Source organism: Gorilla gorilla, chromosome 1 (assembly GCF_029281585.2).
Source record: "Gorilla gorilla gorilla isolate KB3781 chromosome 1, NHGRI_mGorGor1-v2.1_pri, whole genome shotgun sequence".
Lineage (NCBI taxonomy): Eukaryota > Metazoa > Chordata > Mammalia > Primates > Hominidae > Gorilla > Gorilla gorilla.
Window position 1 is genome coordinate 202,707,840 of NC_073224.2, and position 144,179 is coordinate 202,852,018.

Consider the following 144,179-nt stretch of genomic DNA (forward strand, 5'->3'; position numbering starts at 1 on the left):
TCTGTGCTTAAGTTTCTTTGGCTACAAAATAAGTTTATAGTAGTATCTACTTTGCAGAGTTGTGAGGATTTAATGAGCACTAAAATCCTTAGAACAGGGCTTAGTGTATAGTAAGCACTATATAAGCATTACTCCTATCTGATTTAGGTTGAACTGTATAAAATCGCTGTTTTGTAGGTAAAAAGAATCAGATATTAATATCTTAATATGAAGTTTATACAGTAAGATTTTTAGCAGCTGTGGCCACTTTCCTGCCCTGTGGCCCTCATAGCCCAGCACTATTCTAAATGTTCTTGTACTTAAAGAGGTACTAACAATATGCTATGTTTGTATTCAGAAAAAATTCTTTTTATTAGAAAAATTCCAGTTAACCACAGACTCAGAAAGTTTCATCTGTGTTTCCATTGGAAGGGGGGAAGGCAAAAGGAGTTATTTGTTGACTGCTCTACTAAGCGTCATGCACCATGCCAGTTGTGTTGCAATATTACGCTTGTTAAATCCTCTCAGTAATCCTATGAGGTGAGTATCAGGTCCCATTTTATAGATGAAGAAACTGAGGTTCAGGGAGGTAAAATGATTTTATAAACATTATACAGCTATGGAGGCAGAATAAGAATTCAAACCCACTATATCACTCTAGACAATGAGGGCAGGATAGAACTCATGTCTGATGAATCTCCATCCTTCTCTCTGTGTTTCTCCTCCAGCCTTCCTCTCAAACAACCCCTTCTGTTTGTGTCTGTATCTCCAACACAGGCTTCTTCCTTTTGTCTCTTGTAAAGTAATAAAAATATAAGATCGGGGACAAGACTGAGAACAACCCCACTGCCTGTGCAGAAGACCTACTCTAAATTTTAACAACCTGGTCCTAGGAAGAGCCACCTCTGGGACACCTGCTCCTGAAAGCAAAATCCTGTCCATAGTAAATAGTCCAGAAAGAAGTGGGAGGTTGTGGGAATTTACAGAAACTGAGGGAGTAGGCTGGTGGGATTTGGGACTTGGAAAACAGCTGCCTGAAACATCATTTCTATTAGAATAGAAAAAGTCATGGAGAATGGGAGGCAATGCATGAAATTCCATTTTTTCTTGCTTTGAGTCCATGTTGAGCTCCAGTGAGAAGTGGGCAGAGAGGATTCTGTTCTGACCATTAAAATATCAGGTGAGCTTGACTTGGAAAACTATCTTTAATTGTTCTTAAGAGGGTGAGGGAGCCTGGAGATAGACAAGTACCCTATACAACCTTCAGGTGGTGGTGGGGTCAGTGGGGGCCTGGCTTTCTATTTAGAAGGGTGCTCAGCCATGGTGGCTCACCTGTAATCCCAGCACTTTGGGAGGCTGAGGCAGGTGGATCACGATTTCAGGAGATCGAGACCATCCTGGCTAACATGATGAAACCCCATCTCTACTAAAAATACAAAAAATTAGCCGGGCATGGTGGTGGGTGCCTGCAGTCCAAGCTACTCGGGAGGCTGAGGCAGGAGAATGGCGTGAACCCAGGAGGCAGAGCTTGCAGTGAGCCGAGATCATGCCACTGCACTCCAGCCTGGGCAACAGAGTGAGACTCCATCTCAAAAAAAAAAAAAAAAAAAAGAAGGGAGCTCAGCCTAGGAGGGCCTGACCTTAGGAAGCATGCTAGGGGCAGTTGGGGACTTAGATGTGGGAAGAGAAAGAGACAAGTAGTATCATTTATGCTTTCACATCTTTATTTAATGCTTTTCACAACTCTATGAGGTTGGTGTTATTATCTCTATTTCACACAGCAACTATTAATCAAATAGTAATAGCAGCAGTGGGGTACTGGTGGTGGCAGTAGTAGTAACAGCAGCCACTGTAAGTACTTGCTGAGCATGTCCTGTCTGCCCAAGGTATTTCTATAAGCCTCTGTGGTCTGCAACAGACATAACCAGGTGTCTGTCCACCATGGGGTTGTGCTTCCCTTCCATACTGTAGGGTTGTGCCTGGCAGTGTTGCCCAGCCTGGGTCTATTTCTATTCCTAACCTCCTCACATCTAAATGGTGCCCATGGCTTGGTCTCATTCATGGAACATGAGGAAGATGATGCGTGTTCCACCTGGGTAAAGGTGGGTAAAAATAAGGGATGTCCTCCCCAACTTTGCGCTTCTGTTTATTGGCTAGATGCAGAGGGCTTGTTCCCCTAGAGGATGGCAGAGACAGAGGATGGAAGGAGCCTGGGCTCCCAAATCACTGTGCGAAAGACAGCCACCAACTAAGAAGAAACAATCTCATTCAACTAGTGTGTGAATGAGAAATACACTTCTATTGTGAAAAGCTCCTGAAATAGTGAAGCTTATTTTTTATAGCAGCTACCATTATTCTAACTAACATATGGATATTATCTCATTTAATCTTCACGACAACTTTTAGGGGACAGGTATCAATAACCCATCTTAAAGAGGAAGAAACCTAAACTCAGATGTTAAGTGATTTGTCTAAGGCTGCACAACTAGTCAGTGCTACAGCCAGAATTTGGAACCAGATCCCTCTGACTCTAGGTCTACAGTGCCAGTTGCCTCACTGTGACCTTAAAGAGAGGAGTGAGAACAGAAAGGGTGAGGGATTTTGGGGATTGAACTGTGGTAGAAAGTCTGTCCTTGCCCCAGAATGAGAACCAGCCTTGAGTGTAGATCTGAGAACAACCTTCCGACTAATGAGCACAGACCACATGCTGGGCTTAGGTCAGGAAAAGGAAGGCAGGGAAAAGAGGGTGTTTTGTGTGTCCTGAACCTATGGAGCAGGCTAAAGGGACCTCCAGGAGGCTAACGTAAGGGCTTGAAACCAAGAGCATGAACCTGTCCTTTCTCCTCCAGGCCCCTTCCCCTGAGACATGGAAACAAGAATAACCAGCACCATAATTATAACAGGAGACGTCATAGTAGGTATAGTGGGAAGTGGTACTTACATAGCACTTACTTTGTGCCAGGCACTCTTGTAAGTTCTTTACATATGTAAATGTGAACCTCAACATAGCCCCATGAGGTAGGTACTATTATTATACCCATTTTACAGAGGGGCAAACAAAAACACAAAGGCACTAGTAACTTGCTAAAGTCACAAAGCTGTTAAGAGGATGAAGCTGGTTACAGGAACATGACTGGGGCCAGCACTGTCTGGAGAGAGGGATCCAGGCCTGGCCTCAAGCAAGGCCACCTCATAAGACCAGTGAGAAGGTTTGGTGTCAGTGCACCTGGGCTTAGATAAAGCTGACCTCAGTGACTGCCGAGATTTGCCTCTGGGCCTTCCAAACTCCAGCTTAATTTTCTTGGGCAATTGTTTCTGAAATCCTGACTGACTTCATGTGGGGTCTCTACAGGTGCAAAGAGAGGAGAGCACATCAGTAATTGGGATTTACTAGGAAAGAGTGTTTATGGAGTATGAGAGGGTGGATGAAGAAACATACCTTCTATATGTCCTGAGAACGGAGCTTCAGAACTCAGCAAGGCCAAATATTTGGGGTGGAGAAATTACCCAGGCTGGATCAGGGCTTGGGAGTAGCAGAGTCTGAGAGAGGGTGTGGGCCTGACTGTGTATGGAAACACTCCCTGCCAACAACCCTCCTACAGTGAGGAGTGGGATGCTCTGTTACTCTCTGTATCAATGTCTTAGTCCATCCGGCTGCTGTAAAAGAATCCCGTAGACTGCGTAGCTTACAAACAGCAGAAATTTATTTCTCACCATTCTGTAGGCTGGAAAATACCAGACCAAGGTGCTGGCAGATTGGATGTCTGGTGAGGGATGTCTTCCTGGTTCATAGACAGCTGTGTTCTCACGGTGTCCTCACTAGTGGAAGGTGAAGGAGGCTCCCTTGGGGCTCTTTTATAAGGGTGCTAATACCACTGATGAAGGCTCTGCCCTCATGATCTAATCACCTCCCAAAGGATCCACCTACAAGTACTGTCACATTGGGGGTTGGGTTTTAACATGAAAATTTGGGTGGACATAGACATTCAGGCCATAGCAATCAGTTAGTGTTAGTTTTGCAGTGTAACAAACCATCCTGGCTCTTAGGGGCAGCTGAGCGAATCTGTGGCCTGGGCTCAGTATGGCTGATCTCAGCTGAGTCACTTGTGTGTTGGCTGGTCTGGATGGACTCCAGTGGCCTCATACACGGGTCTGGTGGCTGATGAGCTCTTGGCCAGGGTGATGAGGGCGATTGACCCATGTGTCCCACATCCTCCAGTAGGCCAGCCTGAGCTTACTCACATGGTAGTTGAAGGAATGAATCCAAGAACAGCATGAGGCATGCACTTTGCAAGTGCCTGTTTGTGACGTGTTTCCTATACTGTCCCACTGGTGAAAGCAAGTCACATGGCCAATCCTAGAGTCAGTGTGCAATGGGGAGTACCCAAGGGTGCAGATACAGGGAGACATGAACAAATTGGGCCATTATATTTCTGTATTTCAGTATCTACATCTGTGGTAGACACTATACAGTTAAGACCAGGGAGCTCTTAGGGAGACCATCCCTGAAGAGCTTTGGAGTCAGGGGATGTAGGGTGGAGTCCTGGCTTTATTCCTAAACGTCGAAAGAAAAGCAATCTCAGTTTCTCTGCCTGTATAGTGGGTGACAGGGTTATTGCAAAGATCAAATGAGATGCTTGAAGAAGTCCTTTGCAAGCTTTAAAACACTGTAAAAAATGCAATTTGCTGCTATTCTTCCCCCCCCAAGGAATGTAGGTGGGTCTTAATAATTTCTCAACTTGGAGTTGTCTACTTCGTGGCAAAATCTCAGCTTCCAGGATGACTTCCTGGCCCACCTCTGGAGCAGCTTCGCTCAACACCAGTGTGCTTGGGGAATGCAAAATCACTTTAATATTGGCTGGAGACAAACGTAATTAGGAAGGTAAATCTGCTGAAAAAATAATCATATTATGCAAATGTGATTAGCAATGACTTTTGGGTTCTTTGTTATTTGGGAGTTTCTGTTCCTTGGCATGCATGTGGAGAGTTGGCTGCTGTGTGCGTGGGGTGTCTCTTTGTAGGTGCTCAGGAAATGGGAGCTTGTGAACACAAAAGTGGTGAGAGGAGCATTGGGAAGGGACTCCTTTATCAGTTCCCAAGGAGAATCTCTTGGTCTCTCAAGGTTCTGAGCTGATTCCTGTCAAGGAGGTCCAGTGAGCAGACCCCAATTGATGACAAAGGTCCCTAAGAGGGGAAGGGGCTTTCTTCTTCCAGGCCGGGGCTGGACTTAAAGAAAAATGAGCTGGAGCTGTGGTCCAGGGGACAGCTGACTCTGGCAATGGGGCTACCCTTATTGAGGGGCTGGTGGGCTTGGGGGTGGGACCTGGCTCTGCCTTTATGGGCTACCAGGAGGTGGTCAGAACCTGGAGCAATTTCATGCCTGGTTGGGGTCTGGTTTATTAATTTATAGCAGGAATGTTCCTTCCCAGTGTTGGAACCAACAATGGTCTCTGACAGAATCAAGAGTTTTCCTCTGGTCATGGCTGGAAGGTCACACATTCTGGCTTTTGTGGCCCCTTTGATAATGGTGATGATGGTAAAAAAAATAATAAATAAGAGCCACCCACTTAGTGAGTGATTATTAAGTTCTAGATGCTGTGCTAAGTGCTTCACATAATTACCTCATTTAATTTTCGTAACAATTTTATGAGGTAGGTACTATTATTCTCATTTCTATTTTACAGAGTAAGAAACTGAGACAGAGTGGTTAAATGATTTTCTCAAGATCACCTATAACAGAAGCAATTTTCTCAAGGTCACCTGTGTCAGTGGCAGAGTCAGGATTTGGACACAGACCTAGCCTGATTCTGAAGTCTATGCTGCCGCCCAGCAGGCCATGAAAACCCCAACCTTCCCTGCAGGGCACAGCATGAATGACTCTGTTGTCATTGTCTTTGTTGTGTGCACTTTGCAGTCTTGCCTGTGCACACCCCTGGCCATGCTCAGGTCACCCCAAGGAGACCCCAATGTGCCTAGGCTTCTTCACAAATTTCTGGCAGCTGGTACACTCCTGCTCCACCCTTGGTGAGTGACCTGGTCTCTACTCCTGGGGTTTCTATGCACTGACCACAGCCAACCAGTCTGGGCAATTGGGACATCTGGGTCTGGAGTGGGTGAGCCTCCTGGGAAAACTGAGATGGCTTTGGGGGCCCCTGAGCATAGGGGATGCTCATGAATCCCCCTTCTTTATGGCTTCTCTCTAGATTTCTAAGAGCCCAAGATCTCTTCCTGCCCCCATTTCTCTATTGGCCCTTTGGACGCCTGGGGGACCCTCTCTGTGACTCCCTCTCCAACTTCTGAAAGGAATGCAAAGCCTCAGGGAAGTTCTCAGAAGAATCTCTCCTGCCCCAGGGCCATGTCGATATTGACCACAGCAAGTAAAGGGTTGGTGATAGTGGTGGTGGGGAGGATTTGATGAAGTCAGCACCACCTCTTAGGGCCAGGGCAAAAGTTCTGGGATGGGAAAAACCCCACCGCCCCAGCCCAGCCCAGCCCAGCCCAGCCCAGCGCACACTTCCCACCAAGGCACAGACAGGTTCTTCCCAGACCTTCATTCCCAACAACCACTTGGCCATCCTCTTCCCTTGGGCATCTCCATGTCTGATAGACCTGACATGTACACAGCTGGCTACTGCTTTGCCCACAAACCTGGTCTTTGTCAGTGTTTCCTTCTCAGGGATGGCATCTGTGACCCGCTCCTTGGCCTTCACCCTTACATCTAATCACCAGCCATGGTCCCACATGGAAACGCTGCCAAATCTCTCCCATGCTTGCTGCTCCCTCACCCCCACTCCATCCACATTACCTCCAATTAGCTCATCATCTTGCTCCTGTATTTACTGCAGAGCCCTACACTGGCTCAGCACACCCAGCTCCAGTCTAATCCTGGTTCATGATCACGCTGCTACCATAATCATCGAATGCACACTATTGATTGGCTCTCCATTGCCTATGAGTGACATCAAAGCCCTTGGGCAGCATCCAAGGCTTGCCAGGATTGGCCTCACTCTCCAGGCCTTCTCCTCTGGTGCCCCTCATAGCATGCTAGGTACCAATCTGCCTTCCCTTATAATGGGCTCCCTATGTCTTCAATGCCCCCCCACCACTTCCTCCTGGGATAATATGAGGCTGCATCCCATGGTGTCTCTGCCATCTCTGCTGGCTCCTGGGGCAGTGTGCCACCTCCTCCCGCCGTCCCCCAGCACTCTGTCTGCTTCCTCATTACGGCCCAGATTGCATTGCCGTTATTGGTTTACATTCCCATCTCCCAATAGGCCGTCAGTTCCTGGAGGGCCAGAACGCTGGCTCATTTATTGCTGAATCCTCATCCCAGCAGAGGGCCTGGCACATAGTAGGCACTCAATTAGTGTTGGTTGAATTGAATTCCCTCACAACTCAACGAATTGATTCGATTTGGAAATGACATTGTATCCAGAGGATTGACTTTTGTCTCTCTCAAGGGCTTGTGATGATACAATTCACCTCCTCATTGGCTGTTCTTTTTGAAGAAAACAAAACTCCGATTTCTGGATGGAATTGAGCTTGTGGTCCACATGGGAGGGGCGAGAGGCCTTACGGTGGAGTGGACTTTGCTTTTCTCAGTGGCAGGTGAGGCATGTTGTCGTGCTGTGGAGATGAAAGAGTGGGGGCCACTGTATTATTTTCTGCATTTGAGCCAGAGGCTAAACGTACGTAGCCTTCCTTCCTCCTGGCTGATAAATAGGAAAATAAATTACCAGGGCACTAAAAGTTGCGTTAGGCAAATAAACATTTCGGCAAGAATTATATGTGACATTCAAGAGAAAGCAAATAAACCCTAAGTTATGGGGACCTGTCAAAGCTCTAGGAGAATTAAGTAACTAAAAATCGTTAGTAGCGTCTTCGACGCTCTTAAACCTTCCCTGGCTCCCGCCCCTGCTCCAGGAGGTCTGAGTGTTCCCTGTCTTGTGTCTTCAGAGAAATCCTCAGTTCCCTGGGGCCTCAGATCTAGAGGAACCTCAGAAACCTTCCAGGCCAGTGCTTTCAAACACTCTTCTGTGGAACCCTGGGGTGTGTGGGGGCACCGCAGAGGCAGCACAGCATACGTGGGGAAGGGGCAGTTCCAAGGGCTTGGGGCCCATCCTGCCCAAACAGAGAAGCTCCTCTTTGATCTGTATGGCATTAATAGGGGATTAATTAGAGTAGAGTGAGAAATTCTCTTCTGGGAGAAGAATTCTGCTAAGTGATTTGATAACCATTGTCCTGGAGCAAACATACACCTGATAAAGATATCTCCTCTAGAACATCATGGTAAATAATTGTCCAACCTCTTCTTGAACACCTCCAGTGACAGGGAACTCATTCCAGGATTTCCACTCAGCCCCAGTGTTCTGCATGACATCCCCATCCCAGGACTCTGCTGCCAGAAGGCTTGAGCTCTAGTCCAGGCTCTGCCATTTACTCACTGGTGAATGCTGGGCAGTAAGTGAAGCCCTGTGAGTCTCAAGTTTCCTATCTGTATAAAGGAGATGATATGGGGCCTGGCACTGTGGCTCATGCCTGTAATCCCAGCACGTTGGGAGGCTGAGGTGGAAAGATCTCTTGAGCCCAGGAGTTCAAGACCAGCTTGGGTCTTGAACTTGTCTCTACCAAAAAAAAAAAAAAATTTAGCGTGGCGTGGTGATGCACGCCTGTGATCCCAGCTACTACGGAGGCTGAGGTGGGAGAATTGCTTGAGCCTGGGAGGCAGAAGTTGCAGTGAGCTGTGATCGTGCCACTGCACTCCAGCCTGGGCAACAGAAAGCAGAGAGCCTGTCTCAAAAAAAAAAAAAAAAAAAAAAAGGAGATGATATATATTTTTCCTGCTGCTGTAACAAATTACAACTAACTTAGTGCCTTAAAGTGACACAAATGCGTTATCTTCCAGGTGTCAGAAGTCTGAAATGAGTCTTAAGGGGCTAAAATAAAGGTGGCACCAGGCATCAAGGTTATGTTCCTTCTGGAGGCTCTAGGGGAGGACACTTGGTTTTCTAAAAGCCACCTGCATTTTTTGTCTCATGGCCCCTTCTCCCATCTTCAAGGCACATTTCTCTAGTCTCTCCTGTCATCGCATCTCCTCTGACTTGGGCCCTCCTGTCTCCCTCTTACAAGAATCCTTGTGATGACGTTGGGCCCACCCAGACCATCAGGGCCTCTTTCCATCTCAGGATCCTTGGCTTCATCACACCTGCAGAGTCTCTTTTGCCATGTTAGGGAACATATCCCAGGTTTGGGGGTTGGGATGTGGCCATCTTCAGGGGTCATTCTTCTGCCCCACATAATGACAGTGCCTACCTCAGGGGACATTTGTGAAGGTGAACTGCAAAACCATAGTATTCACAGGACAGAAGAAGTGTATTCCATGATGGAAGAGCTGCAGGTGGGGCTGGGAGAAGGCTGAGAATGCAGCCCCCACATCTATTCCCAGAGGTACTTCATCCATAGCTGCACACCTGGGACCACACTCAGGAATAACGGAAGTAATCCATCCATTTGTGTGGCACTTTACAGCTTCATCAACAACATCACATTATTGTGTTTCATCTGCATAACCAGCTTGTTCTGGAGGAGTGTACTCTTTGGCTTTAAACATGAGGATGCTGAAGCTCACAGAAGCCCAGAGACCTGCTTGAGGCCCATAACCAGTGGGATCTGAGCAGAGATTTGAACCCCCATCTCCTGACTGCCAGGGATCGGGGGCTTTCCCACAGACCCCCATAGACTCAGAGATGACTGGTCTGCAGCAGGGAGGTGTTCTTCAACTAAGCGTTCGTGAGGCTGAGATTTAGCTTTGCTTTCAGGCCAGGGCACAGGGCTGGGTGCAGAGCCTTCCTTGGGAATCCAGGAAACAGATGGGAAGCTCTATGGGGCCCAGGGTATCTTTGGAGGCTGGGTTGTACAGGGATGGGGATTCCAACTTTAGATCTAAGAACTTTTCCTTTTTCAGAGGAAAAGAAAGTCCCACATTTCTCACTTAGATGTCTCATCAAAGATACACCCACTGGGCCCTGACAGTGAGAACTGATTTAGAAACCTCAGATGGGATCTCAAGGCAGGGTCCTCAACAGGGCTGGCCTCCAGACTTTCAGAATCTCATAGCAACTAGCATGTAGGTGGCAGCTACTATGTGCCAGGCTCTGTTCTCAGAAATTTACGTGGAACAGCTTGTTGAATCCTCACAGCAGCCTCGGGAGGAAGGCACCAACTTACAGATGCGGAAATTGAAGCCACAATTCCAATCCCTGGAATTGGGATTCTAGCCTGGATGGAGTTCACGCTATTAACCACCATGATACTGCCTGTCTGTGACAAGACGGGAGGGTGGATCCTAGACCTGAGGTCTCAGGTTCACGAGTTGCTGGACCCCCTGCTTCCCTCCGAGGTGATGGGGCTGGAGAGGTAGGAGGCAGGACCACCCCAGCTCACACTTTCCTTGCCTTGGTTGGCCCCATCTTGCACTTTTGCTCCCACGAGGCAATGGGGGTCATAGGAGGCTGGGCCAGCATTGGGTTGAGCTGCTACTCCCTCTGGCATGCATGACAGTGGGGTGAAGCCAGGGAGGGTGGGGAGAACTACGCAGCCATTTTACTCAGACATGTCTGGGTACAAATCCCAGCTCTGTGAGACCACTTGGCATGCAGTATCTCATTCAACCTTCACAGCAGCCCTGCAAAGAAGATGTCATGATCCCCTCTATGGATGAAGACACTGAGGTCCAGACAGGCAGAGTAACTTTTCCTAAGGTCACTCAGCTTATATGCCGAAGAGTCAGGCCTGGACCCCAGGGTGTGTGACATGAAGACAGAGCCGCTCCACGGCACTGGGCTCTTACCAGTGACCTGGGTGTCTTGCCGGGCACATGATGGCCACTCAGCCCTCGGGCCCTTCCCTTTCCTTTGGCTCAACCTTCCTTTGGGAGAGGATTTTGCCTCCTCGGAGTCTTTCCTACCAGGAGTCACAGGCCTTCTGTTATAAGTTAAAGGAGGTCTGAAGATGGGATGAGAGGGAGAACGACCCCGTGACCTCCCCTCCACTGTCCTGCAGCCCAGCCCGGGGACCTCCCCATCCCCACCAGCATCTTTGCCAGCTTCCAATGAATTCAGAGCCCTCTGCAGCAGGGGATCTAAATTTAGACCCTGTGCTCTGTTAACTCGGTGAATAATGCTAATTAGCATAACAATTCTTCCTGCAATTAAGCTGGGGAGGGGGATGAGGTGGTGATACTTGGTCCAAGACGAAATTACACTGGGAGGCTTCCTATTGCTGGTTTTCGGAGGCCTCACTTGAGGTGTCTACTTGGTTTAGCTCTCTTCTTGGATGGCTGGATCCAGAAAGTGCCTATTTGGGATGGAGGGAGGGAGTGCCTGTCTCCAACCTTATTGTGATATGTTATTGGTGCGTGTATTAAAGTGCAGCTCCAAGCCCTGCATGGGAATAAATTAGGTTTTGTAAGCAAGCTGTCACCTGCTCTGAAAGGTGTGAAAAAATTATGAACTGCATTGTCCTGGAAACCACAAAATAGCACTTCCTCCCTGAAGTAAACACATAAGTTTGGGATATGAAGTTGAAATGAAGTTATATTCGGAATTTAGATATATTTGTTTAGGGAGATTTGCCAATTCTATTGTTTGACCCGGCATTGTGAAGTTACCTCTCTGTGCCATCTGGATAACCCTTCAAGCCAGAAGCCATCAGTTTGGGCCCTAAGAGGCCACCTGTGGCTTCGAGCCTTCCCTGCAGCAGGTCAGGAAGTCTGACATCTCCACTGGATGGGGTGTGATGGGGCGGCCATAATGCCATGGGCTGGGGAAGGTGGAGGCGTGAAAGGGGCCTGGAGAAAGGCTGCCCTAGGCTCCCCTCCATTACCTCTGATGACCCTCAGGTCATTACAGACAGCTCCTGAGCTCTGAGGCTCCTCTCCTGGGTTTTCTTGAATACTTTCATGGCACACATCTTTCAGGCTCTACCTCCATTCAGGCCTCTCCTTTCGGGGCATTCTTTCTGAGTCGTACAGAACAGAGAGGGACTCTCTCCTCCATTTCTCTGGTCATAATACCTCTATTGATGCAGCCTAACTAGGTCACTTTTCTGTAAGTGGCCATATAACTCTGTTAGCTCATGTGGAGCTTCTGGGCAGCCAAAATGGTAATGAGTGATTGAGATTGTTTATTCATTTATTCCCTATCTGTGTTAGGCATTATGCTAGTCTCTGGGGATGTGTGTGAGAGATGAATCAAACATAGTCTCAGCCCCAGGGAAGGCACAGTCTACCTGGTGAAAGAGAGAGAGAATGGGAATAGGATCCAGTATGAGAGGCACTAGGATGAAAGCACGTATAAAAGGGGAGTCTCGGAAAGGCTTCACCTAGGAGGGAAGAGATCATCTGGTCCTTGAAGGATGTATAGGAGTTTGTCAACTTGTGTTCACAAGAACTTCTGTCAATTCAGGTCCCTTCATCTTTTGTGCTTGAGTCTCTGGCATTTGAAAGTAAGGGAAGGATGTTAGATTTATGTTAGATATAATCTCTAAACTTGGTGCTGGCCTGTCAGTGGTGAGCCTGAGATATGCCATTCAAATAAATGAGCTCCCTTTTCTTGCCTTGAGTCATTCACAGAATTGATCCAGGTGCTTTACTGTGTTCTCACTTGTGTCACTCAAGAACATGGTACAGAGGAGAGGGCCAAACTCTGAGACTCTGTAGCAAGTTCTTTCAGCAGCTCAATTGCACAGGCTGACTTCTATTCCCCACCCTGGTGCCCACATGACCTCCTACCTGTCCTCTCACCAGGGGTTACCAGAGCCCCCCTTTGCCTGCTGTCCTGACCCACTCTCCCCCAAGATGCATATTTATCTAGCTGGCCCCTGTGCTCAGGGACTCAACAATGCCATGTGTTATTCTGTCTAGGCCCTCCACCCAGTACCTGCTCGACGCAAAGCCCCTGGAGGCAGGTATCGTTCTTTCCATTTTTCAGAAAAGGAAACAAACTGAAGTTCAACCATTAGCCCAGGGTTCCACAGTTGGGAAGTGGGAGAGCTGGGATTTAGTACCACAGAGCCTGAGGATGGAGATTTCACGTTACCTAATCAGTTCCATGGCTTTAATTGCTGGACATCAAGCGGGGACTTGTGTCCTGACAGGTGGTCTGAGCCATATCCTCATGTGTGGCCCAATGTGTGGTCTGACCTGTGTTCTGACCCACATGGCCTGCCAAGAGGCCAGGTGCCTGGCCTACCATTAGGTTGACGCTCTGTCTGACCCGCTTGCCACATGGCTTAACATGTGGATAAGTGGACACAGTGGCTAAAGTTCTGCCCACCCCAGGAGCCATGAGCTGTCTGGTCATCTCTGCTCCCTGGAACTAAAGCCTAGGCTGAGGCAGGCAGGCTGAGAGGCAAAACCATGTCCCTCCTTGTGAGACGAGGCCCATCAAGGCCCACTAGGCAGATGGGATGGTGCTATGGGCACACACACACACACCACACACACACACATGCACACACACACGGCGAGGGCTGGCATCCTCCACGAGCACACTCCTGGCCCCTCCATCGCTGTGTGGAGCAAGCTGCCGGCTCTCTGTGATGATGGATGTGCCTCCTTGTGTCGCCCAGCTCTGCCTCCCCCCACATTCTGTGCGCAGGACTCGCTGAGTAAACGACTCCGCCTGGCTGCCTGGCGAGAGTGGTTGACAGAGGGGTCGGGGGAGGGACAAAGGAGCAGAGCCGTTTGTCTGGAGCACCAGAAGGGGAGTTGGCCACTTACGGCTGTGATGGATGGCGATTCGGCTCTGCCATCTGTTGGAGCTGGCAGGCTGCTTAGCACAGCACTGCACGCCTGGCTGGGGCATCCCTGTGGAGCGGGGCCCGCCCATGTGGGGGCCAAGGGACCCGTCTTCCAACACACTAGGGCAGGAGGCTGGCAGGGAGGTGAAGGAAAGATTGTACATATGCCCCAAAGAGAGTCTGGTGGGCCTCTCACCTGTTTTCCTTACTCATCAGCCCAGGACCTCTGTGAAGGGACACTGGGACATGCCTGGGCATTGTTGGGCCGGGAAGAGCCCATTACAACTTAGCCACCCACCTTTTTTGGCAAAGAATATGTGCAAAGCCCTTGGCACAATATCTGGCACACTCGTGCTCAATCAAAGCAAAGCAAGTTGGACCATACTTCTTTGTCATCCTGGCTGGCTCCTGCGGGGGTGGGGGCATGAAGATGCTTTCAAGATCACCTGGCTGCTTGGGTGGGGGCCGGGAGGGAGTGACACTTTCTTAGGTGTTTTGGCCCTGCTAGCCACATCTTCATCTGTGCTGTGCCCACCCTCCCTCTACGATCCCAGAATGTTAGCATTGCAAGGATCCCTGAGAGTCACCTACTCAGAATTGTCTAATTCACAGATGAACACTGAGGTCCAGAGAGGAGAGAGGCCAAGCTCAATGGCTTGCAGCACTCTGTCCTTCTTCCCAAACCCTCTCTCCCCTCCCCAGAGGGGTCTCTCTTGGGCTTGGGACTGCACCAGGCCCTGCCCTAGTACTTGGGCTTAAATGGATGCCCCCTCATCAGGGCTCTGCTGCTCCATCCCATAACTTCATTTCTTGGGCCTACCCTGTCCTCTTTTGCATGCTCTTCTGCATGGGGCCTAGTCTCTTTCTGGGAGCTTCCTCAGTGTCCAGGTCACAGAGCCCAAACCTCATGCTCTGGGGCCTCCTTCTCCAGGACAAATTTTCTCCAGGGAGGCACCTTGGGGCCTGTGGCATCAGCTGCTCTCAACTGTTCCACGATGAGCTGATTTCCACATCAGCCCCTCTGCCTCAGTGTCCAGGTCACAGAGCCCAAACCTCATGCTCTGGGGCCTCCTTCTCCAGGACAAATTTTCTCCAGGGAGGCACCTTGGGGCCTATGGCATCAGCTGCTCTCAACTGTTCCAAGATGAGCTGATTTCCACATCAGTCCCTCTGCCTCAGCTTGCAGTCAAGTTTAGATTGGGCCAAAGAAAAACACAAAGGGGGGCATCTTCCACACACCTGAATCTGCAGCTGCAAAGCCATAGCTGATCTGGGTAGGGGAGCTTATCCATTTTAAAGTGGAGTTGGGGGTGCCTCCGATGAGAAGAAACAGCATGAGTAAAGGCCCGGAGGAAAGTCAGCTAAAATCACAAATTTTGTTTGGCTGAAATAGAAATTGCAAAGAAGCATCATGATTTTTCCCTGCTGTCATGGTATTTTGTTATTTTGGAGAAGGAAAATGTGGGCATACGTTACTATAATAGGGAGTAAAGTTCCCATAATTCAGAGGGAATTAAGAAGAGGTGATGGTATAGCTGCAATCTGGCAGGGCTTCTTGGAGGAGGTGACATTTTAACTTCCAAATCTTGCTGGAACTCCTTTTTCCATCCTATGACTCCAAGGGAATGAGACAAAAGGGAGGAGAAGTGCCATCAGGGCTCTGGCAGGAAACAGATGGCCTTCCATGTTAGGATAATTGGAGAACGGCTTGGTAATGGGACCATTTATAAAGGTGTGGGCAGGGGGTGGGAACCACATAGCATGCAGCATCCTGGGGCTGGTGACAGCTGAGCTAAAGCTGGGCCTGACATCCCTAGGCCTAAAGGGATGAGGAAAGGGAGCAGTTGCCAGGTCTGGATGAGAGTCTAGGGTAGCCCACTGAAGGGGCTGAACTTCAGTGAAAGGACTCAGTCAGCACGAGGCCACCCCACAGGGAGGGGGTGATACATACATGACCTCACACTCCACCCTCCCACTGAGTTCATCCGGGGGCTCCATGTAGTCAAACTCAAGGGAACCAGAGGTCACGGGAATTCTTGGAGGTGCCTCATGGGAGTGACTCAGCCTCTCAGGGAAGAGGGCAGGGGAGGAGGAGTGGAGCTGGATCTGCAGGATAAAGCGAACAGTCCTAGCACCCCCTCCCCCAGATGGCCCAGAAGATTTTTTGGGCCCCAGAGGGCGTGAACACAGGAAGGTAAACCCCACTGGCTGAGCCCACAGTGTGCTGAGCAGGTGGGGGTGTGTTCTAGACTGATCACATCCTCACATTCCCAGGACGACCTTGGGAGAGGTGCTATTGTTTCCACTTGGCAGCTGAAGAATTGAGGCTCAGAGAGGTGAAGTGATTTGGCCAAGGCCACACAGCAAGGAGACGGCAGAGTGGGGACTGCGTGGCTGGGGGTCTGTCTGACTCTAAAGACAGTGTGTATTTTTCTGGCACTATTAACACCCCATGGGGGACCCAGCTCCTAGCAGGTACGTGGAGCTGCCTGTGGAGAGGTTGGTGCAGCGGGTGGCATTGGCTGCGGGAGGTGAGTGTTGAAATGCCAAACCTACTTCTAGATGTGACAGCTGCTCTTTGTTTGCCAGGCAGCTGTGGGCTGTAGCTTTCTGTGAGCTGGGGAAGACTGGCTCCCCAAAAAAAACAGGAGCATAATTTGGCTTCTCTTAATTGATTTGCAAATGTACTGAAGAATTGTGGTAATTCCTTTAAATTTTATTCCCATTCAAATTTTGGAGGTAAACATAATGAGAAAGGAAAGTCAGCACCATGTAATGCAGCAAGAAAAAGGTCTAGCATTTTATTTTATTTTTACCCTGGGCATAAGGAAAGCAAACTCACTATGAATACCTCATTATTTGAATTTCAAATATTTCTCTCGAGTTGAACACAAAAGGAAACTTAAAAAAATATTAACACACACTCACACATACATACCCTGAACCATTTCTGCTTTTGAATATGTGACTCAGAATGTCCTAGTTTAGGTTGTAATAGCGCAATTGCAAGAATCAATCAGCCTTAGATAGATGTGTTTACTCAGAAGTGCTTAGAAAGGAGACCAGTCAAAAGAACATTAATATCTTAAAACACTGAAATTATCTTTACCAAAGAACATTAGCTATGAGCATTAATATTTGGGAATTCTTTTTTGCTTGCAAAGTGTCTACATTCAGCTGAGCCCTGAGGTCAGGTTGTGGAGGAAAGTGAGGAGGTAGTTACTCAGATAAAAGCAAAGCATGCTGGAAAGGGCTCAAGAACTGAAGTCCTTCATTTATTCACTCATTCACACAGCAGTTATTAAGCAATAGAGAGTATGGGCTTTGCAGTCAACAGACATAAGTGAAAGTCTCTGCTCTATCATTTTATTAACTGTGCCACCTGAGCGAGTTATTTAACTGCTCAGAGCCTCTGCTTTTACATCTGTAAAATGGAATTGATTATAGTGTAGTACTATCAAGCATTGAGGCAAAGAATGACCTTTTAATGAACTCAGCCCAGTACTAGTACAAGGTAAGGTCCTCAACAAATGATAGTGATTTCATGACCTTTTCCATTGAGTGTTCCTATGTCCCAGACATTGCCAAGTATGGGCACAAAGAGGTAAACCAAATGGACATGCTACCTCTCTTCACTGAGCCTACAATCAAGGAGGGGGACTGGGGCAATTACAATGTCATGTTGCACCAAAGATGAGGTTTGGATGCTGGTTGAACTCACTTCTTGGCTGTGTGACCTGAGCAAGTCACTTCACCACACTCATTCTGATTCCTCATCTGGGAAATGGTGATGAAACTTTCCGCCTTTCAGGGAGGTTGTGAAAACCAAGGAGATAAAGCACAAGAAAAAGTTTTGGAAAGGCTGAAGAGTCTTGTTATCGCACCATGAGATAATTGCAAGGGAGGGTTTTGTTCGGGTGTGTTTAACCCTTCTAGGTTTAGAACCCTGGTAGAATCAGGAATGAACACTAAAAAGTTCTGCTACGGCTTGAATGTTTGTGCCCTCCAAAACTCATGTTGAAACAATCTCCAATGTGGCAGCATACAGAGGCGAAGGCTTTAAGAGGTGATTGGATCGTAAGGACTCTGCCCTCATGAGTGGATTAATCTATTTATGGATTCACTGGATATCTTGGGTGTGGGACTGGTGGCTTTACAGGAAGAGGAAGAGAGACCTGCACTAGCACCCTCAGCCCCCTGTTTATGTGATGTCCTGTGCCACCTTAGGACTGCAGAGAGTTCCCACCAGCAGGAAGGTCCTCACTAGATGCAGTCCCTCGATCTTGGACTTCTCAACCTCCATAACTATGAGAAATAAATTCCTTTTCTTTATAAATTACTCAGTTTTGGGTTATAAGTAACAGAAAATGAACTAAGACAAGTTTTCCTCCTTCTGGATCAGGTTTTCTTGGGATTCTCTGGCTATGATTGAATGGCCTTTGTGGCCCATCCGCCTAGGAGTATGTACATTATCCTGAGGACAATGAGAGGGCCAGTGCAGGGTGTCAAGTGGGAAAGCAATAACATCAGTACTGAGTTTTGGGCAAATTCTGACTGTGTATGAGCCTGGACCAGAGGAGTGAGCCTGGAGGCAGAGGGCCCAGAGATGGCTGACAGGGACTCCTTCCTTGACCAAACTTCAGTCAGGCTCCTTTAAGCCTTCTTCTCAATTAGGCTTCATCCTTAGCCTGCAGAACCTAGTTTTAGCAAGAATCCCATCAAGGCACGTTAGCAAGAATCCCTCCCCGGTCCTTGCTGTGAACCAAGTTCCTCTTAGTAATTTCCTATTCATTCACTCCCTCACCCTCCCCTTTGGCTATAAATCCCCAGTTGCCCCTACTGTGCTGATGAGTTCAATCCTGCATGAAGTGTCTCTCCCCTAGTGCAGTAGCCCAAATAAAATCTGTCTTGCCATTAAAAAAAATGTGTCTGGTGCAATTTTACCTTGACATGGGGAAAATGCCAAGCATAAGCCAATAAGAACCAGAAGGATGGGAAGGAGAGGACATGCTTTGAAGGTAGAGTCAAATGGTTGATTCTGGGGTGCAGAGAGCAGGGAGTGGAGGAGCTGTCCCAGGCTTCCAGGTGGAGCAACAGAGATGTGGCATCCAGGAGAGACTGTGGCTTTTGAGAAGAGAACACCAAATTTGATTTGGGATTACTGGACTCAGCTCAGTTTGCCTTTGAAGCAATCCCTTTGGTATTTTCCTTCCAAATGTCACCACTTTGGGCTTCCCCATCCCATTCCCAAGACAACCACTGAGTTCCATGTGGCCCTGCTGTCTCTTGGTAGTTCCCCTTCCCCTTATCAAAACTGATGTTACTCATTCCTTGAAGAATCTGCTTTCCCTGGTGTCAGGTGCTTCATTTAAACAGCAAATCTGGGCTAAGAGATGCCTTCGCTCCTCCACTCTGCAGATATATTTGCATTTTAATGAGGACATTTCAGAGGTAACCCCTTTACCCCAAAGACAAGGAAATCAGGTTTCAGAGGCCACAGACTAATGGTGAAGGAGAGCTTTTGAGAGTGCAAAGAATATGGGCTCTGGAATCAGACAAAGTTGAGTTCAAGTCCAGGCTCAGGGGAGTCTTTACTTGTAGCTTGGCTGCTTCTAAGAGAGAACTGTTGCCTCCTTTTAGGAGCTAACCTGATATAACTTGAGCAAGCTTGATCCTTTAGTTTCCTCTCACCGTTTGAGGCCTCAGTTTCGTCATGTGTTGGGGGATGATCATGCCTCCCTCATGAGCAGGTGCACAGAGCTTCGCATCCCAGTGAGTGCTCCCTCATTCCCACCCTCCAGCACACACACTCTGGTGCTTTCCTTTGTGAATTTGAAGTCTCCCCGCCCCCACTCCCACATTCCTCTCCCTTGACCTTTGTGTGTGCTGGGTGTGTGGTCTGAATCCCCAGTGCAGGAGAATTCCAGCTGGAGAGGTTGCTGTTTCTAAAGATGGGTGGAGAGGCCCACCCTTGTTGCATCGCGAGCCAGGAGCAGCGGAAGCCAGGCCTCGCAGAAGGCGGCCCTATAATTAATCCCCCAGCATTCTCGCCACCATTGTCTCTTCCCTGTTGAGATCAGCCAATTAGCAGTTCCACACTCCTCTGCGTGGCAGCCACTTATTAGTGAAGACAAAGGCAGCATTGATTCCAATTTGTCCTGCATTTGGCTGTCTCTGAAGTTAAAGATTGCATTTGGGTAGCAGTGCTGGGGAAGAAACACAGGGACAATGTAGAAAGAGCTCCTAAAATTAGTCGAAATAATTTTAGCTGTATTGTGAATGGCTAAACCAAATATAAACAGAAGAGAAAAGAAAAATCTTCATAATGTTAGTTACCATAAGCATTAAGTACCCCAAAATGAGGCTTACAATTTGTTTGGTGACACTCCGATAATTAAATCATTTTCTCCCATTGAGGCTCCTGGCAGATTTGTGAGGAGCCTGGCTCTTCCTAAGTGGTTTTCTCTGGCCCCAAGGGATCCTCAAAATTCTACACCTCAGGTTTCTGAGTCCACAGTTTCTTTCCAGTCCAGGTGAGCTGTGCTATGTTACTGTTCACTTGAGTGATTGCCTGGGTTTTGTGCCAGCCTGAGATACTTGGGGAGGAGCTGGGTTGAAGTCTGGGCTGAAGTGGACAGGAAGATTGCCCACTGCCCATCCATCTGTTCGTCTGTCCATCCATATTCATGTACTTTTGCATTGATGCATTCACCGTGTATCTTCTGAACACTTCTTTTGTGCAAGGCATTGAGGGTACAGAGATAAATAAGATACAGTTCTTGCCCTCAAAGAATCTAGCCCAGGGGTGAGGCGGTGTATGTATAAAGAATTACTTATAATACAATGTCAAAATGCCTTATAATGGACGTATAAGCAAAGTGTTTTGAGAGCAATAAAACACCTAGGGAGTCAGGGAACACATTTCTGAGGAGGTGACATTAGAATCAGGACTAAAAAGGAGCAGGAAATTGGGAGGAGGGACAACCCCACCAAAGAGGACCAAGCAGAGACATAGGCACAGCATTTCCAAGAGCTCTGGCAGGCTTGGGTGAGGGTGAGAAGGCTAATTTAGGGAAAGCCAAGGGTGAGTGGAAGGAATGACTGAAGAGGCAGAACACTCAAATGTATTTATTAAGCACTTACTATGTACCTGCACTGTGCCCAGTGTCTTATCCAAGCTACCTGATTTGATCCTCACTCCACCCCCACCCTGAGACGATTATCCCCACCTTGTGCACATAGGGATTCTGGGGCCCAGAGACTTGACAAAGCTGGGAAATCATGGCTGATGACTCAGAGCTGCTCTTAGTCATGATGCAATTTTGCAAGGCTGTGGGCCAGACTGGAGAGAGCTTGGATGCTGGGATGAGGAGCCGGGCTTGATCCTACAGTCAGTGTGGATGTATATCCAGGGGAAGGCCCTGACCTTGAGTGACTCGCCTGATCTAGTTAAGAAGACTTCATCTTCTGTGGGGATGGGAAGGTGGGTTTTGTTGCCTGTTCACTCCTCCTCTTGGCTCTGGGGTATCTTGTGTGCCATGCACTTGCCCCTTATATCCATAGCCCCAACAAAGGCATTGATACTGCCAGGGTGATATTGTCAGGGTGAGGGGCATGTATTGTTATTGTACACTTAGCTACGTGTCCCTCACACATATAGGAGCCCTTTCTCTATGCGATCTCTTCTTGCAAAGTGTCTGTTATTGTCCTATTAATACCGAGAAGCACAAGTCTCAGATATGGTGTGCGGCTTGCTCAAGGTCATTTGGCCAGTGTGTCGTGGTCCCGGACTTCTATCTGGTTCTAAGGCAAAAGTGACACACTCTTCCAACATTATCTTTTCTCCACTGTAAAACCTACCTATCCTATGTCCTTAGGGAGATGACATGGTTTGTAAAAGAGTTGTTTTGATGATTCTTCCTAATTTGTCTTGTCTCTATAGGATGTGGGGCCTGAAACTGAAAGAAGAATGATCTCGAAGGGGCCTGATTGGGACTGAGCCAAGTGGGGAATGGTCAGTTACTGCTTCCCAAGTGGCATCATTCTTCTTCCAGCACCCACACCATTTATTTTGTTCCTTCGCAAGACCAAACCTTCTCAAAAGACTGTCTTTGGTTGCTGACTCCAATTCTTCACCTTCCATCCTCTTTTTAATGCTCTCCACCCAAGCTTTGTTCTCAGTCACTCCGGGTCATCATTTTCATCCAGCTCATTCATGACCTCCGTGTTCATCCCTCACTCTCATGTTACCCCTTTTGGGAGCCTCTGCTGTGCTGAACCCTTTCTTCCCTGGCTTCCACGATTTTATGCTCATCTGCCTTTTCCCTCCCTCCTGCCGCTCTGGCCACTTCTTTTGGTCTGGATCTTTTTCTCCTGCAGAACTCTCAATGCCATGATTCTCCCCATAGTTTACTGTATTCCAGAGACCAGCTTTTCTCTGTTCTTCTCTTACAGTGGGTTTCTTTTTTTTTAAACCACAATTCACAGTAAGAAATTCATTTTACATTCTGCCCAGTTAACTACCTCTATATGCACCCAAAACAAAAGTGTCACAAAATAATATATTAATCTTTGCTGGACACAATGTACCTTGTCCTGTTCTATTTTATTTCATTTTTTAAAAATGCTGTTCTTACCTGTGGACCCTTCCTCCATAGACCCCAGCACCAGGCCTATACCCATGGACCCCAGCTCCAGGCTGGCACCTGTGGCCCTAAGCACCAGGCCAGCCTCATGGATACAGGCCCCAGGCACACCCAATGCTAGGCCAGTCCCTGCAGCCCTATAATCCAGGAGCCCCAGGGTCCAAGCCTACTGCAGTAGACTATGATGTTGGACTGGTCCCTGTGCATCCAGCCTCCAGGGCTGCCAAAGTGTTAGGCTGGCCACTGTGGTCTCGAGCTCTAGGACAGGCCCTGAAGACACATCCTCAAGGCAAGACCCTGCAGGCCAGGTACCAGGCTAGCATCCATGGATCCAGACTCCAGGCTTTCTTTAGCTCCAGGCCAGATACAGGCTCCAGGCTGGTCCCCAAGGCCCTAGGTTCCAGTGAACCCAGGGTCCAGGCCTGCTCTTTTGGACTCAGGGTCCAGAGCTGTTTCAGTCCCCATGGACCCAGATTCTAGGCCAGTCCCACTCTAAGCCTGCTCCAGCACCCTGCTGGGCCCTGCAGACTCAGGTTTAAAGCCTATTCCAATGGACCTGCACACCAGGCCTATCCTGGTGTCAGGTCAGCCCCCAAAGATCCAGTTTGCAGGTCCTCCTTAGTGGATCCTGGAGCCAGACTGTCCTCTGTGGATCCAGGCTCCAGGTCAGCTCCTGAGGATCCAGGCTCTTGGCCCGTGCACTTGCTGACTCAGGTACCAGGCCAGTCTTCTCAAGGGCTCCAGCAGCAAACCTGCCTGCAGACACTACCAGACAGCCAACCTAAAATCTCTGGACCAGTAGACCAGTGAAGGGCTTTCCCTACCAAACCCAGTCTGTAAAGACTGTCATAGGTACCTGCTTTTCAAATGCACAGAAACCAATACATGACCACAAGGATTACAAATAACCCAAGAAATATGACACCGTCAAAGAAATAAAATAAGAGACCATAAAGAAATGAAAAGTTATGAGCTCCCTGACAAAGAGTTCAAAATAATCGTCCTAATGAAGCTCAGCGAGCTCAAGAGAACATAGACAACTAAGTGAAATCAGGAAAACAATACATGAACAAAATTAGAAATTTAAGAAAGATGTAGAAGTTATAAAAAAGAACCGAACAACTATATGAAAAAGAAATCAAGAAAACAATTCCATTTATAATAGCTACGAAAATAAATACAATATTTAGGAATAAGTTTAACCAAGGAAGTGAAAGATCTGTACACTGAAAACTATAAAACATAGATGAAAGAAATTAAGGAAGGTACAAATAAATGAAAAGATATCCCATGTTCATGGATTGGCATAATTAATATTGTTAAAATGTCCGTACTATTCAAAGTGATCTACAGATTCAATGCAATCCCCATCAAAATCCAGTGACATTTTTCACAGAAATAGAAAAAAACCCTGAAATTTATATAAAACCACAAAGACACTGAATAGCTAAAGCAATTGTGAGAAAAAAGAACAAAACTGGAGGTATCACACTACCTAGTTTCAAATTATACTACAAAGTTATAGTAATTCAAACAGCATAGTATTGGCATAAAAATGAACATATAGACCAATGGAAAAGAGTAAACAGCCCAGAAATAAATTCATTCATTTAGTCAGTTGATCTTCAGCAAAAGTGCCAGGAACATACAATGGGAAAAGGACAGTTTCTTCAATAAACGGTGTTGGGAAAACTAGATAGCCAAATGCAGAAGAATGAATTGGACTTTTATCTCACATCATACACAAAAACCAACTCAAATGGATTAAGGACTTAAATATAAGACCTAAAAGGTAAAACTACTAGAAGAAAACATAGAGAAAAAGCTTTATGTCATTGGTCTGGGCAATGATTTTTTTTTTTTTTTTGACCCTAAAAGCACAGGCAACAAAAGCAAACATAGACAAATGGGATTGCATCAAACTGAAATCCTTATGTGCAGCAAAGGAAACAATCAGTAGAGAGAAGATACAACCTAAGGAATGATAAAATATATATGCAAATCATGTATCTGATATACATGTATCCAGATATATATATTATAACAAAATATATAAGGAAATTATACAACTCAATAGCAAAAAAAACACCCTAATTTAAAAATGGGCAAAAGACTTAAATAGATATTTCTCAAAAGAAGACATACAAATGGCCAACAGGTAATATGAAAAAATATCAACATTGCTAATCATCATGGAAATGCAAATCAAAATCACAATAAATATCACCTCACACATGTTATAATGACTATTACAAAAAAGACAATAATAAGTGTTGGAGAGTATGTAGAGAAAAGGGAACCCTTGCACAATGTTGGTGGGAATGTAAATTAGTACAGCCATTGTGGAAAATAGTATGGAGGTTCCTAAAAAATTAAAAAATAGAACTACAGCAATCCCACTTCTGGGTATCTACCCAAAGGAAATGGAATGAGTATATCAAAGAGATATCTGCATTTCCATGTTCACTGTAGCATTATTCACAGTAGCCAAGATATAAAAATAACCTAAATGTCCATCAATGAGTGAATAGATTAAAAATGTGGCGTGTGCATGCACGTGCATACACACACACACACAACACAACTCAGTTTTACAAAAGAAGGAAATTCTGTCATTTGTGACAACATGGCTGAACCTGGAAAAATATGCTAAGTTAAATAAGCCAGGCACAGAAAGACAAATACTGCGTGACCTCACTTATATGTCAAAGCTAAAAATGTCAATCTCATAGAAGCAGAGAGTACACTGGTGGTTGCCAGGGGCTGGGGTTGGGGGATGGAGAGATATTGGTCAAAGAGTGCAAAGTTTCAGTTGGACAGGATAAAATAAGTTCTGGAGATACGTTGTACAGCATGGTGACTGATATAGTTTGGCTGTGTCCCCACCCAAATCTCATCTTGAATTGTGCTCCCACAATTCCCACGTGTTGTGGGAAGGACCCTGTGGGAGATCATTTGAATCATGGGGGCAGTTCCCCCATATTGTCCTCGTGGTAGTGAATAAGTCTCATGAGATCTGATGGTTTTATCAGGGGTTTTGCTTTTGCACCTTCCTCATTTTCTCTTGCCACAGCCACATAAGAAGTGCCTTTCGCCTCCTGCCATGATTCTGAGGCCTCTCCAGCCATATGGAACTGTAAGTCCAATGAAACCCAACCTCTTTTGCTTCCCAGTCTTGGGTATGTCTTTATCAGCAGCGTGAAAATGGACTAATACAGTGACTATAGTTAATGTATTGTATACTTGAAAATTGCTAAGGGAGTAGATCTTGAATGTCCTCATCACAAAAAATAAGCATATAAGGTGATGGATATGTTAACTTGCTTGATGTAATAATTTCACGTTTATATGCATCAAAAACGTCATATTGTATACCAAAAATGTATACAATTTTTGTCAATTGAAAACACTTTTAAAAAAGAAAAAACCTAACACCCTTAAAAAATGCTGATCTTGACCCATTACATCAATTTTGCAAACCACCAGTGGGCTTTGGACCATTATTTGAAAAACACTGTTCTAATGTGTCAAATTACCTCCCACTGAGGGACCTTTGCACTTGCTGTTCCTATCACATGGAATTTTCTTTCTCTAGGGAGTCTCATAGTTTTTTCCTTTTTTTCTTTCATGTTTCAGTTCAGACATCTTTTCCTCAAAAGGTACTTCCTTGACTACCCCGTCTAAAATAACTCTATTAATCCATCTTTCTCTCTCCCTTTACCCTGCTCATCTTCTTTGCACCTTTTATTATTTGAAATTATATTGTTTATTGTTATATGTTTATTATCTATCTCTAAAGGAGATAATTTATCTAATTTGTTCATGGATGTGGCCTCAGTGCCCAGAACAGGCCTGGCAAACAGTGGGTACTTAATAAATGAGTGACAGCTTCATTTGGGTAGCTGTTGGCCATACTAGCTCTTTCAGCAGTTGGATCAGGGCATTGATTCACATCCACGGAAAACCCAGGTCTTCTGCTATTAATCAATCTGCCTGTTTGTGTATATATCTTTTCCTTTTAGTCTCATTCAACATAAGATTTTTAGTGACCTGTAAAAATACTTAAAATTCAGAATGATAGAACATTAGCTTGAGAGATGAAGTTCAAAGACAAAAAGAGGTGGATAAATAATAAAGCCAGCATGTGTCAGTCAGGCTGGTTCTAGCTATAAGTGTTAAACAATTAGCTCATTTATTATCTTTTATTGTCTTACATAACAGGATGTCTTAGTCTGTTTTCTGTTGCTATAACTGAATACCTGAAACTGGGTAATTTATAAACAAAAGAAGTTTATTTTGGTTTATGGTTCTGGCAGCTGGAAAGTTGAAGATTGGGCAGTGGCATCTGGTGAGGGTCTTGCTAGCAGGCAGAGTCCCAAGGTGACCCAGGGCATCATATAGCAAAGGGGTTCACAAAAGAGCTAACCAGGCTTTTATAGCAGACCCATTCTCAAGATCCCTTCTGTGACAACCCATTCATAATAACTCCCGTGATAACTCATTACTCCATTATCCCGTTAGTGCATTAAAGCACACCAACTCCAGGGGGATGGCCCAGGAACCCAGATTTCTTCTATCTCTGCTCTGTCATTTTTTTCTTTATCCTCAGGCTGTCAGCATTTCTAGGGATCATATGCCAGCATCATGATGCCTAAAGGAAGGAAAAAGACCACATTTGCTTAGGAAGGAAAAAGAAACTTCCCAGATGCCCCAAGCAGACTTTCCTTCACTAATTCTTATTGGCCAGGAATGGGCCCCTTTTCCACTCCCAAACCAATTATGGACAAGGGGAATGGACCTCCCATGGCTGGCTTAGATTAATCATGGGGGCTGAAATGAATAATGGAGCATCTACTATCATGCCTGTGACACCTGGGGCAAACTGACTTATACACCATGAAATACCCAGAAATACAGAGACCATGTGGTCTAGTACAGTCGCTAGAGGTGGGCTGCAAATTTAGCTCTGAGTTTCCCAGAATCCAAAGCAAAAAGGGGAAACCAAATCTTAAAAATGTACGGTGCTCATCCATTTTTAAATAAATCAATTGTTTAGGATCATCCCAGCATATTCTGATACTGAGATCTGAAAATTTCTCCCATTGGTCTTCATCAGTAAGACACTGTGGTGCACCACTTCCAGGCCATACCTCCATGTTCAGTCTAGTAGCAGGTATCATATAGCTGTTTCTCATAATGTCCCAATGCAAGCTAAAGAGAAAATCCCAAAGCCCTAGCACCAACGCACAATTTAAAAAGTGGTTTGGCACTTTGGGAGGCCGAGGCAGGCAGATTATGAAGTTAGGAGATCAAGACCATCCTGGCCAACACGGTGAAACCCCGTCTCTACTAAAAATACAAAAATTAGCAGGGCATGGTGGTGTGCGCCTGTATTCCCAGCTATTCGGGAGGCTGAGGCAGGATAATCACTTGAACCAGGGAGTTGGAGGTTGCAGTAAGCTGAGATCGTGCCACTGCATTCCAGCCTGGCGACAGAGCAAGACTCCATCTCAAAAAAAAAAGAAAAAAAAAAGTGATTTGGGGTAAGAGAAGGAGATGATGGGAGAGGGGGCTGGAACGAACAGTGCAAGTTCCATACTGGCTTTCTGATAAAATGCACTGAATTTTATCCAAGAGGAGAATTTAGACTAGCTAAAAGAATGGATGGATTATTCATCCTTCAGGCGGCCCATCATGAATATCATTTCTTTCAGTAAAGTTTTTGATAAAGAAGGGCAGCAGAGAGTTTGAGGTTGTGTTTTCTGGAAAAAACCTGCTGTGCAGATTTTCTCAAATATTCATATATTTTGACAGTTGGCAGAGTAGATGAGACATTTTTTAAATAAAAATTGATGCTCTCAACCAGAACATGTACCTGAATGGATGTCACAGTTGTGGGTGCTGTTACACTCAGCTTCTCCATGCTCATGAAATTGATATTTTAAACCCATATTCAAGGCTTTATACCTATCTAGGGTGACCAAGTTCCAGACATTTCATTTTTAGTTGTGCCCTTTTTATTCTTAAATGTAACCCATTTTGTAAATAAATTATATGGCCACTCTGTACTCACCTAGACTGGAGTTCATCTTTTTGGCCATCCAACCCAGCAGAACCTTGAAATCTTGAGTCTGTTGCAAAATGCATTTGCTCTTCCACCCACAAACTGATCATATACTGTGTCATCCATGTCTTATTTCAAGGGCCACATTTGAGAAGTTGGATAAGGATGTATAGAACATAGGCTGTTGGTGTGTGTGTGTGTGTGTGTGTGTGTGTGTGTGTGTGTATGAGTGCATGGGCACTGTCATTGTGAAGTTGAGGGCATGTGCAAATTTTGTGTGTGTGTGAAGGTGAATAGCTTAGCATTTATGTGTCCCAGTTGTGTGAGTCTATGTGTTTGATGGCATGGCATTCACATTTGAGTATTTGTGTGAATCCTGCCTTTTTAGATAATCTGCAATTTTCCAAGGCCAAGTGATGTTAGAATAGCTAGCAAACTGAGGTTCAGAGGGGCTGCACACCTAGTGAGCAGTTTGCAGCATCACTGTCATTTTAGAATGAGAAGCATCCTCAGAGAACTGTATTTCAACTTCCTCTCTGTACACATAGGGAAATCAAGGGCCAGAAAGTTTTAAGTGTGTACTCAAGGTTACACAGTGGGTTAAGCAATGAAAATAAACCCCTTTGAATCCATCTCTTTAGTTTTCGACACTTATCTATCTTGCATAACTCAAATGAAGCTTGATTAATACACCCTGAATTTCAAAACTTAGGACAAAACTCTCCCTATCCTGGTATGTTGACAGTTTGTGCCCAAACTCTTGTAGACCGTTTGGGTGTGAGTACTGATCTTCTCTGTCTAATTCCCCATTCTTCTTCATCTCACCTCCCCCATGTGTACTTTTGATTTTAGCTGAAGGCGGAAAGTTCGACTAGGACTTGCCACAGCTCCTACTTGGCTAGAAGTTTCCAGGCCTGATCCTTGGTATCCCCTAGGGTCCCCTCACTTATTGAAGGAAAGCGGAACAAAGCCCAGCTAGGTAGCAGTGTAAATGGCTAACCGGCTGTGGGCACCCTCTCCTAACCTGACAGTCTTTCCCCAAGCCCCAGATTCCCTGCTAGGCAGCTACTTTGCCTTTGAAGCTGGAGCCTGTGTTACTGCTCATTTGAAAAATGATAAATCTTAAAGCAATAAAATTTACACTTCGTCCTGGCTGCTCTAGCCAAAATCTTAAAGCAATAAAATTTACACTTCGTCCTGGCTGCTCTAGCCATGGCTTCAACAACCTTTCAGCTTGCTTGCAAGTCACCTTTTTAAGGGGAGCTTCCATTTTCTCCAAGCTCAGTGGAACATTGCCTCTAAAACACATTTGCAAGGAATATATTGTGGGTTGGAAGGAAATGCAAAGCACTACTCAGGTAGAATAACCCTCAGGTCAAACAGGTAATCACAATGGAAATAAGAAAATATTTTGAACTGAACAAAAATGAAAATAGGAACACATCAAAAACTTGTGGGATGCAGCTAAAACAGTCCTCAGCGCTAGCGTTCTTAACCTCAGGTAAGAATTCAGAGATCTTGTGAACTTGGCTGGGAAAAAGATACAAATCTGTTTTAAGTAACCTGGAGCAGAAATTTAGCATTTCCTTCAATTAGAAATGTAAGTAGCAGACCACAGTTGTATTAGTGGTATGGGTTACTTTGTTGCCAATAGATAACACATATATTGAATCGACACTGCCCATCAATTTCAAGATTGAGGCAATTTATTTTCTCTGCCTTGGTCTCACAATGTGCACTCAGGCTTGCATAGATACAGGGGCAGAAATGACAACAGTTTATGTTTTTTTAATTGCTTTATGAGCTATGTCAGCATAAGCTCCAAGGAAAGATGCCCAGAATTTTCCCAAAGAGGTGGCATGGGCAAGATTTTCAGGTTACCATTACAAGGGAACATCTGCAAGTGTATCTTGTGAAGAGGCCAATTCACTAGACATATACAGCAGTCTGAAAAGGTCTCAGATACACTATCAGTCTTATTTATTTTTCCAAAAACCTTTTAAAATATTGAAATATAGATTTGCAGGATGTTGCAAAGATAAAAGAGAGAGGTCTAGAGGACCCTTCACCCAGTTTCTCCCATTGGTTGCATCTTACGTAACTATGGTACAATATCAAAACCAGGATATAGCCATCGATCTATTAATATATACAGTTTTATGTATTTACTTTATCACACGTATAGCTCTGTGTAACCACCACCACCATCAAGATACATAACTATTCCATCACTACAAAAGTCTCCTTCATGCTACCCCTTTATGATTACTCCCCTGAACCCAGCCCATGACCCTTCCTAACCTCTGGCAACCACTGATCCATTCTCCGTCTTTATAATTTTGTTTTTGCAAGAATACCATACAAGTGGAATCATCCATTCTGAGACTTTTGAGATTAGCGTCTTTTTTCATTCAGATAGTGTCCTTGAGATCCATCCAAGTTGTAGTGTGTATTAATATTTAGTTCCTTTTTATTGCTGCATGGGATTTCAAGGTATGAATGTACTAATTTGACCATTCACTGATTGTAGAACATTTCAGTTGTTTCTGATTTTTGACTATGAACAATTGTGTACATGTTTTTGTGTGAATATGCTTCATTTCTCTGGGATAAATGCCCAGTAGTATGAATGCTGAATTGTATGGTTTAAATGTACGTTTAGTTTTTAAAGAATCTTCCAAACCATTTTCCAGAGTACTATACCATCTTACATCCCCATCAGCAATGTATGACAAGTCAGATTTATCTGCATCTTCCGCATTTGGCATTGTCACTCTTTTAATTTTAACTGTCCTATTAGATATGTAGTGATATTTCCTTCTGGTTTAATTTGCATTCCCCAATGGCTTGTGATGTTGAAGTTTCATGTGCTTATTTGTCACCTTATGGTCTCTTGGGTGAAATGTCTTCTCATATTTTTTTTTTGAATCTATTTTCTGCTTGGCTTGTTTGTTACACTGTTGAGTTTTTTAAACATTATGGTAAATGACACATTACATAAAATTTACCATCTTAATCAGTTTTAAGTGTATAATTCATTAGTGTTAAGTATATTCACATTGTTGTGCAACCAATCTCCAGAATTTTTTTATCTTGCAAAACAGAAACTCCATACCCATCAAGCCAGGGGTTCCCAACCCCTAGGCCATGGACCAGTACCAGTCTGTAAGAACTGGGGCTGCACAGCAGGAGGTGAGCAGCAGGTGAGCAAGGATTACTGCCAGAGTTCTGCCTCCTGTCAGATCAGGGGCAGCATTAGATTCTCATAGGAGTGTGAACCTTATTGCAAACTGTGCATGTGAGGGATATAGGTTATGTGCTCCTTAAATTATGAGAATCTAATGCCTGATGATCTGAGGTGCAACAGTTTCATGGCAAAACCATGCCCCTGCCCAGGTCCTTGGAAAAATTGTCTTACATGAAACTTGTCCCTGGTGCCAAGAATGTTGGGGACTGCTGCATTAAACAACCATTACCCATTTTTCCCTACCCTTGTCCCTGATAACCACCACTCTACTATTTGTTTCTATGAATTTGACTACTCTAGATACTTCATATAAGTAGAATCATACAGTATTTTTCTTTTTGTGACTGGATTATTTCACTTAGCATAATGTCCTTAAGGTTCATCCATGTTGTGGTATGTGGTATGTGTCAGAATTTCCTTCTTTTTTAAGGCTGAAGAATATTCCACTGTGTGTGTATTATACATACTGCGTGTGTATAATATGTTTTATCCATTCATCCGTTGATGAACATGTGGGTTCCTTCCACCTCTTGGCTATTTTGAATAATGTTGCCATAACATGCATGGGTTTACAAATATTTGTTCAAGATTCTGCTTTCAGTTTATTTTGGGATATATACCCAGAAGTAGAATTTCTGCATCATCTGGTAATTCTATTTTTATTTTTTTGATGCTATGTATGTTTGCTCCGTACTGTTTTCCATAGAGGCTGCACCACATTACATCGCCACTAATAATATATAAGGGCTCCAATTTCTCTACATCCTTGACAACACTTATTTTCGGTTTTTTGTTTGTTTGTCTGTTGGTTGGTTGATTTGTTTAAATAGTAGCTATCCTAATGAGTATGAGGTGATACACTGTTGAGTTTTGAGAGTTTTAAAATATATCCTGGACACTAGTCCTTTATCAGGTAGTTTGAAAATAGTTTCTCTCAGTCTGTATCTTGCCTTTTTATCCTGTAAATATGGTCATTTTCAGAGAAAATTTCATATTTTTGATAAAGTTCAATTTATTACTTTTTTCCTGTATAGATTGTGCTTTTGGTGTCATATTAAATTTGATGAGTTCTTCATCAAGCCCTAGGTCCAGAAGATTTTCTCATGTTTTCTTCTAAAAGTGTTTATAGTTTTATGTTTTACATTTAAGTCTAGGATATATTTGAGTCAATTTTTATATGTAAGGTTTAGGTCAAGTTTCCTTTTTTAAGCCTATGAATATCCTATTACTCCAACATCATTTGTTGAAAATAATATTGTATTTATTTATTTAGCCTGTTAATATGGTGAATTACGTTGATTGATTTGCAAATATTGAATCAGTCCCACATCCTGAAATAAATTCCATTTGATTGTGATATATGATTCCTTTTATATATTGCATCACATATTTTGCAGTTTTTTTGTTTGGTGCATATACATTCAGAATTGCTATGTCTTCTTGGTGGATTGATCCTTTTATCATTATATCATTTCTATTCCCATTTTTGGTAATTTTCTTTGTTCTGATTACGTTTTATCTGATATTTGTATAGCCATTCCTTTCCTTTGATTAATGTTTGCATGATATCTCTTTTTCCATCTTTTCACTTTCAACTTGCCTATATTGTTATTGTTGAAGTGAGTTCCTCATAGACATTACATAGTTGGGTCACTAAAAAAATGCATTTTGCCAGTCTCCATCCATTTTGCCAATCTCCATCTCTTACTTGGTGTATTTAGGTCACTTACATTTAATGTAATTATTAATATGTTAGGGCTTAAGTCTGCCATTTTAGTTTTGTGTTCTTTTCGTTTTCTTTTTCTTACCTTTCTGTACTTTACTTGAACATTTTTAATAATTCATTTTTTTTTTTTTTAGATGGAGTCTCGCTCTGTTGCCAGGCTGGAGTGTGGTCGCATGATCTCAGCTCACTGCAACTTCCACCTCCTGGGTTCGAGCGATTCTCCTGCCTCAGCCTCCCGAGTAGCTGGGATTACAGGCACGGGCCACCATGCCCAGCTAATTTTTGTATTTTTAGTAGTGATGGGGTTTCGCCATGTTGGCCATGGTCTTGATCTCCTGACTTTGTGATCTGCCCGCCTCAGCCTCCCAAAGTGCCAGGATTACGGGTGTGAGCCACCATGCCCGGTCAAGAATTCATTTTGAATTATTGTAGTATTTTGAGTATATCTCCTTGGGTAGGTTTTTAAAAAAGTGGTTGTTTTAGGTATTACATTATACATACATAACATCACAATCTATTGGTACCAACATTTGTCAATTTGAGCGGTAAGAAACCTTATCTCCCTTCATATTCCTTTATCTTCCACAGTTTATAATTTGTAATATAATTGTCTTAAATATTTCCTGTACATACAGTGAGAACCACATCAGAGAGGGTTATAATTCTTCCTTCAACCACCAAACATAATTTAGAAAACTCAAGAGGAGAAAGAAAGTCTATTTGGTTTGCCCATATTTTTATTCTTTTCATTGTTCTTTCTGCTTTCCTGATATCCCAAGATTCCTTATTGCACAATTTCCTTTCTACATTTCCTTATTATTCTATCTTCAAGTTTAAGTTCATTTAACAATTCTTTTAGGGTGGGCCAATTGGCGGTCAATTGACTACAATTTGTCTTAGTTTTTAAAATCTGAGAATATCTTGATTTCCTCTTTCTTTCTTTTCTGTGACAGGGTCTGGCTCTGTGGCTCAGGCTGGAGTGCAGTGGTGTGATCTCGGTTCACTGCAACCTCTGCCTCCTGGGCTTAAGCCATCCTCCCACCTCAGCCTCCTGAGTAGCTGGGACTACAGGCATATGCCACTACACCTGGCTAATTTTTGTAATTTTTGTAGAGACAATGGCCATGTTGCCCAGGCTGGTCTCAAACTCCTGAGCTCAAGTGATCTGCCCACCGCAGCCTACCAAAGTGTTGGGATTACAGGCATGAGCCACCATGCCCAGCCTCCTTTTTATTCCTGATGAATGTTTTTGGTGGATATAGATTTCTTGTTTGACAGCTGTTTTCTTTCAGCACTTGAAAAATATTGTGCCACTTTCTTCTGGCATTCATGGTTTCTGATGAGAAATCACTATCATTTGAATTGTTTTACTCCTGCAGGTAACGTATCTCTCTGCTTGAAGTATTTTCTTTGTCTTTACTTTATGAAATTTTGACTATAATTTGTTTTGGTGTGGGTTTCTTTGAGTTTATCCCATTTGGGATTCACTGGGTTTCTTAAATTCATAATTTTGTGTCTTTTGCAAAATTCAAGATATTTTCAGCCATTACTTGTTTGAATACTTTTTCAGCCCATTCTCTTTTTCCTCTCTTTCTATGACTCTGATGGCATGAATGTTAGATCTTTTATTAAAATTCCACACTCTCCTGAGATCCTGTTCATTTTTTTTCCAGTCAATTTTCTCTCTGTTGTTTAGATCTAGTATTTTCTATTGTTCAGCAAGTTCACTGGCTCTTTTATCTGTGTTCTCCTTTGTTCTATTGATATAGTCCTTTGAGTTTTAAATTTTTGGTTATCATATTTTTTAGTTTTAAAATTTCCATTTAGTTCTTCTTCACATCTTCTATTTTGTCAATTTTTTGGCAGAATTTGTTTCAAATGTGTTCATAATTGTTTGACAAAGCATTTTTATGATGGTTGCTTTAAAATCCTTGTCAGATAATTCTAACATCTAATGTCAACTCAGTGCTGGCATCTGTTGATGTTTTTTTCTCATTCAAGTTGAAATTTCCCTGGTTCTTGGTATGGTGAGTGATTTTAGAATGAAACCTGGACATTTTAGGTATACTGTTATAAGACTCTGTATTTTCTTTTCCTTTTATTTTTCTTCTTTTTTCTGAGGCAGAGTCTCACTCTGTCACCCAGGCTGGAGTGCAATGGCACAATCTTGGCTCACTGCAACTTCTGCCTCCTGGGTTTAAGTGATTCTCCTGCCTCAGCCTCCCAAGTAGCTGGGAGTACAGGTGCCTTCCACCATGCCTGGCTAATTTTGGTATTTTTAGTAGAGATGGGGTTTCACCATGCTGGCCAGGCTGGTCTCAAACTCTTGACCTCAAGTCAAGTGGTCCATCCACCTTGGCCTCCCAAGTGCTGGGGTTACAGGTGTGAGCCACCACATCCAACCTGTATCTTATTTCAGTCAACTGTTTTAATAAGCTTCTTCTGGCATTGTTCTGGTGGAGAAAAGAGAATGGCGTATCATTCCTGTAAGGTGGGAATGAAAGTCTAGTTTCCCATCATTCTCAGCAAACTATCGCAAGGACAAAAAACCAAACACTGCGTGTTCTCACTCATAGGTGGGAATTGAACAGTGAGAACACTTGGACACAGGAAGGGGAACATCACACACTGGGGCCTGTTGTGGGGTGGGGGGAGGGGGGAGGGATAGCATTAGGAGATATATCCAATGTAAATGACGAGTTAATGGGTGCAGCACACCAACATGGCACATGTATACATATGTAACAAACCTGCACGTTGTGCACATGTACCCTAGAACTTAAAGTATAATAATATATATATATATAAAAAGAAAAAGAAAGTCCAGTTTCCTTATTCAGCCGTAATTGAGATTGTAGTGGGGCAAGAACTGCTTGTTACTGCTCTGTTGGAGTAGGAGTTCAGGTTCTACATTAGGCCTCTACTGATACCATCTGGGCGGGAAGAGGGAGAACTACTTTGTTTCCAGATGGCCTCCACTAACATAACAAGGGTAATGATAGTGGAGTGGCCTCATTAACTGGGTGGTGGTGAAAATCCTGGCTCTCCACTAGGCCTCCTCTGATACCACTTAAGTGGGAAGGGGGAGGAGCACCTTGATACCACTGGGCAGGGGTGGACGTCCAGGCTCCCCATGTTATCTCTACTGACACCACACAGAGAAGTCTCATTAACAGTTGGCAGAGATAGAAGTCCCAGATCTCTACTTGGCCTTTTCTGACACCACACTAGTGGGGGATAGGACATCTCATTGCAGTCTGGTGAAAATGGAAGTCTAGGCTCCCCACTCAGTCTTTGCTGGTAGGCGTGGGAGTGGGACCACAGTTTTTCTGTGATATGTGACTGGAATAGAGAGAAGTTATTTTCTAGAGTTTTCTATTTTGCTAAGCTGCTCCTTTGTCTAGAGGGTGTGGGCTTTGACTTAGAGATTTTTTTTTTTTTCTGTCTACATTCATTGACATTTCCAGGTTGTTGGCTTCTCCAGCGCCCAGTGGGACATATGAGGCAAAGAGAAAATTCAAAGAGCTCCCTGCTGAGTCATTCCTTGGGTCCTGAAGTCCCCAGCCAGTTTGTCTTCTTCTCACCACCTTTCAGAGTCTTATGTTTGTTTTATAAGTAATTTTCAGGGTTTGTAGCTATACTTAGCAGGAAGACTAGTGTAAAGCATACCTACTGTATCTTTCTGGAAGCAGAAGTCCAGTCTTATGTACTAAGACAATGGAAGAAGAACAACAACAACAAAATCAAGCTTTTTGCAGATATTGGGGCACTTTGATTATTTTGTCTGAAGGCAATGTCAGCAAATTGAAGTGTCAGTTTGACTGAACTCTTGGGCATCACCATAATTAATATCAGGCCTTGGTGTGGTTATTAATAATATACCTCAACTGTTTTACAGATTTTGATTGAGTGTATTCAACCTTGAAAGAAGAAACTTGCTAAATAAGCTGGTTTTGTGAGTCACTTCATCATTAAGGTGAACAACAAATTTATTCAGCTCATTGATGTTTTTACACTTAGTTTTGATGTCTCAAAGCCACTGGCTAACATCTCTCCTTGCAAAACCAGTGTATATTAGTGAGACAGAACCAGCTTTTCAAGGCACTTTCCATAGGATAGCAATTCAAAACACATCTTATTACAAAATTTACCCACTTTAGTTCCCTATTGAAAACACTAACAAAATCAGGAGGCAGACACTTTCAGGTGAAGCATTCTAGGGTAAGAGAGGCAATGATTCCAGCTGTATCCAGTGTGTGCCCGAGGCCAGCTACTGCCACTCCTGCAGTTGTGCCTGTCAGAATTCTAGCTCCATCTGCTCACTTTCTCCAATTGATACCATGGTTTTCCCTGGAACTCATACTATCTTGTTGAAATTTCCTTAACCAGTTATTTTACTATCAAGAAATTTGCATTTAATGTCTTATAGGCATCATCATTATAAACATAGTAAACATAGATCCATAAAATGCCCTCCATGTCAACATCTGTTCAGTCACATGACTGTAAGGTAAAGAACCCACTTGACCTAGGTCTCCCAACTGGTTGCTCAAATATGCCTCTCAAACACATTAAAATGCATTATTTTATGGTTCAGCCTGGAAGAGCAAGTTTTCTAGCGTGGCTGCTGCTTTTTGCTCCAAAACATCCTGCCATATCTACACCCCGGTTCCTCATCTTCTCTTCCCTGACTTGGAAGGGCTTTCTTTCCAAGGTGATTTTTTGAAAAATTGTGATAAAATATACATAACATAAAATTTACCATTTTGACCATTTCTAAGTGTACAGTTTAGTGGCATTAACTACATTCACATTGTTGTGGAACTATCACCACCATCCCTTTCCAAAATTTTTTCATCTTTGCTAACTGAAACTTTATGCTCATTAAACAATTCTCCATTCCTCCTTCCCCTCCAGCCACTGGCAACCACCACTCTACTTTCTGTTTCTCTGAATTTGACTGCTGTGGGTACTGCCTATGAGTGGAATTATACAGTATTTGCACTTTTGTGACTGGCTTACATAACTTAGCATAATGCCCTCAAAGTTTATTGATGTTATAGCATGTGTCAAAATTTCCTTATTTTTAAATTGAAGTTCCTTATTAAAATTTTAAAACATTTTAAATTGTTTTTAATTGAAAAATAATTTTGTGTATTTATTGGGTTACAATGTGATTTTTTTGGAGACTGACTATCAAGCTTTCACTATGTTGCCCAGGCTGGTAATGAACTCCTGGGCTCAAACGATCCTCTCATCTTAGCCTCCTGAGTAGCTGGGATTACAGTGGGCACCACCATGCCTGGCTACAGTGTGATGTTTTGATCTATGTATACATTATAGAGAGATCCAATCAAGCTAATTAACATATCCATCACCTTATCAACTTATTTCTTTTTGTGCTGAGGACATTAGAAATCTATTTTTTTTTGCAATTTTGAAATATATGATACATTTATTAACTGTGATCACCATGCAGTACAATAGATTACTAAAATTTATTCCTTTTTCTAACTGAAACTTTGTACCATTTGATAAACATCTTTCCTTTCCCCATCCCTCCCACCCTCCGACAGCCTCTGGTAACAACCTTTTAACTCTCTGCTTTTATAAGATCAACTTTTTAAGATTCCACCTATAGGTGAAATCATACAATATTTTTCTTCTTTGCCTGGCTTATTTCACTTAGTATAATGTCCTCCAGGTCCATTCATGTAGTCAAGAATGACACAATCTTCTTCTTTTTAAAGGCTGTGTAGTATTCCATTGTGTATATATATACACCACATATTCTTTATCAATTTATCTGTTTACGGACTCTTAAGTTGCTGCCCTAGCTTGGCTATCCTGAATAATGCTGAAATAAACATGAAAGTGCAGACATCTCTTCAACATACTGATTTCAATTTCTTTGGACATATACTCAGAAGTTGGATTGCTGGATCATATGGTAATTCTATTTTTAGTTTTTTAAGGAACCTCCATACCATTTCCCCAAGTTGCTGTACTAATTTACATTCCCACCAATAGTGTGCAAGGGTTCTCTTTTTCTCCATATTCTCTCCAAAACTTGTTGTCATTCATCTTTTTCATAATTGCCATTCTAATAGATGTAAGATGATATCTCATTGTAGTTTTAATTTGCATTTTTGTGATGATTAGAGATGTTGGTATTTTTCATATGTCTGTTGGCCATTCATATGTCTTCTTTTGAGAAGTGTCTGTTCTTATCCTTTGCCCATTTTAAAATCAGGTTGTTTTCTTACTATGGAGTTGTTTGAATTTCTTATATATTTTGGATATTAGCCGCTTATCAGATGTGTGGTTTGCAAATATTTTCTCCCAATCCATGGGTTGTCTCTTCACTCTGTAAATTGTTTCCCTTGCTGTGCAGAAGCTTTTTAGTTTGATGCAATCCCATTTGTCTATTTTTGCTTTTGTTGCCTAAGCTTTTGGAATCCTGTCCAAGACATCATTGCCCGGACAAATGTCATGAAGTTTTTCCGCTATGTTTTCTTTTAGTAGTCTTACAGTTTCAGGTCTTACTTTTAAGTCTTTAATCCATTTTTTTTTTTTTTTTTTTAGATGGAGTCTTGCTCTGTCACCCAGGCTGTAGTGCAGTGGGACAGTCTCAGCTCACTGCAACCTCTGCCTCCAGGGTTTAAACAATTCTCCTGCCTCAGCCTCTCCAGTAGCTGGGATTACAGGAAACTGCCACCATGCCCAGCTAATTTTTGTATAATTCATTTTGAATTCTTTTTTTTTTTTTTTTTTTTGAGCAATAAATCTTTTTAATCACCTGGGTGCAGGCGGGCTGAGTCCAAAAAGAGTCAGCGAAGGGAGATAGGGGTAGGGCCATTTTATAGGAGTTGGGTAGGTAGTGGAAAATTACAGTCAAAGGAGTTGTTCTCCTGCAGGCAGGGGCGGGGGTCACGAGGTGCTCAGTGGGGGAGCGTCTGAGCCAGGAGGATGAATTTCACAAGGTAATGTCATCAGTTAAGGCAGGAACTGGCCATTTTCACTTCTTTTGTGATTCTTCACTTGCTTCAGGCCATCTGCATGTATACATACAGGCTTGGGCTCAAAGGCCTGACAGGAACCTTTAAGAACATTTAGAAACTCTACTCCAAAAGTCTATTTAAAAGTTGGTTGTCTGGAACTGGTTAGATTCTTAGCCCACAACAGCAAAGTCTTTAACCCATAAATCTGCAATATTTACAATATTATTTTAAGTGCAGTATCTAACCAGGACCACATTGTTTATGCTCCAAGACAATGCCTCTCATCTTGTTTGCACGTCTCTGTTACTCCCAGGGCTGAATTCACTTTCTTTTATTTTAGTCATATGTATTTCCTTTAGATTCCTATTAATACTTCCATTTAAACACTTGACCACAGCATATGACAAAATTTTGTTTTCACATCTTTCTCTCACTTCTAGATGGTGAACCCTCTAAGAGCAGGGTTTTCTTTTTTTATTATTACTATTATTATTATACTTTAAGTTTTAGGGTACATGTGCACAATGTGCAGGTTAGTTACATATGTATACATGTGCCATGCTGGTGTGCTGCACCCATTAACTCGTCATTTAGCATTAGGTATATCTCCTAATGCTATCCCTCCCGTCCCCCCACCAGACCCCAGAGTGTGATTGTCAGGCCTCTGAGCCCAAGCCAAGCCATTGCATCCCCTGTGACTTGCACATATATGCCCAGATGGCCTGAAGTAACTGAAGAATCACAAAAGAAGTGAAAAGGCCCTGCCCCACCTTAACTGATGACATTCCACCATTGTGATTTGTTCCTGCCCCACCTTAACTGAGTGATTAACCCTGTGAATTTCCTTCTCCTGGCTCAGAAGCTCCCCCACTGGGCACCTTGTGACCCCCGCCCCTGCCCACCAGAGAACAAACCCCTTTGACTGTAATTTTCCATTACCTTCCCAAATCCTATAAAACGGCCCCACCCCTATCTCCCTTCGCTGACTCTCTTTTCGGACTCAGCCCACCTGCACCCAGGTGAAATAAACAGCCATGTTGCTCACACAAAGCCTGTTTGGTGGTCTCTTCACATGGACGCGCATGAAATTTGGTGCTGTGACTCAGATCAGGGGACCTCCTTTGGGAGATCAATCCCCCGTCCTCCTGCTCTTTGCTCCATGAAAAAGATCCACCTACGACCTCAGGTTCTCAGACCGACCAGCCCAAGAAACATCTCACCAATTTCAAATATGGTAAGTGGCCTCTTTTTACTCTCTTCTCCAACCTCCCTCACTATCCCTCAACCTCTTTCTCCTTTCAATCTTGGCGCCACACGTCGCTGAGTCTTTCTAATCTTCCTTTTCTACAGACCCATCTGACATCTCCCCTCCTCGCCTGGTGGAGCTAGGTCCCAATTCTTCCTCAGCCTCCGATCCTCCACCCTATAATCCTTTTATCACCTCCCCTCCTCACACCGGGTCCGGCTTACAGTTTCGTTCTGTGACTAGCCCTCCCCCACCTGCCCAGCAATTTCCTCTTAAAAAGGTGGCTGGAGCTAAAGGCATAGTCAAGGTTGATGCTCCTTTTTCTTTATCCGACCTCTCCCAAATCAGTTAGCGTTTAGGCTCTTTTTCATCAAATGTGAAAAACCCAGCACAGTTCATGGCTCATTTGGCAGCAACTGCCTGAGACGCTTTACAGCCCTAGACCCTAAAAGGTCAAAAGGCCGTCTTATTCTCAGTATACATTTTATTACCTAATCCACTCCCAACTTTAAATAAAACTCCAAAAATTAAATTCCGGCCCTCAAACTCCACAGCAGGACTTAATTAATCTCGCCTTCAAGGTGTACAATAATAGAAAAAAGGCAATTCCTTGTCTCCACTGTGAGACAAACCCCAGCCATATCTCCAGCACACAAGAACTTCCAAATGCCTGAACTGCAGTGGCCAGGCATTCCTCCAGAACCTCCTCCCCCAGGAGCTTGCTACAAGTGCCAGAAATCTGGCCACCAGGCCAAGGAATGCCCGCAGCCTGGGATTCCTCCTAAGCCGCGTCCCATCTGTGTGGGACCCCAATGAAAATCGGACTGTTCAACTCACCTGGCAGCCACTCCCAGAGCCCCTGGGACTCTGGCCCAAGGCTCTCTGACTGACTCCTTCCTAGATCTTCTCAGCTTAGCAGCTGAAGACTGACACCACCCAATCGCCTCGGAAGCCTACAGGACCATCACAGACGCTCTGGGTAACTCTCACAGTGGAGGGTAAGTCCGTCCCCTTCTTAATCAATACAGAGGCTACCCATTCCACATTACCTTCTTTTCAAGGGCCTGTTTCCCTTGACTCCATAACTGTTGTGGGTATTGACGGCCAGGCTTCAAAACCTCTTAAAACTCCCCAACTCTGGTGCCAACTTAGACAATACTCTTTTAAGCACTCCTTTTTAGTTATCCCCACCTGCCCAGTTCCCTTATTAGGCCGAGACACTTTAACTAAATTATCTGCTTCCCTGACTATTCCTGGGCTACAGCCACACCTCATTGCCACCTTTTCCCCCAGTTCAAAGCCTCCTTCACATCCTCCTCTTGTATCCCCTCACCTTAACCCACAAGTATAAGATACCTCTACTCCCTCCTTGGTGACCGATCATGCACCCCTTACCATCTCATTAAAACCTAATCACCCTTACCCCACTCAACGCCAATATCCCATCCCGCAGCACGCTTTAAAAAGATTAAAGCCTGTTATCACTCACCTGCTACAGCATGGCCTTTTAAAGCCTATAAACTCTCCTTACAATTCCTCCATTTTACCTGTCCTAAAACCAGACAAGCCTTACAAGTTAGTTCAGGATCTGCGCCTTATCAACCAAATTGTTTTGCCTATCCACCCTGTGGTGCCAAACCCATATACTCTCCTATCCTCAATACCTGCCTCTACAACCCATTATTCTGTTCTAGATCTCAAACATGCTTTCTTTACTATTCCTTTGCACCCTTAATCCCAGCCTCTCTTCACTTTCACTTGGACTGACCCTGACACCCATCAAGCTCGGCAAATTACCTAGGCTGTACTGCCGCAAAGCTTCGCAGACAGCCCCCATTACTTCAGTCAAACCCAAATTTCTTCCTCATCTGTTACCTATCTCGGCATAATTCTCATAAAAACACACGTGCTCTCCCTGCCAATCGTGTCCGACTGATCTCTCAAACCCCAGCACCTTCTACAAAACAACAACTCCTTTCCTTCCTAGGCATGGTTAGCGCGGTCAGAATTGTTACACAAGAGCTGGGACCACACCCTGTAGCCTTTCTGTCCAAACAACTTGACCTTACTGTTTTAGCCTAGCCCTCATGTCTGCGTGCAGCGGCTGCTGCTGCTTTAATACTTTTAGAGGCCCTCAAAATCACAAACTATGCTCAACTCACTCTCTACAGTTCTCATAACTTCCAAAATCTATTTTCTTCCTCATACCTGATGCATATACTTTCTGCTTCCCAGCTCCTTCCGCTATACTCACTCTTTGTTGAGTCTCCCACAATTACCGTTGTTCCTGGCCCGGACTTCAATCCGGCCTCGCACATTACTCCGGATACCACACCTGACCCTCATGACTGCATCTCTCTGATCCACCTGACGTTCACCCCATTTTCCCACATTTCCTTCTTCCCTGTTTCTCACCCTGATCACACTTGGTTTATTGATGGCAGTTCCACCAGGCCTAATCGCCACTCACCAGCAAAGGCAGGCTATGCTATAGTATCTTCCACATCTATCATTGAGGGTACCGCTCTGCCCCGCTCCACTACCTCTCAGCAAGCCGAACTAGTTGCCTTAACTCAAGCCCTCACTCTTGCAAAAGGACTACACGTCAATATCTATACTGATTCTAAATATGACTTTCATATTCTGCACCACCATGCGGTCATATGGGCTGAAAGAGGTTTTCCCACTACACAAGGGTCCTCCATCATTAATGCCTCTTTAATAAAAACTCTACTCAAGGCCGCTTTACTTCCAAAGGAAGCTGGGGTCGTTCACTGCAAGGGGCATCAAAAGGCGTCAGATCCCATTGCTCTAGGCAACGCTTATGCTGATAAGGTGGCTAGACAAGCAGCTAGCTCTCCAACTTCTGTCCCTCACGGCCAGTTTTTCTCCTTCACATCGGTCACTCCCACCTACTCCCCTGCTGAAACTTCCACCTATTACTCTCTTCCCACACAAGGCAAATGGTTCTTAGACCAAGGAAAATATCTCCTTCCAGCCTCACAGTCCCATTCTATTCTGTCATCATTTCATAACCTCTTCCATGTAGGTTACAAGCCGCTAGCCCGTCTCTTAGAACCTCTCATTTCCTTTCCATCATGGAAATCTATCCTCAAGGAGATCACTTTTCAGTGTTCCATCTGCTATTCTACTACCCCTCAGGGATTGTTCAGGCCTCCTCCCTTTCCTACACATCAAGCTCTGGGATTTGCCCCTGCCCAGGACTGGCAAATTGACTTTACTCACATGCCTTGAGTCAGAAAACTAAAATATCTCTTAGTCTGGGTAGACACTTTCACTGGATGGGTAGAGGCCTTTCCTACAGGGTCTGAGAAGGGCCACCACAGTCATTTCTTCCCTTCTGTCAGACATAGTTCCTCAGTTTAGACTTCCCACCTCTATACAGTCTGATAACTGTATAGAGGACAAACCTTTATTAGTCAAATCAGCCAGGCATTTTTTCAGGCTCTTAGTATTCAGTGACAGGCTAATGGTCTATTAAAAACACACCTCACCCAGCTTAGCCACCAACTTAAAAAGGACTGGACAATACTTTTACCACTTTCGCTTCTCAGAATTCAGGCCTGTCCTTGGAATGCTACAAGGTACAGCCCATTTAAGCTCCTGTATAGACACTCCTTTTTATTAGGCCCCAGTCTCATTCCAGACACCAGACCAACTTAGACTGTGCCCCAAAAAACTTGTCATCCCTACTATCTTCTGTCTAGTCATACTCCTATTCACCGTTCTCAACTACTCATACATGTCCTGCTCTTGTTTACACTGCCAGTTTACACTGTTTCTCCAAGCCATCACAGCTGATATCTCTTGGTGCTATCCCCAGATCGCCACTCTAAACTCTTGAAGTAAATAAATAATTGTTGCTGGCAGGGCTATGCTGAATCTCCTTAGGCACTCTCTAATCAGATGTCCTGGGTCCTCCCAATTCTTAGACATTTTATACCTGTTTTTCTCCTTCTCTTATTCCATTTAGTTTTTCAATTCATACAAAACTGTATCCAGGCCATCACCAATAATTCCACATGACAAATGTTTCTTCTAACAACCCCACAATATCACCCCTTACCACAAAATCTTCCTTCAGCTTAATCTCTCCCACTCTAGGTTCCCACGCTGCCCCTAATCCTGCTCGAAGCAGCCCTGAGAAACATCGCCCATTCTCTCTCCATACCACCCCCCAAAAATTTTCACTGCCCCAACACTTCAACACTATTTTGTTTTATTTTTCTTATTAATATAAGAAGGCAGGAATGTCAGGCCTCTGAGCCCAAGCCAAGCCATCACATCCCCTGTGACTTGCACATATACGCCCAGATGGCCTGAAGTAACTGAAGAATCACAAAAGAAGTGAAAAGGCCCTGCCCCACCTTAACTGATGACATTCCACCATTGTGATTTGTTCCTGCCCCACCTTAACCGAGTGATTAACCCTGTGAATTTCCTTCTGGCTCAGAAGCTCCCCCACTGAGCATCTTGTGACCCCCGCCCCTGCCCACCAGAGAACAACCCCCTTTGACTGTAATTTTCCATTACCTTCCCAAATCCTATAAAACGGCCCCACCCCTATCTCCCTTTGCTGACTCTTTTCGGACTCAGCCCACCTGCACCCAGGTGAAATAAACAGCCATGTTGCTCACACAAAGCCTGTTTGGTGGTCTCTTCACATGGACGCACATGAAAGTGATGTTCCCCTTCCTGTGTCCATGTGTTCTCATTGTTCAATTCCCATCTATGAGTGAGAACATGTGGTGTTTGGTTTTTTGTCCTTGAGATAATTTACTGAGAATGATGATTTCCAGTTTCATCCATGTCCCTGCAAAGGACATGAACTCATCATTTTTTACGGCTGCATAATATTCCATGGTGTATATGTGCCACATTTTCTTAATCCAGTCTATCATTGTTGGACATTTGGGTTGGTTCTAAGTCTTTGCTATTGTCAATAGTGCCGCAATAAACATACGTGTGCATGTGTCTTTATAGCAGCATGATTTATAGTCCTTTGGGTATATACCAAGTAATGGGATGGCTGGGTCAAATGGTATTTCTAGTTCTAGATCCCTGAGGAATTGCCACACTGACTTCCACAGTGGTTGAACTAGTTTACAGTCCCACCAACAGTGTAAAAGTGTTCCTATTTCTCCACACCCTCTCCAGCACCTGTTGTTTCCTGACTTTTTAATGATTGCCATTCTAACTGGTGTGAGATGGTATCTCATTGTGGTTTTGATTTGCATTTCTCTGATGGCCAGTGATGATGAGCATTTTTTCATGTGTCTTTTGGCTGCATAGATGTCTTCTTTTGAGAAGCGTCTGTTCATATCCTTCACCCACTTTTTGATGGGGTTGTTTGTTTGTTTTTCTTGTAAATTTGTTTGAGTTCATTGTAGATTCTGGATATTAGCCCTTTGTCAGATGAGTAGGTTGCGAAAATTTTCTCCCATTTTGTAGGTTGCCTGTTCACTCTGATGGTAGTTTCTTTTGCTGTGCAGAAGCTCTTTAGTTTAATTAGATCCCATTTGTCAATTTTGGCTTTTGTTGCCATTGCTTTTGGTGTTTTAGACATGAAGTCCTTGCCCATGCCTATGTCCTGAATGGTAATGCCTAGGTTTTCTTCTAGGGTTTCTATGGTTTTAGGTCTAATGTTTAAGTCTTTAATCCATCTTGAATTAATTTTTGTATAAGGTGTAAGGAAGGGATCCAGTTTCAGCTTTCTACATATGGCTAGCCAGTTTTCCCAGCACCATTTATTAAATAGGGAATCCTTTCCCCATTGCTTGTTTTTCTCAGGTTTGTCAAAGATCAGATAGCTGTAGATATGCAGCATTATTTCTGAGGGCTCTGTTCTGTTCCATTGATCTATATCTCTGTTTTGGTACCCGTACCATGCTGTTTTGGTTACTGTAGCCTTGTAGTATAGTTTGAAGTCAGGTAGCATGATGCCTCCAGCTTTGTTCTTTTGGCTTAGGATTGACTTGGCGACGTGGGCTCTTTTTTGATTCCATATGAACTTTAAAGTAGTTTTTTCCAATTCTGTGAAGAAAGTCATTGGTAGCTTGATGGGGATGGCATTGAATCTATAAATTACCTTGGGCAGTATGGCCATTTTCACGATATTGATTCTTCCTACCCATGAGCATGGAATGTTCTTCCATTTCTTTGTATCCTCTTTAATTTCATTGAGCAGTGGTTTGTAGTTCTCCTCGAAGAGATCCTTCATGTCCCTTGTAAGTTGGATTCCTAGGTATTTTATTCTCTTTGAAGCAATTGTGAATGGGAGTTCACTCATGATTTGGCTCTCTGATTGTCTGTTATTGGTGTATAAGAATGCTTGTGATTATTGTGCATTGATTTTGTATCCTGAGACTTTGCTGAAGTTGCCTATCAGCTTAAGGAGATTTTGGGCTGAGACAATGGGGTTTTCTAGATATACAATCATGTCGTCTGCAAACAGGGACAATTTGACTTCCTCTTTTCCTAATTGAATACCCTTTATTTCCTTCTCCTGCCTAATTGTCCTGGCCAGAACTTCCAACACTATGTTGAATAGGAGTGGTGAGAGAGGACATCCCTGTCTTGTGCCAGTTTTCAAAGGGAATGCTTCCAGTTTTTGCCCATTCAGTATGATATTGGCTGTGGGTTTGTCATAGATAGCTCTTATTATTTTGAGATACGTCCCATCAATACCTAATTTATTGAGAGTTTTTAGCATGAAGCGTTGTTGAATTTTGTCAAAGGCCTTTTCTGCATCTATTGAGATAATCATGTCTTTGGTTCTGTTTATATGCTGGATTACATTTATTGATTTGTGTATATTGAACCAGCCTTGCATCCCAGGGATGAAGCCCACTTGATCATGGTGGATAAGCTTTTTGATGTGCTGCTGGATTCAGTTTGCCAGTATTTTACTGAGGATTTTTGCATCAATGTTCATCAAGGATATTGGTCTAAAATTCTCTTTTTTGGTTGTGTCTCTGCCCAGCTTTGGTATCAGGATGATGCTGGCCTCATGAAATGAGTTAGGGAGGATTCCCTCTTTTTCTATTGATTGGAATAGTTTCAGAAGGAATGGTACCAGTTCCTCCTTGTACCTCTGGTAGAATTCGGCTGTGAATCCATCTGGTCCTGGACTCTTTTTGGTTGGTAAGCTATTGATTATTGCCACAATTTCAGATCCTGTTATTGTTCTATTCAGAGATTCAACTTCTTCCTTGTTTAGTCTTGGGAGAGTGTGTATGTGTCGAGGAATTTATCCATTTCTTCTAGATTTTCTAGTTTATTTGCGTAGAGGTGTTTGTAGTATTCTCTGATGGTAGTTTGTATTTCTGTGGGATCGGTGGTGATATCCCCTTTATCATTTTTTATTGCGTCTATTTGATTCTTCTTTTTTTCTTTATTAGTCTTGCTAGCGGTCTATCAATTTTGTTGATCCTTTCAAGAAACCAGCTCCTAGATTCATTAATTTTTTGAAGGGTTTTTTGTGTCTCTATTTCCTTCAGTTCTGCTCTGATTTTAGTTATTTCTTGCCTTCTGCTAGCTTTTGAATGTGTTTGCTCTTGCTTTTCTAGTTCTTTTAATTGTGATGTTAGGGTGTCAATTTTGGATCTTTCCTGCTTTCTCTTGTGGGCATTTAGTGCTATAAATTTCCCTCTACACACTGCTTTGAATGTGTCCTAGAGATTCTGGTATGTTGTGTCTTTGTTCTCGTTGGTTTCAAAGAACATCTTTATTTCTGCCTTCATTTCGTTATGTACCCAGTAGTCATTCAGGAGCAGGTTGTTCAGTTTCCATGTAGTTGAGTAGTTTTGAGTGAGTTTCTTAATCCTGAGTTCTAGTTTGATTGCACTGTGGTCTGAGAGACAGTTTGTTATAATTTCTGTTCTTTTACATTTGCTGAGGAGAGCTTTACTTCCAACTATGTGGTCAACTTTGGAATAGGTGTGGTGTGGTGCTGAAAAAAATGTATATTCTGTTGATTTGGGGTGAAGAGTTCTGTAGATGTCTATTAGGTCTGCTTGGTGCAGAGTTGAGTTCAATTCCTGGGTATCCTTATTAACTTTCTGTCTCGTTGATCTGTCTAATGTTGACAGTGGGGTGTTAAAGTCTCCCATTATTATTGTGTGTGAGTCTAAGTCTCTTTGTAGGTCACTCAGGACTTGCTTTATGAATCTGGGTGCTCCTGTATTGGGTGCATATATATTTAGGATAGTTAGCTCTTCTTGTTGAATTGATCCCTTTACCATTATGTAATGGCCTTCTTTGTCTCTTTTGATCTTTGTTGGTTTAAAGTCTGTTTTATCAGAGACTAGGATTGCAACCCCTGCCTTTTTTGTTTTCCATTTGCTTGGTAGATCTTCCTCCATCCTTTAATTTTGAGCCCAAGTGTGTCTCTGCACATGAGATGGGTTTCCTGAATACAGCACACTGATGGGTCTTGACTCTTTATCCAATTTGCCAGTCTGTGTTTTTTAATTGGAGCATTTAGTCCATTTACATTTAAAGTTAATATTGTTATGTGTGAGTTTGATCCTGTCATTATGATGTTAGCTGGTTATTTTGCTTGTTAGTTCATGCAGTTTCTTCCTAGTCTCGATGGTCTTTATGTTTTGGCATGCTTTTGCAGTGGCTGGTACTGGTTGTTCCTTTCCATGTTTAGTGCTTCCTTCAGGAGCTCTTTTAGGGCAGGCCTGGTGGTGACAAAATCTCTCAGCATTTGCTTGTCTGTAAAGGATTTTATTTCTCCTTCACTTATGAAGCTTAGTTTGTCTGGATATGAAATTCTGGGTTGAAAATTCTTTTCTTTAAGAATGTTGAATATTGGCCCCCAGTCTCTTCTGGCTTGTAGAGTTTCTGCCAAGAGATCAGCTGTTAGTCTGATAGGCTTCCCTTTGTGGGTAACCCGACCTTTCTCTCTGGCTGCCCTTAACATTTTTCCCTTCATTTCAACTTTGGTGAATCTGACAATTATGTGTCTTGGAGTTGCTCTTCTCGAGGAGTATCTTTGTGGCGTTCTCTGTATTTCCTGAATTTCAATGTTAGCCTGCCTTGCTAGATTGGGGAAGTTCTCCTGGATAATATCCTGCAGAGTGTTTTCCAACTTGATTCCATTCTCCCCATCACTTTCAGGTACACCAATCAGACGTAGATTTGGTCTTTTCACATAGTCCCATATTTCTTGGAGGCTTTGTTTGTTTCTTTTTATTCTTTTTTCTCTAAACTTCTCTTCTCACTTCATTTCATTCATTTCGTCTTCCATCACTGATACCCTTTTTTCCAGTTGGTCGCGTCGGCTACTGAGGCTTCTGCATTCGTTATGTAGCTCTTGTGCCTTGGTTTTCAGCTCCATCAGGTTCTTTAAGGACTTCTTTGCATTGGTTATTCTAGTTATCCATTCTTCTAATTTTTTTTCAAAGCTTTTAACTTCTTTGCCATTGGTTTGAATTTCCTCCTGTAGCTTGGAGTAGTTTGATCGTCTGAAGCCTTCTTCTCTCAACTCGTCAAAGTCATTCTCTGTCCAGCTTTGTTCCATTGCTGGTGAGGAACTGCGTTCCTTTGGGGGAGGAGAGGCACTCTGCTTTTTAGAGTTTCCAGTTTTTCTGCTCTGTTTTTTCCCCATCTTTGTGGTTTTATCTACTTTTGGTCTTTGATCATGGTGATGTACAGATGGGTTTTTGGTGTGGATGTCCTTTCTGTTTGTTAGTTTTCCTTCTAACAGACAGGACCCTCAGCTGCAGGTCTGTTGGAGTTTGCTAGAGGTCCACTCCAGACCTTGTTTTCCTGGGTATCAGCAGCAGTGTCTGCAGAACAGCGGATTTTTGTGAACTGCGAATGCTGCTGTCTGATTGTTCCTCTGGAAGTTTTGTCTCAGAGGAGTACCCAGCTGTGTGAGGTGTCAGTCTGCCGCTACTGGGGGGTGCCTCCCAGTTAGGCTGCTCAGGGGTCAGGGGTCAGAGACCCACTTGAGGAGGCAGTCTGCCCATTCTCAGATCTCCAGCTGTGTGCTGGGAGAACCACTGCTCTCTTCAAAGCTCAGATGGAAATGCATAAATCACCCGTCTTCTGCATTGCTCATGCTGGGAGCTGTAGACCGGAGCTGTTCCTATTCGGCCATCTTGGCTCCTCTGAATTGATTCTTGTATAAAGGGTGAAATATGAGTGCATTTTCATTCCTCTGCATGTGTATATTCAGTTTTTCCAGCACCATTTATTGAAGATACTGTCCTTTCTCTTCCAATTGTGTTCTTGGCACCTTTGTCAAAAGTCAAATGACTGAAAATACTTGGGACTACTTCTGTGCTTTCTATCCTGTTTAATTGGTCAATGTGTCTGTTTTTATTATTTTTAAATTATGCTGTTTTGATTACAATAGCTTTTTAATCTATTTTGAAATTAGGGAGTGTGATGCCTCCAGCTTTGTTCTTTTTGCTCAGTATTGCTTTGGTTATTCATGGTCTTTTCTGGTCCCATACAAATTTAATATTATTTTTTTCTATTTCTGTAAAAAATGACATTGGAATTTTGATATAAGTTGTATTGAAACTGTAGATCATTTGGAGCAGTATGGACATTTTAACAATATTAATTGCTCCAATCCATGGATATAGGTATCTTTCCACTTATGTGTGTCTTCTTTAATTTCTTTCAATTATTATTATTATTAAAAAAAATGTTTAGAGTCAGAGTCTTACTCTCTCACCCTGGCTGGAGTGCAGTGGTAAGATCATAGCTCACTGCAGCCTTGACCTCCTGGGCTCAAGTGATCTTCCCACCTCAGCCTCCTGAGTAACTAGGACTACAGGCATGCACCACCATATCCAGCTAATTTTAAAAATGTAAAGATGAGGTCTCACTTTGTTGCCCAGGCTGGTCTCAAACTCCTGGCCTCAAGAGATCATCCCATCTTGTCCTCCTAAAGTGCTGGGATTACAGACATGAGCCATCACACCTGGGCTTTTCATCAGTGTTTTAGGCTTTTTTTTTTTTTTAATAGTTTTCAGCATGCAGGTCTTTTAACTCCTTGGTTAAATTTACTCTTAAGTATTTTATTTTTTTGATGCTATTATGTGTGAGATTGCTTTCCTAATTTTTTTGAATAGTTCCTTGACAGTGTATAGAAATTCTATGAATTTTTGTGTATTGATTTTGTAACCTGCAACTTGATTGAATTTGTTTATCAATTCTAACGATTTTTAGTGAAGTCTTTAGGATTTTCTATATATAAGATCATGTCATCAGCAAACAAAGATAATTTCATTTTTTTCCTTTCCTATATAGATGCGTTTTATTTATTTTTCTTGCCTTATTGTTCTGGCTAGGACTTCCAGCACTATGTTAAATAGAATAGTGAGAGTGAGCATTCTTGTCTTCTTCCTTATCTTAGAGGAACAGCTTTCAACTTTTCACAGTTGAGTATGATGTTAGTTGTGGGTTTGTCATATGTGACCTTTATTGTGTTGAGGTACATTCCCTGTATATCTTTTTTTTTTTTCTTTTTTGGAGTTCTTAACATGAACAGACGTTGAGTTTTGTCAAATACTTTCTTGCATCTCTTGAGATAATCATGGAGTTTTTGTCCTTCATTTGTTAATATGGTGTATTACATTGATTTACATATACAGAACCATCCTTGCATTCCTGAGATAAATCACTTGATCATGGTGAATAATTTTTTTTAGGTATATTATTGAATTTGGTTTGCTAGCATTTTCTTGAGGATTTTTACATCTGTGTTCATCAGGGATATTGGCCTGTACTTTTCTTTCCTTCTAGTATCCTTGTCTGGCTTTGATAATCAGAGCAATACTGACCCTATAAAATGAGCTTGGAAGTATTCCCTCCTCTTTAATTTTTTGGAAGAATTTGAGAATAATTCATATTAGTTCTCCTTTAAATATTTGGCAGAATTTATCAATGAAGCCATCGGGTTCTGGGCTTTGCTTTGATAAGAGACTTTTACTAGTCAATCTTTCTCATGATTGGTCTGTTCGGATTTCCTGTTTCTTCTTGATTTAGCCTTGGTAGGTTGCATGCTTCTAGGAATTACTCCGTTCCTTCTAGGCTATACAATTTGTTAGGTTTAGTTGTTCACAGTAGTTTCTTATGATCTTTTGTATTTCTGTGGTATCTGTTGTAATTTTCCCTCTTTCATATCTGATTTTATTTATATGCCTTCTCTTTTTTATTTAGTTTAGCTAAACATTTGCCAGTTTTGTTTATCTCTTAAGAAACTACTTGGTTTTATTGATTTTTAAAATATTGCTTTTCTAGTTTCTACTTTGTCATTTCTAGTTTGATCTTTGTTATTTTCTTCCTTCTGCTATGTTTGGGCTTACCTTGTCCTTCTTGTTCTTCCTCTTGTATTACACCTTGAGGTGTAATATTATGCTGTTTATTTGAGATCTTTACTCTTTTTTGATACAGGCATTTTTTTTTTTTTTTTTTTGCTGTAAACTTTCTTCTAAAGACCGCTTTTGCTGCATCTCATAAATTTTGATAAATTATGTTTTCATTTTTGTTTGTCTTGAAATATTTTAAATTTTCCTTGTAATTCCTTCTTTGACTCATTGTTTGCTCAGGAGACTGTTGTTTAATTTTCACATATTTGTGATTTTTCCAAGATTCCTCCTATTATTGATATCTAATTTCATGACATTGTTGTCCAAAAGGATACTTAGTATGATTTCAGTCTTTTAAAATTTGTTAAGACTTGTTTTGTAGCCTAACATATGATCCATCCTGGAGAATGTTCTGTGTGAACTTGAAAAGAATGTGTACTCTGTTGTTATTAGCTAGATTGTTCTATAAATATCTATTAGGTCAATTTGGTCTAAAGTGTTCAAGTCCAATGTTTCCATGCTGATTTTCTGTCTACATGATCCATCCAATGTTGAAGTGAAGTATTGAAGTCTCCTACTATTATTGTATTGCAATCTATCTCTCCCTTCAGATTTATTATTTACTTTACATATTTAGGTGACCCAATGTTGGTTGCATATATATTTACAATTGTTATATCTTCTTAATAAATTGACCCCTTCATCACGATAGAATGACCTCCTCTGTTTCTTTTAGAGTTTTTCACTTCAAGTCTTTTTTTTTTTTTCTTCTGGTGTAAGTATAGCTACTCCCACTCACTTTTGGTTTCTGTTTGCATGACATCTTTTTGCATCCCTTAACTATCAGTCGACCTGTGTTCTTAGTGGTGAAATCAATCTCTTGTAGGCAGCACATAGTTGGGTCTTTTTTTCTTTTTTAAAATCCATTTAGCCACTTGTTATCTTTTGATTAAAGAACTTTACCCGCTTACATTTAAATTAGTTATAAATAGGCAAGGATTTACTATTGACATTTTGTTAATTGTTTTCTGGTTACTCCGTAGACTGGTTGTTTTTATCTTCCTCTATTACTGTCTTCCTCTATGGTTTGATGATTTTCTGTAGTGGTATGCTTTGAATTCTTTCTTTTTATTTTTTTGTATATCTACTAAGGATTTTTTATTTGTACTTACAATGAGGCTTACATAAAATATCTTATACTGATAACAGGTTATTTAAACTGATAACTTAATTTTGGTCACTTGTACAAATTCTACACTTTTACTCTCCCATCCAATTTGTTTTTGTTGACATGTCTTTTATCTTTTGTAATTTGTGTTCCTTAACAAAGTATTGTAGCTACAGTTGTTTTTAATAGTTTTGCCTTTAACCTTCATACTAAAGATATAATTGATTTTCACACCACCGCTACAATATAAGAATGTTCTGAATTTGACTGTATGCCTTATATTTACTAGTGAGTTTTATATTTTTATGTTGCCACTTAACAATCTTTCACTGCAGCTTGAAGGAGTACTTTCAGCATTTCTTGTAAGGCAGGTGTAGTGGTGATAAATTTCCTCAGGTTTTGTTTGTCTTGGAAAGTTTTTATCATTCCTTCATTTGGAAGAACAGAATTGCTATTACAGTATTTTTGGCTGGCAGATTTTAATTTTTTTCCAGCTTAAAAATATATAATTTCATTTCCTTGTGGCCTGCAAGGGTTTCCTTTGAAAAATTTGCTAATAGTCTTATGAAAGGTTTTCTTGTATTGAACAAGTTGTTTATCCATGGCAGTTTTCAATATTTTCTCTTTGTTTTTAAATTTGACAATTTGATTTTAATATGTCTTGGGGTTGATCTCTTTGGATTTATTCTACTAGGTATCTATTGAGCCTCCTGGGTGTACAAATATCTCTTGGAGACCCTGCTTTCAACCCTTATGTGTATATTCCCAGAAGTGGAATTGCTAGATCACAAGGTAATTCTATTTTTTTTTTTTTTTGGAGAAACTGCCATGCTATTTTCCATAGCAGATATACCAGAAATATGAAACACTTCATGAATTTTTGGGTTATCCTTGAGCAGGAACCATGCTTATCTTCTCTTTAGTTTTTCAATTTTAGTATATGTGCTGCCAAAGCAAGCACCCAAGGTGATTTTAAACCAACATTAAAGGAGGCTTTAGACACTTCTTTACAGATTTATTTAGGTATAATTTACAAATAAAAATTTTATATATTTGAAGTGTACAACTTGATGTTTTAGTATATGTATACATTGTGAAATGACCACCACAATCAAGTTAATTAGCATGCATCACCTCACCTACTTACCATTTTCTTTCTTTCTCTCTTTCATTTCTATTTTTCTTTCTTTTCCTTTCTTCCTTCTTTCCTTTTTTTTCTTTTCCTTTCTTCCTTCTTTCCTTTTTTTTTCTTTCTCTCTAATTTCTATTTTCCCTTTCTTTCTCTCTGTTTTTTTCTTCTTTTTTGTGAGAACACTTAAGAGCTACCATTTTAGCAAATTTCAAATATATAATGTAGACAGTCCCTGACTTATTATTGTTTAACTTATAATTTTTCAAGTTTATGATGGTGCAGAAGCAATATGCATTCCAATATAAATCATGCTTTGGACTTTGAATTTTGATCTTTTCCTGGGCTAGCAAAATGTGCTATGATATTCTCTTGTGATGCTGGGTGGTGACAGGAAGCTGCACCTCCCAGCCAACCACCCAATAACAAGGGGAAACAACCAATACGCTACAGTGTACTATTGCCAGCATTTTTTGAATATTGTGTTTTGTATCAAATTAGGTCTACAAAACACTCATTTTTGACATACAATATTTTAAACTTATGATGGGTTTATTGAGACATAACCCCATCATAAGTTGAGGAGCATTTTTGCACTATTTTTTAACTTTAGTCACAATGTTGTACATTAGATCTCCAGAACTTATTTATCTTGCATAACTGAAACTTTGTACTCATTGACCAACATCTTCCCATTTCTCTCTTCCCTCAGGCCCTGGCAACCACCATTCTACTCTCTGCTTCTATGAGTTTGACTATTTTAGATTCAGTACATGAGAGATCATGCATTATTTGTCTTTCTGTGACTGGCTTATTTCACCTAGCATAATGTCATTTGGGTTTATCCTTGTTGTAAATAGCAGGATTTCCTTATTTTTATACACCACATTTTATTTATCCATTCATTTGTTGAGGAACATTTAGGTTATTTTAATATCTTGGCTATTGTGAATAATGCTACAGTGAACATGGGAGTGCAGATACCTCTTTGAGATACTTACTCCATTTCCTTTGGATATATATATCCTGGAGTGTGATTGCTGGATCATATTTAATTTTTAAAGGAAACTCCATACTGTTTTCCATAATGGCTGTACTGATTTACGTTCTTACCAAGAGTGTGCAAGGATTATCTCTTCTCTATATCCTTGTCAAAGCCTATCTTTTGTCTTTGATAATAGCCATTCTAACAAGTGAAGTGATATCTGATTGTGGTTTTGATTTGCATTTACATGATGATTAGTGATGTTGAGCATCTTTTTATATATCTATTAACCATTTTTATATCTTCTTTTGAGAAATATCTATTTAAGTCCTTTGCCCATTTTCAAATTGGGTTATTTGCTTTTTTCCTCTTGAGTTGTGTGAGCTCCTTATAACGCTTTATCAGATATATGGTTTGCGAATATTGTCTCCGATTCATAGGTTGTATCTTCTCTCTATTGTTTCCTTCATTGTGCAGATGTATTTAGTTTGATGCAATCCCACTTGTCAAGTTTTGCTTTTATTGCCTGTGCTTTTGGAGTGAAATCCAAAAAATCATTGTTCAGAACAACGTCAGTAAGCATTTTCTCTATGTTTTCTTTCAGTAGTTTTATAGTTTCAGGTCTTACATATAAGTCTTTAATCCATTTCAAGTTGATCTATTTTTGGCATGTGGTATGAGATAAGGTCCAATTTTATTCTTCTGCACATGTATATCCAAGTTTCCCAACCCCATTTATTTGAGATACTTCTTTATTGTGTGTCATTGGCACTCTGTAAATGCATGGATTTATTTCTCGGCTTTCTATTCTATTTCATATTGGTCTATGTTTGTTTATATTCCAGTACCATATTGTTTTTATTACTGTAGCTTTGTAATATACTTTGAAATTAGGGAGTGTGATGTTCCAGCTTTGTTCTTCTTGCTCTAAAGATTGCTGTGACTATTTAGACTATTTTCTGGTTCCAAGTGAATTTTAGGATTTTTCCCCATTTCTGTGAAGAATGCCATTGCAATTTTGATAAGGATTGCATTGAATCTATAGGTCACTTTGGGTAGCATGGATATTTAACAACATTAATCTTTCTAATCCATGAACATGGGCTGTCTTTCTATTTATCTATGTGCTTAAAAATTTTTCATAATTAATGTTTTATAATTTTCAGTGTACAAGTCTTTCACCTCTTTTTTAAAATTTTATTTTTCCGTAAGTTATTGGGGTACAGGTGGTATGTGGTTACATGAGTAAGTTCTTTAGTGGAGATTTGTGAGAACCTGGTGCACCCATCACCTGAGCAGTATACACTGCACCATATTTGTTGTCTTTTATCCCTTGCCCCCTCCCACTCTTCCCCCCAAGTCCCCAAAGTCCATTGTATCATTCTTATCCCTTTGCATCCTCATACCTTAGCTCCCACATATCAGTGAGAACATACGTTTGGTTTTCCATTCCTGAGTTACTTCACTTAGAATAATAGTCTCTAATCTAATCCAGGTCATTGCAAATGCTGTTAATTCATTCCCTTTTATGGCTTCATAGTATTCCATTATATATATGCCATATATGCCATAGTATTCCATCATATATATATATATATATATATATATATATATATATATATACGCTAGAGTTTCTTTATCCACTCTTTGATTGATGGGCATTTGGGTTGGTTCCACAATTTTTCTATTGTGAATTGTGCTGCTATAAACATGTGTGTGCAAGTATCTTTTTTGAATAATGACTTCTTGCTTAAGTTTATTTCTAAGTATTTTATTCTTTTTGATGCTGTTGTAAATGAGATTGTTTTCTTAATTTCCTCTTTAGGTAGTTTATTGTTAGTTTGTAGAAACACCACCGATTTTCATATGTTGAATTTGTATCCTGCAACTTTATTGAATTTATTAGGCCTCACCGTTTTTTATTGAGTCTTTAGGATTTTCTACATATCTAATCATATCCTTTGTGAACAGAAACAATTTTACTTCTTCCTTTCTGATTTAGATGCCTTGTATTTATTTTTCTCCTCCTAATGCTCTGGCTAGGACTTCTAGTATTATGTTGAGTAGTGGTGGTGAGATGGCATCCTTGCATTATACTAGATATTAGAGGAAAATCTTTCAGTTTTCTCCCACTGTCTATGATGTTAGCTGTGGGCTTGTCATGTTTGGCCTTTATTATGTTGAGGTACATTCATTATATTGTTGAACTTTTTTTGTTTGTTTTGAGATAGAATCTCACCTTGTCATCAAGGCTGGAGTGCAGTGGCACAGTTATAGCTCACTGCAGCCTTGAACTCCTTGGCTCAAATGATCCTCCTGCCTCAACCTCCTGAGTAGCTAAGGCTATAGGCATGCACCACCATGCCTGGCCAATTTCTAATTTTTTTTTGTAGAGACAAAGTCTTGTGATATTTCCCAGGCTGCTCTTGAGCTCCTGGCTTCAAATGATCCTCCCACCTTGGCCTCCTAAAGTGCTGGGATTACAGGCATAAGCCACTGCACCTGTCTGAGTTTTTCTTTTAAATCGGAAATGAATATTGAATTTTGTCAAATGTTTTTCTGATCTATTGAGATAGTCATATGTTTTGTCCTTTATTCCATTAATGTGGTATTATCACATTTATAGATTTGCATATGTTGAACCATCCTTGCATCCTTGGGGTAAATCCCACTTGGTCATGGGCTATAATCCTTTTAATGTGCTATTGAATATGGTTTGCTAGTATTTTATTGAAGATTTTTGCATCTATAATAATGAATTAGGAATATTGGCCTGTAATTTTCTTTTCATGTGGTGTCTTGTGGTGTCTTTGTCTGGATTTGGTATTGGGTAATGTTGGTTTCATAAAATGAGTAAGGAAGTCTTCCTTTATTTATTTATTTATTTGGGAAGAGTTTAAGAAGGAATGGTATAATATTTGATAGAATTCAGCAGTGAAGCCATCTGGTCTTCAGCTTTTCTTTGTTGCCAAGCTTTTGGTTACTTATTTAATCTCCTTACTTGTTATTAATATTTTCAGGCTTTCTATTTCCTGTTGATTCGGTGTTGGCAGGTTGTATATTTCTAGGAATTTATCTACTTCTAGGTTATCCAGTTTGTTGGTGCATACATGTTCATAACAGTCCCTTATGATTTTTTTTTAAATTTCTGAAGTACTCATTGTAATGTCTCTTTTTTCATTTCTGAGTTTATTTGAGCCTTCTTTCTTTTTTCGTATTCTGTCTAGCTAAGGGTTTGCCAATTTTGTCTATCTTTTCAATAAACCAAATCTTAGTTTAGATAATTTGTTTCTATTTTTCTATTCTCGATCTGATTTATTTCTGCTCTGATCTTTATTATTTCCTTCCTTATGCTAACTTTGGACTTAATTTATTCTTGTTTTTCTAGTTCCCCAATGTTTAAATTTAGGTTGTTTTTTTGAGATCCTTATATTTTTTAATGTAGGCAATTTATCTATTATATAGAACCAAAGGTGTGTATTTAGTTCTTGGCAACTTTATCACATGTATTGATTCATATAACCACAATTGTAATCATGATGCAGACCTGTTCCATCAACACAAAGATTACTTGTGCTACCCTTTTAAAGTCACACCCACCTTCATGCCTACACCTCTTCCCCTCCCTAACCCCTGGCAACCACAAATATGTTCTTCACCTATATAATTTTGTTACTTTTAGAACTTTGTACAAATAGAATCATACAGTATGTGACCTTTGGGGATTTTTTTTTCACTCAGCATAATGCCTTGAGAACCATCCAGGTTGTTGTGTGTATTGACAGTTTTTTTTTTTTATTGCTAAGTAGTATTCCATGATACACCACGGCATGTTTAACCATTCACAGATTGTAGGACATTTTGGTTGTGTCCAGTTTCTGGCTATTACAAATAATCCTGCTATGAACAACCGGGTACAAGTTTTTGTGTGGACATAAGTTTCATTTATCTGACATAAATGCCTAGGAATGTGATTGCTGCCATCAATGGTCAGTAAATGCTTAATGTTTCAAGAAGTTGACAAACTATTTTCGGAGTGGCTGTGTCATTTGCCTTCCCACCAGTAATGTAAGAGAAATCCAGTTTCAGTGCTGAATTTCGTTGTTGGTACTGACACTATTTTTTTTGGCATTGTCTCTATTGGTTTTTCATATTGTTACTATTTTATAATTTAACTCCCCTAATAGATTGTATATTAGGCTTAAAATATCCCTTCAAGAATGATAGTTTCACACAGCTATTGCTCCAGGTTTTTCTGAAATGGAGATGCTAGTTTAGGCTCAGTTGTAGTCCACAACAATAAAACTCATATTTTAAATAAGTTTTAGGCCATCCTGCCCTTCCCCCAATTGCTGCTACATTGTGGTAGTATCTTCATTCTCAAATCTTTGTGGGAAACTTCAGTGACTAGGATAAGGATATGACGCCCTTGATACTTTAGAGTTCTGAGTTTTGATCATTATGTGGGTGGCATTTTCCTACTAATTTCAAATTTTACTTCAGATTTCCTATTTTAACTACTGATCCATGGTCCCATTTGAACATGCAATTTAAAAATGATTGCATTATGAAATGATATAAGAATAATGAAACTCAGACCATAAGATGCCAGGAATCCATTATGGCCAGATGTTGAAATAAGTGTATTTCCACATTTTGTAAATAAAATATTTAATGAAGTGCATTTTTGTTAGGATTTTGAATGATTTGTACAAGAAACTTTTTTTGTGTCCAAAGTTAAAAGAAAAGATGATACATTTACTTTGAAAAATCTAGGTCTGCATTTTTGTGTGACCTCTGTGGAAATTCCACCCTACCCCATTTTTAGTCTAGTGGCCTGACCTAGCTGTGTGGGCAGCAATATCACTGCCATTTGTGCTTTCTGCAGTCTTGGCACATTCTCTGATCATTGGCTCTAATCCTATTTCTAACTATACTGTTAATACAACTGAGCTCCGGGAAACACAAAAGTACTTGTTTTTTCAATCATTGTCTGCATATAGAAAAGGTTTTAGAAAACTCCAGTTAAAATAATGGATTGACCATGCACATTTATCTTTTTTCTTCTCATTTAAAAATGACTAATAAAATTTGAAAAATGAATAAAATAGTCATGAACTCACAAGGACAAAACAAAAATGGGAGAGGGGGCATCAGTGGATGAGAGATTTCAATAAATCTTCAGAAGACACAAATTGATGGAAGAAGGGCAACTGATCCATCACGACACAAAAGGCCCCTGTATTCAGTATGTGCAGAGTAGGATGTGGATGAGAAGTGAGCTGACCCATCCCCACAGGATTTTAGAAAGATCTAGGAGGCAGAGATACTGGTTCCTGAGCAGGCTTTGGGTGATGGGTAGAGCTACAAACTGGGGGATTTGTTGGAAGACTCTGTAGTGGAAGAGTTGAACCCCTCTCCAAACCCTATTTCCCAATTCTGTGTACTCAATGCCAGAAGACAGACATCCCTTCTTATATGATCCTCTAACCCCAAGAAGGAAACTGAAAGTTTATTCTTTGTACAAATTCAGCCCAAGAAGTTTGGAAATGAGATGGGGCATGGAGATGGAGACAATAAATCTACAGATGAAATAATTATACCAGAGGTGTCCAGTCTTTTGGCTTCCCTGGGCCACATTGGAAGAAAAAGAATTGTCTTGGGCCACACATAAAATATACTAACACTAACGATAGCTGATGAGCTAAAAAAATTGCAAAAAAATCCCATAATGTTTTAAGAAAGTTTACGAATGTGTATTGGGGTGCATTTAAAGCCATCCTGGGATGCATGCAGTCTGCAGGTTGCAGGTTGGACACGCTTGAGTTGTACCGTCAGCCTCCCTTCCCTCTGCTTTCCCCACCCTTAACAAAGTAGAAAGACAGAATGTTTTTCTCTGCAGAAACTGAATTGCCCCAGAAAAAGACCTCCACACAATGATTTATTTTATTCTATTTTTCATTAAAAATACTTATATATATTTATGGGGTACAATGTGTGTTTTAATACAATTATACTTTGTGGAATGATCATATCAAGCTAACCAACACATCCATCACCTAAAATAGTTATCATTTCTTTGTGGTAAAAGCATTCAAAGTCCACTCTTTTAGTTACATGAACTATGTGGTACATAATTATTAACTATAGTCACCATGCTGTGCAATAGAGCATCAGAACCTACTCCCCCTCTCAAACTGGAACTTTGTACCCTTTGACCAATATCTCCTCTTTAGCTGCCCACCACCTCTTTCTCCTAGGCCCTGGCAACCACTATGCTACTCTTTTCTTCTATGAGTTCAATTTCTTTAGATTCCACATATAACTGAGATCATGCAGTATTTGTCTTTCTGTGCCTGGCTGGCTTATTTCATTTAGCATAATGTCCTCTAGGTTCATCCTTGTTGTCACAAATGACAGAATTTCCTGCTTTTTAAAGGTTGAATAATATTTCATAGTGTATGCATACCACATTTTGAAAATGTATTCATCCATTGATGAGCACTTTAGTTGTTTCCGTGTCTTGGCTATTGCTGCAATGAATACAGAAATGCAGATATCTTTTCAACATACTGATTTCATTCCCTTTGGGTGTATAACCAGAAGTGAGATTGTCAGATTTTCTTACTCCACTTGTGTTGCTATAAAGGAGTACCTAGGCTGAGTAATTTATAAAGAAAAGAGATTTATTTGGCTCACAGTTTTGCAGGTTGTACATGAAGCATGGCTCCAGCACCTGCTTCTGACAGGGCCTCAGGAAGCCTCCATTCATGGTAGAAGGCAAAGAGGAGCCAGTGTGTGCAGATCACACAGTGAGAGAGAAAGAAAAGAGAGAGGGGAAAGTGGGAGGCTCTTTTTAAGAAGCAGCTCTTTAAGGCCGGGTGTGGTAGCTCACACCTGTAATCCTGGCACTTTGGGAGGCCAAGGTAGGAGGCTCACTTAAGCCCAGGAGTTTCAAGATCCTCCTGGACAACATAGTGAGACCTCATCTCTACTAAAAATAAAAAATTAGGTAGGCATGGCGTCACACACCTATGGTCCCAGTTACTCGGGAGGCTGAGGTAAGAGGATCCCTGGAGCCTGGGAAGCAGATGTTGCCACTGCACTCCAGCCTGGGCAGCAAAGCAAGACCACAAGAACCAGCTCTTGGGGGCTCTTGTGGGAACTAAGAGAGTGAGAACTTTCTTGTTACCAGTAAGAGGGCACCAAGCCATTCATGAGGGATCCACCCCCAAGACTCAAACACCCCCCATTAGGCCTTACCTCCAACATTGGGGATCAAATTTTAGCATGAGGTTTGGAGGGTCAAATGTCTACACTATAGCATGGATCTCATGGTAATTCTATTTTTAGCTTTTTGAGGAACCCCCCCATACTTTTCCCAAAATTGCTGTACTAATTTACAACACCACTAACAGTGTACAAGTGTTCTCTTTTCTCCACATCCTTGCCAATACTTGTTATCATTCATATTTATGATAATAGTCATTCTAACAGGTGTGAGTTGCTATCTCATTGTGATTTTAATTTGCATTTCCCTGAGGATTAGAGATATTGGGCATTTTTTTCATTTACTTGTTGGCCATTTGTATGTCTTCTTTTGAGAAATGTCTGTTTAGGTACTTTGCCCATTTTAAAAATTGGGTTATTTGTTTTTTGTTGTTGTTGTTGTTGAGTAATTTTAGTTCCTTGCACATTTTGGATATGAGCTCCTTATCTGATATATGATTTAAAATATTTTCTTCCAATTAGTGGTCGTCTCTTCACTGTGTTGTTTCTTTTGCTATGCAGAAGTTTCTTCATTTGATGCAATCCCATTTGTCTGTTTTTGCTTTTGTTTCCTGTGCTTTTGGGGTCACATTCACAAAGTCATTGCCCAGGCCAGTGTCATGGAGCTTTCCTTCTATGTCTTCTTATGTTTAACTTTTTAATCCATTTTGAATTGATTCTTGTGTAAAGATGAGATATGAGTCCATTTTCATTCCTCTGCATGCGGATATTCAGTTTTCCCAACACCATTTATTGAAGACTGTCCTTTCCCTATTGTGTGTTCTTGACACCTTTGTCAAAAATCAGTTGATTGAGCACAGGTGCGGTGGCTCATGCCTGTAATCCTAGCACTTTGGAAGGCCAAGGTGAGAGGATCGCTTGAGCTCAGGAGTTTGAAACCAGCCTGGGTAACATAGTGGGACCTCATCTCTATTTAAAGAAAAAAGATCAATTGATTGTAGAAGTGTGGGTTTATTTCTGGGCTCTCTGTCCTATTCCATTGATTGATGTGTCTGTTTTTATGCCAGCACCATGCTGTTTGATTACTATAGCTTTGTAATATATTTTGAAATCCTGTAGTCACTCACTGATATTTTGTGCATCCACCAATGAGATGGCTGTCATCATTCCTTACCACCCTAACATAAGTCCAGCTTACATGAACCTTGCCCAGGCCTCTGAGTTTTCAGCTATTTCTTAAATGCAGGCAGATGATCAAAGATCACAAGACAATTGATAAAAGTCTTTGATAAAAGAAAATGAAAAAAAAAAAAAAACCCCACAGAGATAATATAGGGAAAAGAAAAAACTTCCAAAATAACTACCACCTCAATTCTAATAAATATTCTCAGAGGACTATAATAAAGTATTGCATCTATAAAACAAGAGCAAGATACCACAATGAGCTTGTGGAAATAAAAATAATAGCTAAATTTTAAAAATGGAAGACAAAATCAAGGAAATATAAGACAGAAAAAAAGATAAAGAGTTGAAAAATATGAGAATGATGAGGAGAGACATGAAGAATAAAGCCTAGAAATTCCACATCTGAATAATAAGATTCCAGACAGAAGATAATAAAGAAAGAAGAAAAAAAAAGAAAGAAGACTGGAAACATAGGGACAGAAACAGACGAAATAATCTAAGAACATTTTTTTTTCCAAAATGAAGAACACCAGCCAGGCTATGTATTGAAAGGCCCATAGTGGACACATCCCGGTGAGAATTAAAAAACACCACATTGAGGTATATCATAGAGAGGATTTAAAGCCAAGAACTAGGTGTCCCCTAAAAGCTCCCAAAGAGCAAAATAATGCAAAAGATGTCACATATAAAAGAATATAATTAGAAAGACACCAGACTTCTCAGTAGCAACACTGAATACCAGAAAGCAATTGAACAACAGCATCAAAAATCTTACAGAATATAATTCTCAACTGGGAATTTTACACCCTGCCAGGCTAACAGTCAAGTGTGAGGTCAAAGTTAAGACATCTTCATTCATTCATAGACAATTTGGCACTTTTTCATAGGAAGCTTTGAGAAAACGTTCCAGTAAATCCTGAGTAATCTAAAAAAGAAGTCATGGGATCCAGGAATAGGTGGATTTAACTCAGGAGAGTGGTGAAGAGAAGGCTCAGGCTGACAGCTCAGAGGCCACTAGTGGAGCATGAAGAAGGAGGTTGGAGATGAGTATGGGGAAAGAATTAAGGATATGCATATGGAAAATTTTGCAAGTAAAAATAATGATTAGTTTTTTAAGACCATCAGAATGCTGCACATGAAAGGAATTGTGACCATACACCAATTAACTCTGCAATGAAATCACAAATAATTTGTTGTGTATCATATTACTATAAACCCTTATGTTGGTAAGGAATCTCTTCCTTGCAAGTAACTAAAAACTCAAAGTGGCTTAAACCATAAAGGAAATTACAGTATTTCTGTTGCATACTTGACAGAAGGCAGTTTAGCCTACAGTTGAGGTTTGATTCAGGAGCCCTCTGAAATCTTTTAATTTCTCCTCTTGGCCTTCTGCAGTATCTATTTAAAGTAAGACTGGCTTTCCCCAGAGATGCAAGATGGTTTCCAGCACTTAGGGACTTTAATTTTCCTCATTCATGTCCATCAGGGAAAGAATATTTCTCCAGTTCTGCAGAAAAACAAGGAAATGCATGCTCTCACTTTCCTCCAGCAGACCTCTCATTGGTTGATGTTGGGTAACCTGCCTTTTCTTGAACCAGTCACTATAGCTTGAGGGTTGGGGTTCAGCCAATCAGAACCCACCCTTGTGGATGGAGACAGGGTCAGCTCTTCAAGAAAGTTTCCACTGACCAGGGAAATGGGTGGGTTTCCATTCCAAATGGGAATCAAGGTACAGTTCCAAGAGGAAAGAAAATGGATGTTAGGTGGCTACCAGTCAATGTCTATTTTACAGCATAAATTATTTAACAAAAAATAGTAGTGAAATTGCTGTAAGAGGAAATGCAGATGGGGAGAATGAAAGAGCCAAACCCATATCCATCATAATTCAAAATAAATAGAGAAGGTCAAATGCATGGATCAATAAACAGCAGTTTAAGCATATTATTTGGAAACATGGAGCTAACTAGTAGAAAAGTTATAAAGAATGATAAATAATTACCTTGGGGGAAGGGAGGCTGGGGAATGGGTGGGATGGGGGGGCATGATGATTTGTCATGAGAAGTTTTTTTATATGATTATATTTTAAAACTGTGTTCATGAATTACTTTGATGAAAACTTCAAAAAAAGTAAACTTCAATCTTTCATAAAAAAGAAAACATGAAATTAGATGAAATGGAGAAGCAGAAGGCTGATGACTTTGCCTTGTGACAAAGTTGTGTAAAAAAGTCCAAAATGGCACACACTCTGCCCCCAGGCCATTGTTTTAATTAAATCCACATACCATGAATATGTGGTATTCTGTGGCTTCATGTATGCTCTAGCACACGGCTCCATTCCCCTGGCAAGTAGGAAAATGTGTCCCAGTTTGAGAAGCATAGATTAAGACACATCGGGGCAAGGAGCTTGAAATATTTTCAAAAGAGAAAACTCAAACATTTCCCAGAAACACCAAAGCCAAGGCCCCCTGTGAACAAAACACAATGCAATGATACAAAGATGAGTTTCAGAAGTTGCTGGCTTTGGGGTGCTGTCAAGAGGTCTTCCCTGGCTCTCCTCTTTCCACATGAGCCAAACCATACTGATTGTGTTTCCTTTTATCACAGTCTCACTGCCAATGTTGTTGCTCCTTTCCTCTCCTTGGACCACAAATGCTGCCTCCAGCAGCACTCAAAGGCTTTTCCTCTAGTTTGCCTACCCAACCTGATGCAAAACTCCCCATTCCTCCAGGCATCCTGTACCTCGCAGGGAATCACTGTGTACAAAGGCATTTTTGGGGCACAGGGCAAAAACATAGGATGTCCCCCTTGGGGAAACAGGTACAAAAGGACAGACCATAAACAGAATGTGGCTTAGGCACCGCAGGTCCTTCTCAGCTGCTGGGCCTGGAGATAACCTCCAAATCATAAAGGCGGACCTCAATGTTGATGGCTAGAAGTGGCAGGAGAAGGAGCTGTTTTCAAAACTGATGAATTCCTGTTTCTCCAAGGAGGGAGATTTGTATCTTATGGGCAAATTATATCTTGAGACAAATAGTTTAATGAGACTTTGGTTTAACGACTGTAAGCCAAAAACATTCTTTTCTGAAATGGAATTTGCAGGGCAGTGAAGAATGAAACCTCTCTTCATCGTGATGTTAACAGTGTGTCTCCACTTTGTGCTGAGTAAGCTGTTTGCAGTTCATGGGAAGCAGAGAGTGGAGATACATTTTGTCTGTTGCTGGACCCCACAGAAGACTGGGATGGGGAAGAGGATCTACACTCATGTTGGGAAGATAGAGACAAAGCAATTCTATGTGCACAGTGTCAGGCTGGAGCCGAGAGAGAGAGAGAGAGAGAGCGAGCGAGCGAGCGAGCGAGCGAGAGAGAGAGAGAGAGAGAGAGAGAGAGCCAGAGCCAGCACTCCACACTGCAATCCCGGTCTGTCCCCCATGCACCTTCAGTAATATTGTGTTAAATGTTACAACCTGGTTTTCACTGTTCTCTGGGGGAATTTAGGATGGGACTTTTAAGAGAGCACAAATAATCCGGAGAAATGCAACACAGGGATGAAGGTACAGGTTGCCCAAAAGCCAGGCAGCTCCTTGACGTTCAAGTGATGATCAGGGCTGCTTTGTGAGACACAGAAGCATTCCTTGGGGGAGTTCCAGAGATCTCAGGGGGAGACAAACCTGATAAACAGCCAGGCTTTCTCTCAGGTAAGCCGCCTGGGGACTTGGACTATCACTATCTAGCTTCTAAGGAGAAGGTTGATTTTGGAAGGCTGTAGAACCTGGGGTCATGGGGAGATATTTTAGGGCAGTGAGTAAAGTTCTGGTGCTAATTCTATTGTCTTAGCCATTTATTACTGTAGTTTTGGTGTTTCTCCAAACTCTTATCAGAGAAACATAGCCAATGAAGGATCTCAACCAAAACAAATGCCAGCTAACTGAAATCCACATTGCAATAGGACACGTTCACTCAGACAGTTCAAACTGGACAATTCCCATGAGCTCATGCGTCATTCCTAATATTTCCTCTGAAATCCCTCACCTGTTAGAGCTTCCAATTCCTCATTCATGTTACATTCACTAACTTCCATCTTAAATTACTACAAACAATTTTCACGAATTCCCGAGGATATCTTGGAGTCCTTTTTTAAGAAAAAAAAAATACAGAAACAGGAAACACAGGGAATTATAGACTAGCAATCTTTTCTTATTTCTAACCTCCATCCTAAATTACTACAAGCAATTCTCATAAATTCCTGGGGAAATCTCAGAGTCCTTTTTTAAGGAAAAAACAAAAAAAACAAAAAAAAAACAGAAACAGAAAACAGAGAATTGTAGACTAGCAGCCCTTCCTTATTTCTCAATAAATTTCGCTTCAGTTGGAATATCAGATTCTTTGCATGAGCCACACGTTCAATGCCTACATTGGAATTTTGCATTCTGTGTTGACAGCACACCCCTATCACAGCACATTGGGTAAAATATTTAGTTACTGATAAAAATTTAAATCCTACAGAAATAACCAAACTCACACAAAAATTTTGACTCAAATTATTACCATAAAACAAGAAAATCCCTAAACAAAGGATTATGCCCAATTAGAATTATATTCATGGAGCCTCAAATTTGTGTTCCCATTTTCACTTATTGAAACCCCCAGTTTTCAGCCCTTAGCTGACAAACAGAGGGCTGGCCCCAAAGTGGGCTAAGTTTTCAGGGAAGTGGTCCCAGCCACCTGGAGTGCTCCCAGCCGGGAGCCCTCTCCTGGAGGCTTCTGAGCAGCTGCTCTGAGCTGTCCAGGAAGCAGTTACTCTCCGTGGGCTGGGAGCCCCTTGCAGATGGTGTTTTCTCTTTCCCTCTCTTGGTTAGAGCAGAGAGTTTCCCCGAGGTTACCAGCTCTCTAGCAGCTGTCCTTTGGAACTTGGTCTCTGTTTTTGGTCTCTGGCCCTCCAGGCCACAAACTCCCAGCTCTTCCCTGTGGCCCCCAAATGTATAAGTCGTTTGTCCAGGTGTTTGGTGAGAAGTGAGAGGTGAGAGAGTACAATGCTTGAGCAGTGCCTTTGGTGTTACAGAGCTTGACGTCAGACCCTAACTCAAGTGCTTACCCTCTGTGTGGGCTTGTACAAGTGATTCCAACTGGGATCTGAAATATGGGGGTAATACAGCCCTAGCTCATGGGGTTGTTGTGACGATTAATGAGATGATGCATGCTCAGTACTTGGCACAGTGCCTGGCACGTGGTAGACATCCAATAAATGGCAGCTATTAATATCCCTTTCTACTTGAAAGTAAGGAAAGGATAAATTGCTTATTTGAGTCTAAAATAGAAAGTCAGTAATTTTTTTTCTTTTTTTTCGACAAAGTCTCGCTCTGTCGCCCAGGCTAGAGGGCAGTGGCACAATCTCAGCTCACTGTAACCTCTGCCTCCCAGGTTCAAAGTGATCCCCCTGCCTCAGCCTCCCTAGTAGCTTAAATTAACAGGCACACGCCACCACGCCCAGCTAATTTTTTGTATTTTTAGTAGAGACTGGGTTTCGCTATGTTGGCCAGGTTAGTCTTGAACTCCTGATCTCAATGGATCTGCTCGCCTCGGCCTCCCAAAGTGCTGGGATTACAGGCATGAGCCACCACATCCAGCCAGAAAGTTGGGACTTTCATATAAAAGTCAATTCATAGCAGCAATTGTTAGAACAAGGCCTTCATAGTTCTTATTTTTTGGTTTGTCCTAGAGCAGCAACAGAATAAATAAAAAAGGCTGAATTGTTTAAGAACATATCAACTCCTAGTTAGTCAATGATAACTAAGGTATTCTTTGAAGTAGTCCTGAAGGGCAAAGGAGACATTTGTCTGGCAGGTGAGGGACCAGCCAGGATGGCAAATGTATGGCTGGTGTCCTGTCACTCCCTCCACCTCCACCCCAGCTGCCTCTCCCCTGCCTGTGGCAGATATTATTTCTCAATCTGAGCATCTCATCTTGTTGAGCCTGGATTCTGCTTTATGATAGTTTTTCTTTCCTTTTTGTTTTTCTGTACTAAAGTGTTTGAAAACAAATTTCAGATATCGTGTACTGACACTCTAGCAGCATATATCTCTAAAAAAATGGATGTTTTCTTACACAACGACAGTGATATTATCACACCTAACAAAATTAATAATAAATCCTTTCTATTTTCTAATAACCCAGTCCCTAATCAAATTTCCCTGACTGTCTCAAAATATTTAAGTTATGTTCAACACAGCTGTGGAGACCCTCTACCCATGGTCAGAGGTTTAAGCAGGAGAAATGATGTTTTCAGACGTATGAGTCAGAAGCGTCTGCAGGCTGTCTTTTGGGGAATGGAATAAAGGTGTGTCTCCTACCTCAGCATGACTTGGTAATTTCAAGGGCTTTTTCCTAGATAGGGCATCCATTGTCTACCTTCCTTTCTCAGAGTTCTAGTCCTCTGAATCTTTGTCCTTCCAGGAATCAAAGGGACCCTCCTGCAAACAGGACTCTGGGACTCAGGGTCATAGGGATGTGACCTGGGATGTTTCCTGGGATGACCCCAGCAATAGGGCCCTGTCCTGCCCTGCACAGCAGTGAGTGGGTGGGTGATATAAGTAGAGCAGTTAAGGGGGCCCTCAGACCCCAGGGAGATGCTAATCCTCCTACCCTGGAGAACTGGTCATGGGAGCTAGACCTCTCCCAGGCTGGCCCAGGTCATCTGTCCCCTCTCCCTCCTGGGGAGTGGGCACCCAGTGTGCTTCGGAATCAATTGTCAATGTGCCTCCGGGGACTGGCATAGATTTTCCATTTCCTGTGCATGTCTACAAGGAAATTGGAAGCTCAATTTCAGGATGCCTGGGCCTGCACAAAGGCAGTGATGATGGCTATTGTCTGGAAAATGGCTCATTGTGGAGATGGGGTTGGGGGTGGGGGCAGCAAATTAAGGTAAGAGTCTTTGATCAACGACTGTGCATTCCTTTCTCAGGCAGCTGAGATTGTGCTCTGGCAGACAAAAGTCTAATTTAGTGCAGGACACACTGAAGTCTAGAGAGAGGAGGTTGTCCTTACAGGAAGCAGAAGAGGATTTTGACCGAGATCTCATGGTCCTCAGAGGGTCCTGCTGCTCAGCTACTGGGCTTGATAGAGAGGTCAGGAGCTCAGGTGGCAGGGAAGAAACAGGGCTAGGGCAGCCTAGCAAGGGGTTTCAGGAGTTATTAGGAAATTTTGGGCTGGCAAAAGAGACCTGAGGGTTTGTATTTTTGACCTCATGCTCTTTATGACATTGCCTTAGCTCTTCTAGGGAAAGTAGAAAATGTATCCCTCCCTCCTTTCTTCCATTCCTTTCTATTCTTCCCTCATTCATTCGTTTCTTTACTCCTTTATCCAATGACCAATTATCAAGGGTGCTCCGACATGTCAGCCACTGTATCCAAGGCTTAGGATAAGATCATGAAAAAGACAGACCTGGTTTCTGCCCTCATGGGATTTACAGACCCAGGGTGAGACAGACACTAAATCATGAACACACGGATAGATGCAATGATTACAAACTGTAGTTAACTATTACGAAGAAAACAAAAATGCTGAAACAGGAAATTAGATCATCTATGCTCCCTCCCACGTTATCTACCAGCCTATGGAGGGGGTTGAGTACTGTCTGGCACCCTGCCCTGCTTATCTCTCACCTGTGACTATTGGCTCTGTCCTGACCCAGCTGCCAGCTCTCCCTGGTATCAGGCAGGAGGTATTTGAGAGCTCTGGCCCACCCCTCTGAGACTGTGTCAAGATGGTGGCTCATTAGGCCTTGACCTTAAGCCCTAGACCTATTCCTGAGACAGAGAGCCTGTCTTTTTCTTTTTTTTTTAAACTTCTACAAATATATATTTTATTTTTTATTAAGATATAAATTACATGAAGTGAAGCACACAGGTCTTGTTCTGTCAGTTTTTCTTCATCGTTTTGAAACTCTGTTATTACATACATACACATTTAGGATTGTTCTGTCTTCTTGCTTAATTGACTTCTCATATGAAATGTCCCTTTTTTTTTATACGTTAAGTTTTAGGGTACATGTGCACAATGTGCAGGTTAGTTACATATGTATACATGTGTCATGTTGGTGTGCTGCACCCATTAACTCGTCATTTAACATTAGGTATATCTCCAGTGCTATCCCTCCCCCCTACCCCCACCCCACAACAGGCCCCAGTGTGTGATGTTCCCCTTCCTGTGTCCATGTGTTCTCATTGCTCAATTCCCACCTATGAGTGAGAACATGCGGTGTTTGGTTTTTTGTCCTTGTGATAGTTTGCTGAGAATGATGGTTTCCAGCTTCATCCATGTCCCTACAAAGGACATGAACTCATCATTTTTTATGGCTGCATAGTATTCCATGGTGTATATGTGCCATATTTTCTTAATTCAGTCTATCATTGTTGGACATTTGGGTTGGTTCCAAGTCTTTGTTATTGTTAATGGTGCTGCAGTAAACATACATGTGCACATGTCTTTATAGCAGCATGATTTATAATCCTTTGGGTATATACCCAGTAATGGGATTGCTGGGTCAAATGGTATTTCTAGTTCTAGATCCCTGAGGAATTGCCACACTGACTTCCACAATGGTTGAACTAGTTTACAGTCCCACCAACAGTGTAAAAGTGTTCCTATTTCTCCACATCCTCTCCAGCACCTGTTGTTTCCTGACTTTTTAATGATTGCCATTCTAACTGGTGTGAGATGGTAACTCATTGTGGTTTTGATTTGCATTTCTCTGATGGCCAGTGATGATGAGCATTTTTTCATGTGTCTTTTGGCTGCATAAATGTCTTCTTTTGAGAAGTGTCTGTTCATATCCTTTGCCCACTTTTTGATGGGTTTTTTTCCTGTAAATTTGTTTGAGTTCCTTGTAGATTCTGGATATTAGCCCTTTGTCAGATGAGTAGATTGCAAAAATTTTCTCCCTTCTTATCTCTATTAATAGTTCTTGTGTTGAATCTACTTTGTCTTTCACAACATATCTTCTATTTATCCTTTTACTTTTAACCTCTCTATATTTTTACATTTAAAGTGGGTATCTTATAAATAGGATACGGTTGAGTGTTATTTCTTTAAGTGATCAATTTTTGCCTTTTAATTGGAGTGTTTAGTCCACTTACATTTAATGTAATTATTGATTTCGTTGGGTTGAAATGTACCATTTTGCAATTTGATATCTATTTTTCCCCTTTTATTTATTTTTCTTTTCTTCTTTTTTTAAATTCATGGGAATTTCTAACATTATATTTTTTATCTCATCTACTAGCTTTTTATCTACATCTCTTTTTAGATGGTTACTCTAGGAATTGCAATATGCACTCTTAAATTAACAAAGCCTACCTTGAATTAATATTATTTTACTTTATATACAATGTAATAATTTTACAACAGTATACTTCCATTTCCTCCCTCCTTTGTTCTATTTTTGACATTTATTTTATTTTTGCATATGTTAACTCCCACAATGCAATGCTATTATTTTTACTCTAAACAGTCATTTTTCTTTTAAATAAATTAAAAATTAAGGAAAAAGTATTTTACATTTACTCATATATACTACCATTTTTGGTGTTCTTTATTCCTTGATGAGGATCTTATCTTCCATCTGGTACCATTCTTCTTTAGCTTGGTGATGAATTCTCTCAGCTTTTATTTATTTCAAAATTTCTCTATTTCACCTTCATTTTTGAATGATTTCTGAATTCCGACTTAGGGTGATGGGTTGTTTTTCTTTTAGCACTTTAAGGTCTCCATTGCCTTCTGGCTTGCATTGTATTTAGTGGTAAAGCAGTGATCATTCTTATCTTTTTATTTTAATTCCCCTACCTATATGCATCTTTTTTTGGTCATTTTGGGATTTTCTCTTTAACTTTGTTTTCCATAAATTTTATTATTATGTGTTTTGGTGATGGTCGTAAAGGCAGAGGTGTGTGTGTGTGTGTGTGTGTGTGTGTGTGTGTATGTGTGTGTTTATATTGCTTGGGATTTGCTAAGCTTCTGGATTTGTGGGTTGACATTGTCACCACATTTGAAACATTTTATGTCTTTTAAAAAATCAGTAGACTTTACTTTTTAGGGAAGTTATAGGTTCACAGCAAAATTTAGTAGAAAGTACAGACTTCCGATATACCCCTTTACCTCTCACACATATAGCCTCCTCCACCATCAACATCCTACATCAGTGTGGTACATGTATTATAACCACTGAACCAACATCAACACATTATTATCAACCAAAGTCCATAGTTTACAATAGAGTTCACTCTTGTTGTTATACATTCTATGGATTTTGACAACTGTGTAGTGACATGTGCCCATCATTCCAGCATCATACAAAATTATTTTCCTGCTCAAAACATCTTCTGTGTTCCATATTCATTCCTCCTTCTTTCTCCCTTGAATTCCTGGCAACCACTGGTCTTTTAACTGTCTTCATATTTTGTCTTTTCTAGAATGTCATATAGTTGAAATATACAATTTTCAGGTTGTTTTCTTTTACTTAGCAATATGCCTTTAAGGTTCCCCTGTGTCTTCTCAGGGCTTAATAGCTCATTTCCTTTTAGTGATGAATAATATCCTATTGTATGGATGGTGCCACAGTATGTTTATTTATTCATTTATTAAAGGACATCTCATTTGCTTCCAAGTTTTGGCAATTATAAATGAAATTGCTATAAACATTCCTGTGCAGGTTTTTGAGTGGAAATAAATTTTCAACTCATTCGGGTAAATACTAAGGGGAGTGATTGCTGGATTGTATAGTAAGGGTATATTTAGTTTTATAAAAAAACAAAAGAAACTGCCAAACTGTCTTCCAAAGTGACTGTACCATTTGCGTACCCACCAATAATAGATGAGGCATTCCTGTTGTTCGCATTTGGTGTTGTCAGTGTTTTAAATTTTGGCCATTCTAATAGGTGTGTAGTGGTATCTCATTGTTTTCATTCATAATTCCCTAATGATGTATGATATTGAGCATTTTTTTCATATGCTTTTTTTCATATGCTTTTTTTCATATGCTTATTTGACATCTTTCATTTATGAAAGCCCATCTTTCATATGGTTGTTGTCCATCTGTATTAAGTATCTGTTCATATACTTGATTCGCTTTAAATTGGGTTGCTTATTTTCTGAATTGTTGAGTTTCAAGAATTCTTTGTATATTTTGAATAACAGTCCTGTATCAAATATGTCTTTTGCAAATATTTTTTCCAGTCTGTGGCTTGTCTTTTCATTCTCTTGACTATCATTATTTCTTTCAAAATTTTTTTCTGCCCCAATCTCTCTCCTTTTTTGTTTGAGCTCTAATTTTATTTATGTTACAGTCGTTGGTATTGTCCCACAGGTCACTGACATTCTGTTCCTTTTTCTCCGTGTACTTTAGCTTTCATGGTTTCATGGGTTGCTTTCCAATTCATTGCTCTTTTCTTTTCAGTTTCCAATCTATTATTAAGCTCATCTAGTTAATTTTTCATTCCAAGTATTGCATTTTTCACTTCTATAATTTTTACTTGATTCATTTCATAGTTTCCATTTTTCTGTTGAGGTTCCCCATTGTTTCACTCATTTCATACATATTCTCCTTTACATCCTTAAACATATTTATAATAGATGTTTTAAAGTTTTGTACTGCTAATTCCAGCACTCACATCACCTCTAGGTAAATTTTTCTCCTGGTTATAGGTTATATTTTCCTGCTTTGCATTTTTGACATTTTAAAAATTGTATGCTAGACACTGTGAATGTTGTGTTATGGAGATATTAATTTTTAATTGTCATCTTTGAAAGAGTATTGTGTTTTTGTTGTGGTAGGCAGTTAATTTGCTGGTGAGTCAGCTTGACTGTGTCATGAATTAATTTTAGGCTTTCTTAGGGTGAGTATAGAGTAGTCCCTGATGCATAGCCTTCTTGGAGTCTGCCAAATACCGAGGGCATTCAGCAAGATCTCCACTCTGGCTGGTCATAACTCCATTATCTCCCAGCACTGTGTGATCTCTAACAAAGTAGTTTGGCTCGCTGCAGGCTAGGAGCTGTTCTCTGCCAGGCAGCACAGTCTCACCCTGTCCATGCATGGCTTACTATCAGGGCAAATACTATATATATTCCTGGTGCTCCTTCTCTATGCATCTTCCAACTGTCCTGCAACCTACTTCACACATTCCAGCTGCCTCACACTCTAGTCTCTGATTCCTTCATGCAGTAAGACCTCTTTTCTCTCTTTCCAAATCTGTGCTCCAGGTTTGGAAAGGGCCCACTGGCAGGAAGCTGAGGTGAATGTCAAACTCACCTCCCTGTGTTTCCCTTTCTCAAGGATCACAGCCAGTTAGGAGTTAGAATCTTGCAGACCTACGAGCCAGAGTAAACCATGAAATCTTGTTGCAGCTCCACCTCCCTTTTCCACCCACCCTGCTGCCCTTGGCTGTCCTGTGGCCATTCTCCTGGGGGGTGGGGAGGTAGGAGAGGAGCAGGGGCGCAATAGGGGAGCCCAGAGAAGGCAGTCAGGGCATTGCCTGATACATTTTGTTTATAACTCCCCGGGGGAGCCCCAAAGAGGGAGGCAGCTGTGTCCTATTGAGCTTGTTGAAGAGGCAGGGAGGGAGGGGCTGCTGGGGAGTGCAATTAGCCGACGGTTTGAGACTGATGAAGTGGATAATGAGAGGTGCTAGGAGAGATTTTTGTGCTAAAAAGAAAAAAAGAGGGAGAGAGACTTTGCACATTAATGTGCTCAGGCCTGACTCATCAGCAACCTACTCCCTGCTGAGAGGCCAGGGATTGGAGGGCACCTCCTTCCCAGGCAGCCTCCTTGGGGATTGTCATCATCATCCTCACCATCACTAACATTCACCAAGCTCACGTGGGCCAAGCCCTATGCTAACCATCTTTTTGTGCTTTCCCTCATTCAGTCCCTAAAACAACTCTATAAAATCAGTTTTATTATCACCCATTTTACAGCTGAGCAAACTGAGGTGCAAGATGATGGAACATTCCTCTGTTACATTGTTAGTAGGTTGTGGAACTGCGTTTCTTGCCGTGGTTGGACACCAGAGCCTAACAGATGCAGTCTCAGTCTTGGTCTCATGATGCAGGTTTATTTGGCTTTGGTGATTGTCCTTAAAAACATAGGAGCCTGGCCAATATGGTGAAACCCTGTCTCCACTAAAAATACAAAAATTAGCTGGGCATGGTGGTGGGAGTCTGTAATCCCAGCTACTTGGGAGGTTGAGACAGGAGAATCGCTTGAACCAGGGAGGTGGAGGTTGCAATGAGCTGAGATCGCACCACTGCACTCCAGCCTGGGTGACAGAGCAAGACTCTTTCAAAAAAAAAAAAGGGGGGAACAACACATCTCCCAGAACCTACTCTGTGAGAGGCTCTGTGCTAAACTCTGAACCAGGCAAGTTACGTTTCTTCATTTTAGCTTTGCTTTGTTTTTCAATCATTCCTGATAATATGTATTGGGGAAAGTACTGCTATTTAACTATTTTACCCCCATTTAACATATGAAGATACAGTTTTAGAGCAATAAAATACCTTGTCCAAAGAACCACATCTTACCAGTGGTGGAACAGTGTTAAAATTTATTAGACTTCTATATATTTGCCAAGCTCATGTGGGCTAATATATATTATTATATATATGCCAGGACTTATTCTAGGTACTCAAGATTTAGCAGTGAATAAAACAGATAAGACCCCTGCCCTGGTGGAGCTTACATTCTAGTGGAGAGCCAATGAGCAATAAACAAACAGCCTGATGGAGGTGAATGATAGAGGAAAATAATGCAGCAGACTGGGAAGGCAGAGGGTGATGTGGAGGTTGGAATTTTGCATAAACCGGCAGGAAGGGCTGACTGAGGATGACTTCTGAGCGAAACTGTGAAGGCTGAGGGATCCAGCCCACGGATATCTTGTGGAAGGGCATCTGAGGAGAAGGGAACAGCTAGTACAAGCATCCAGAGGCACAGAGTTGCCGGGCTGCGCAACTCATGGACAGTATTCATGAAGGCAGCAAGGAGAGGGTTTATCCTGGGGGTGTGCAGCAAGGTGGGAGGCGGGCACTGTGTGGGCAGGGGGTGATGTGGCTGAGCAGAGTGATGGAGGGGAGAAGAGAGGCCTTGAGTCAGAGGGTAACTGCAGCCTGAGTGTGTGAGGCCTTTCTGGTCATTATGTGGATGTGGGCTTTAGGCTAGTGAAAAATGAGGAATTGGAGGGTTTTGAGCCAAGAAGCTGCCTGTTAAGTGGACCTCTCTGGCTGAGTAGGACAGCAGGGCCAAGGTGGGCAGACCAGTTGGTGCAAGAGATAATGGTGGTCTTGGGCCCAGTCGGTAGCAGCAGAAGTGGGGAGAATTGATGACATACTATTTATATTCTGAAAGAAAAGCCAACAGCGTTTACTAGTGGATTGGATATTGAGTGTGAGAAAAATAAGTCAGGGATGGCTAAAGTTTTCTTTCTGAGCATCTGGGAAGCTGGGGCTGTATTTTACTAACGTGAGGAACAGGCTTTGCGGGGAAGATGAGGACTGTGCCATACTGGGGATGCTAGGGCCGTCTGTGAGAAGTCACAGTGGAGAAGTGGAGCAGACTGGGAGTCAGGGAAGAGGCATGGGTGGGTCCAGGTCCCCAGCTCTTTCTATTGCAGGGGAGAAGCACCCTTTTTCAGACACAAAGTCTTCCCTGATTTGAACAGAGAAGAGGTCCGAGAGATGATTCCCAGACAGGTGCACTCAGCCACCTTAACAACCTCCAATTGGCTTCTGAGTTTTGCCTTCCCCTTGGGTTCTGCCACTCTGATGCCACCTGCCCCATGGCTGAAGTGATCTTACTTTTTTTTTTTTTTTATCCCAAAATTGTCCCACCAGCTCTCTCTCTTACTCCAGGTGAGACTGCCTGATATGGTGCAAAGAACTTGCCAAAACCACATAAGTGAGGAAGAAATACTACTCACCCACTGTGTGACTTTGGGCTGGCGGTTACCTCTCTGGGCTTCTTTCCTATATCTGCTGAGTGGAGACTGTAGAAGTACCCACCTTAGAGTTCATCTGTAAGCCTTAAATGAGGCCATGCCCATCATGGCAGCCTGCAGGTGGAAGTCATTCTCTCACTGCTACACCAGGGCCCAGCCCTGTGATGCATAACAGCCCCCTCCTCTTCTCCTGGGCTCCCACTGCCGGGAGTTCCTCTCCCTTTCTCTCCACACTTCCACATCTTAAGTGCCAAATTTGAGGTCCCCTAAGAAGTTTCCTCCTGTCTCCCCCATTCTCACTAATTAACATCTCCATGGTACACTGGCCATTTCCTGGAAAGGAAAGAAGGGATTTTGGCACTGGACAGGCCTGAATTCCTAGCTTGACTCTGCCTCTGCCTCTTGGTGATTTTAGAAGAGTCACTGGATCACTTAAAGCCTCAGTTTCCTTATTTGTAGAATAGAACCAGAATTAAATAAGATGATGCAAGAAAAGCATTTAGCACAATGGACTCAAATCAATGTTAAAGCACTTCAGCACAGATCCCACAACTTGGCTGCAAATTGTGGGATCTGTGTCCACCTGAAGTTTATTTAGACCAGAGGCCAGCAAACTTCTTCTGTAGAGAGCCAGAGAGTAAACATTTCAGGCTGTGCAGGCTAGAAGGTCTCTGTTGTAGCTATTCAGCTCTGCCATTGTGCAAAATCAGCCATAGACAATACACAAATAGGAGAGGCTATGTTCCAATAAAACCTCATTTACTAAAACAGGTGATGGGCTTGTTTTTATCCTTCAGCCATAGTTTTCCAACCCCTAATCTAGACCAATCTTCTCACTTAACAAAAAGAGGAGAAAGAATCTCAGAGCTAGCAGGCTACCTACCTCAGGCGCTTGAGCCACCTACTGAAGGGGCGCAGGCAGGAAGGAAGCCCAATTCTGAGGACTCTGTGCTGAATTCTCCTCTTCTTGTTCCAAGTGGGTTAACATTCTTTCCTTCATTGATTTGTCAGTTGCACACATGCTAGTTACTCATTAAATATTAATTTGATTGGTTTAATATCCCAATACATCTTTGATCCCATCTTGGAAGCTTCTGGATTTGTTCTTTGGAAAGAGCTCTGAAATAAGAGGCAAAGAAGGGATCATGAGCTGGCCCAAAGTCCCTGGTGAGTCAGGAGTTCCCAGTTCCCAATCCTGGAGGATATTGTCAGCATGACAAGGACAGTCTTACAGCACCAGCCACTAGTGTGGCCATGCTCTGCAGCCATGAAATTCTTCCTTTGGTTTCTCCAAGAAAAGAGTCCTCTAAAAAGAATCTCATCTATTAATGTGATTATTAATCTGGAAAAAAAAACCCACTTCTCAATAAAATGAATCTATGACAAGACAGATGTAATAAACCTGGTTAGGATTTATGATGTGCCCAGACAGCATTTTGCAAAAGATAATGTTCCCCTGTAATGTTGATTTGCCGGATGAGAACCATGTAATTTATTCTGTCAATGTACATAAGAAATGTTATCTGTGTGGGGAATGACTGATGGCCTCATGAAAGCTGGCAGGGAAACAAATAAAACAATTTGGGCCTTGAAAATATAATCACCTAATGATCACATCCCCCTGTTGGTGACGTGGAGTGCAGGGCTGGGAGCTGCTGCTGTTGTGTATTTGTCGCCCAGACAATGAGCCATTTACCCTTGAGCCTGGCACCAGAGGGCAGCAGGGAGCCCCAAGAGTCTCTTATGAAGGTGTAAGTTCCTCCCTCTGGGCCTTTGCTCAGGCTGTTCCCTCCTCCTGGATGTTCTTCCAGTCCTGGCTCATGGGTCTCTCCTCCACAGCAAGCTTCCATGTCTGCAGCTTTCCAAGCCCAAACTATGGCGACAGCAGGGTTTTTGCCTCCTGAGGACGCTTGCAGCCACTCTCTGGTTCCTTTTTATGCCACTTGGCACTTGTTCCCATGGATTCAGTGATTGATGTAATTTTCTTTTTGAGACTAGACCTCATCTTGTTTCAGCATCTTCTGTAGGAAGGATCATTTCATGCGTGCACCTGAGTGTTCTCTGAGTGAATTAATTCTCAGAGGTGTAGCTACTATCTGTTGAACATGTCAAGTGTGGCATGCACTGTGCTAGATGCTTCACAACATGGTCATGTGAATGGAACCACCCCAAAAGGCACCACTGTTGTTTGCTTTTACGTAGTGGGAACTGAGGCTCCCACTTGAACTGCCATCCAAGGTTGTACACGCGGCAAGTGGAGGAGCCAGGATCTTGCCATTGTGATTCCATATTGCACGAGCCCTCTGTGCCAGTCACCCTCCCATGCTGACTGCCCCCTCCTGAGACCCTTCTTCCCTTGGTTTCCATACAGCAACCTCTCCTGTTTTCCCTCTCACTTCTCTTACCACCCCTTCTCATTCTTTCCAAAACCTTTCTTAAATGTTGGTGTCCATCAGCTCTGTGCTCAGCCTTTCTTCCTCTCTCAGCAGCACTTCTTATTCCCCGCTTTAGCTTTCACATGGAGGTTTTGACTCCCAGCTCTCTCCCTGTGTCCCAAGTCCCTCCAGGAACATTCCCAAGGCACTTCAGAATGGAGTTCACCATTGCTGCACCCACCCATAGCTGCTCCTACCCCTAGCTGCTCCCCACATCCACTCCTCCTTCTGTGTTCCTATTCTCAGAGGCTGGCACCTCTCCCATCCACCCACCTAAATGACCTGACAGCCACCTTGATTAGCTCGCCTACCCTGCCCTCAAGGGCAGACATGTCACCAATAGCCTCTTGTTAGCCACTTCTGGAGCATTTCATCTGCCACCTACAACTGTGCCCACTCTAGTCCAGGCCACTCTTATCCACCAGATCTTTGAGCCTCAGCAGAGACATCACCTCCCTAAGGAAGCTTTCTGTAAACTTTCCAGACGAGCTTTAGCACTCTCCATCCTGCTCCCATTGGACCTTAGGGTGCTTGTCATTCTCCAAGGTAATGATGTGTCTTTAGACCTTTCCCCTCTAGATTGTGAGCTTTCTGAGGGCAGGGGGCCCGGTCTGATGGACTTAGGAACCCTGTGTGCCACATAAGGCTGGGCCTGGTACACAGGAGATGCTCAGAGACTCTTTGCTAAGTGAGTGAGTCAGGGAGTGACACAGGCTGGGGGAAGCCTAGCCAGAGCCCTGCCCCAGAGTGTGCTGGAGAGATAAGAAAGACCTCAGGCAGATGTACCTCTGGTCACTGAGCATGGCTCAGAATCCTTGGGAAGGGCAGAAAGCCAAGATAGCCAGAGGGAATACCTTGGACATGCCCTGGGGCACTGGTTGAAGAGTCCATGGGCAGGGTCATCAAAGGGTATGGAAAGTACAGAAGAGGGTGTATGTCTGAGCCAAGGCCAGCATGGAGGCCAGAACATAAGGACATGAGGCTGGCTCTGGCCTTGACAACATGAGGAGAGGCCAGAGTACAGGCTGGAGACCAGGCAAAGCCTCTCATCAGGACAAGGCCAGGGCTGGGAAGTGACAGGGCTACCAGAGACAGGGCAGGGGAGCCTATATGTCAAACACACACAGGCCCAAGGTCCTGTAGAGAATCTTATCTCTGGGAGTGCAGCATGAGGCTTAGACACACAGCTTAAGGTAAGCCACCATGGCTGGGACATTGAACCTTGAGTCTGAGGAAAGTGATTGTATCATTCAATGCCTAGCAAGAAACAGAATACCCACCAGATGATTCAAATGAAGAAAGGTAGATGGAGGGACTGCTTATAAAGGTGTAAGCAGAATAACAAGAATCAACAAATGATCACCCAGAGAGTCACAGCAGCAGAGAGCTGCTACTCCTCTGAGGATCAAAGAGAAAAAGGGCCCAGTAAGAGCTGGAGCCAGGGAGGAGGTCTGGGGAGAGCTGTTAGCCACAGAGGGGTATAGCTACTGCCAGAAACATGGTGCCAAAGCAAGAAGGGGGCGGAGAATAAATGACCCAACCTCTCCTTCTGCCCTGCTGGTGACTCCCATTGGCTGAACCCAGCAGTGAGGTTAAATTCCCGGGTCATGGAGCAGATTAGAAAAGGAAACAGAGTTGGTCTGGGGGGAAGTGAGGATCAACCAGTACGGTGACTCATTGTTAAGTCTCCCAGCTGATATGCTAAGGCTGAATCTGGAATCTCACTGCAGAATTGACCTGTCTGCTAGTTGGTCTGCAGGCAGGGCCATGAGGGAATCTAGCTTTGGGATTTGGGGAGGCAGAGGCAGAAAGAAGGTGAGCAGCCCTTCATGAAAATGGAGGCCTCCCTAGTTGGTCTTCTGTTCTTATCATGTGCGAACCTTGAGCCAGGTTTAAACACGAGGTCTAGACTGTGCTAAGGCTGAGACCATGACTGTAGGACTTAGTTTCCCTAAGGGTAGAGTGACAACATTAGATCAAAGCAACAATTCTCAAATGGTGTTCCAAGGAGCTCTAGAGCTTGGTGGAGATGCCTCAGGGGTTACTAGGTATATGGAGGAGGAAGCTAAGAGAGTTGTTGCGGGGAGCCCTAATAAATGCTAATCAGGCCAGCTAGTTAATGAAAAAAGCCTTTCTTGCATTTGGCTTCGAGAGAGCAGCTCAAATGAGTTGGACTTGGAGCATTTCAGCCTGGATGTGGGTACTGCCAGAGAAGGAGGGATGGTAACTGCCAATGCTTTTGGCAGTCCTAGAGTCTGGTCCGTGGTCCAAGAGGCAAGATATTGGAAGGCAGTTAGGGTGGGTCCCAGGCATGTCCTGAGAGATGCTATGGACCAAACTGGGGAGCCAGAGGGAGAGAGAAGATAAAATCCAAGCATCATTCAATGGGGAGAGAAGATCAAAACACGTCTGACCAAGTGAATGTCTTTGGGGATCTTCTGGATGATTCCCAAGTCTGCTTGTCAGATATGATTGTTTCCTCAGATACAGATGGAAAAGCCTTCCAGGTGGGTAGACCAGGAAAAGTTCTGATGAAATTCTTTGATGCGTAGAAATACTACCCTCAGAGGGCCCCCCTGCCTGCCAGTCCCCAGCCTCCCAGGCCCCTTGGCACACACCCTGGTCCAGAATAAGGCCCTGTTTAGATTTCCCACTAATGGCTAGAATCTTCTGGTCCCTACTTGTTTGTGCTAGAGTCCTGAGAAGCCCAACTCAGCAATTGTGGCTTCTGCCAGCCTGTCTCTGGCCTCCCTCTCTTGAATTCTTCCTTCTGCCTTATTCTGTAATCTCTCCCAAGGCTGACACCTTCCCTGGGATTCTGCCCTGAGGGATACCGGCCCCAGTTTATAAGATCTCATCTCTGGCCCCAGGTATTAGGCCCTCCCCATACCCCACCTAAGTCTGCTCCACCTACCAGGACTCATCTAGTTCTTAGCACAGGCTCCCGGTCACAGTCGCAAAGGGATCTGATCTGCTCTTGCTGCAATGTGCATGGAAAGAAAGTTGCAAGAAAATGTCATCAACACTTTTATAAAACAAGGTAGTTTAATCTGAATACATGTAGCTTACAGTCATAACAAATGGCTAACATTTATTGAACAATTCCAAAGTTCCAATTCCATTGTGCTAAGTTCTTCACACACGATTTCAATTAAGCCACACCACAGCTCTCTGATAGTGTGCTTTTGTTATCCTCAATATATACAGATGAAGAAACTGAGGCTCACAGAAGAAATGCCTTCTCCAAGCTCCCACGGTTAAGAAGAGATGGAGCCTGTGTGTGTAACAACTCCACCCACCATCATTTTGGGGTTGGGAAGAGAAATGAAGTCTTCTACAAATCTCTGAAAGGGCCCTTCTCAGCCACAAATTGAGGAAACAGCACAAAAATATAGACAAACAACACAAAAAGTCTGAACAATAAGCACCATCTCCAAGAAGCAGAGCAATTAGGTGAGAAAATGAAATAGCTTTTCTGTCTCTGAAATAATAGGCTTCTATTAATTCTAAAATATTTTGCCTTTGTTGTTTATGATAAGAAATGCAAGTTTGATTCCTTCTGCTTGAATCACCTCTCCTCACTTTATTGTGTAGTCGGCCTTTTCCTATCCTTCAGGTCTCAGTTTTTATATCACCTCCTCAGAGAAGCCTTCTGTGACCGTACAAACATAAATTGGCCCTGTGATTTTCTGCTGGACCCCTCACCTATTTCTTCACAGCGCTGATCTGCTCAGCACCATTTGCAATTGTGTGTATGTGTATGTGTGGTGTGTGTGCATGTGAGCTTTGTCTTCTGTTCCCCTCACCCCTAGACTATAAGCTTGGTGAGGCTAGAGACCACCTCCTATGCATTCATCCCTCTAGAACCCACACCCAGCCTGAGGCATATCAGATGCCCGCCCAGTAAGCTGGTGTCTAAAAGACAAATGAATAAATGTAGTGTACTTTTATTTATCATCCTTCAGAAATCCATTTTTATCTTCTCTGATCTTATTTAATAACATATCACTTAAGAACAATTTGATATCCGTTGCAGTATGTAGACTGGGAAATCATGTAAATGTGGTTATTACTTTCTGGCTATCAGCGATGCTTTTGTATTGTTGGAAGGAAGAGAAACAGGATAATAGAAAGAGCGTGCATGGGCAATTGTGACAACTGGGTATGAGCCTTGGCTTTGCTGCTTACCAGCTGTGTGATCTTGGGCATGACCTTTTCCCTCTCTGGTCCTGAGTTTTCTCAGCTATAAAATGAGCTTAGACCAGGGACTCTCTGGGGCTCTTTCAGCTGTAAGAGCTGAGACTCTGAGAATTATATAAACCTAACTTGTATGTGGTTAAAATGATTGGATTTGGGGTGTCAAAGCCTGTTTTGAGCTGCACTAGAACTAGAATGGCATTTTGTTGAGATGCAGTCCTGCCCTAAAGTCCGGAGACTTCTCATGTCACCTGTGTTGTTGCAGAACCTCCGCATTATCCATGTGTGCTGCTGGGAGTGCTGGTGGAAGGCAGAGCTACACCTCTTCCTCTCTCATAGGCCTGTTCTTTGTCTTTCCCATCCTGAGAAGCTCTGGAAACTGAAGCCTGGTAAGAAAGAAGCTGCAAAAAGAAGCTTCTATCTTCTCATCCTCAGACCATAAAGCATCCAATCACTACTCAGCGACTGGGCTGGAAAGAAAGTCAGGGGAGATGCGACTGAGTTCCAGGCGCTGCAGCCTGAGGAGCCAGGAGGAGCCCAGGGGGTCACAGGGTCTGCCAGGGCCGGTGTCGCAGTGTGTATTAATCGGTGTTTAAGTGGGTTCATCAGCGCGGAGCGGCTGCCACCGCTGCTGAGCTCAGCCCGGGCCCAAGGAGCTGGGAGCTGGGTTAATAACACCTTATTTAGCAGAAAATTCCACTCCACTGGAGCATGTTTCAGAAGGAGTTTGATTTGAATGAGGATTGATGTCAATCCTGCAAGGCAAAAGCGCCTGAAGCTGCTGCTGCAGCCATGACTATAAAACAAGCCATTTGTGGTGCCCGCAGGAAGGCATGCAGAGTGCAGGAGCACCTATGTCTGTATACCCCACACCCCTGTGGGATGGGCAATCCTGAGGGGACTGGCTAGTGGGAGCCCTGGTGCCCTGAACATTCTTGGGCATCTTTTAGCTTTGGACCCAACAGACCAGGGCTCAAATGGGCCCCACATATTTATTCAACAGACCAGGGCTCAAATTTGGAACTGCCAGTTCTCAAATGTGTGATCTCAGGCAACTTGTGTAACCTCTCGAAGTCTTGGTTAACTCATCTCCACAGCAGAGATATTAAAACCTGCCTTGGAGAGTTGATATGAGGCTTAAGGGAGCTTGTGCACAGTGGGTTACAGAACAACCATAATTTCTGGCATGGAGGTGGCCCTAAATCAGTTTGAAATCCCATTTCACTTCTGTCCCAGGTCAAGGCGAGGATGTGTGGGGTGGGAAAAGGAGTGTGGATTAGAAAAGGTTCTTACACCTCCCTCACGTGGGGTGCCATTTGAGAGTGACTTGTCTCCAAGACTTTTACCCTGCCTGTGGTTTATTTGGACAGCTTGGTCTGAGAATCTAGTGAAAAATCAGATCCTGTCTGCCTTCAACTCCTGTCTGTCTTTTACCCAAAAGTGTGGCTGGCAGGCCCTAATGGCTCCAGGTCCAGGGGAGGCCTCAGTTCCAGATTAGAGACAATATGGTCAGGTTGGTTCATCTCCACAGATCTGTCTGGTAACAGCAATAAGGAATGAAATCTCTTTTTCTTTAGTTTCCTTCTTTTCCTTCTGCTGGTGCTGTGATTCTCCATTCCCATTTGGCAGCCCCTGTGTATGCAGTGTGCACTGGGAGGAAGAGATGGAGAGGGGAAGCAGGAGGCCTGCATCCTAACCTTTCTTATACCTGTCTCACCATGACTAAGTACTCCCCATGCTGGCCTCAGGAACACTGCCAGGGACCTGAAGCTTTGGTTTCGAACAGCTGTAATGTTCCTAGATATTAAATCTGAGCAGAAGAAGCTCTGAGTCACTGTCCTCACAGCTCTGGCAGGAGACATGGTTCCTTCTTCAAGGAGGAGTCAAGAGCCACAGCCACATGTTTTCCAGCTGCAGAGGATGAGGCAGTGAGAATGGGTGCACCCAGCACCATTGTGTCTCCACTGAAGGGCTTTGCGAGTGCCTCGGAACGGGGCCTAAAGCAGCTTTCATGTTTATTTTTAAATCTTTTTGGGCTTGCTGTTCTTGGCGGTGCTGATTTTAATTCTTCTCTTTCTCCAGCCCTTTCAGACGAGAGCTGGTTGACAAGGCATAGGCACGATTGTGTTTGCCCAAGTGCAGATAATATCAGATGTGGCAGATCCGCTGAGCCCCAGCTTCCAAAGAGAAATAGAACATAATAAACAGGTACCAGAGGGAGGATAAATAGGGAGGATTAAATCTGAACAAAGGCGGGAACATCTGGGACATACAAAAGCTTGTTTGGAGAATTGCTTGGGAGAGGAAGGAATGAAGAAGAAAGCAGCCCACTTGGCTCTGCTTCTGGGCTCTAGCAGGCACACAGTGAACACAGGGCAGCCTCTGGAGAGGGGTGGACGAGGCTGGAGCACAGTGTAATCTGTGTTTCTGGAGGATCCCAAAAGGCAAAGCTCTGGTTGTCCCCCCCAGCTGTCCCTGAGGCAGAGGCCAGGGAACACGCAGGCCCTCATCCCCTTGTGTCAGCCCTCGTTGTCCCTCCCTCAGCCTACTTTACCTGCCATTGGGGTCCTGAATCTCCTCTTTCTTAAGTCATCTTTGGCTTCCCTGAGATAAGCAGGCAACCTCTGCTCTTCCTTGCATTGTGTGTGGGCTCTTTCCCTCTGGACCAACTTGTCTGATGGAGCGTGGGCCCTATTTCAGCGACTAGTTGAAGTGCTTAAGTGGTTGGGGGAAAGAATTTAGTTTTCAAAAGTGCCTTAGATGAGTCTCCTGGACAATCCACTTTTCTGAAGCCCTGGTGACCACCACTTCTCCCCAGTATGGTTCTCTTAACTATCTTCTTGCCTCTTGCCTCATCCCTCCACTCTGTTCTCAGTGCTGTGACTGGACCAATCCAAACAAAAAGGGCCCCAGTTAAAATCCTGCATGGAAGGGAAGCACTTCCAGAATGGCAGAGGAACAATCTTCAACAATCTACTCCTGCATGAAAGCAATGAGAACACTGGAAACACTGTCAGAATCAACATTTTTAGAACTCTGGAAATTAATCAAAGGCTCACAACAATCAAAAGAGTGTTTATTCAAGAAAAATGGCTTGGTTTCATCAAGTGCAGTGAGCTTTGTGGCATTTCAACTTGTCTTATTCTCATGCCTCTGTCCCTAGCGCTGTGTTAGCCTTGAAAACCAGCAGCCTCACGGTCACAACAGCTGTGAAAACCAGTAGCCCAACAATCATGGGATGGGGAAGAACAGGTTTAGAGCCTCAAACAAAAGTTTTATTTCAAGAGAATTGTAACTATTTGATCTGTCTGGCAGTTCCCTGGAAAAACCCCATCACAGGCTTGCCTTCATTTGACCTAACTAGAAGTTTGTTCAGTGAGACACTCTGTCTCTGCAGATCATTTGTTCAAAACAATCACAGGCAATTGTTTAATATCACACAGTTAACTGAGTTGGGGATACCTGCTGGGGTGAACAAGAGGCTGGCCAAAAAACTTACAACTGGTGAATGAGATATTGAAGGGGGCTTTGAAGTGCTCTGAAATATTCCTGTGAATCTAGAAGGCCCATATGTGTAGGGCTGTGCACATGCTCAAGAAAGACCTGAGAATGCCCTAATCTCTTACCTCTGACCCTGGAACTCTGCACAAGCAGGAGATGAAGGCTTGGGCAGTGTCATTAATTTTCAGAGCCCTGAAGGTGTGTCTTAACCACACATGGAGCCGCCCTCAGCAAAGGATGGGAGGCTTATTGGTACTGGTTGAAGTTGTTTAAGGAAATCTCTGTTCAATCATTAGATAATCACTAAGGTAACTGAGCAGAGACCTCAATGGCTGCACATAAAAAGGAATGCAGACTTTACAGAATTAGATCAGAAAAGTCACTAAATAAACAGCAATAACAACAACAAATCCAGAGGAGGGGGGAAATCTGATTTTCAGAGTTACCACAATATATTATTTAAAATGTTTAGTTTTCAACCAAAAATTATGAAACATGCAAAGAAACAGGAAAATATAGCTCATACATAAAGGAAAAAAGTAGTCATAAGAAACTATACCAAGTTTCTTAAGAGGAAGCTGAGATGTTGGGCTTACTAGAAAGACTTTAGATTAACTATGACAAATGTTTTTAGAACTAAAAGAAAGGACATCCAAATAATTAAAATATAAGAGCAATGTCTCACTAAATAGAGACTATCACTGAACAGAAAAATATTATATATATATTTATATATATAAATATTATATAAATATCATATATATATGAACCAAATAGCAACTATGGAGTTGAAAAGTATGAAAACTGAAGTGAAAATTTTACTAGATAATCTCAACAGCAGGTTTGAACTGGCAGAAAAAAGGACTAGCAAACTTGAAAATAAGTCAATTGAGGTTACCCAGTCTGAGAAACAGAAAAAAAGGAAAAAATGAGCAGAGCCTCAGTGACCAATGGGATGTCATGAAGCATACTAAGATATGCATAATGGAAGTCTGAGAAAGAGAGAAGACAGAGAAAGATGCAAAAAGAATATTTGAAGAAATAATGGCCTAAAATGTCCTAAATTTGATGAAAAACTTTACACATTCAAGAAACTCAATAAATTTCATGTAGAATAAAGTCAAAGAGATCCACACTTAAATGCATCCTTGTCAGATAGTCAAAAGCCGAAGACAAAAAGATAATCCTAAAATCAACAAAAGGAAAATTACTCATCACATACAAGAGATCCTCAAAAAGATTAAGAGCTGACACTTCATCAGAAACCAGGGAAGCCAGAGGCTGTGTAATGACATATTCAAGATGCTGAAAGAAAAAGAAGGTTAACCAAAACACTCCAGCTCATCACCACTGATCATTCCAGAAATGCAAATCAAAACCACAATGAGATACTATCTCCTGCCAGTAAGAATGGTGATCATTAAAAAGGCCAGAAACAACAGATGCTGGCAAGGATGTGTAGAAATAGGAACACTTTTACACTGGTGGTGGGAATGTAAATTAATTCAACCATTGTGGAAGACAGTGTGGCAATTCCTCAAGGATCTAGAACCAGAAATACCATCTGACCCAGCAATCCCATTACTGGGTATATACTCAAAGGATTATAAATCGTTCTACTATAAAGGACACATGCACATGTATGTTTATTTCAGCACTATTTACAATAGCAAAGACTTGGAACCAACCCAAATGCCCATCTGGATAAAGAAAATGTGGCACATATACACCATGGAATACTATGCAGTCGTAAAAAAGAATGAGTTCATATCCTTTGCAGCACATGGATGAAGCTGGAAACCATCACCCTCAACAAACTAACACAGGAACAGAAAACCAAACACTGCATCTTCTCACTCGTAAGTGGGAGTTGAACAATGAGAACACATGGACACAGGAAGGGGAACATCACACACTAGGGCCTGGCAGGGGGTGGGCAAAAAAGGGGATGGAGAGCATTAGGACAAATACCTAATGCACGTGGGGCTTAAAACCTAGATGACGGGTTGATAGGTGCAGCAAACCACCATGGCACATGTATATCTATGTAACAAACCTGCATGTTCAGCACATGTATCCCAGAAGTTAAAGTTAAAAAACAAAAACAAATAAAAGCCTCAAAAACAAAGGAGGTATTAACACATTTTCAGATAAACAAAAACCAAGAATTTGTTGGTAACAGGCTTGCTCTACAAAAGATATTAATGAGAGTCTCTCAAGTTTAAATGAAAGGACAAAGCAGTCATTTGAATCCACACAAAGAAATAAAGAGCACAAGTAACAGTAACATGGATAAGTATAAAAAAATAGTATAAGTACATTTTTGTTTGTAATGATTTTCTTTTCCTATTTCACTTAAAACACAATTGCATAAAGCAATAGTTATAAAACTGTGTTGAGGAGCTGATAATGCATAAAGACCTAATTCATATAACAATCAACAAAGGAGGAGGAAACAAAGATATATTGGAACAAAGTTTTTTGCATATTATTGAAATTATGTTGGCATTATCCAAACTAATTAAGTTAAGAAGTTAATTATAACTCCCAGAGAAACCACTAAGACAAGAACTAAAAAACAAACCATGGTAATGAAACAACAGAGAATTAAAATAATACACTAGGAAGTATCTAGCGTATACAAATGAAGGCAGTAATGGAAGGGTAGAGGAACAACAACAACAATAACAACAACAAAAACCCATGCCATATAGAAAACAAATACCAAATATCGGATATAATTTCTACCTTATCAGCAATTACATTAAATATGAATGAACTAAACATTCCAATCAAAAGGCTGAGATTGGCAAAATAGAAAAAAACTCATAATCCAACTATACGCTATCTACAAGAGGCACACATTAGATTCAAAGACACAAATAGATTAAAAGTAAAAAGATAAAGAAAAATATACTGTGCAGAGTAAACAAATAAGAGCTGGAGAGGCTACACTAATCAGACAAGTAGACTTTAAGATTAAAAACTGTCACTAGAGACAAAGAACATTTTATAATGATGAAAAATCTATTGGAAATGCATAACAATTAAATATATACATTCACTTAGCAAGGCCCCAACATCTGTGAAGCAAAACCTGATAGAATTGAGAGAGACATAGAATATCCAATAATAATAGTTGGAGACTTCTACTCCACTTTCAATAATGAATGGAACAACAAGGTTGAAGATCAACAAGGAAATAGAAGACTTGAACAGCATTATAAAGCAGACACTATGCAGAATATTTCACCTAATAATGCAGAATACACATTTTTCTCAAGTGCACATAAAACATTCTCCAGGATAGACCATATGTTAGACCATAAGACAAGCCTCAATAAATTCAAAAGAATTAAAATTATGCAAAGTATGCTCTTTGACCACTATGGAATAAAATTAGAAATCAATAACAGAAGAAAAAGTGAGAAATTCACAAATATGTGCAAATTAAACAATACATTCCTAAATAAAAAATGGATTAAAGGAAAAAAATCACAAGGTAATTAGAAAATACTCTGAGATAAATGAAAATGAAAATGTAGACACAATATACCAAAATGTATGGGACACAGCAAAAGCAGTGCTGAGAGAACTTTATAGCTATCAGCACCTATGTTAAATAAAAAGGCAGATCTCAAATCAATGACCTACACTTCCACCTTACAAAACTAGTAAAAGAAGAGAAAAGTAAACCAAAATCAAGCAAAAGGAAGAAAATAATAAAGATCAGAGTAGAAATGAATAAAATAGAGAATAAAAAAATAGAGAAATCTAATGAAAACCAAAAGTCAGTTTTTGTTTTGTTTTGTTTTTGAGATGGAGCCTCGCTGTATCGCCCAGGCTGGAGTGCAGTGGCATGATCTCAGCTCACCGCAAGCTCCGCCTCCCGGGTTCATACCATTCTCCTGCCTCAGCCTCCTGAGTAGCTGGAACTACAGGAGTCTGCCACCATGCCAGGCTAATTTTTTTGTATTTTTAGTAGAGACCAGGTTTCACCGTGTTAGCCAGGATGGTCTCGATCTCCTGACCTCGTGATCCACCTGACTCGGCCTCCCAAAGTGCTGGGATTACAGGCGTGAGCCACCGTGCCCGGCCAAAAGTCAGTTTTTAAAAATATCAACAAATTGACAAATCCTTTAGGAAAACTGTCCAAGAAAAAGAGAGAAGACTCAAATTATTAAAATCAGAAATGAAAGAGGTGACATCACTACAGATCTTATAGAAATAAAAAGGATTATCTGCTATACTATGAATAACTGTATGCCAACAAATTAGGTAATATAGATGAAATGAACAAATTCCTAGACAGATGTAAACTACTGAAATTGGCTCAAGAAGAAATATAAAAATCTGAATATATCTATTACAAGAGATTGAATTAATAAAAACCAAAACAACAACAATAAAATATTCCAACAAAGAAAAGCCCAGGCACAGATGTCTTTACTGGTGAATTCTACCCAACATGTAAAGAATTAATACCAATTTTTCATGAATCCTTCAAAGAAATAGAAGAGGAAGAAACACTTCCCAATGAATTCTATGAGCCCGGTATTACCCTAATACCAAAACCGGATAAAAATAACAAGAAAATAAATCTATAGTCCTTATTAATATAGACAAAAAATTCTCAACAAAATACTGGTGAAATGAATCAAGGAATATATAAAAATAATTGTATGCCATTGCCAAGTAGAATTTATTCCAGGAATGTAAAGTTCTTTTAACATCTGTAAAAACAACTAATATGATATACCATATTAATAGAAAAAGGAACAAAATCTACATGATAGTTTCAATAGATGCAGAAAAAGTATTTGACAAAATCCAACTCCCTTTCAAGATAAAAGCACTCAGTAAAATAAAAATGGAAGGTATTTTCCTCAGCTTAATAAAACTCATCTATGAAAAAAACCCACAGCTAACACACTGGTGAAAAACTGATTGCTTTTCCTCAAAGATTAGGAGCAAGACAAATATATTCAGTCTCACTATTTATATTTAACATTGTAATGGAGTTTCTAGCCAGGGCAATTGGGCAAGTAAGGGAAATAAAAGACACCCAGATTGGAAAAGAAGAAGTAAAATTATGTCTATTTGCAGGTGACATGATCTTATGTATAGTAAATACTAAGGAATACACACACACACACACACACACACACACACACACACACACACACACACAAACTATTAGAACAAGTCCAGTATGGTTGCAGAATATAAGATTAATATACAGAAGTCAATTATATTTCTATATACTATCAATAAAAAATCCAAATATGAAATTAAGAAAACTATTCTATTTACAATAGCATAAATAGTATAAAATTATCAGGAATACATTTAACAGGAGTGCAAGACTTGTATAACCAAAAATACAGTTGAAAAATATTGTTGAAAAAGTTAAAGAAGACCTAGATAAATGGAAAGACATTTCATATTCATGGTCAGAAGCTTTGTTAAGCTGGAAATACTCCCCAAATTGATCCACAGATTAAATGCAATCCCTGTTAGAATCCAAGCTGACTTCTTTGTAGAAATTCACAAGCTAATTCTAAAGTTCATATGAAATGTAAAGGGACCCAGAATGACGAAAATAATCTTGAAAGGCAATAACAAAGTATGAGTACTCTTACTGCTTGATATCAAAACTTACTACAAAAAAAAAAAAACCCGGTAATCAAGACAGTACAGGGCTGGCATAAGGATAGACATGTATATCAATGGAATGGAATTGAGTTGATAGATAAACCCATACATCCATGGTCAACTGATTATTAACAAGGTTGCCAAGACAATTCAATGAAGGAAAGAATAGTCTTCAACAAATGGTGCTGGACACTGGATAGCCACTTGCCGAAAAGAAAGAAGTAGAACCCTACCTCACATCATATACAAAAGTCAGCTAAAAATGGATCAAAGATCTAAACATAGGAGCTAAAACTATAACACTTCTAGAAGAAAATGCAGGAGAAAATCTTTATAACCTTGGATTGGACAATGGGTTCTTAGATTTGACGCTAAAAGCACAAGTGACAAAACAAACAAAAAATAGACAAACTGGACTTCATCAAAATTAAAACTTTCATGCTTCAAACGACACCATCAAGAAAGTGAAAAGACAAATCCAAAAATGGGAGAAAATATATGCAAATTATATATCTGATAAGGGTATTGTTTTCAGGATATATAAAGAACTCTTACAGCTCAATAATAAAAAGGAAAGTAACTCAGTTTTTAAAATGGGCAAATAATATGAACAGAAATTTCTCCAAAGAAGATATACAATTGTCCAATAACCACATGAAAAGATGCTTAATATCATCAGTCATTAGGGAAATGCAAATTAAAACCACTACGAGATACCACTTTACATGCATTGGAATAGCTAAAATAAAAAAGACACACAATAACAAAGATTGACAAGTACATGCAGAAATTGTAACCCTGATACATTGCTAATCAAATTGTAAAATGGTACAGCCACTTTTGAACAATTTGGTAGTTCCTCAAAAAGTTAAACATAGAGTTAACTCTATAATATAATAGAACATTTCCACTCCTAGATATATATCCAAGAGAAATGGAGACATATCTTCACCCAAATGCTTGTACATAAGTGTTCATGGCAGCATTATTCGTGATAGTCAAAAAGTGGAAACAACACAAATGACCATCAACTGATTAATGGATAAATAAAATGTGGTATATCAATACAATGGAATATTACACAACCATAAAAAGGAGTGAAGTACACACTACAACATGGATGAACCTTGAAAACATTATGCTAAGGGAAAGAAGCCAGTCACAAAAGATCACACATTGTATGACTGCATTTATCTGAAATGTCATGCATAGGCAAATCCACTGAGAAAGAAAGTGGGTTAGTGGTTGCCAGGGACTGTCAAGCAAGGGGGAATGAGGAATGACTGCTAATTAGTATGGGATTTCTTTTGGAAGTGATGATGAAATATTCTAAAATTAGATAGGTTACACAACTCTGTGGCTATACTGAAGAATCACTGCATGTTACACTTTAAAAGGGTACATTTTATGGTGTGCAGACTACAGCTCAATAACTCAATAAAAATGTTATTTGAAAAGACTTCATGGCTTCCCCATTGCTCTCAGGATGAATTTCCACCTCCTGCAGGATGAGACTCCTGCTGATCCCTTCAGGCTCATCTTTTGTTCTCCCAACACCCAAGCATTCAGTGCTCCAGCCTCATGACAGATCCCTCAACATGCTCCCAAGTCCTTATCTCTGCACCTTCAAGCTTGCTGTATATACAATGTAGAGGGTATGACTAAGGGCTTGGGAGTCACATCCCAGCATTGCAGACTACTGCTTCCAGCATGATGCTGCCTCTTTGCCCTAAAAATGGCCAGACAAATACTGACTCCATCTCTGAACACTGAAGGATGCTCTATAAAGTTCAATGACCTCTTACATTAGATGGCTCCATGGCCCACCTTTCCCACAGGCTTTCCTGGAGATTCCAGTTTTTCTACTTACTGGGAACTTAATCTAGTAGACACAGAAACTGCTCTCCTAGTTGGTGGTAGGCTCTCAAGTTGAAAAGCCAGGTGAGATCAGGGGCAGGGGCACTGGACTAAACCAGATATTGGGTGAGCGTATGGAAGAAGCTGACCAGGAGAAAGGGAGAACATGCAAGAATGTCAGTGAGAGAGAGAGAAAAGAGTCTACACAGCCCTGGGGGATGAACAGAGAAAGTCCGGGTTCAGCTGCACTTCTGAGCTTTTGTTCTGTGAGATCTTTTTCATAATGTGCCCTCTATATGTGAGCTAACTTGATTGGTTTTCTGTTTCTTGCAAATCAAGCATGTCACCCTCCTTTAATGCCGAAAATGTCCCTTTCTGCCCTTTAAGACCCCAATAGGTCTCTTCCATCCAAGTGTGTATTTAGCCTTTCCTGCCTGCACCAATGACAGGTTCTGCGGCTTGGTCCCAGCATGTAGCAATGCACATCCTGTTATTATTCATTACACTTTCTCTTTGAGCTTATAAGATCTGGGTTTGGACAGACAATTTTTAAGCTTCAGCTTTTCTGCTGGAGAACTCTCCTAGATGACAGTCTGAATCTTTAAATCCTGTATGTCTTGCAATGAACTTCTCATCTTTCTCCTACAAATTTCTCTAAACTAGCCGCTTGCCATCATGCTGTACTTAGGGGTTGTCACCACTGGCCTGACAATACCCAGGCAAAAAGAGTCAGCCTGACTCTGTCCTCTCACTCAGTTCCTAGTAGCTCATCCACAGGTCTCTCCTGCCTGGCTGCCTCTTCACTGGCCTCCCTGCCTCCAGCCTCTCTCTTCTTCCTGTTGCTCTGCATACATTCGCTCTATGATGCTCCCCAAAATACTGCCATGACATCAGCTAAGACAACTAACACGTGTCACATATCTACTGCGGATTTGTATACTGTGCCAAGAGCTTTAAATTTTAATTTATTCTACAATTAATCTCAAGAGGGAGCTTTTAGTTTCTCCATTTTATAAATGATAAATTTGAAGCACAAAGAGGTTCAGCAACTTTCCATTCTATGCCTAACTCCACACAACGAATCGTGATTTAAACTCAGGTCTGTCTGACTCTTGCTCTTTCAAGTAAACTGGACTGGGTCAGGTTATTCCCCCATTCAGAGACCTTCCACATGACTATTTCCCAGAGACAAAGTCTAAAGTCTTTTTTTTTTTTTTTTTTTTTTTTTGACATTCAAGGCCCTCCATGAGCTGGCCCCAACCTGGACCTCCAAGTGTATTAGTCTGTTCTCATGCTGCTAATAAAGACATACACAAGACTGGGTAATTGACAAAGGAGAGAGGTTTAATTGACTCACAGTTCAGCATGGCTGGGGAGGCCTCAGAAAATTTACAATCAGGGCAGAAGGCGAAAGGGAAGCAAGGCACCTTCTTCACAAGATGGCAGGAAGGAGAAGTGCAACCAGGGGAAATGCCATACACTTATAAAACCATCAGATCTCTTGAGACTCACTTATTATCACAAGACTAGCATGGGGGAAACCGCCCTCATGATTCAATTACCTCCACCTGGTCCCTCCCTTGATATGTGGGGATTATGGGGATTGCAATTCAAGATGAGATTTGGGTGGGGACACAGAGCCAAGCCATATCACCAAGTAAACTGACCAGCTGAAGGTTCTTATAGTCATCTTTTTATTTGTTCCCTGAATTTTCATTTGGATTGTTCACCTCACATGGAAAAGTCCTTCTTCTTCTAGGAGGAACATGTAATCCTCTGATGTATTGTCTGTTGTGGGCTTTCCCTGAAAACACAGAGAATAGCCTCTCTTTTGCTCTGCAATAGAAGGGTTTTAGCAAATTCAGTATGTGCTCCTTGGGTAGGAGGAGCAGAAAATAAGAAAATGAGAGAAAACAGGACATATGAGCCCCAAAATTATTACTGAGAATTATTAAGGTGTCTCTATAATTGATGATCTAAACCAAAACACGTTTGAGAGTAAAAAGGGTGCTATTCATCATTATATGGAACAACAGACAAAACTTGAGACTCTCCTAAGACACCAGGATGGATGGCTGCCCTGGTAATTACCCCATTGTGAATCTCATCTCCCCAAGACAGGAGTCAGAACTCACTTTCCCAGCCTCCCTTGCAGCTACTGGTAGGCATGTGACCTGAGCTCCTCCAATCAGCTGCATCTATGAGAGCCTTCCAGTCAGCAGAGGACACCTTGAGGCAGGAGGCTCTGTGTGAATGCTGAGCTGTTGGCAAAGGGGTGGAGGGTGGTAGAGAGCCATCAAACTTTTGGAGGCAGCGGTGATGTCCTGGGAAGGGTATTCCATGCTCCAGGCCAACAAAGCAAGCTTCAGTGCCTGTGCCTGAAACAGCAGGACCATATCCACAAATGGGCCAGTCATATGACTTGAATGTTGTTTCTGGAGATGTAGAAAACCAGCTCTCCAGTCTTCCCTGAAATTCTGAGTGATGTAGCAACGTTTGATATATTGATTTTTTCCTTAAAATCAGTTAGAGAGGGTTGTGGGTTCTGATTCATGCAACAGGGAAATATATAGGTGTTTTGTTGTTGGCTTGTTTGTTGTGTGTGTGTGTGTGTGTGCATGTGTGTGCATGTGTGTGTGTGTGATGGAAGCAAATTTCCCAAAGAGTAGAAGGTGGCAGCCTCAAGGCTGTAGGTAATGGAATTAAAAACAATTTTGTTCTCAGCGCTGGGCATTCCTACAGGGGGTCCTATAGATGTTCAGGTGGCCGTAAAGCTAAACATGGCTTTCCTGAGACCAGCAGCTGCTCCTACAGCAAGAGCAACAGACATGGGCCCAGCAGGGCCTGTGGTCCCCTCAAACCCACCTTCCAACTCCTAAGTCTTATGTCTTAACTTGCTGTTCTGAGAACTTTCCAACAGCCCAAAGTGGGAGCTTCCCTGCAGAGAGGATCTGTTGAGGGGTGCCTGCCTAGCCCTTTGTCCAGGAGCCTCCAACCCTGGGCAAAGCCCTCCTTCTCTCACTGCCCCAGGCCAGCCATCCCCATAGTCAGTTTAGTTTGGCTCTTGCCATGTCCTTCAAAACCCAATTCAAATTCCTCCTCTTGCTCCAAGTCTTCCTTGCTCATCTAGCTCAGTGATGCCTCTCATCTGCTTACACCCCTGTGCGCCAGTTGGTCACATCATCTTGACCACTCATTTAACAAAGAATCACATTGTCTTGTCTAGAATTGTGCTATTCTCTCTCTCTTTTTTTTAAAGTGATCCAATTCGTCATGCGATTCTGTTAAGTTTCCCTGACTTGAGGGAAGAGATTATGACTTACACTCCTAATTTCCTCCCCGTAATTTCCTTTATAGCATTAGCTGAGTGTCTTCTTTGTAGGAGATTTTCAAAAGTATTTGTTGAAAACAAAATAAGCCAAACCAATATGAAGTAGAAAAATGAAAGGAGATAAAAGCTTCCAAACTGTTGGCTTTGGTTTTCTTGGCTTAGTCTGTCATTGGCTGTTTTTAAGTACTCAGAGACCACTGTTTACATATCTTTCAGGTCAGTTTCTCTTGGGTACACGTGGGGAAGGCTCACCTTTCCATGAAGTCGCAAGTCACCAGTTCAGAAATGTGGCCCAAGAGGACTTGCTGTTCTCTTCTAGCCTTTCCCGGGAACAGTTGCTTTTCAGAGCAAGCACGGATCTTGGCCAGTCTTCTAGGGCACACTTTGTATCAAGAGCATGTAGTCTAGAGTTCAGGAGCAGGGGCTTCAGAGCCAGACTACCTGGTTTGAATACCAGCTTTTCCACTTTCAGGCCCCTGAAGACATATCCAGTCCTTTTCTTCTGAACGCACAGAAGACCACCCTGCCTAGCTTCTTTGCAGCTATGTGGAGACACATGATTAGTCTGGCCAATGGGATGTGAGAAGAGATAATGAAACTCAGAGGAGAACTTGTGAGATTTATGCAAGTTATTTAATCACTCCATGCCTCAGTTTCCCCATGTATAAATGATGATAATAATATTTATCTTATAGGATTGTGGTGAGGATTTAATTAGCTATGATAGGTGAGATGCTTAGAAGGTGCTTAGAAAAGCATAGCTATGATTATTGTTTTAAAATGATGTTATTAGAGAAAGAAAAATACATATGCATAACAATTGTCAATAGAAAGATCACATAACAGTGCAAAGAGGCTTACAAAATTCTCCAGGATGTACATGTATCTACACAAACATCATAGAGAAGCAAAAAACAAAAAACAAACAAACAAAACAGATGCCAAATTAAGGGGGAGCCTGGAGGTAAGCCCACTTTTCAGGCATTTGGAGACTCTGTCTTGAATGACCCTCCACTTCTGGATGGCTGGCCCCTCCTAGTGTGCTCCAGCCAGATCCATATACATCCTAAAACAAGTGTGTTTTGCTCCCAAGTCACATTGCATATTCCAGCAGAAAAGCAGCTCTATTTATTCTTTAGGCAATTCTTTGGTCTCTTATCACTTTGGATTTCAGGCCTCTGAAGACATACCCATTCCTTTTCTTCTAAGCCCACAGAAGACCACCCTGCCTAGCTTCTTTGCAGCTACGTGGAGACATGTGACTAGTTTGGCCAATGGGATGTGAGAAGAGATGATGAAACTCGGAGGAGAACTTGTGAGATCGCCGTGACTGCTTTTCCCCTGCCACAGAGGCTAAGAGAATAAGGCTACCAAGGGTGGAGCCTCTCTAGGCCTGGGTTCCTGGGTGACTGTGTGGAGCCGAGACCCGAGGCTAACTCACAATGAACATGCCGTGTGAGGAAGAAATAAAGCTTTATGTATTAAGCCACTGGAGCTTAGGGTTTAATTTGTTACTGTGGTGTAGCCTACCCTATTCTAACGAATACAAGGATCTTTGGATGACTCTCCTCCAGGAATTCATATACAAAAACATCCTCCCTGCATGAGAACTCCCTATATGGTTCCAGTAGTATCTCTCACCTGCAATAGTGACTAAAGTCAAGACTCTCTGCTGGCTATTTCATTTCTACTGAACTAGGTATTGTATTTGCTCTGTTATTACCTTGCTGCCCTGACAATCCTACAATCCACACAGCAGCCAAAGCGATCTTTTGAAAAGAATGCAAAATCAAATCAGATCATGTCCCTCTCTTGCTTAAAGCCGGCCAATTCACCATCCCTGCAAACCATGATACTCAGAATCAAATGCAGATTCCTTGCTATGGCTTAAAGACCCTCTGCTTCTCTGACCTCATCTCCTATGGTGCTGCAGCTACATTTGTTCCTACTTCAGTCTTTGTACCTGGCTGTTCCCTCTGCCTGGCTTGCTCTTCTTCCCTCTTGTTATTTAGAGCTCAGCTTAAATGTCAACTCAAGGGTATCTTCCCTGACCATTGCAACTAAAATGCCCCTCACTCACACATGTCTCATTCCATTGTACCACTCTGATTAATGTCTTTATAACTGATCAACATCTGAAAGTATTTTGCTTAATTATTTACTTACTCATTTTTTTCTCCTTTTTCCCCACTAGAATATAAATTTGAGCAGGACATGGACCTTTTCAATCTTGCCTACCCTCATATCCCAGTAACAAGTGGCTAGCAGAGTACCTGACACATCATGGATGCTCAAAAAATATTTCTTGACTAACTGGATGAATAAATGAGTGAATCATCATCAGGATTGCTGCTCGTGAACCCCTCCTCTTGCAGCTACCTGCCTTTGAATTTGCCCTCAGGCTTCCTAGCTAGTTTCTTCTTTAGCCTTTCTGATCCATCGTTCCTTCCGTAGAGTTCAAGGCAACACTGCTCCTCCTATGAACCAAAAGAAAGTGCCAGCGGCTGTTGGTGACGAAGCTCTTCTTTTCTAGGCAGTAAAGCCCCCTCTAGTTGTAGCAGTTTTCTCTGGAATGGTAAGTCCCTCAGATCTGGGAGTTAATTGTTACTGTGGCAGAGGCCAGGCCACCCTGACTGATAGAAGACCTTTTGAGAGATTCTTCTTTCCCTGGATGAGGTTGTACCCTGTTTATGTTGGATAAACAACTCAAAACCAGTAGCATAGAATGTTAGTGCCAGAGGGGAACTGAGAGACTAACATGTTTTCCTTTTGCAAATGAGGAAACTGAGGCAGAGAGAAGGGAGGGAAATTGATTAAGGCCTTTGGCTTATTGGTTCATTCCTTTGATCGCTGTGATGGATGTTTCCCTGTCTTTTTAACCCCCCTGGCTTGTGTACCCTGTTCCAAGGAATTCTCCAACTCATGACTCTCCAACTTATGATGGGAAACAGAGCCCACCTCCCACTCAAGAAAAAAACAATGCTTGCAGCACTATTCTCAATTGCAAAGACATGGAATCAACCCAAATGCCCATCAGTGATAGACTGGATAAAGAAAATGTGGTACATATACACCATGGAATAATATGCAGTCATAAAAAGGAGGAATGGGATCATGTCCTTTACAGGGACATGGATGAAGCTGGAAGCCATTATCCTCAGCAAACTAATGCAGGAACATAAAACCAAACATCACACGTTCTCACTTATAAGTCAGAGCTGAACAATGAGAACACATGGACACAGGGAGGAGACCAACACACTCTGGGGTCTGTTGGGGGACGGGAAGAAAGCATCAGGAAAAATAGCTAATGCATGCTATGCTTATTACCTAGGTGATGGGTTGATAGGTGCAGCAAACCACCATGGCACACGTTTACCTATGTAACAAACCTGTGTGTCCTGCACATGTACCCCAGAACTTAAAATAAAAAAAAAAAAGGCAATGCTGAGTACTCCCTTTCCCAGGCTCCCTTGCAGCTAGGATGTGGGTGTGTGAGCAGGAGGGTGTGCAAGGCTGGCAGCTCTCCCCAACAGTCAGGGTTTGAGTTTGGGGGTGGGGCAGTGCTGCTGTGGGAGGGTCAAGGGTCAGTGCCTGGTGATGGTGGTGGTCTCAGCTGCAGGGTCTTGCAGCTAGCTGGGGATGGTAGTGGTGTCCTCCCCAAATAAGTCTGGCTGTGTAGCTTAGGCCACTGTTCTGCTGTGGGGTCCTGGTGCCCTAGAACTTGCTCTGATTCAGTGTGCTATTCAGTAACCCTCTAAGAAATTGTTTTTTCCCTTGAACCAGGCATGGCTGGTTTTTCTTGCTTACAACTAAGAATCCTGACTGATTTGTTTCTTCATTCACTTATGCAGCATATTCTTTTAAAACACCGACAGTGTGTCAAGCACTGTGTTAAGTGCTAGAGAACAATGGTGAGCAGCACAGATGAGTGCAGCCCTCATGAAGCTCACACTGGAGATAGTTAGATGATTGGACAGGAAAAGTACATTAAATTGCAACACACACTCCACTAGGAAACACCCACAGTGACATGGGAGCATTTTAGCAACCTGACCTCATCTAGGGGTGATGACAATAGAATACTTCCTGGAGGAGGTGACATTTAGGCTGAAGGAGGAGAAAGGTTTTCTGGGCAAAGAAGGAGGAAAAAGACAGCTTTAGGCTGAGGGAATGACATTGAAGAGGGCCAGAGGCAGGAGAGAGAACATGACCTTCAGAGGAACAAGCAGAAGTTATTGTGGCTGGAGCAGAGCATTCAAGAGAACAGTGATACATGACAAGGTGGGAGAAGTGGCCTAGGCCTGATGGTGCAGGATCTTGTCCCCCATCTTACAGCATTTGGAAATGTTCTTAAGGGCAAAGGAGCCACTGAAGGTTTTCAAACAGGTTTGTGACAAAGCTGGGAGTGGGACCCAGTATCCTTCCTCCTAGTCAGTTATTTTCCCTGCATCACCTGCCTTCAACTCTTCTGCAAAATGGAGTCTCAGGTCTGCAAGACCCAGAGAAAGCAATCCAGCAAAAAAGTGGTGAGTCACACACACAGCTCTTCACAATAGTCTCAGAGGAAATGCAATTTCTCTGCCTCTTTTTCCCAATGACTGTAAGACTGCTTGTGCCTTTGCAATCCAAGGGGACTCTGCCTGTGCTGAGGGTGTGGTGACATCTGAGGGATGAGCTGGCTTAGCTTGGAGGGAGGGAGACTGAGGGGCACTGTGGCTGCCTCTGAAGGATTGTCTAGGCAGTGACTGGGAGCTGCCATCGTCCCTGCCCACTCAGGGACCCAGAGAACAAGATGGGTGGGGCCCTGCAGAGGACATGGGGGCAGGTGAAATATCCCCAGCCTTGGGCCAGAGACTCACCAGGACCTCTTTCACAGAGCTGGGGGATGCTGGGGGAGGGGTGCCTGAGAAAAGTGGGCCCTGAAGGGGCAATCGCACCACCTAAGACCTTGAGTCTTCATGCTGTGTGGCAAGTTTGAGCTTAGTTCTGGGAATATCAGTGTAAAACAAAGGCTTTGGAGTCAATCTACCCTATGTTCAAATTCCAGCACAGCTACGACTTACTGTGTGACTTTGGCCAAATCATTTAGCCCCTCTTTTCTTCACTTTCCTCATCTATAAAATGGGTATAATAGTAATAACACCCATTTCAAAGGGTTGTGGTACAGTTTAAATGAAATCAGTCCATGAAGTACTTAGCTTTTTGCTGTTGTGACCTAGAGGGTGAGGCAAGGCAGCAAGAGTCCAGGGACCCAGGTGTCTAGCCCTCCAGAGTTCAAGTCAGGGAGCATCAGCATCTTGGCTGTGGTCAAGCCCAGTCCATGTGCAACCAGCAATTGGCCCTATGGGTACCAGGAATCAGATGTCCCCTCTGCCAGAGAAGAGGGGACAGAAAAGGGTTGGGTAGGTACCAGAGCCAAAGTTGGGAAGGGCAGAATTTGAGGCAGGCAGGCTCCTGGTCTAATTATAGACACTGAAGTAGAGACTGAGCAAGCATTGTGGTAGGTGCGGAGGACTGCACCGCATGCTAGGCCTGGGCTGACGAACCACAGCCAGTCATTTCTTCATTCCTTCATTCACTCAGAACCAGTGGATTCAGCCCCTGCTCTGTACCAGTGTCTGGGCCGGGCATTGGAGGGATGGCAGTGAGTGAGAGACATGGCTCTCGCCCTGGTGTAACTTCCAGTCCAGCAGAGAAGACAGACTTACAGAGTCATTACAATGACACTCAATGACAGGTATGTCAAGGGAAGTAAAAGGTGCTACAGAGCACACGACGGGACCCAATAGGATGGGAGGTAAGGGAAGGCTTCCTGCAGGAAGCAATGTCTTAGCTGAGAGTTGAAGGAGGAGTAGAGTTTACCAAGGTGGGAAGAGAGGAGGGAAGGGAGGAAGGAAGGGAGGAGAGTGCTCCAGGCAGAGAGCATGGCATGGGGGAAGATGTGGTCAGAGAGAACACACTTCTGTGGAAAAAGAATATGAGTTCAGTGGGTCCAGAACTAGACATAAGAGGATAAAGTTTGAGGTGGCTGGAGATGAATGCCAGGCTGGGCCCTGGAAGGTGCCTGGAGGAACTTGGACTTCACTTGCTGGCAATGGGGAGTTGCCAGGAACTTACTTTAAATAGCAGATGAGCAGCACTGATGGGACGGATTCCCCAGCATTGTGCAGTGAGGAACCAGAACAACTGGACATGGTGGTCCTAAGTGACCCAATGGGGCAGAGGCTCGGAGTGTCCCTCCTGCCTGGGACAGGATGTGCTCAGGGCATGGGAGTGGCTGGAAGGGCAGTGAAAAATCTCCTCGGACCCTCACAGAGGAGGGTCTGAGGGAGCCAAACAAGACAGAGGATGGTCCTCAGGGGCCCTTTTGAAAAGATCTGGAAGGTCCCTCTCCTTGAGACCGTCACTGCTGGGTTGGGGGTGGGGCAGAAGCCAGGAGAGGGGAGGCTGTGAGGCCCCTGTCTGCCTGGTGATGTGGCCTGGGGAGGAAGGGGAAGGTAGCTGCTCTGAGTGGGACATCAGCCCCACTGGCACAGAGCTCCTTGTCAGCTGTACAGTGGTGCCAGTGGAAGTTACTATGACTTCCCAGGTGATTGACTTCTGGGATCAAGACATTTCTCAGTTTGAAACCCAGTTTAAAAAAAATCAATGTTTTGTATTCAGTGGTGTTTGGTTAAAAAAAGAAAAATAGCTGCAGCTTGTGCTTTAACGGTAGAAAAGACAGAGCCCCATCAATTATGATGGGGAAAACAACAGTGTCTTGTTGCGGTTTTGTTCCTTCTACTCCAAAAATATTAAGTCATTTAGCCCTACAAGCCATCCACTTGGCACGTGGCAATGTCTTCATTTGAAAAGCAGGGGCCCTGGAGGCTTAAGGGGTAGTGTGATTTCTCCCAAACCAGGACTGCTGGGGAGCCCGGGAGTCTCACTGCTGGGGACCTGCCAATTGCTTGACCCGTGAGCCCCTCTGAGGGAACTCTGCAGCATCCTACAAGGCCTGCCCTCGTGCCCCTCATCTGACAGGCCTCCCAGGCTATTTGACCCCAGACCCTGAGAGGCACCCCCTCTGTGTCCCACAGCATGGAGTGCCAACTTCAAGCATAGCCCTTATGAAATGGCAAATTCCTCTGTTTCTTCAAGCTCAGCCTGGGTTCATCCATGGCTCACATCTGCCTTTTCAGCCCCAGCCGCACATTGGAATCACATGGGCTTTTTAAAGCTGCAATACTCAGAGCATACCCCAGGCCAATTAAATCAGAATATCTGAGGCCAACACCCCCATATCAGTGTTTTTTAAAAAGCTTTTCAGGTGAGTCCAATATGTAGCAAGGTCAAGAACCACACAACAATGTAGAAAGCTCTCAAAGGGCCTGTTCTGAGTCAAGTTCCCTCGTTTTATATGCTCCAGTTGTTCCTTCTCCCAAACCTGTTTGCCCTGTTAAAGTTGAGAATGTGATATGAGAGTCAACGGCGAGTACTGGCTATTCTGGATGGGTCTCAATAGGGGCCATACTTCAGCAGGGATACCAGGGTTCAGCCCTACAAGTCCACGTACTCAAGAGGCCTGCAGAGAATGAGATGCAGGAAACTGACTCAAATTGACTAAACTCACAGAAGCCTGATGTACAAGCCAATCGCCACCTATTTCAGGTGAGACTGTTTATTTCTATGACCAAATTTAATTTCACCATTTGGAGAAAATTCCTTCTTGGGGGAAAAAAAAATCCCTGAAAAACAAAAACAAATTTCTATGTGTTTTCTTATCTTTATATTTCCCATATATGTATATATTTTAAAGTACAGTGAAACCATTCTTGTGATTTATTCATTCTTGCGATTTATTCAATCTTAAGTGATCTTCTGTGTAACTGTATCATACTCATAATCATCTTGCAAAAAGACCCATCAAGGAATGATGCCAGAGTTTACTGAGCCATTTCCTTTTGTTAAACTTCCAGCTATTTTATTATTTTCACTATTTTAAATCGTGTAACATCGTCATCCACATCACCATTTCCACATTAAGCACTCCTTTCTTAGGCCGATCCCCAGAGGTGGAGCACCTGAGTCACAGATGTGAGCATCTCTGGGACAGCTCAGCCTCTCAATCCTCCACCATTGTGCTGTGCATGGGATCTATTTGACTAGATCAATAATTTCCTAATGCTCCAGAAGGTGTAAATGGAACAAGGGAAGTTCCACGGTCCAAGTTGGATTAAGCAACATGAAACCACATTTTTTAAAAGCAGGACTGAGGTGAAAATAAAAGTCGAGTCAAACAATGTAAAGGTAGAAACTCCTTTTACAGCAGGACCTCTGTGAGCCTTTATTAAGCTGGGAGGGCTTCGGCACTGGGAGGATTTCAGCACACCACATTTACAAAGCTAACTTGACCTTAGACGCTTTGCTAATAGAGCCTCTTACGGGGCCAGTTTTCCAGGGAAGGCGTTTTGGGAGAAGCTGGACTAGGAGATCTTGAAGATTTCTTTACGCTCTGAGGTTCCGAGGTTTTCGATCTAAGTAACAAAGCCAGCTGCTGCTGCCGCTTTGGAACTCCAGGGCTCATTCTTCCAGTCCATTTCCTCTGACATTGGCCTATGCCAGGCCTTCGTTTTCTCACTTGAATGACTCCAGCAGCCTTCCACCAGGCCTCCTGCCTGCCACCTCTTCCCCGCTGCTCCACCCTCTGCAGCCTGTCAGACCCACTTCTTCAAACTCTGATGCTGTTATTCTCTGCTCCCGGGATCCTGTCCCACCTCCTCCTCCAGCCTTCCTCAATGTGCCTGCTCTGATCAAGTCTGCCTTGTTCCCATCACACACTCAATCAACACATGAGCCTGTGTGCTGCAGCAGGGCCTCTATGCAAAGGGGACCTGGGCTTTGGCTACCCAGGGAAATCCTGGAGGTAAGCAGAGGGCAGTGAGTTGGCATTGGGAAACAGGATGGGAGAAGTGCAAAGTCCTCACCTCCGTGTCTTCTTCAATTGAATAAAATCAAGAGGTGCACCATGTTGGCCAGGATGGTCTTGATCTGCTGACCTCGTGACCCACCCGCCTAAAATACAAAAATTAGCTGGGCGTGGTGGTGCGTGCCTGCAATCCCAGCTACTTGGGAGGCTGAGGCAGGAGAATCTCTTGAACCAGGGAGTTGGAGGTTGAAGTGAGCCGAGATCGCGCCACTGCACTCCAGCCTGGAGACAAAGTGAGACTCCATCTCAAAAAATAAAAAATAAAAAATCAAGAGGCATATGCTGTCTCTGGTGGAGAGGCAGATGCTGTCTCTGGTGGAGAGACCAGTGCCTTGAGCCCAGGCTCCCTTGTCTCCATGGCAACCAATGATGGAATTGGCAGCCAGGGGTCTGGGGTCTACACCCCTCTTCTCCAGAAACTTGAGTGCCTGAGGGCTTCTAGGGCCTGACTCTGGCATTTATGCCTCCCTCCTTCCCCTATCTCCCTGTTCTCTCTCTTTTTCTTTCTACATGTATCCACTTATGTAATCATCGAGCCTCTTTGAGTGTGGTTCCCAGACTTGAAGATCAGAAAATGGTGTAGGCCTTACATCCAAATTTCAGCTCAGCATTTATCAGGGGCTCTCATCATACACGTAAGGCACAGCAGTAATCATGATGTCTGTTTATTGCACCCCTACCATGGCCCAAGCCTCTTTCATATACATTGTTTCATTTACTCATAAATCATGAAATGCCAGAGCTGGAAGGGGCATTAGGGACGATTACTCCATTTAGCGATTAACTTTTTTTTTTCTAAGTGAAAATTTTCTGCAGAAGCTCTACATACAAAGCAGATAAAATTGGTGCTAGTTTGGTTGAAGTGGGGCTGGCTCAACTGCTTTAGCCTCACCCCTTGTTTCATGAGAAATGAGGTTCAGAGAAGGGAGGTCACTTCTAAACTCACAGTGAGTTGAGGGTGCCTGGACTTGGCCCTGCAACTCCTGGCCCACAGTGCTGTGCATTTTGTGCTTTTCCACCCTGACTGGGGATGTGTGCTAACGTGGATGGAGCTCTGGCAGCCTCTGACTGGCTGCAGAGGGAGAGGCCATGCCTTCTGTTTACACTGTGACGCAGGCATATGCAAGATGGACAGATTCCCATTGAGCAGGTGGTGTGGGGAGCCCCTGCAGATGCCATTGGGTGTGATTGGATATGTGGGCACCAGATGCCCTCACAGGACAGGCTCTTGTACTATTGAGAGCCACACAATCTAAGGCTATAGCACCTCTGAACATTTCTAGCACCTCTGGAGGCAAACAAGCATTCCTCATTTCCCTAGCATAGGCAGGCTTGCTTTATGTAAGAACGGGAAATAGCAGCTCTATTTTCTGGAAGCGGCTGATCCTGGAGGACCTGCAGACTATTGGGAAATCCAGGTTTGCCAGCACCCAACCCTGGGGGAAGCCTGCACAGCAGGAGCCTCCCTTGCCTGTCTGAGCCAACACATTCACCAGGTCTCCTGCAGAAAAACATCAGCTGGCCATGCATGTTGAGAGCAGAGTGCCTGGAAGTGTCAGAGTAGGAGGGAGGCGGATCCTTTGCTCATCTTGAGGCAACAGCTTTCTTCTCAGGCTCTTCCAAAGGGTGCCCATGCCATGTATGTGGGAGCAGGGAGGGCGGCCAGACCTGATTCTGCTACAAGGCTGGCACCTGTTTGCATTAAATAAGATTTGACTTGGCTATAGAGATGGGATGATTGTGGCTGAAAGGGTGGAGAGGTGATGACGACAGTGCTGGAGATGTGAGAAGCATTCCTTAGTCACTCCAAAAGCATTACTAGACAAGCTTCTGTGTGCCAGACACTGCAAGGACTAGGAAAAAAGATAGACATGGACACCCCCTCAAGGGGCTTCCTTGAAGATGTCCCTGGCCCTCAGGTCAGGTCAAGACAGCTGTTATTTGCTTTCTGGGGCCCCTGTGCTTTTCTTTCATAGCACTTGTCATAGTGTGCAATAGGTGTTTCTGTGATTATTTGATTTCTGCCTGTGTCTACCTCTAAACTATATGCTTTGCCCACTCTGTATACTTAGGCCAAGGACACAGTCCAGTAGGTTCTCATAAAATATTTACCAGATGAATAAAAAGAGAGTCACTTTTGGCAATCTCAGTAGAGACTTCCTTCAAAGTCCAAGAATTTACCCTTCAGCACAGCAAGGGTTCTATGCCGACAGATTAGGCACTGTACATGGCAGATCAGTGGCAAGGAAGTGAAGAAATTTTTGGCTTAGCCTTAAAGGAAATAAAATGCTTGAATGTTGCTGGGTGGGGTGGGCCAGGCTGGCATTGATGGCAGAGTGGAGTGGGAGGTAAACAGGATGGGAGGAGAAGGCTCTAGGCTTTATTCTAATGGAATCCTCAGCTTATCTTCTGTCCCCAGTTAGATCCTCAGTGAGAGGATCAGGGCAGGAATAGGACGTGCCCATGTCAGGAAACCAGGGAAAGCCACCCTGCTCATTTGGACTCGAAGGGATAGTTGGAGAGACTGAGGTCTTAATCCAGCAGATCATGCCCATTGGTGTCCAGATTCTGGGGGGTGAGTGGGCATAGAGTTGGCACCAATAGGCAGCATCATAATCACCATAGCAGGGAGCAAGAACTCCTCCTATGCATGGAGGAGAGGCTACAGGCCAGATGCCTTCAGTGTCCACTGCTGTGCCTGGCTCCAGAATCTTCCTCCTCAGGCAGCTCCATGGGTTGGGGAACCTCTCACCACTGGAACCTACAGAGAAGACCACTGTGAGGATGGGTGGAGGAGTCCTCCTCAGGTGGTTCTTGGCAGCGACTTCCTAACTCCAGCAGCTCAAGGAAGCATTGAGACAGACACTTTGAGAGGAAGTGTGACACCTGGATATTGCACAATGTAATGGAACCAGCCAAGTGTTAAATGTAGCTTTTAAATAGGTTTTGTGTTCCCCATTAACTGCCCTGATGTTGATTAGCCCTGACAGCCAAGGAGAAGGGGCTGGTCAGCAACTTTCCCCTGACAAGGCCTCCCTGCTCCCCAGGGCAATGAGAGCTCAGACTATAATTCTGTCGTGTTCTGGAGCTGCATGGAGGGGAGTGCGTTGGGGTGCGGTGCCTCGAGGATGGCCAGCTCCCTGGAAGGGCTCTGGTGGGTGGCCTCAGCCCTAGGCTCCCATTCTCTCTCCACTCCATGCTCTACCCCTCCATCCCAAGTAGAGTTGCCCATGGCGGCTTGGAGGTAGGTCAGATGAAGATCTCCCTTACCATGAAGGTATGGACAAGGGGCCACACTAATGAAGGACTGCTCTGTCTGCAGGTCCCCTGAGAACAGAATTACCCACTGGAGTTGGAAACACTCGGATGGTCAACGGGTTCTGATCTGCTTCTCAGCCTTCTCTAGATGCATCTTCAAACTAAACATGTAGGCTTACATAGGTCTTGCAGTCAGATGGACATGGATCAGAATCCAAGGTCTAGTATTATTAGCTACATGAACCTGGGCTCAGCCCAGATCAAGCAAGAGTCAAAGAGAATGAATGGAGATCATCTAAGAGCCCAGGGAGTCCTCTCATCAGGATGCCAGAAGGAAGGATATGACTGAAACCATGGAAGATTCTAGAAATCTGGTAATTCTCAGGCTTATCTACCCTCATGAGGCAGCATAAAAGATGACCATAAAGGGTCCTGTGGGCTTGTCCTTGGGGAGAAAGGGGCAGGAGGAGCTGGGGATATTGAATCCTGATTGTTAGCTATGATCAGTGTTCATAGGACTGCTGGTAGCTCCAGAAGATGGAGGCAGCAGGATGTGCCCTTGGGCTTTCAGGAAGGAAGAACAAGCCCAGAGAAAGTTGTCTGGGGCAGAGAAGTGACTCCGGGGTTTTAAGCCTCAGGGTGTTGAGTCCAGAGGAATGGAGATGAGGTGTTTCTCTGCCTCCTACTCTCATCATACCTCATTGAAGAAGACTTCTGGCAGCTGATCTCCTATTTATATTGCCCGTCTCACGCCCTGGGTCCAAAGTTTTTCCAAAGGAGAAACATCCCCTTTGTGTGCCTTCCTTCCTCTGGGTAAAATGTTTTTGTTCAGCTCTGGGCTTGAGGAGGCAAAGTTGTAAAGTCACAGTTTGTAATCAGTAGCTCCGCCTGCCTTTTGCATCTCTCTCTGTAGGTTGCCTGATTTAGCCTCACCCTTACCCCTCTGTTCTGGCAATGTCCAATTTCCCTGGCCTTCTCCCCAAGACAAAACCTCTGAGAAGTCATTCAACACACTCAAGTTACACTGTTGAGTGGTTTTAGCTCTCTTCTGTCTGACTCCAAAGCTCATGCTCTTTCAATCACCCCATGTGGTTTTCACATAAAAATTCTCATCATAGCACAAGTCTCTGAAATAAAAAAACTGGAAATAACCTAAATGTTCAACAATTAGGGGGTTGTATAGTAAATCACGATGTATCCATTTGTTAGAACATTATACAGACATTAAAAGTGATCATCACAGAGACTGTATAGCAACTTGGGGAAAGGTTTATGATAAGACACTAAGTGAAAATACTACAATTGCTTTGATTGCAATGATGGAAAATATGTCAGTGTGTCAACAAGGGCTGCAAGATAATATGCAGAGGTGAAAAATAGCTGTGTTTTGGGTGGAGTTTTTTCTTTCCTTCTAAAATGATGTGCTTCTTTTAAATTCTTCTTGTGTAGTCGTTTTTCTTCCTGTGAGATAATTTTTCAGGGTTGGTGTAGAGCACACAAGAATATATGGTGAGACAAGGTCAAAATCTGAGAAATTTCCACAATGGGGACCCCCCAGTTTAGTGATGCTGACTCCTTCATGTTAAGGGGCTGCAGCTCAGACATAGAACCTCCATATTGTGGTTAAGAGCATAGGTTTTGTAGTCAGATGGACATGGATCAGAATCCAAAGTCTAGTATTAGTAGCTGCATGAACCTGGGCTCAGTACAGAGCAAGCACTCCTGTGCAGTCAACACAACCAGACACAGGAGATAAACTTCTCAATACATTTTGAATAGAGAATGTCCTACAATCCCCTTCCTCCATAATTCATCAGCAGTATTGGGTGTTTCGATTCTCCAACTCTCTAGTAAAGCAAGGCTTCAATGATTTTATTTTTTGGCGAGGGGGTTGTGGGTGAGGGTTGGTGGAGGGGGTCGGTGTGTTGTCTGTCACTGTCCATGGTTCTGAACCGGCACTACAAACAAGTATATGGTTGTTTCTCTGGGAAATTGCAGGGCTGGCATATCCTCTGCCCCACCCTATTTTTCCATAGAAGTACATTTATGCTAACCACTTCAATGTGGTCTTCATCGGTGTGAGGTTAAAAAACTTTGGAATTCTTGGAGCTTGGCAGGAAAGGGAATTAGAAAAAATTGCAAGTTGTGGGGGCAGGAGTGGTAGATGATATGTCAGCTCTTACTGAGTTATGACCCTGGTTAAAGGCTGCAAGACATATCATATGTTGGGTAGAAAGTTTTGAGTCATGACAGCCTTTGTGAGCATTGAAACTAGGAGAGAAAAACCATAAGACCAACAGTTGGTACTGGTACTACTTCTTTAATCTGCAGTTGTCACAGAGTCTTGGTGTACTTTATAAAGTGTGAAAAAGTGGCTCTGATGATCTGTTCCATAGACTATCTCCAGAATGACAGCAACCAGCAAAGACAACTCCAATAGGAAATAATCTGTGACTACTCTCTGTCTCTGTCATCTCCTTTCTCTATTTATCTCTGTCTTTCTCTGTGCTCATGTAGTCTCTCTGCCCCTCCTTTCTCCTCTTCTTCCCAGCCCTCCCTGCTCTCCGTTCAATCTACTTTTGCTTGTAAGAAAAACACTATGTAATTTTCTTTAAAAATTAATTCTACCCTACAAAATATGTCTAAAATATTCAAGAAGGGAAAAAGTTTCTTCATTAGAACTGTTTCTTCCAGCATAATCGAGTTAATGAGTACCTCCTTATAATTTAATGTGAAGTAATTTTCACACTGGTGGTGAGCTTCAAAGATAGGTGAATAGATAATTAATAGCATGATTCCCCCTGGCAACCAAGGTAAACTTCAGTCCTGATTGGGTAAAAACAGTCAAGAAGAGGATGGAATTAACTACAAACAGCCACATTTGTCACCAGTGCTCTTTGGAGCAACAAGAAGAGAAAAAAAGGCAATAATGAGTGTTGAAAGAGGATGTGATGGGTCGTGAACCTAAAGTTAGTTGCAGAAGGTTTTTCTGTTCATTTGTTTGTTTGACTATGAAATTTGGTCTGAACTGAGCTGGAAAAGCTAGAAGGCAGGAGTGACATCCAATTTTAATAAAATCAGTGGCAAGCAAAAATCATTTTCAATGTGTTTGAAGAGAGAGTCTGCTCAATTCGTGGGCTGCTGGAGCAAGCCATCACATGGAGGTTAGTCTACTCCTGCTCATTAGCCCTGAAAGCCAGAGACCAAGGCAAGAGCAAACCCAACCCAGGAAGTCTGCTGACATAGGATGTAGTCAAAGAAATCTGCAACCTAGTCAGTCTTTAAAGCCTGTGGACACTTTCTACTTAATGCCATCTTAATTTCTCCATTTTCTCCATTCCCATTGCCTTCATCCAAACCTTTATCATGTCTCACCTGAGCTATTACAATATTTGTCTATCTTGTTTCCACATTGGCCAGAAGTGCTCTACCTACTACCCGAATCTAGTCATGCCGTTCCCTGCTTAAATCTCTTCAAAGGGATAGGAATACTTATCATAACACAGGGATACATGATACAAACTCTCTACTATTGAATACAAGGCCCTTCATGGTCTCACTCTGCTTCCCCTTGCCAGCCAGCCACATAGCTCCCCTCTCTCCTCCCTTACCCTACTGGGCATCCTATTTTTAGACTTTCTGAACAACCTGCCATTCCACTAATTTGTGTGTCATGCTCTCTCCCTTTTCTAGGTTAATCGTTTTGCCTGGAAATTCTCTTTCCCTCTCCAATCCTCTTCTGACTGACACATGCCCTTCCAGATCCTGGCAAGGCACTATCCCTGCCTTCCCTGACCACTGTCAACATAAAAGTCTTGGCCAATCGCTCTTTTTTTTTTTTTTTTTTTGAGATGGAGTCTCGCTCTTTCGCCCAGGCTGGAGTACAGTGGCGCGATTTCGGCTCACAGCAAGCTCTGCATCCCGGGTTCACGCCATTCTCCTGCCTCACCTCCCAAGTAGCTGGGACTACAGGCACCCGCGGCCGTGCCAGGCTAATTTTTTGTATTTTTTTTAGTAGAGATGTGGTTTCACTGTGTTAGCCAGGATGGTCTCGATCTCCTGACCTCATGAGCCACCCGCCTCAGCCTCCCGAAGTGCTGGGATTACAGGCATGAGCCACCGCACCTGGCCAATCACTCTTAGTATATATTTCCCAAATACTCAACACATATCTCTATTTTAGTGCCTATTACCTTGCTTGACAATGGTTTACTCCCCTATCTCTCTGTCTTTACCATAGGCTCCTAGAGGACAGAGAGTGTGTCTTGGTTCTTGTGGCACCCAAGCTCTTAGCATGGGGCCTGGCACATAATAGGCACTCAGTAAATGTTTGTTAATAAATAAATGAAATGAGATTGCTAAGTAAAAATTAATTATAGACAAGGTTGAAAGTAAGAAGGGAATAGACCTATCCCTAGACAATGGATTTATTTAAGTCTTTCTTCAAATAGAATTTTCTCCTAATTTTAATATACAACCGAGGAGTTAATGTCATCAATATTTGTGAAATTTCATACTTTCAATAGGAGAAAAATAGCACATGTGCACAAACAGCAGCTATAAGTGAAACATGAATGGTGATAAGATGAAGTGCTTTGGGAGAATAGAGAGGTGGGGTGAGATATTGCTATTGTGCATGATGGCAGGGAGGCATGAGGCTTCATGTAGCAGTTAGGAATTATCTGCCCTGACTTTCTGCCTTTATCTCACATGGTGCTCATCCTGCACCATGACTGGTGGCTAAAACACTGAGTTTCTGGAGACTCAGCCCTGGCCATAAAGGTAGAAAAGGGATCTTATTTTGTCCACTACTGTCCACACTCTTTGTTTGCCCCAGTGCCTAGTTTCTAACCATGCCAGTTTGGCCTTTTTTTCCTGGCTCCAACTGGCCTGGAAGAGACACTCTATGCTTGTTTTCTTGGAATCTTCTAGGATTTAGGTTTATCAAGCTCTCCCTACTGGATGTTTTAGGGGACCCCTGAGATCCTGCATGTGCATCAAATTGGCTCTCTGAAGCAGGGGATAGGGAAGAAAGTGGGCCTTAAAGGACAGTGGGAACCGAATAGGCAGAAGTGGAGGATGGGGCATAAACCATTTAAGGAGTGGGGCAGGATGAGCAACACATGAGTGGGAGATCGCAGCAGAGTGCATGGCAAGGAGGGCAGTGCTGGGAGCAGGAGAAGATGCCTGGATGGATGCCCATGCCGAAGACACTGGATGGGGCAAATAGGAGTCAGCACGCAAGACAGGGAAGCTACAGGAGAACCTGAAAGAACACCATAATGGGGGTCAAACAAGAAACCAAACCAAGGCCAACCCAACTCAGGGTCAGAGCCCAAGAAGGGGTTACAGACAGACTTCAAGCCAAGTTCTTCCTGCAGGTTCAGAGCTTGGTGCATGGCCAGGGTCTTGGACTAGGGGTCATAATATGCTTATCTCCATAGGTTATTTCAGGGCTCTGACAGGGACAACGAAGAGACAAACACCGAGGGATGAGTGGTTGCCCACAGGTTGGGTTGTTGTTCTGGGAGTCCTGAGACTGCCCCTACAGGTGCACAGACAAACCTGCATGCACACTCAAGTCTTCTGGACCTGAGTCTAACATCTGAAAATGGACTGGGAGGGCAGTGGCTACAATGCTAAATGCTAAATAGCTTGAGTTGGAAAAAGCTATTGGCTTGGGCAATCTGGAAGACAATGAATAAAAGAGTAATGAGCCATGTTATGGAGGTCAGAAGAAAAGAACCATACTCCCTTGGCAACTGTGGCTGCGGAGGAAGACAAGAACTAGGACATAGTGAGAGGGATAAGCTGAGGTTTTGTACTGTTATTTTAATAGGTATAGTTTGTTCGTAAAAAGGCTACTTAGGATAGATGATATGTGTCTATTTCTGGCCATGTACTCCCAAGAAAGGAGCCAGGCCTTCCCAGGATCTCAGCCCACATCGTGCAGCTCAATGCCAGCAGGATGAAGGGACTTCTTGGGACTATCATCTGGAAACTGGGCCCTTGGATCTGCAGGAGTCTGCAAAGACAGCGGGGTCTCTCTTTGTGTCCTTTGAACTATTGTCAACATCTCCCAAAACTTAACAGAAATGTGATTTTGTTGTGCAAGGGCTGACGACTCAATGGTAGATTTCTTTGCTTTTGGCTGGAAGTACAGCAACTCAGTATGGCAACATGAGCTATCTCCCGCTGGTCTGAAGCTCTGATTGCCAGTTATAGATGTCTTTGATGAATAAAAAATGGGAACGTGAATTAATTATTACTTATGAAATGCAGATTGTTTGGTAGACAAATATCTTTCAAACCTTGAGGCCCATCAGGGAGGATAATGAAAGTAACCCTTGGCAATGAGAGGGTTGAAGTTCATGGATCTGGGGGAGGCCTGGAAAACCCAACTCCATAATCAGTGATAACAACAGTCTCTTTGCTTCTCTGTCTTACTGTTTCCCTGTCTCCATGCCTGTCTGTCTATCTGTCTCTCTCTCTCTCTGGGTTTCTTCCAGCCTTTCTGCCTTCCTGACTCAGGTTTCTAGCTTTCTATGCTTGTGCCTTTCTCATTTTGTTCCCATCTTTGGCCTCCCTGATTCTAGGCAGGTCTCTTTCTTTGGTTTTTGTCTCCTCTCTAACTCTGTCTAGGTTTCTCAGGATTCCTGACTATTGACATCTCTCATGGCCCCACATCTTCTGGTTTCCCTGGTGTCATTTCTCCTATGGCTTCTCTCTCTCTCTGTCTCTCTCTCTCCTCTCTTCTTGGCCTGCTAGTGGTTCCTGTGACATTTCCTGCCTCTTTTCTGCCATCAAAGCCTCCCTGGTTCAGCGTCTTGTTGTCTAAAGGTGTCGTCATGGTGTCTGGGGAGATTCTTATGAGTGGGGTATCTTCCCTCCTGCCGCTTACTTCACTAGGCAGGAAGCTGCATGAAGCAGAGGCTTTGCCTTGCTCACTTCTGTCTCCTCAGTGCCTAGAACAGTGCCTGCCACATAGAAGGGCTGGATAAAGCCCTGCTAACTGGCAGGTTCCATGTCTCTCGGGGCCTCTGCTCTTGTTTTTATTTGCCTGCTAGGTCTCCATGACTCTCAAGCCTCTCTCGTGGCCTCTGTCTCTGTCTTGTCTGTTCTGGCCTTTTTGTCTGTCTCTTATGATATCTCCTTCTCCCTGACTCTTGACTGTGTCTCTATCTCATTGGCATCTCCCTCGTGGTCTCCACGTCTCTTCTGTCTCAGCAGCATGGACAGGCCAGAGCTAGGGCAGAAACCAGGCCACTCCTGCCAGGCCTCGTGGCACGCACAGCCTCCTGCTGGGCCTCTCTCCAGGATCCTCTAATGGAAACAACTAAAGGAGAAGACGTGTTTGCTTGGAAGCAAACAGCATCAGCCCTCCAGGCAGCAAAGGCTGCCTCCAAGTTGATTCGGCCCCTTTTCTCCAGCCCAGTTGCTTTGACCAGTCAAGGGCTTTGAAGAGCCTCTCAGGGCAGTAACTGCAGTGGACTCATCCCTGGCTGCACGGAGGTGTGGGGGCCACTTTCTCAGTAGGTTCTCACCGTGAGTGCCCTGGATCACAGACAGATGGAGCTGCTCCTGGAACTAGCAGCCATCTCTCCTGACTGATGACTGCCTTGGCTTCAGTTAAGCATACTGCAGGGGTCCAAGCCCGGAGGAGGGTCAGCCCTGGAGGAATAAAATTGTTGGGTCTGAGTGTCTATGCTGTCAAGGCTAAGAGTGCGAGATTTAGACTCAAAAAACTGGGTTAAAGTCCTAATCCAACCACTGACTTTATGCCTCAGTTTTCACATCCGTAAAGTGGGAATAGTAGCCTTTATCTTGTAGGGTGGATAGTGGATTCAGTGTGATAATATATGAAAAGCACAATGTATGGACTATGGTGAACACTCAGTAAATGGCAGCTATTGGAAATTGAAGGCAATGGGTATACACAGGAGCTCTTCTGCTGAAGAAGGAAGGCATGGGTGCTAACTCTGTGACATCTTTGAGTATTTTGAGCAGCAATGCATCTAGAGTTAAAGGGTTCCAGAAGAGACAAGAGCTCCATTTGGCCATCTGGTCCAACCCCTTGCCTTCAGCAGATGACTTTGCAAACCACCCGGGGCAGATGGTGGGTGTTCTCTTCTGGAAGTTCTCCAGGGGCAGACACCCCAGCGCCCCTCCCTCACTCATTTCTAGCTTGCCTTCCTTCACAGTCAAGATGGGCTCCCTTATGTTCCATCTCAAAGCTTGTTGTCTTCACACAGGCCTGTTGGCTATGGCACATGCTTCACAGGCCTGGAGAAGAGTCCCTGTGGGTCAGCCTTTAAGGGAGCCCATGCAAAGTGTATGTTCCCCAGGCTGCAGCTGCAATTTCTGAGGGGAGCCTTCACAGCCTCCCATTTCAGCAAATTGCAGGAAGTCAAAGATGACACGTAGTCTGCAGTACAGTGCAGAGCAAATACTCACTTGAAAATATCTCTGCCTTTTCCAATTTCCTGGAAATTGACAAGTGTTTCCAGGACTCAGCCTTTGCAGCCAGGCCTGGCTGGGCCCTATCTTTCTCTCCACAACCCCTGCTGAACCTGTGAAGTCCCCACCTCCACCCCCTGAGCCAGCTTACACGGTGGTTCTTCACCACCCCTGGGTCCACTTCTCTTGCCTCTTTGCTGTGGTCCTGTGCATCTTGGCACCTGCAGATGCTGGCAGAATGGGAAGAGGGGTTTGGGTGTGACTTGCTTCCCCTCTTTGCTCCAGATGACTCACCACCTGCCTTAGCTTTTCTCTTCCCATCGTTACATAATCCTGACTCCAGGATTAAAAATACTCCACTGAATACCCCGTCCATCTGTCATATTCTCTCTCTCTCTTCATATATATATGTATATATGATCTTATTTTAAAAATACTCTGGAAAGAGCACTTCCATCGTTCATTTACATCATATTAGAAATGGATTTCCGAGTCAGCACTGGCTTCCTCCAGAATAGCAGTCCTGGAGGAGCGAGATCTCCCCAAGCCTCCAGGATTGCAGTCTGTTTTGTGCCTTCACTCCCTAATAGGTTTGCCTTATTTAAAGGACCCACCTTCAGAGCTGCCAAGGACTTTCTCAGAGCAGCTCCTTGGTCCCTCCGACAGCCTGGGATGGCATTTATTCTGGGGCCTGGGTGTGGGGAGGTCCTCACCAGCCTAGAAGTAAGAGGAGGTGGTGAACTGGGCCCTCTGGCCTAATTCAGGGCCCCAAGTCTAATCTCCAGGATGGGGACTCCTGAGTTCTGCTCTGCCCCCACCTCTCATGACTCTTCCTACCTTGTCTCTATGTATTAGGAATCATCCCTCGACTGATGGAGGGAAAGTGAAAGGGCTTACATCTGTTTTCCTTTTTGTGATACAACCTGAGTGACACCTAGAGCTAGAAGTGACCAGCACCCAAGATCCAGCCTCACTCATTCATACACTCCCTCATTCATACGCTCCCTCATTCATTCTACACATACTTGTTGGGGGTTTACTGTGTGCTTGGTGTATCAGACAGTCAGTGCCTTCCAAGAGTGTGCAGCTGAGGTAGGGGAGAAAGATCATGTAGACCAGATAATTTAGAGTCATGGGACATAGGTTCGAGTCCAGTCTCTGCCAGATGCCAGTTATGTGTTAGTCATCGGAGCTCAGAACCTCAGTGGTCTCATCTGTGCAATGGGCACTCCTGGAGCTGGTACAGCACTAATGGGAATGAAAGTGCAGTGACACTGGGCAGAAATGTATCATTTGGTGTGTAAATGCTTTCAAAGCCTGAGTTTGCTGTTGAAAAAAAGGAAATCAGCATATCAAAGAGATATCTGCACCTTCATGTTTATTGCAGCACTATTCACAATAGCCAAGATATGGAATCAACCCAAGTGGCCAACAACAGATGGGTGGGTAAAGAAAGTGTGGTACATATACACGATGGAATATTATTCAGCCATAAAAAAGAAGGAAGTCCTTCCATATGCAGCAACTTGGGTGGAACTGGAGGACATTATGTTAGATAAGATAAGCTAGGAACAGAAAGTTAAACACTGCATGTTCTCACTCATATGCGGAAGCTAAAAGAAAGTTGATCTCATAGAAGTAAAAAGCAGAACAGAGGTTATTGGAGGCTGGGAAAAGGAGTGGGGAGGAAGGATAGGGAGAGATTTTTTCAAGGACACAAAATTACAGCTAGGCGGCAGAGTAAGTTCTAGTGCTCTATAGCACTGTAGGATGACTATAGTTAACAACAGTGTATAGTTTCCAATAGCTAGAAGGAGGATATCAAATGTTCCCAACACGAAGAGATAATACATGTTTGAGATAATGAATATGCTAATTACCCTGATCTGATTACTATACGTTGTATGTATCGAAATATCACTATGTACCCCATAAGTACAATTGTTATGCATCAATTAGAAAAATAAATTTAAAAAGTTGCACACACAAAAAAAATGCCTGTGGAAGCTGCCTCCCTCATGATCCCTGCCTCCAGCCTCGACTCCTTCCATCCACCTTTTGCAGAAATCACCAGAGTGTTCGATTCAGAGCTTAGACTGATCTCTCTCCACTGGCCACAGCATCCATTTTAAACTTCTCCAAACGACGCCTGAGGCCTTCCTCCCCTGCACCTTCTCCCACCAGTCCGGCTGGACCAAAGGCCTGGCAGAATAGACAGTGCATTTTGACTCTGTGTGCCCAGGGTCCAGTGACTTTCACTCTCTGGGTCTCAGTTCCTCATCTGTAAAATGAGATAAGTGACAATATATACTCAAAGGGTACAAATGAGTGAATTCATGAAAAGCACTTAGAGCAACACACGGCACACAAGGGACAGTCAGCTGGGTTTGTTATTAGTCGAGTTGTGCAGTTTGCCCTCGGTGCCTTTAACAATGCTGCTTTCCATGCCTGGAACTCTGTTCCTGCTCCCTCTCCCTCCACCCAGCAAATTCCCACTCCCTTCGACATGCTTTCTAAAATGTAACTCCTGCGTGAAACTTGCCCCTGTTCCTGGTCTTTTGTGGCAGACATTCTGGCTTCTGATTCCCAGGCCTGTGCCCTTCTCCAGGCCCCGCTTCCTCTAGAACGTGTGCACGCCTCAGGCTCTCAGCATCTTGTCCTCCATAGCTACTCACTGAGCCCTTGTCGGGTACCAGGCACCACCCCTCCTCCCACACCTTCTCAATACTCTAGTGCTTACTAAGGTAGAGTCTGTGAGCCAATAGTCATGTACTTTTTGGCAAGCCTGAGTTGAGCTGTGTTTTCTTCACTTCTAATGCACACCACCGGGTTCTGTGAGCACCTGCTATGCACTAGGTGATGGATCCCAATTATCCCAAGAGAGATCATGCCCATTGCATGGGTGAGGAAAGTGAAGGCGGAGTGAACTGACTAGTCTCCTGCTCCCCACCCCTCCGAGGAGCTGACATTGGCTTACGTTGGCTTCAGAATCAGGTATGGGTCTCCTGCCTGCCTGATCCTGGCCTCCCGTCCTTTGTGTGCCCAGACTTGCCTCCTACATCCCTGTCCCAAACTGGAAGGCTGGCAGGAACTCTGCCCGGCTCAATAGCCTGGGCCAGGCAGGTAGGAGAGGGCTGGCCTGGCCCCTGTCACTCCCTCTTGACTTAAGCCACACATCTGTCTCTCCAATAATGTGCCCCACAGTAGGACCTAGCACGCAGGTGAATCTGAGGAGGTCACTGAGCACGGGCTCTCCTGTTGTACTGATGTGACCTAATGCACCCCGGCTGCCATGCAGGGCTGGCCTCAGCTCAGCAGAGAGGTCTGGCAGGAAAGCAGAAGGAGGGGAGGAAAATTGCTTTTTTGCTGCCCCAACTACAATTGCCTCCAGGCTGCTATAAAATCAATAAAATATCAGTGCCTGTGAGCAGGAGCCGGGCCTTGTGCCCCTGGGAAACGCCCCGGCTCTGGTGTTGGGGACTGTTCTGTGACTGTTATTCCGTTGGATGGAACGGCTTTTAGGACAGTTTGGCAGTGGAAGGCGTCCAACATGCCCACTCCCCAGTGCATGAGCTTGCTGCCTTTTCTTCTCCTTCCAGCAGCCTCTCTCCTCCTCTCCCTCCTCCTGTCCTCTCTGCCACCAAAGTCATCGGAAGGCCTGTTTGAAGCTTAGCCTTGTTTATGCCATTTATCCCGGGGTGGAACGATCATTGCTGATGGTCCAATGTGTGCTCACAGATGCACACTCACAAGCTCACCACTCAAACACCCAGGGGCACACACACACACTCCCCTGTGCACACACAGTGACACTCACACAAGGAGGCGGCCTGCCTTCTGCTCATCTTCTGGAACTCACAGTTTCTCTCACACCCTTGCTCACACAGACCACTCCCAACCTACCGTGGAGTTTCAGACTCTCTCTCTCTCTGCTGGAGATGAAAGGGATTTGGCAGCAACATCTCTTTGTCTCTGACTTTTCCTCCATCGGCCTCTCTGGCTTGCTCCCTGTTGCTCGCAGCATCTGCACACACAGACACACACAACATGAGGGCAGACACCGCACTCCCTCTCTCTCGCAGATGCATGAGCCTCAGCTGCAGCGTTCTGACTTGCAGGGTGGGCTGGAGTGCCAAGGGCGGGGTGGGGCAGTGAGGGATTCCAGGAGGTGGTCCAAACCAGAAGCCTGGCAGAGGGCCTTGGTGTTAGGACATCTGACAACACACATACAGACAAAATAACTAAAATGGAAACAACAGCTTCCACATATAGGGGAGACGCAGTGTGGTTCTGAGCATAGACTCTCAAGCGGCCTCCCTTGGTTTTGATATGTGGCTCTGCCTCTTACCAGCCATATAGCTTTGGGCAAGTTATGTAACCTCTCTGTGCCTGGTTTCACTGTCTATGAAATGGGAGAATATCTGCACCCATCTCATAGGATGGTTATGAATTAAACAAGTTACCACATGTAAAATGCTTAGAATACTAGATGTGTTCCCTACCCTGATGGTACTATGTGCCAGACGCTGGGATAAGCACTATATATGTATCAACCTATTTAATGTTCCCATTGACCCTGTAAACAGTGATTTCCCATAGAAATGACCTGCTGGAGGCCACATGGTTAATAAGGGTGGGGCTGGAGTTGGAATTTAAGTCATTGATTCATAAGCTGCAAATTATATTGCTCCCCCATCCATGACAGCTCTCCTTTCCAGAGGCATAGTCTGGGGTAAGGGGACAGGACAGCCACAGAAGCCTGGTAGGAGCTAAGACCCCTCTAGGGATCAAGGTGGGAATCATAGGCAGATGTAAGGCTGGGAACCAAGGCAGATGCCCAACGGCATTGACTGTCCAATAGCAGAGTAGAAAAAAGTCTTGGGTCACTTGGGGTGGGGGGCAATGGGAGGGCTCTGGTCCAGGGATGGCCAACGGGGATGGGATAGGAGGATTCTGGGTCAGTGATGGTGAAGGCCCCTGGGGCCAGCTGTGGGCTGCCAGGCTGGGTCAGGATGGCATGGAGAGAGACTTGAGGCTGCCCAGAGAAGTCCCAGGCATGGCATGGTCCTGCTACTCCTTCTTCTGGGGACAAGGTTGGGACCTGGGTGGGCATGAACCTGCAGGGGCGGAATGAAACACTCGTACAGCCAAGTGAGGGACAAGGTACCCAGATGCACACTGGTATTTCCTGAGCCTATACAAATGTAATCCCATTGAATGCCCACCAGAACCCACCTGGTGGGAAATCTCATTTCTGTTTACAGAAGCAGAAACTGAGGCTTTGGGGCCAGGCAAGGTGGCTCAGGCCTGTAATCACAGCACTTTGGGAGGCTGAGGTGGTTGGATCACCTGAGGTCAGGAGTTCGAGACAAGCCTAACCAACATGGTGAAACCCTGTCTCTACTAAAAATACAAAAATTATCTGGGCATGGTGGCTTACGCCTGTAGTCCCAGCTACTTGGGAGGCTGAGGCATGAGAATTGCTTGAACCCGGGAGACGGAGGTTGTAGTGAGCCAAGATCGCGCCATTGCATTCCAGCCCAGGCGACAGGGCGAAAGTTCGTCTCAAAAAGAGACAGAGAGAAAGAGAGAGAGAGAGAGAAAGAAAGAGGAAGGAAAGAAGGAAGGAAGGGAGGGAGGGAGGGAGGGAGGAAGGAAGGAAAGAAGAAGGAAGGAAGGAAGTGGGGAAGGAAGGAAGGGGGGAAGGAAGGAAGGGGGAAGGAAGGAAGGGGGAAGGAAGGAAGGGGGAAGGAAGGAAGGGGGGAAGGAAGGAAGGAAGGAACTGAGGCTTTGGGAGTTTATGCTTGCCTGCAAGTTGCCAATGGCTATACTTGGGTTCCTAGAACCTTCACCTAGGGCAGGACTGGGGGCAAGACTTGATAGCAGGTGGGTGTGGGGCAGCAATGGCTGAGAAGTTTCCAAGTAGGAGAAGCAGAGGCACAGGGGTAGGGAACAGGCGCAGCAGTTCATAAGTGGAGGTCGAGAAGTCACAAAGTCCACTTTTGGCACAGCACACCCTTGTCCCGTGATGTGGACTTTGCAGTGTGGGGCTGGAACAGAATAAAGGCTCACTTGTGTTTGGCAAATGAGCACACATTTCCTCTCCTAGGATGTGCACATTTTTTCTTTTGTTCTGTTTCAACAGTGGGCACTGAATACATCCATTCCCCAAGCTGCAGGAGAAGCCAAGTTCCAAGGGGCATGGAGGGGGGAAAGGAAGTGGGTGAGGGACAGGCAGGAGGGCTGTGTGTCACCTGTTTCAGCTGTTGGGCATAGAATGCAAGTTTGGGTAGATTAAAATTTGTGCTAATTAGCATTTTTTCCAAGTAACATTTTTGCATGGAAAAGTAGGACTTACAGGGTGGCAGTGCTCCATGCTAGCCAGGGAGGGAAATGGATCTCTTGGGTCTTAGGCTCTACATAAGCAGGTGGTGGGCATGGGGGCTGCTGGGATGCAAGGGTGGTGCTAGTGCCCAGGGTGATGAGGTCTGGGCAGAAGATATCACACTGGGGGATCTGTGATGCTGGCAGAATGATCTCTACAGAGCCATGCTGCATAGGTGTCCTCTAACTGTACAGGGAAGGGGCTGTTTGTCAGTTCTGTATATGTGGCACATTGGGGACCTGATAAATGCCAAGTACTGTACTATGTGCTTCAACCCCTGTCCTGTGGGACTTGCAGACTAGGAGGGGAGAGAGCTCACAGTACCAATAACCTATAATTTCCATCAAGCAGAAAGATGGGAACTGTGGCAGCATTGGGCGGCTGTATAGCTCCACACCCAGGGTTCAGGCTGTAAGTTCCATGGGGACAGAAACCATGCCCTTCTTGCTCCCACTGGACCCTAGCACCTATCGTAATGCTTTGCACATTGTAAAGGTTAGTAAATATGTATTGAATTAATGAAGGAATGAATGAGTAGCATTAAGCTGAGACCTAAATATGAGGAGCAAGCCAGGTAAGGGGAATAGAAACAGTGCTCCAGGCAGAGGAAACTGCGTGTGCAAAGGCTGGGAGGCTAGGAACAGAACATTAGTTCAAAGAACTCAGTGTTATTTTGGCATCCTAGAGAAGTGGATGTGGGTGTGGGGTGGGACAGGAGGGGAGGAGGAGCAGGAGGCTCCTGAGGTAGACAAGGGTTGGGTGATGACGGGTCTTGTGACCTTGTTCAGGCAATGAGAAATGAGAGAAGTGTGAGGGATGCACTTGAGTCCCCCTGATGTGGGAGTGGGTTGGAGTGGGGCAACCTGAGGACAGGGAGACTCCTCATGGTGGTGGAGGGGCTGTGGCAGTACCTGAGAAGGGAGAGAATGGTGGTCTGCCTGGGGTGGGGGAAGGGGGATGGAGAGAAAGGATGAAAGGGATGGGAGGTAGACTGGATGCAGGGATGAGAGAGGAGGTCGAGTCATGGGGACTCCACGTTTCTGATCTGGACCATTGGACAGAATGTGGTGTCTTTTCCTGAAACAGAAAAATGAAAGCAAGGTGAGAGGTGAGGAGGAGGCATATGGAGTATGTTTGTTGAGTGAATCAGACACAAATTTATCTGGACCAAGGATCCGACAAAGATGTGGCTGTACTCTGGTCTCCTCACAGCCCCTCTCCCCAGTTTCTTCTTCATCTGCCAGAGGGATCTCTCTAAAGCACAGATCTGACCGTGTCATCCCTTGTCAAAACCCATCAGTGACTCCCTAGTGTTTGTACCATGAAATCTAAAACCTTCACCGTGGCCTCTAAGATCTTGCATGATGTGGCCGAGCTCACCACTCAAGCCCTCATCTTAGGCCCTTTCCCCGTGCTTAGTACATGGCAGCCATGTGGGCCTGATTCCATTGCCCCTTACCCCAACCCCCTCCCTGCCTCAGAGCTCTAGCAGGTGCTATTCCCTCTGCTTTTCCTGCTTCCCCTTCCCCCTTCCTTACCTGGCCAACTCCAGCTTATTCCTTACATCTTGACTTCAAAGTCACATCATTAGGGAAGCCTTCCTTCACTCCCAGACCAGGTTAGGTCCCTCTGGTAGAGCTCCATGTCCTTCCTCTCCTCCTCAACCTCGAAAATTGTGGTTAACCCAGTATTTGCAGAACTTCACATCCCTGCACCCCCCACCCCCCGCCACAGGCTCCAGCTCCAGAGGGCAGCAACTGCATCTGTTTTATTCACCCCTGTAGCTTCAGGGCCTCGTGCAGGGCCTGGCACCTAGTAAGTGCTCAACGAGTATTGGTTCATGAATGAATGTAATATGAAGCATATTTTGGATTGTTTGTATCACAATGACTGTTTAGCAACAGCTAATTTCCAACATTAGTGAAGTCAACTGACACCAAAATAGCAGAAGCATTCCACTTTAAATATAACCCTCTTTGGAGATGACTCCTGAGCCTGCGCCCCCAGCTGATAATCCTTCCCAATTTCTAATCCGTATCTTCCACTGGCCCCTGGACATCTGTGCCTGGATGTCTGTGTTGAAAAATGCAGCAAAACACTTTTCTGGCTTTCATATTTTGTCTTTCAAGCCCAAACCTAGGCTGAGCCTGGTCTCCTCGGGGTCCCCTGACCCCTCCCAGGAATGGCAAATTAGTGATCTTGAACCAACAGGTCCTCCTTCCAGTCTCTTCCATGGACTCTCATTTGGAAGGCGGGATGCTCTGCAGAAGACACAGATATGCCAAGGGGCAGGGAGTGTCCACGAGCCCTATGGACTCCTTGTGGAATTCGTTGGCATTCCATGAAAGGGTTTGAGGTCCGGGCCATCAGGCCAAAGCAGGGGAATGTGCAGAGGCTGCAGCTGAGGGGACAAACGGGTCAGTGGTCAGAGGCAGACACTGAGCAGAAATGCAAAGGCATGGGCTGAGAGTGCATTCATTTATTTCTTTATTATTTATGATCCTGCCTTCATCCAAAAGAGATGCGAGGTCACTTCCTACAAAAACACTAGTAAAAGTCCACAGGGAGATTCAAGTAGATAGTAGGGAGATCAGCAACGAGAGAGATGAAGGGGGAGAAGATGGCATTGGGCATGGAAGTGACATCTCCTGTTTGAACTGTGCCTTGTGGTTGGCCAGGCTCAGTCATGACAACCGTGGCCTCATTTGATCCCTGTAGGTTCCTCTTTCTACAGATGGCCAGAAAGCCACAGTCAGTTGCTCAAAGCCACGCTGCTGGCCAGTGGCAGTGAGTGGTAACTCTAGCCCATGGAGTGGTGGGGAGTGGGAACTGTAGCCCGTGGAGTGGCAGGGAGTAGGAACTGTCGCCCGCGGAGTGGCAGGGAGTGGTAACTGTAGCCCGTGGAGTGGCGGGGAGTGGGAACTGTAGCCCGCGGAGTGGTGGGGAGTGGGAACTGTAGCCCGTGGAGTGGCGGGGAGTGGGAACTGTAGCCTGTGGAGCAGGGTAGGATGGGGCTTTCCCAGGAGTGCCCTCTCCTCTCCACTTTCTTGATATTCCCCCAACCCCAAGCCCTGGCTGCAGGCCCTTAACCCTACCTCTGTCTTGCAGAAATATCCTGCATCTTTGTCCACCCCAAACACCCCATACAGTAGGACCAGAGTCATCTCTCCTGAGCATAGGACTGTGACCCCACAGGCTGGTTCAGAAACCCCCCATAGCTCTCTACCACTGACAGAAGAACACACTCCCTACACCAGCACACAAGGTTCTCTCTGCTCAGGCCTGAACTGGAGGAACAGCTCAGGTCCTGTTCCTCTTCCTTTTCCAACAGATAGCAGCCACGGTGGGATTTCACCCCATTGCAAATCCATGCTGTACTTACTCACCTCTTGTACCTTTTCACTTGGACAGGAAATATAGCAAAGTGATCAGGCACATGCAGCCTGCAGCCAGACTGCCTGGGTTCAAATTCCAGCTTGCTACTTTAGCCGTGCAGCCTTGGACAAGTTCCTTCCCCTTGCTACTCCTTGGCTTCCTCATCTGTCAAATGGCCTGCCTTGTAGCTGCCTCTCTCATAGGATAGTGGTGAGGATTAAATGAGGAGGTAACATATGAGAAGAGCCTAGGGCAGTGCCTGGCCACAGTAAGTTCTGTTTGTGTGAACTTTTCTTGTTCCTCCCCCCACATTCCAGGTTTGGGAGCCTGCAACTGCCACCCCACACAACAAACATTGAACATTCCAGTCGGGACCTCCTCCTGCTTCCGTGACCTCCTCTGCTTGCAGCAATGGTTCCAGCTGCGTCCTTCCCACAGTCAGAGTGTTCTTTTGAGTCACAGGACATGGCCTTTGATCACGAGGGCATTTCTCTTTCTTTCTTAGAATGTCTTGGATCCCTAGCAAGACGCTGAACTCCCAGGGCTGGGACTCCCTTATCTCTCTCTGAGAGAGGCATAGCAGGTGCTTTGTAAACACTTGTTAGTTTTATGTTTTGTATCATTTGCCCCTTCTGCCCTGGTAAATCACTCTGCTCCTCCTAAAAGGGAGAATCTCCAGCCTGGGGGTTGAGACATCAGACAATCTCTTAAAGGCACTGTCATATATACACTGGTATGAGCCAGATGCTAACATAGAGGAGGGTGAAAGCCGAATGAGAGCAGGCTGCCAGCAAGGAGTCAGATGGCAGGAGAGCAGGCTCCCAAACCCAAAGCTGGGATAGGGCATCTCAGCCAAAGGTGAGAGCGGACATGGGAATGGGGGGCTGGGAGCCGGACCCAGAGGAAGGCGCAGACCCATGGCTGGGGAAGGAGGACATGAGGTGGTCATCTTTTATTGTTCCCATCTTTTTTCTTGCTTCTCTCATACTGGGCATCCCAGTCTCTTAAAGATCTCTCTCTCTCTTTCATCAAGTAGACCTCACTTGCAGTCCCAGGGCTGCCACTCACTAGTTGCTGACCTTGGAAAAGCATCTAACATCTCCAGCATCACCTATAGAGGGACTAAGATGCGCTCTTCGTGTTATTCTGGTGGAAAATATGATATAAAGCATGGCTTCCTGAACCTATCCGGGCAGGGAAATATCCCAGGGATCCCCTCTGAAGGCAGGTCCTGGGCCCCACTTAGTCCAACAAAACCAAATTTCCATGGCAAGGAGCTCAAGAATCTGTAGTTTAAAAAAAAAAAAAAAATCCACAGGTATTCTAATGCCACTGTCCCAAAGACAACGTTTGAAAACCACTGGGCACGGTGGCTCACACCCGTAATCCCAGCACTTTGGGAGGCTGAGGCTGGAGGATTACTTGAGCCCAGGAGTTCAAGACCAGCCTGGGTAATGTGATGAAACCCCATCTCCACAAAAAATACAAAAATTAGCCGGGTGTGGTGGCACGTGCTTGTAGTACCAGCTACTTGGGAGGCTGAGGTGGGAGGATCACTTGAGCCTGGGCAGTTCGAGGCTGCAGTGAGTGAAGATCATGCCACTGCACTCCAGCCTGGATGACAGAGGGAGACCCTGTCTCAAAAAAAAAAAAAAAAAAAAAGAAAGAAAAAAAAGAAAAGAAAATCACTTAAGAAATATGTCAAAGTAAGCTCTTAACCAAGGTTGATATCATTTTTTCTTTCCTTTTTTCCTTCCTCTTAATTCATTAATTAATAGACAGGGTCACCATGCTTAATTAATGAAAAGTTCCCAATTATTTAATGGGTTGGAAGAATTACTGTGTGGCTGCCATTAAGGGTGCCTGCTCCACTGGGGCAGGAGGACAGTGACACCTGGCAAGGCCCTCCGAAGACTCTCCTCCCCACAAGGGGTGAGTGTCCCGGTGTCCAGGGGTTTAGGAAACAAGAGCATCTTGAAACAATGTTTTCCTCTTTTCAGGAATTTAAGCCTTCTTGCCACAATTTGTTTTGACATTATGTATTTGTTCAACAAACTCATTCATTCTACAAGCACCGAGCATCCCTTATGCACCAGACTGAGAGGCACTGGGGACTCAGAGATTACAAACCAGACAACACACACTCAGTCCTGGCCTCACAGTCAAGCGGGGAGGCAGAACCCTGTGAAGGATTCATTGAAGTGAAAGTACATGATCCTGCTGGAACAGGGGAGAAGCCAGGCCTTGTGGGATTCCAGAGGAGGGGAGTTTGGACTGGGCCTGGAGCCCTTTTAGAAAGTCTCACAGAGGGGGTGATGTTTGAGTGGACACATAGCACAGTGGTGGCAAGCAGGGCTACTGGAGCCAGGGTGACTGGCTTCAAATCCCAGAATCTCCATTCACTGGCTGTGCATCATAAAGCAACTCTCTCAACCTCTCTGTTCCTGCATTTTCTCCTCTGTAAAATAGCGATAAAATTGTCATGAGTATTAGATGAACTTACATATATAAAACACTTAGAGCAGTGTCTAGAACATAGAAAAAAATTTAAAGCATATACATGTATATATATAAAGTATATATATTAAAAAGCATGTATGTGTGTATACATACACATATATGATATTATTATTTTTATTTTGAGAATGCATGAAAGCCTGCCATGCAGGGAAAAGAAAGGCATTCTGGGCAGTAGAAAATCAGGTGGAAAGGGACTGAGGTGGTAAAGAACAAGAGAGGATGAGTAGTTCTGTGTGACTGATGGCAGGCTACATCCAGGGGCAAGGACAAAGGCATCTTCATGGATGGTACTAAAAGGGTTTCTCTCCTAGTTCTTGTCCATGTTATCACTTACTGTGAGCCACTTGAGCACAAATTAACCTGATGTGATAGTGATCTGAATGCAAATCACTCCATTTGGTAAGACCTAAGTCTCTCCCTCAGCTCCCACCACAGTGAAGCACCCCCCACCCCCAGCCCCCAGAAGGACTTTATATTGGACAGAGCTTTTTCACACCATCATCTCATCTAAGCCAGTCAAGCGGGCTCTAGGTCAGCCCGCCTGGTGTGAATCCCAGTGGGAAGTGGGCGTTTGCTCTGCTTTTGGCTGTATAGACTTTCTGGCCACCCTCCTATCTTTGGACGTCTTCCAGGCCCATGTGTTCTGTGTCCTCAGGGAGAACCCAGAACTCTCATGGTCACAGCCACCTTTGCAGCCCAGTTGTTGGAGATGACCTAGGTTTCACCAGGCAGGCTCTCTTGTTGGGACTGTCTCTAGGAGTGGGAAAATTGGGAAAGAAGGTTGCCTTGGAATGAGTTTTGCTTTTGAATGGAACAGTCAAGCCTGCTGGCTCTGGTGGGTGGCAAGTCTACAAGGTGGAATTCCTAAGGGAGAAGTGGCATCAGGGCTGGAGCCAAGAGCAGTGGCACAAAAGGCCAGTTCCCAGTGGAGAGGTGGCTTCCTCACCAGGCCCACTCTGTGCTATGGTTTTGGAAGCTCAGAATCAAGCTGGGTCCCCTGACCACTCATCAGTCTCTCAATGACTTTTTTTTTTTTTCTGCTTAAACATCTATAGTCAGCTTCTGTTGATTGCAACTAAAGACCCTCTTGAAATGCAGCTCTGCCACTTACCAGCTGTGTGTCCTTGAGCAAGTTACTCAACCCTCCTGTGCCACAGACCTCTCCTTTTTAAATGAGACAATAACATTAACTACCTTGTAGGCTTGTTATAAAGATTCAATGAGACACTTCACACATTCCCTAGCACTTGTATTAAGCCACAATAAATATTAGGTATTTTCACTAAATCTGAGAAGAATAAGGAAAATACTCTTAGCTAAAGAGGCACAGAGAAGTGAAGTGACTTACTTGAAAGCCGTAAAGTGAGCAAGAGGAAGGGCTTTGGCCTCCAAATCCCAGATTCTTTCCACTTTCCTGCAGCTGCCTCGTCATGTGCATATATGTGTATGTGCGTGCACGTCCTTTATTGCATAAAGCCACTGTATTATGTGTGCTGTCAGATATTCTATTAAAAAGCAAAGTGGAAAAAACAGTGAGCAGCAGTCTTCCTCTGCCTGTGCTTCTACTGATTACAAAATTAAATTAAGCTTTGTGGCTTGCTGCTGCTGTTTGATGGGGAATACAATGAATTGCTCTTTGCCTCCCTGCAAGAAGTCTCAGAGAACAGTGCTGGGGAGCTCAGCCCAAGACAGTATTTCTTCCTCCCAATGCCCGGGGGGCAGAGCCTTCCTCTCTCCAGAAATGTTAAGCCCCTGAATCAGGCTGCCTTTTTATTAGGTTAATAAAACACCAGGCCCATCAAGTCTCAGGATCGTAAAGGTCAGTGAGTCACGTATGAGTGCAGGGGAGAGGTAGTGGGGCAGTGGCCTGCTCGCTAGAGCCTGTGGGAGGGAAGAAGCTCTCCCTCCAGGCCAGCACTGACTCTGGGATTAAGACCAAAGATGCATTCAGGGTGGTGAAGGCAAGATGGACAGGAATCCCCATATGCCCCTCTGACCTCATAGGCCTCAGCCACACAGGGTTCCCAGGGAAGGGTCAGGACAGGAGACAGCTGAGGGAAGTCAGAGCTGGCAGGAGAATAGGCCCTGCATCTGAAAGGCAGAAAGCAGGCAGGCAGATGAGCAGGAGAGTTAAACTAGAGCATCAGCAATCAGAGAGAATTTGGTGTTACAGAGCATGGTGGATAGGGGCAGGGTCTTGGAGTCACTGAGTTTTAGGTTCAAAGCTTATCTCAGCATCTGCTTTTGCCCTCCTTTGATTTGTTCTTGCTGATTTGGTTACTCATGGCTATGTAGCAAACCACCTCAAAACACAGTGGTTTAAAACAACAGTTGTTTTTCTCTCAAGAGTCTGTGGGTTGACTGGGCTCAGCTGGTTGGTTCTTCTGCTCCATGTAGTGTTGACCGGGCTGGAGTCATCTGATGCTACTAGCTGGCCACTGGCGCTGGCTGGAAGTTGGAAACTCAGTTGGAGCTATTGCCAGGACAGCCTCAGTTCTCTACATGCCTCTCCATGTAGCTTTGGGCTTCTTGCAGCTAGGCAGCCGAGTGTCAATGGGAGGCATTCCAAACTTTGGGCACTATTGTCCAAAGTGGTGAACGTAGAAGCTGCAGATCTCTGGAGGTCAAGTTGTGAAAATTGCACAGCATCACCTCTGCTGCATTGTATTGGTCAAAATAGATCAAGAGAGATTCCAGGGGAAAGGAACTAGATTCTGCCTATTGATGGGGGGAGCAGCCAAATACTATTCTCCATCTTTAATTTATTCCCCCTCCCCAGCCCACATAATGATCTCCTTAACATGTAGATAGGATCGTGTCACTGTGCCCTTCTCCCTCATTGGCTTCCCTTTGCCCTTGTGCTAAATTCCAAACTCCTTTGCCCCAGTGGCCTCCAGGGCTCTGACCCCTGCCTGACTTTCTAGACCTCATCGCATGCTACTCACCACCTTGTTTGCTGTACCCCAGGCCCACTGGCCTCCCTGCAGTTACTCCATCATGCCAAGCTCTCCCCACCTCAGGGCCTTTGCATTTTCTGTTCACTCTACCTGGAGTGGCCACTTCATGCTTGAATAGCTCTTTCTCATTCTTCAGGTGTCAGAAATGACACCATGTGACCTCCTTTTTCATTTAGTTAGTCAGCAAATATTTACTGTGTGCCTTCTATGTGCTAAGCACCAATCCATGTCCCATTAAAAGCAGACCTCTTATTGTTCTGCTTTAGCATCCTCCCTCATTTTTGCTTTAATTAAAGCATGTCATGATCTTGTTTTATTTATTTTCCTGTTCAGTGTCTATATTCCCCACCATGGTGAAGGCAAAATCTGTGGGGCTCACCATGGTTTCCCTAAGCACAGAGTGCAACACAGAAGATGTGCTTGACATGTGAGGGTTGAATGAGTGAATGCCTCTTATCTAGTCTTGTGACCCTGGCCAGGTGACTTGACCTCTCTCAGCCTCATTTCTCCATTTGTAATGCGGAGTCCTAGAGTCTGTACCTCATAGGACTGTTGTGAGGATGAAGATAAGAGAATGCAAATAAAACATCATTTGGCATATAGCAAGTCCTCAACAAAACGTTCCCTAATACTGTTACAATTATCATGATTATTTTATTAAAGCAAGATTTGGTCTCTGTTGTGGGAAATGCTAGACTGTGTGTTCCATGAGAGTGGGGAACCATGCTGGTTGCTTCTCAGACATGTCTTAACCACCTAACAGTGTGTGGTGCTCAGTTAATATTTATTAAACAAATGAATACCGAATGGTCTGTGTTGGCTCTATCTTCGGTCCTACAGCATGAAGTACTTCTGGCCAACGTCTTACATCATTCCCTCACATTGGTTAATGTCTAAAGTAGTTCAAACTGTAGAAAAGTCCTCCGGCAGACAGATGCTGTCTCTCCTGTGTGGTTGTCAGGTTGCTATGTGGCTTAGTCAATGCGTCATTTAACCTTCAGAAGGAGAGGTTGGGAAGGGGCTGTGTGTGTTTTATCTTGTTCATAGTTGTCAGAAAAAGGACAATAATCATCATTTACTGGGTGCTTACTGTGTGCCAAGCACTGTCACTGCTTTTTTTTTTATTTTATTTTTGGGTGGGGTCTCAGTCTGCCTCCAGGCTGGAGGGCAGTGGCACCATCTTGGCTCACTGCAGCCTTGAACTCCTGAGCTCAAGCAATCTTCCTGCCTCAGCCTCCTGAGGAGCTGGGACTACAGACATGAGTCACTGTGCCCAGCCTTGTCACAGTTTTGTGTATATCATTTAATTAGGCCCATAAGCTATTGTCCTGATTGAGGCTCAGAGAGGTTAAGTTACTTGCCCGAGGTCCAACAGTTAGGATCTGCTCAATCCTCTCTTCTGCTATATTATACCACATTCCTAGTCCCTGGTCTGGTCCTCCTGAAACACTCCCACAGTCTCTGTAAACACCTCTATCATCACCCTTTTCCTGTTGCCATAGGGTAGGGTCAGCTTTGTGGGCCTATAATCTGTGTAGTCACACTCAGAGTCCCACACTCAGAAGGTCCCCATGCATGGTTTAATATTCTGCTCTTGCCATCATGAAATTCTTAAATATTTTTGAATAAGGGACCCCACAGTTTCATTCTGCACTGTGCCAACTCTTCCTCCACCAGGACTGGTCCTCTGGGTGAAATGGCCCAGGCAGGTACTCCTGGCCAGAGCACCTGCCCGCCTCCCCAGGCCCACCTGGTTTGCTGCTGGTCCTCGGAGGTGACAGAGATGTTTGCCCACCCAGAGAGAAGGAGATGCTGAACCTGAAAACCCTCATACATTCCTCTGACCTGGCCCAGCCAGAGGCTTGCTCTCCTCCTTGGCTGGTATGCCAGTCTCGGGCTCTAAGACAGCTACCTCCTCCTCCGCGGCATGTGTAAATATTAAGGGCTGCAGAGGGCAAACACATTCAGGAAGCCTGGGCTGCCTTTCCATTTACCTTCTCCTCCGGTCAGAGATCAGCGAGCCTAGGAGACTAGATGCAAATCTCAGCCACACCAAGGAGGGATGCCTGGGTGCCCCAGAGGCTTTGGCAGCAGGGAGGAGGATCAGGAGACAGACTTCATCTTTTTGGAAGCAGAAGGGAACCCTGCCAGGGCTGAATCTGTGGGAGGATGAGATTTGGGGCAAACTCTTCAATCCAGGGACCCTTTACCAAATTCTACAGAGCACCTACAAATGAGGTGTCCTTTTACTGGGGGCCATGAAAATTTCTCCCGTATGCACAGGGCTTATGCTTTCACTTGGGTGAACTTAGTTGGGCTTCACCAGCATCCTTCAGGGTTGTCACATTACACTGGATGGAGGGAGTAACTGAGGCTCCAAGGGTTGGAAGTGGCTCCCTCTTCAATGCTCTTTGTACCTTACCGTGGGCATCCATCCATGGATGACAATACGGCTGACAATAGGGCTGGGGAGAAAGAATTTAGATAAATGCCTGATAATTGATGATTTGGGTTAATCAAGTGGCCTGACTCAGTATCAATCTGTGCTTTTAGGGCATAAATATTCTGGAATGCTCCTCTAGAGTTGGGGAGGCTGTTGGGGGGGGGGGGGCTGGAGGAGAGAACATAATGGATGGGTAAGTGCCTGGTGGACTGTAAGTGCTTTACACATAGGAGGATGTGTTATTCTTGAGAACAGTCAGTTCCCAGCAAACATTATTTCAAAGGTCAGTGTGCAAGGCAAGTCTTTCTTTCTGAATCTTCACCTCCTGTGCCCTCCCCGAGTGTCTCCCTCTGTCCACCTCTGGGTGTGCATCTTTTTCACATTTGGTGCCTTCCTCTCCAGCAGCATCTTTTGGTCTTTCCTCCTATCTTTTCCACCTGTCTCTCTCGTCTCTTCTTGGGTTCTGCCTCTTCCCTGGCTGTCTCGGATCAGTCCCATCTGCTTCTCTGTCTGTCTGCCCTCAGGCCCCTCACAATCCTTCCCCCCATTTCCCCTGCCAGGTGCTGTTTCCAAGGCCACACATCAGTGTTTCCCATCCCTGAGTGATTTATACACCTGGTTCAGCCCAGGCAGTGCTGAGTGGAGCCTGTGCTGTTTTGGGAACTGGTTCCTGCAAGGCAAGCTCCACCCTCCATCCCCAGGCAACAATCTCTGGGCATGTCCAGTTGTTTCTATTTTCTTCTGCTGGTTTGGGCCCCACTCTAGCGCCACCTGCACCCCTGCCCCGTGGTCTTCCTGTACTCACAGACAGGTCCCTGAGCAGGCTCTGATCTGCCCCTCTCCCTCTTGTCCCTTCTTCCCCTGGTCTGTCTCTCCAGGCCTCTGATGCCACTCCTGGCTCTGCCTCCACATGACTCTCTTTAACTAAGTTTCTCTCTCTCTCTCTATACCCCCTCCCTCTCCCTCTCTTGTATGCCACTGTCTCTCTCTAGCTGTGCCTCTATCTCAGTCTGTGCCTCTTTATATTTGTTTCTGTCCCTCTCCCATTTAGCATACAGCATTTCAGTGATGCCAGAGGCTGCAAGCTGGTGAATGTGGAAGTTGCAGATCTCTGAGGATCCAGTTGTGAAAATTATACAGCATCACCTCTGCTGCATTCCACTGGTCAAAATAGATCAAGAGTCAGATTCCTTGGGAAGGGAAATAGATTCTGCCTATTGATGGGAGGAGCAGCTAAGAAGTAGTGTCCATCTTTAATTTAACAACCCTCCAGCCTGTTCCCCAAGCCAGATTACCCTCAGACATCTGGGGCCTGACCTGGGACCCTGGGCCACACTGTCTCCACCCTGGCTCCCCGCTTGTCTTTCATGTCACGTTGAGGAAGTTTCCTGAACTCCCAGTGACACTGTTGTCAGGGCCTGACTTACCAGGAGAGCATGAATAATTAAAAGCTGTATCTGAGGCTTGTTCTGATTTAAGCTGTATTAGTGTTGCCAACTGTCCTGACCCATTTAATATTCATGCCATTCTTGGCTGTTTTAAAGAGAGGGAAGTTTGCTACCTGATTTAAATTGCACCTGTCAGTTTCGATTAAAGATAGGGTTGACCACAGTTGCAGGGAAATTAAATGAACATTCTCTTAAGCAATATCACAGAATTTAATGTAGCAATTAATATCTATTGCAATGTGCTGCCATCACAAGCTGCTTGAAATGTAATGTAAGGCTCATGGGGGATGAGGCCGGCAGTGCCCCAGAGTCTTGAGTCTTCAGAAATGTGTCCCTAAACGGGCCTGGTATTTAACTGACTTCTTTCTCCGACAGGAGCAGAAAACACAGATAACAGCTGTTGTTCCTTAAGGCTTGGGGTAGATCATGCAGCCTTTCATCCAGTTCACATTTGGGAAAACTGAGGCATGGGGCATCAGAGACTTGTTCAAGGCCAGTTTTGGTTTATTATAGAAGTGGAGCATGAAACAGTGGGAGGGCCAGCCCCTCAGGGTCAGGAACACCCAGGTGACGGTGCAGACACTGCAGTGGAGGAAGACACGGGGAGACGGTCTGAGCTCTTTTCAGGTATTAGTGCTGGGAGTGTCTCTGAGGACCTGCAGGAGTGGAGGTCATTTAGGGTGAAGAAGTGGCAAATAGGTTTCAAGGTGTGGGCTGATTCTGATGGATTAATAGCAACCATCCTGGAGAAGGGCCTGAGTGGGTGCCCTGATCAGATAGCTGGATCTGCCATGGGCGAGGAGAGGGAAGTGGTATGTGAACGTGTTCCCCGCCTGCTGGAGGCAGAGGGCCACATAGAACAGGCATGTAACTGTAAGCCCTGGTTTCCTTATCTGGAAGACAGGATAAAAACCTACTCCTGAGAGGGTCAGTGTGAGGAATAAACAGGCACATCAAGGCAAACTGTGGGCTCACAAAAGGCTGTGGTGCCCAAGGGCTAGGAACGGAAGCTCAAGAGTAGAGCAGGTTGGCTTTGAGTCCTGCGTGGGTGTGTGTCCTCAGGCAAAGTAACCTCTCTGACTCAGTTTCCTCAGCTACAAAATGTAGATAATAATTGTAACTTACCTCATAGATTTGCATGGAGGTTAAATATGTTAATACATGTAGCATGTTCAGAACAGGACCTGGTCCAAAAAATTCTATGAATATTTGCCATTTCTAATGTGATGGTAAGAACTCAACACAAACAGGATGGGAATTGGTTGTTACTATCATATGAAATTGCTTGTCTAATGCTATATAAGAATAAGGCAAGCTGGGCGTGGACACTCACCCCTGTAATCCCAGCACTTTGGGAGGCCAAGGCGGGCAGATCACCTGAGGTCAGAGTTCAAGACCAGCCTGGACAACATAGCGAAACCCCATCTCTACTAAAAGTACAAAAATTAGCTGGGCATGGTGGCAGTTGCCTTTAGTCCCAGCTACTTGGGAGGCTGAGACAGGAGAATCACCTGAACCCAGGAGGTGCAGGTTGCAATGAGCTGAGATGGCACCACTGCACCCCAGCCTGGGCAACATAGCAAGACTCCATCTCAAAAAAAAATCAATAAAAGAATAAGAAATTCATTTATTTTATTCTGTTCATTTAATCTGATTTATATAAAAGCTATATATATAGTATATATATAAATAATATATATGTTATGAAGACAACAAAACAAACACCAGTGTTTCCACCCCAACTGATATGGTTTGGACTTGTGTCCCCACCCAAATCTCATGTCGAATTGGAGGAGGAGCCTGGCAGGAGGTGATTGAATCATGGGGGCAGATTTCCCCCTTGTTGTTCTCATGATAGTGAGTGAATTCTCATGAGATCAATGGTTTAAAAGTGTGTGGTGGCTGGGTGCAGTGGCTCACACCTGTAATCCCAGCACTTTGGGAGGCTGAGGTGGACAGATCACTTGAAGTCAAGAGTTCGAGACCAGCCTGGCCAACATAATGAAGCCCCATCTCTACTAAAGATAGAAAAATTAGCTGGTCATGGTGGTCCATGCCTGTAATCCCAGCTGCTTGGGAGGCTGAGGCAGGATAATTGCTTGAACCCAAGAGGCACAGGTTGCAGTGAGCTGAGATCGTGCCACTGCATTCTGGCCTGGGTGACAGAGTGAGACTCCATCTCAAAGGGAAGAAAAAGTGTGTGGCACTTCCTACTTTGCTCTCTCTCTCCCTCCTGTTCCATCATGGTAGGACAATCTTCCTTCCCCTTGGCCTTCCACCATGATTGTAAGTTTCCTGAGGCCTCCCAGTCATGCTTTCTGTTAAGCCTGTGGAATTGTGAATCAAATAAACCTCTTTTCTTTATAAATTACCCAGTCTCAGGTAGTTCTTTACAGCAGTGTGAAAACGGACTAATACATCAACCTAAAAGCTAGAACATTCTGAAGCCACTGAAACTCTGGGGTGCTCCTCTCTAACTGGGGCCCCCTGTTCCCTGCCACAGGTGACTCTCTGAATTTTAGGTTTATCATTCCCTTGTTTTCTTTAAAAATGTAGAGTCAGTGGCTTCTTGTAAACCAAAAAAAAAAAAAGTGTATGTATTTAGCAACTTTTCCATCAACTTTGTTTCTAAGATTCCTGCAGGATATTCATA

General features: G+C 43.7%; 1 long non-coding RNA gene and 1 other non-coding gene across 3 annotated transcripts; one reads left to right on the forward strand and one right to left on the reverse strand.

Moving 5' to 3' along the window:
- Positions 1-42,643: 42,643 nt before the first annotated feature.
- LOC129525382 (uncharacterized) lies at positions 42,644-105,269 on the forward strand. 2 transcript variants are annotated; one of them, XR_010131588.1, is made up of 5 exons: positions 42,644-42,706; positions 86,379-86,624; positions 87,634-87,757; positions 102,887-103,411; positions 103,907-105,269. It is a non-coding gene; the product is annotated as an uncharacterized lncRNA (long non-coding RNA). The 2 variants fall into 2 exon arrangements; XR_008669663.2 differs by lacking the exons at positions 102,887-103,411; positions 103,907-105,269 and having other exon boundaries at positions 87,634-96,023.
- LOC115932164 (U6 spliceosomal RNA) lies at positions 56,087-56,193 on the reverse strand. Its single transcript, XR_004068486.1, has one exon. It is a non-coding gene; the product is annotated as a U6 spliceosomal RNA (small nuclear RNA).
- Positions 105,270-144,179: the final 38,910 nt, after the last annotated feature.